At 46.9% G+C, this 121,896-nt stretch overlaps 2 protein-coding genes across 6 annotated transcripts in view; both read left to right on the forward strand.

The window, feature by feature from the left end:
- Positions 1-5,193, forward strand: part of nxph1 (neurexophilin 1) — a 21,266-nt gene extending 16,073 nt beyond the window's left edge. For both annotated transcript variants that reach the window (XM_047019310.1, XM_047019311.1), the window contains one exon: positions 3,156-5,193. In XM_047019310.1, coding sequence (XP_046875266.1) covers positions 3,156-3,911 — 756 coding nt within the window. In that variant the 3' untranslated portion in view covers positions 3,912-5,193. The remainder of the gene's footprint in view (positions 1-3,155) is intronic.
- A 65,923-nt stretch (positions 5,194-71,116) lies between these two features.
- Positions 71,117-120,409, forward strand: phf14 (PHD finger protein 14). 4 transcript variants are annotated; one of them, XM_047018853.1, is made up of 18 exons: positions 71,117-71,201; positions 72,100-72,216; positions 72,974-73,656; positions 74,955-75,096; positions 81,668-81,827; positions 82,724-82,835; positions 83,609-83,746; positions 84,635-84,781; positions 84,965-85,235; positions 85,746-85,852; positions 87,193-87,288; positions 90,707-90,813; positions 91,152-91,283; positions 93,344-93,494; positions 97,411-97,470; positions 97,667-97,788; positions 108,297-108,414; positions 119,315-120,409. In XM_047018853.1, coding segments are annotated over exons 1-18 (2,751 nt in total). In that variant the 5' UTR covers positions 71,117-71,200; the 3' UTR covers positions 119,402-120,409. The 4 variants fall into 4 exon arrangements, with proteins under 4 accessions (XP_046874809.1, XP_046874810.1, XP_046874811.1 ...); XM_047018854.1 differs by having other exon boundaries at positions 119,321-120,409; XM_047018855.1 differs by lacking the exons at positions 108,297-108,414; positions 119,315-120,409 and adding an exon at positions 99,195-99,675.
- The last annotated feature ends 1,487 nt before the right edge of the window (positions 120,410-121,896 follow it).

Below are 121,896 nucleotides of genomic sequence, written 5' to 3' on the forward strand. Positions count from 1 at the left end.
TACAGCCAATTAGCACTTAGATGTGTGGCAGCAAATAGTGTAATTGCATTTTTTTCATACTGCCATGATCCTGTTGATGATTTACTGTCATTAGTATACTGCAACCTTAATTGGAATCTAACTTGGAATGTATTAAGCCGTGATGCGCCTATCTAATGCCACCTGGCAGGCAAAGTGAAAATCGTTCGGTTTTCTACGAGAGTGCGACACGTCCTTTCTGGCCCATCCTGGGCTGAGTGGCACGTCTGTGATGACACGTCCTGTGTTTGAGCAGGGTACTGATGCTATCAGAGAGCACCGTCACACAGCACAGTGAGGCTGAACTGAACATGAGGGAAGGCCCGGTGCGGTTACTGGTGCACTGCTGGGAGATTTCTGGCATCAGATGACCTGTCGAGTGAATGGCCGAGGAAGACTTGAGCGGAACAAAGTGAAGCTGCTTGATAGCGGGTGGAGAGAGAGAGTCCACAGACAGGGTCACTGAGAGCACGACGAAGGCGGAGTGGGGAGAGAGATTAAAGAAGAGATAGAAGGAATGCAAGTAGAGAGGGAGAGAGAAAGAGACAGAAGGGAGGAGGGAGGGAGGGATAGAGACATAGAGATAGGGTATTCTGTGTTTCGTCTGTGAGTGAGAGAGGGAGCGAGAGAGAGACAGCCAAACAAAGAGAGACAATGGAGTAAAAGGTAGAGACTGAACCCGTAGTGGCGCTGTGTTATGTTGTGTTATGACTTACATCACTCACACATAGAGCGTGTTGCTCTTTCTGCCCTTGCCTCATCCCCAGCCTGGGGGAGCCCAGCTGTCTCACTCTGGCCCCCAGTCAGCTGGGAGGACGGTGGCGGCCAGAGTGCTGGCCATGTTTACCAGATGCATCGTCCCCTCAGGTGAACACTGCAGCTGGCAGCACCAGGCTCCAGCAAACACACTGGCCCGCAGCCCAAATCATGCTGGACCATGGAGTCAGAAAGCCGCGCAGATAAACATGTCTGTATACACTGATTGGGAATTGTGCCTGCCTACCTGCCTGTCTGCCTACAGGACAATAGATAAACATAAGCAAGCAGTGCTGGACAGGAAAAAAAAAACGCCAACTATGTTGACAAATCAAGCTGGGAGCAGGGAGAGGAGATGCCTAGAGCATTCACTATTGTTTTGAATTTCACTTCACTGTTGGAACGTTTCTGCTCAATGCTCTGTCCTCAACGATAATCAGAGAACGGACACCAAATGCATGTTTTCAATATTTGAATCAAGTGCTCATAATCCATCACAGTCAGAAATGGATTCTCCAGGCCCTAAAGGAGATCTCTGTGCCCCTCTACAGCTCCTCAGGACACTTCTGTTCTTTTCCAGCTCAATGTTAATCTCTTCATGTTGCCCTTGACCAATGCAACAAGGAGCCACGAGGGAAGGTTGAAATCTATACATTTTCTGCACGGTCTACAGAGCCAATCAATAGCACAGCATTACACCATACAAAGTAGCAGGTTTTGTTTTGGATAATTTGTTTTTCAAAAACATTCCAGGCATGGATTCTGAGTGGCTGTGTCAATGCTCCTCAGATCCATAGGCTCAAGCACGAAACCCGACTGTTTGTGTAATGTCATCTGGAAAAGAGTTTAATAGTCTCAATAGATTATTTCCAGTACGTTCATGTAATAATCATCACTCTACCTCCGCTTAGAGACAAAAATCTGTTTTACACAACTATTCCCAAGCACTTCATTCAACCTTTATTCTGCAATTCAAAACACAATCATGGTCTTGTATTGATTGTGTATGTCTTTCATTTACATTTACATTTATGCATTTAGCAGACACTTTTATCCAAAAGCAACTTCCAAAAGAGAGCTTTACAAAAGTGCATAGGTCACTAATCATAACAACAAGATTAACCAAAACATTGCGGGTAACCAAAACATGCAGCAAACATTGTGAAAACTAAATAAGTCCCAAAGGGAAGAACCATAAGGGCATGTGGTTAAACAACATACAATTAAACAACCTGAATCTCGGAAAAAAGCAAGCAACAACAATATATTACACAGCAAGTACAATAGTTTAAAGTCAGTAACACAACCAACCAACAAGAGCAACAAGTCTCTCAATAAAAGTCATTGTGATCCTGGAGGACATCAGGTCCAGACAAACATTCCTGAGTGCTGTTGTACTCCCGGAACAAGTGCGTCTTGAGCCTTTTCTTGAAGGTGGGGAGACAGTCAGTGTCTCTTGATGGAGGTGGGGAGTTGATTCCACCATTTTGGGGCCAGACAGGAGAAGAGCTTGTATTGGGACCGGGCGCCCTTTCCATACCCCTCTGCATTCCAGACAGGCATGTCCCCTCCCCTCCACCCGCCCCACCCTCTCCACCCCACCCACAACAATGTGGTTGAACCCGGACAGTTCACCCTTGTGCTGACGCGTGCTGGGAGGCAATTCAGTCCGAAGGGCTGAATGATTGGTAGCGAAACCTTATTTTCTACGTATCGATCCCAGCGGCTGCCCGCAAAATGCAAAAACCTCTGCAAGACAGATCTGCTGTCACGTCTTACAGTAGAAATCAGGCAATCAATGTCAGCATAGCTGTGCCTGGCCTTGTATGGACCTAATTCCACTCATCTGGGCTAAATGGTGAAAACCCAGGGGTTCATCAATCATCAATTCAAGGAGCACTCTGTAGTTAATAGTCTGGTCTTTACTCACTGAATAGCCAGTGTATCTGTCTGTGTGTGCCAGTGCAAAAGCCCTCGATGTGACCGAGCAGGACAAGGGCTAGGCACAGATCGGAACAAAGTGTTTCACTTTGATATCTTACGTAATTTTTTTCTCCATCCGGCACGTGTCATTCAAATATCCAAAGGGACACAGCCTGCTAACATGATAGCAAATAAAAGCTTGCAGAAAGATTGATTATATCTAGACCCCCCCCCCCCCCCAGCACCACCACCACCTCAGAATCTATTGGATCTGTCCATTCTAGGGGAAAGCTGTGAGAGTGAAGTCAATATTTCCTGAATCTAATATTAGCGATATCTGCTGAAGCGTCAACTCGACTACTTGAGAAATTGCTCCATCTCCAACTGTGTAAAATGGCTCGAACACCGCATAATGACACACCTATTAATGAAATACATCTTTCTTCTCTCTGCTCCAGGTTACAAGTGCCCATGCCTCCAAGGCAGACCTCCTGAAGTCTGGGAGCCCCAAGTCCACGTTAAAACACATATGGACTGAAAGCAGTAAGGACTTGTCCATCAGCCGACTGCTGTCACAGACTCTGCATGGCAAGGAGAACAGCACTGCCCTGGACCTGCGCTACGACACCCCCGAGCCCTACTCAGAGCAGGACTTGTGGGATTGGCTAAGGAACTCCACGGACCTGCAGGATTCCAGGCCCCGGGCCAAGCGGCGGCCCATGGTCAAGACGGGCAAGTTCAAGAAGATGTTCGGCTGGGGGGATTTCCACTCTAACATCAAGACGGTGAAGCTCAACCTGCTCATCACCGGCAAGATCGTGGACCATGGCAACGGTACCTTCAGTGTCTACTTCCGCCACAACTCCACAGGCCAGGGCAATGTGTCCGTCAGCCTGGTCCCGCCCACCAAGATTGTGGAATTTGATGTGGCGGCACAGCAATCGGTCATCGACGCCAAGGACTCCAAGTCCTTCAACTGCCGTATCGAGTACGAGAAGGTGGAGAAAGGAGCCAAGAACATCCTCTGTAACTTCGACCCCTCCAAGACCTGTTACCAGGAGCAGACCCAGAGCCATGTGTCCTGGCTCTGCTCCAAGCCCTTCAAAGTGATCTGCATCTACATTTCCTTCTACAGCACCGACTACAAGCTGGTCCAGAAAGTGTGCCCGGACTACAACTACCACAGTGACACTCCCTACTTCCCCTCCGGCTGATTCGACCCACCGCATAATGTGATGGACAATTGAGTTACAGATTGGAACTTCTTTCTCCACTAAAGAAGTCTTATGTTAATAACTGTACTGTGCTGGCTTTGTCCATAACAGAATTTCAGCTGTTGAATTTATTGATCGTCTAATTCTCAAATTCTGAATAGTAGGGACAATGCAATTGTCTGAAAAGTGAGGTAACATAGGACTGATTGTCATCATTATAATTTGAATAAATATAGCTTAATAATTGATACTGCAATTGATAATAATAACTCTGTATGTTTGTTTTTGAGTTCAATTTGTATTTCACAGATTCTTCATGTACACATAGGAAATTATAGATTCATCTAGCAGTGTTTATCAGTATTTATGTTGTGTTTTTTAGTTTGCTTTTCCATTACGTGCATTTCTGGTTAATTAGATGGTCCAAGTTGATAATAAATGCTTTGATTTTCTCCTTTGAATATATGTTATGTACAGTATGTTCACATCTGAGACAACAATGTATGGACCTACAGAAGCTTGGTTTGCTCCTTTGGCCCCTCACAGCAGTCTAAATCCTGCATCCTCAGAAACCCCTGTTCCTCCCCGGCATCCTGAATGCCTTCAAGATCACCGCACATTTGCTTCAAACTTCCAACCCTACAGGCAGGAGGATTTGAGGACCCTGGGGAGTTAGGATGATCCACATCCCGGACAGTGCTTTCAGAGGCTTTGTGAACAGTGGGACTGAGCAGGCTTCACCCGCTGGCATGTTTTACTTCAAGAATAAATAGAGAACATTTAAAAAGTTCAGGTATGTAATGCTGTCAATCCTTGGCTGTTTCTGGAGTGTTAAACTGTGAAGTCTTGACTTGGAAAAGTAGAGGGTCACAGCCTTAGTTTTCATATTCCAGTGTGATTGGTCGAGGGGCTTGCTCATTGTCACTTAATATTTAAAATGTAATGTAATGAATTCTATATCTTAGAGCCTAATTTGTATGAATGGTTTGTATTGTACATAGTTTATCCCAATGGCGCTGCTTCAGTATAATGCCCCACAAGATGTGTCCCCCCCTTCTTCCCACAAATTCCCCTCACTCACTCCATTGCTCGTTCTTGGTTCCTCAAAGAAAATGATGTTGCTGATGTAGATGTGAATTTCTTGAAAACAGCAATCTTGTACAGACGCTGTCAAACTGTCTAAATATATTATAAGTACTCATCAACTGTATCACTGCATTTAATTTCTGGTGAGGGTGGGGGTGGAGATGTACATATGAATAAAAAATACAATACGTTTTACCAATTGAATGTTCTTTGAGTGAGTTATTTTAGGAGTGTGTCTAATTGCATATAAAACACTCACTAGAGCGTTATATGATCAAAGTGAGAATGAGTAATGAAGTTTGAATGTAAACTTTCCAAGGTATTACATTGTACATGGAACTAATGTGCACCCTCTATGCTTGGATACAGACACCTGAGTCATTATCTTTTGTCACTTTTATATCACTTCCCTATGTAGGAATTAACATATTTTACGATATATATAACTAACTACCGGTAGATACATTTTTAGGATCAAATGCATCTGTCTTGTCGCACCACATAATTGGTTTGGATATGACAAAAACCCAGTATACTTTCACAAGTTTTCACAAGAAATTGGGCAGTCATGCTGATGTTTTCACACGAACAGAGAAGAGTCTACATCCATGATTCTGCCAACCCATGGCTTGACTAAACACGCCAAACACGATAGAACAACCGCACACCGAGTTCTCTGTTCAGATCCTGATCATAATTACTTCCTGGGGTTTCTCTGATCTCACGCCAAGTGTGGTAGAGCAGATTTCCTTATAAGCTATCACAGAGGAGAAGTTGGACATGTAGAGGCGAAGTTGTATTGTGGTCCCAGGGAGATGAGGAGATTGAGAGTGCCGGGCCGATAGCGTCTGTTCGGGGAGTTTGCAGCGGCACCTGCCATGGAATCCTCCGGCTCGGCAGTTAGGATCAGCAGTCGGCTTTAAAGCGATTAAGGCCTCCAGGGGTGGGGGATGGGGGGGGGGGATTGAGGGTATGGTGGGCGTTGCATTTAGCTGGCTCCCAACTTATCAGTAATTAAAGTGTATGCCAGGTTTGTGTGTACTTCAGCGGTCCACTGGGGGCTTTTATAGCCATGCTCATTAAGGAGCTGCATCCAAAGTTTGCCCTGAATGCTCACTTTTAACAAGTCTGAGGGGATTCGACAAGCGTGTAAAAGGGACCTATGTCTTCAGTGTACACTAAAACACATTAAACATGTGTAATGGAAGGCAGTGTAGTTGTGCTTGTAAATTGGTCTAATACTTTGAGGTGTACTTTTCACTAATTTTTTAAGATCGACATATTGTACTTCACTCAAAAATAGCTGTATGTGTGGAAGTAATGTCCCCATCCTTATGGTATATTTTACTAAACTCCATTTCTACCTGGAGTTAGAACACATCTCTATGACCTGAAACAGAATCATGATTAAGTCACTGAATATACCAAGTAAGCCATTTATTTAATTATCCCTCTGCCCCACACTTTTGGTGGCCAAGACATCTTCTGATTTATTTACAGACAAACCAACACACGCTAAACCTTCATTTGTGTTTCTCAATACAGGTTATGTGCTAAACAACCTTATGATGAATGCCTTTACATACGTACAAAACTGATTTAGTTGCCTTGTTAGCGTGGCTCTATCCATGCATATCTCTGGAATCAGAATATTTGAACAATGACTTTGGAACCTGCCCACATTAAGCCATCCTTGCCAAAGCCATCCCGAACCAGCCTTGTCCCTGAACAGAATTTCTGCTTTAATCAAAAACGGAATGGAAAAAGGAACCTGCTTGTGCCTCTGGGATATTTTTCCATTAACCATTTTGACACATGACTGACTGTGGGGGATTATTGGTTTTTGAAGAACTATTAACAGCTGTACATTTGCATTTTAATACAGTTCTCCTCGACTACTAATGCAATTTTGGTTCTCAGCTTTGTTGCCGCCTTGTTCCTGGAGCAATTCAGAGTAACAGGGAAAGGCCCTCCAGCTTTAATCATTTTAATTGCCATGAAAAATTAGTTTTCATTAATCACTCCTGAATCTTCACAACTGGGCCTGCCATTATGGCTCCGCTTCAAATTGTTGCTCATCATTTCCTGAAAGTTTTTTGGACGATGGTGGCTAAGTTCCCAGATGTAATTTGAAATGGCAAAGGAAAGGTCTATCTCAGGCTAAATTGAATGTCTTCTCCATCAGAGAGGTGGCATCCACAATGCTTAGTGTTTTTGTTTTGAGGAAGTGCCTCAGGTTATTTCTCATCAAAAACAAGAAGGTTCACACTTAGAATAGAATATGCATTAATTCATTAGTCATGCCAGCAAAACTGCCAAAGTGACAAGTAGAAAGAAATGGCTAAAGACTTTCTATTAAACTTGCTGAACCTAATGTCTAAAAATTACTTGTCATCTAACTTGACCTTTCAGCTGCACTTCCTGATTGGCAGTTGGAGATCTCCTCAGAGAGAGGTACTTTACCCCATCCTGGGATCAGTATGGTCCTCTCATACTCAATATTCTGATTTAAAATGTCCTTTGGATTTGAACACAGGGAACTGTGAGAGGATTGTTTTCTCAGTAAAAGCTGGGAAGCAGGTGGCTAGATGCATCATTGCGTCATTTCTTACAAACCTGTTCAGGAGCAAACATTTGATATGCATTAGCAAATTCTATTTATCTTAAAGAAATAGACTACAAGTGTTGGTTGTGTCTTAACTGAAAGAAGTAAATTAAACTATGTTACTGTAATACATGTAAATGCATGTAAATAGAATAGATTGTTTATTGGGTACAGTTTGTGCTGTCCATTGTGACTATGAAGGCACGTGTTTTATCAGACCAAGCAGCCTGATTCACTGTTTCCAAACTCTTAGAACCCCATTACTAAACTCCAAAATTACAGAGAGATAAAGGTTAACCTCACGTTTAATAATATAGATTTCCCATGGGAAGGCACAGTGCCTGACTCGGAAAGTGTGAGGCTTTCACAACGGGTGTTTGTTATCTTTATTAAAATAAACTCATAAAAAAAGGACTCATATTTTAATTAATCCTGATCGTGTCTGAAAGAGCGCTGCCTTAGGGTTTTGGAAAATGTCTGATGAAATGTATAGCCTTTTAATCTTGTTTAGTCAAATTAATTTCCTGCTTAAGTACACACCCTCATTAGCCTCATCCCACATCTTCTTTTTGACCCTTTATACTGTACAAACAAACTGAAACAGCCCTGAAAACTCTGTGTTTGTGCAGCCAGGTTAGGCCCACCATGCCCTTTGCTCCATGTTAAGCTTGTGTGAGTGTGTACATAGGGTTATCATTGATACAGTTGGTTCCTTAAAGTCACTGGATGTGGAGTCCACATGAAAATGTGCCACTGCGTCTCTCTAGACTTTCCTGAGGTGAACTCTATTGACTGAGGTTAATGGACTCCACTGTGGTGAAGTGCCGTTTTCTGTGGGATGTCAACGAGTCATGATATGGTAATTATCTTTATACTATAATATCTATAAGCAATTACATTTATTATACAAGCATATTTCTTGGGTTCAGAGAATTCTTTTTGCAGCAAATTCATTTTAAAGTTCAAATTCAACTATAAAAAAAGTATACTGTATGTTCTATTCTTGAAAGATTCCTGCATTGTAAAAAAAACACTTACATTTGGGTTCCCTGTGTAGGGACAAATAGAGGTAATGCGTATGTTATGCACAATGATCTGACTCTAAGTAGGCTTATAGGTGATGGACAATTCAATTTCAGATCAGTTATCATTCATTTTAAACTATTATATAGTGGCATGTAATGTATTGTAAATGTAATTGAGCCTAATGGCCTACCTTGAGAGTGACCTCTGACCTCTGGTAGAGATATTTCATTAAGAGAGGGTCAAAGATCATATTGACAGGATTCATCCATATTCCTGTGCAGATTAACTTGACGAGCGACAGAGGAAAATGGAACGAACAAAACAGATCTGAAATAACAGATGACAAATACAGTTTGAGAGGCAATACATTTTGTCATGCGAGAGCCAACCAAATGATGCAAGTCAATTCCAGTCAATGCCAGCCAAAGGACTTTTCTTGTTTGGGGTATTTTCCCTGTTGTTTCTGCTTGTCGAGGTCATCAGTTAGAGACAATAGTAGGGGGATCATTGGGTGAGGGAGTGTTGGTGACAAGGGTAGGAGAGCTATTAAGATTCTTCGAGACATACACCAGCCTACCAATAATAGGATTAATGTAGCCCCCGGTGGTGCTGTTCTGGTTGGAGAAGGATCAATCGAAAAAAAGCAGGAGCATATTAAAAGGATTATAGATTAGCAATTAGATGTCTTCTGAATCGGGGTGGGAAAGTGCTCTCCGAGCTAGCAGTCTGGAGGTGAGGTGTGATGGTGGGTCACTTTGCATGACGTGAGGAGGGTGTTCAAGGCAAGATATTTCTGGGAACTAAACTTATGAATCCTTGCTCCCTTTACATGTCTTTATCCAGAACCAAGAATGAGACCTTAGATAATGTTTGCTACACAGTACATTTCTTAGAATAGCGTCACAAAACCATTTATAAAAACACGGAGATTGGTGGATATTACGTGTTAGACTCTCTATTACATCAGGTACCTTTGCATGTTTTTAAGAGGACCCTCCGTGTTTTGATACTTCTGATCCATATCCATACAGATAATTTGATAACAAAATGTTAATACTGAATTAATTATCATATTCAGTACTGTGGATGGAAATAGGTACAAAAAAACAACATCCAATGGCAGCTGAGTTTATGGGACTTTGTCACTGTAAGCTTTTCTTCCTAGATCCATGGAGGAGTTCTGGAAAACAACCTTTCCAAGTGAAGAGAGTATTGAGGCAGGAACTGGACTGTGTCCAATGTTCATTGATTTGTGGGCTACCTTGCCCTCTGTTCTGGTATTGGTGTAAATGCATTGCAAGAGAATGTCTACAAACAAATGGATTAGTTCATTGGTTGTGACAGCTTCATCGGATTTGATGGACAGGAACTAATTTTTCCATCATACACATATAAAAACAAAAGAATGAACCTGCATAAGTGGTTTATTAGAGCCAGGTGGGGAGCACACCATATAAATGTAAATATTTTGAATGAGTTCTACTTTTCTTCTTTGTTGGTAGTGTAAATCCTCTGAAAACAAAGTTACTTCTCTGTGGGTTAGTGTGTGTCAGAGTGGCTAACAATATACCGACTGTACTGTATAGTAAGAGACATTTTGTTAGAAATGATAGTCTACAGTTATTTTCCTACAGTACGCCTTACGGTGTTTTCTTAAAGCTATGCATTTCATAGTAGAAGCTCACCTTTTAGTCATGTTGTTATACATTATATTATGTATTTATTTAACAGACATTTTGCTCCCAACGGACACACAGGGAGGATTTGAACCTGCAATCTCTTGACTGACAGTATGGTTCTACCACTACCACTTTTTTTTTTGTTGCAATGACAGATTTGAAGGTTTGAAAAAAGAGATGGGTTAAAGCACAACACTGTTGACATGACATGTCACCAACAATAACAGTTACAGGACTTTGAATTGCATTTGAATTTCAGAGCGTACAAAAGGTGCAGGAATTCCTTCTGTTTTCAAAACGAGGACTTACTCACCTCAAAGGGAGACAGTGCAGCTAGATACCTGGAGATAAAGACACTGAACATTGAAGGTACAAGTTAGGCTACTCCACGCAGGCAAGGAAAGGAAATGAGGGTGGTGTCAGGCTCGACGTAGCTGACTATCTAAAATAAGATCTTCATCAATCTGATGAAACGCTCCGATGAGCTGGGGACAACACCGTTGGATCTCAGGCAGATATTGATCAAATACTGAATTATTCTCCACACAGCTCTCTCCTTTTCTGACAGACTCATCACAGAGACCACATCTTACACATTAGATGTTTGTGTCAAGGGCCAAGTCTTAGCTCTTTACAACACCTGTTCCTTCACTTGACCTCAAGAAATGGAGCGCGCACACAACAATATTTTCTCTCTCTCTCTCTCTCTCTCTCTCTCTCTCTCTCTCTCTCTCTCTCTCTCTCTCTCTCTCTCTCTCTCTCTCTCTCTCTCTCTCTCTCTCTCTCTCTCTCTCTCTCTCTCTCTCTCTCTCTCTAACACAAACCATTGCATGAAGTCCCTCATCCCTATATTTTCTCTTTAGAAAGGCACTGTTGTGGCTTTTTCTGGACTACAGCACAACGAGAATGTTACAATATGTTACTACGACACGTCTACGGGAGTCTCCTCCCATGACTTAGCAGGCTCCTCTATTGAGAGGCCGATCTGAGGAACATGGCGTCAAACTTCCAGTACTCCTCCATAGATCATACATCGAGGTGCTCAGACATAGACCACAGGAGCAAAGATACCCCTGACGGTGCATTCTGGGAGGCAGGGGAGCAGGAGAACAGCCTACCCAGAGATGTGCACAGCACTGCACTTTTGCATGGCTGGGCTGTAGCTCAAAGCCTATCGAGTGGAAGTCTGTTCAACCATTCTAATCCATTCCCTCTCATCCATGTCTGATACCTGATACCTGAGATAACCGTACACAGTGAAACATTTTCTACCAAGAGGTTAACGCTGTTAGTATAAGATAGAACATTTAAAATTGCCACTGTGATCAGAGTTCCAACAATCACCAACAATCACATATTTCTCTTTTTATATTTAAAGAAGGGATGATATGTTTTTGCTACTAGGTCTCTGAAGAGGCGCCTAGGGTTCCCTCTGTGTGGCCATGTCCAATAATATGGATCTGACAAACTCCTAGTCTGCATAATCACTTCTGTCACTGGAGATGAAGGGGAGACCGTGAAGAACTTCCTCGTTGTCATGTGCAAAGCCTTGTACTTAGCTCTGTCACCTGTAATTACTGTCAATGAGAGGCAGCAGCCTAGCTGACACTGAGTTAAAGTATATGACAGCTTGTCAACCTCTCCCCCCCCCCCCCTCTCTCTCTGTCTCTCTATGACTCTAGCTCTCTCTAGCTCTCTTCTCTCTCACTAAGCCTGCCTCTGTTCCTCAGAGAAAGAGGTCCATACTGAGGAGAGAGGTGAGACAGTTCTCTGTGCGATGGAAGGGCTTGGAAAATGTAATTTGCCTGGAATGATGATTAAGCAAAATAAAATGAATTAAAAAATACTGTAAAAGGCCCCACTCATGGGAAAGCTTGATCAGAAATTGCCAAAATGTCTGTGCATATTTTTTCAGGTAGCCTGAAGAAAATATATTTGTTGTGCTATACCTGACTATACTGACTAAATATAAATGTATACCTTATATGTATAAAAACAATGAGGTACTAGATTATCTTTAATGTTAGTTTAGTCCCCCATCATACTTTGCCAAAAGTAATTTAAATTCCTCGTTAAGGAAAGGATTGTCTTGGGAAAGACTAGAAAATGAATATACAGTATGTACAGAACAGTTCCCAAATATCCAAATAATTGTCGTTTCTGCCCTTGAGATTGGGAAGTAATATTCTCCTCCATCGAAATCACTTCATTCTGGAGACTCACATGTATAAAGGATGTTAAAGTATGATTTGTAGACCCCACAGGATTCTAAAACCATTATCCCTTTTAAAGTTTGTCTTAACTTAATTGCTCTGTTGGAGTTCAACTCTGTGACATAACAGGCTAGTAATTTCCAAGGCCTTTAACCTTTGTTAAAAGAAGATTTGAATGCAGTTCTTCTGTTTGTAGGACATTTTATGAGTTCCTCGCCTAATAATCACAGCCAAAGATTAGGCTATGTGCTGATCTTAAAATCAAACATTAAACGCAGTCTAGCTTCATTATTTTAGTCAGACACTTGATAAAAAAAAGATTTTGCAGTATCCTATGTTGATGTCATTTTCCTTGGGACAAACTCCTCTCGAGCCTCTTAGGTTTAGGCTCTGACAATGTCTGCTCTGTGAATAATGTCGGTGGTAATCAAGACGTATTGTAAGTCCAGCTCTCAGCTCCAATGAGAGGCTTAAGTTAGAATATTTGTCTATTAAATTGTTATTGCATTTCATGGTCATAATGGCATTAGTAGATAATTGTTCAGTAGCTAACGATGCATTGTATTCTTACCTATTTGTGCTCAAAGACGATCCACGTAGGCTAATGAAACTACTTAATCGACTTTGGTTTTCTTCATCAGTCCCTGAAAAACTGGTGACTGTGTGTAGCCTAATGTCTCTCGGGCAAGGTACTGTCGTTGCTATAGCAATTGTAATTACAAAAGGTTCATTAACTCGCAACATTTTTACCAGTTATGGGGGTTTCGCATTAAGGACATTTACATATTCAGGAAATTAATGCTATTGGCAGGATACCAATGCCTCTGTAATGAGAGCAACTCCGACCGGGTGGTTTATGTTGCCATTGACATATCTGTGTCTTACAATGTGCAATAATAAAGTAGCCTAGCTACCAAGGGATCATTCGGAGAATGAAAAGTTATTGCTCAGACTTGAAATGAACACGTTTCTGCTTCAGTCCAGGTTGGCTCACTGTGTTTGTACCAGGCCTACAAATTACATAGTCCTGTATCGATGAGGGCTGCGCTGTCTGAAATCACTGGGGAAAATATTCTTTGAATATGATAAAGGGCCAGGTGACAAATACGAATAAAAACACGTTAAGATTTTGTATCGTCTTGCAGGTCTTGAACTGATCGAACATAGGCTGTTTTAACGGTTGAATACGTATTATTCTTTCATAACATGTTCTACTAAAACATGGTCCATTACAGACTTGCTCTCATTTTAATTGAAATTAATAGATTAGCCAAATCTCGAATCACAATCTTTCAGTTGGCAGACACAGCAATGGCAAAATTAACATATAGATTTTTTTTCATTTTCTCTGATAGTAATGAATCTTTAAAGCACAATTGAGCAGCGCTTATCTCTTCAGTGAGAGCAGGCATGTGTGAACGTGTATGTGTGCTAATAACAGACATAGCAGAACACAGATAATCAGAATTGGGAAGCTAATGTGGGATATCCTCAACAATGAATACTTACATCATAGCTCTTGATTAGTGATTTATCAGGTGTGGATCTCCTTTTTTGAGGAACCGATGAATGGGAAGATAACCTCCTAGGACGAGTAGCTCTCCAAGATTCTGAGACCAGCAGGAGGTCTGCTTAACCACCACATGTCTGAAAGAACAATCAACAACAATCACTCTCACACACTTGCACTAGAAAACTGGTCACGTGCCATTTCTGTCGTACTAACCCATTAGTGGAGTACCTAATGTATCCTAAACTCAACACGTGACAGGACCTTCTGAGGAACTGGGTAGCTGTTTAGTCCATATGTGTAGCCATGTAGGCATGTACATGTAATGTACATGTCATGTAATGTACATGCCCCCCCCCAACACCCCCTGCTCTTCTGTTCATTCCTATCAGAACTGTCTTTGTTCCTCGCCTTTGTCTGCACTGGTGGAAGGGTGGATGGAGGATAGGCTAGGAGGGATTTGGGGATGATTGAGTTTTGGGTGAAGGGTTTTCTTTGTTTCATTCATTTGGCATCCACGCTATCGCCATCCCCTGGGTTCCCTTTACCCATTCATTGTTGTGTTTATCCCCTGTTAATGATCATAAGCAGACATTTACTTTATTGTTTCTGAAGCCATTTCCTTGGTCTTGATAGTTAGTTGTTCTGCATGCACATTTCCACATTATTTCCCATTCCTATGAAGTGCTACAGTTCAGCCCCTCTTTTCCATCCCAGACCAAGGGGCCGTAACAGTGGCTCACTGTGAGAAGGCAATGTTCCAGTTATATGCCTTGTACGTATTATGTTGTGGGTTTGAACTCAGCCCAAGGCAATCACATCCTGCAGTGTATTATGGGTTGGAGACACAATTTTACGCAATTTAGATCAAAGTCTGATAAATGTACATTTTAAAGGGAGGAAAGACTTTGGCAAGCATTTACATGTACTCTTCGAGCCTGCCGACCATAACCTTCCTCTATGGTAAATGCTCTATTGATTTGACAATCAGCGCATTAGTCGTAATGAAGAGAAATTCCAAAGATTTGGCATTTAGGAAATACAGAAACAGTAAGGTTAATCTGGTCAACTGTCAGTTTTAGCCTTCCATGAGCTGGTTCCTGAGATGCTGCCCTCCATGGCGGTCTAATCCGCTGGGCTGGTGAGCTGTTCCTGGGCTGCTGTGTGGTGTTTTGGAAAATCCTGTGATTCAGTCTTTCGTTTCTGAAGGCTTGCTGAAAGAGCACATTTTGCAGGGATCTGAGGGCTGGGCAGGGACAGAGTACATGCATCTGTCTAGGAAGAGCCACAGTGAAGACATGCTGCCGTTCACGCAGGTTTATGAAGATAAGGATGAGTCTGTTATTAGTTCGTTCTGAGACTTGAATTGAATTAGTCCAGAATAAATAAACAAAGCTATATATTTAGTTGTCTTTCACTTGTTCTTATCCATGACGCCTCTTTGATTCTTTCATTTAGTCTTGCCTATAAAGCTACAGCTATAATAGTTGCGTGGTGTTTAAATGAAAGACGAGATATTCATGCTTTGTTTGTATTGTAGGTTTTAGTGTCTCTTGTATTAATTGCAATTACAAAGAGAGAATTAATGCATTGAAACCACTTAAAACGTATCAGTGTGATATTTCTATCATGGCTAAAACAAACAATTTGGGTGGGAAAAATGAGTCTTTGTAATGAGTTTAATGTTGATTATCATGAACTGCGGGTATTGCTTCATTGCATTTTTTCGATTAGTGGAGATACATTCACGTTGTCTTACTCATACCACAGGAAATGAAACCCTTCTTGCTACCGATTGTTTGTATTTACACTTGCCATTTACACTTGGTTACAACATGGGAGAGGAAATGAGGCACAGGATGTGGATTATATGTGTGTTAGCAGGAAAAAGCCTAGGGCAGGTTTACCGTCAAACCTAGAGGCTGCAGTAAACCAATGGAATGAACATCAATTTGTTTAAGACGCAGCGGAGATTAAAATGTATTAGGCTTTAATGGTCGTTGATTTTCTGGCTGCAGGCATCTCTCACTCAATTTCTATCTGTAATTAACACATAATATAAGTCCACAATGCAATAAGATGCATGGAAACAAAGAATACTAAGCCTTTCTTGTGTAAATATACCATAATTACATTCCAACACTAAGCCAATATAAAAGCAATATGTCCTTTATTTTCTTATTTCATATTTCAACTTTCATAGTTAAAGTAATTTGCTGAAATGCACTGGAATAGTGTTGTGCATCTTCTAAATGACTTGTCAAAAGGCTATTATTATGGTTCTGAAATGCTGTAGTTATTGTACTTATTATTGTTTTGAAGGATAACAAAAACAGAATAATAGAAAAAAAAGTTAAATACTTATTAAAATTTATGGAAGTTTAAACTGTAATGTACATTGCACTCCCCCTCAAAAAACAAAAATTGACTGTGGGTATAATTAAAGATGCATAATTAAGATGTTGAACTATTAAAATTAAGCTGTTGGTTTGGTCTTTCTCCTAGGACAGAAATTGAGGTATTAAAGATTCTAGCTGTGCGAATATGAGCTAAGGAAAAGTCATTCAGAGTCTGAATGCAGAAACTCATCTACTGATCAATCTGCTCTTTAATGAAACAGTACCGTGGGACCCGAAGAGCTCTCTCATCTCGCTGTCAACCAGGGAATCAGATTTAACCTTTACGCCGTCAAGATTTCATTTACTTGATCCCTGGGTCTAATTGAGAAAAAAGGTGGGCATTCTCAAGAGGCTTTGAGCACTCTTACTGTCCCCATGTTGTAAAATGGTTGCATGATCAGCTTGAAGAGAAAATTAGAATAAACGATTAAATCGTCAATTGTTTGTAAGTAAATTGTCGTATTTGCCAATCAGTAGTATTACATTACAATCCTAGCATTGCTGTATATCGTAGAGTTTATCTGTGTACATTTATAAGTCGATTAAGGAAAGCACAATACCCACACATTTCCATACAATTACTGAATATCTCCTTGATTTTTATTACTTCTGATGATGTCACTTCTGATGATGTCGACAGATCTGTTATCCTCTTTTCCATTTCTCCGTTGTATCAGATGCTGACTGGCCCCCATGTTTCCAAATCATGTTCATGCTAACACTTCATGTTGCCATTCAATACCCTAATTAATCACTCTGTAACTGGGTTCCTCTCGACGAGACCGGGCCGTGTGCGGTGAAGACTTGATAAATTACCCTGCGTTCCTGGCGCATACTGTGCCTAAGGGTTTGGGATGAAATAAGACCACAGCAGTGTCAGAGATCAACGAGGCTGTTGACCCAGCCTACAGTTGAAGTGACAAAAACCTTAACTAAATTGACAATCTCTATCAAGAAATAGGCAGTGGAAAAGTACTAGGTACTTGTGGAGTGCAGATGAGTTTTCTTCGCAGACCAGACATCTGCTACGGGATTTGGCTTTCCATCACTGGTGCAACATCTACGATGTTATTTTCACACAGTCAGGACAATCTCAGGATGGACATGGAATGATGTCAAGATCAGTTATTGTGGGTTTAGGATTCAATTTTTATTCAAATGACAAACCAACTGAAGCCTATTTTCAGACAGTACTTTAACATTATGTTTTGACAAGCATAGTCTTTACATGTCAAATGGGTACATATTTGTGTCTGGCAACAGATGGCTTTTACGTAAGTATCTGATAAGAAAATACATTATAACGTGTTTCCAAAAGGTCTTTAATGTTACACTTGTGATTACAAACATGTATTATTGCTTGGTCCAAAGGCAGTGTTTCAAGTCGGCTTTGAGTAGTTCCTGACGACATTTGTGAGTCAGCCTAGCTGTCAGGTTGTAATCAGGCTTTGAGGAGTAATCAGGTGAGATGTTGCTCCAATGATTAAGGAGAGGAGAGAGAAGAAGAGAGAGAGGGTGCTTGGGAACTGTCGAACGGGGATGCCACGGACGAAAAAAGATGGCACTGACATATGGTAATAAGAGGAGAGCCAACCCAGTCTAATCAGAGAGAAAGGCAAGGCAGAAAGAGAGAGAGAGAAATAGGGAGAGAGAGAGCAAAACAGGGCGAGAGCAATTGAGTGTTTGTGTGCGCGAAAGAAAGAGCGAGACAGAGGAAGCGATCAAAAGAAGGAGAGAAAGCAGATTCCCTGAAGACGTTCGAGTGGCACAGAGCTAATAATCAGTTTGTTCTTTCCTGATTACGGGCCTAATCATGGCACAAACACTGAGAGCTGGGCCCAGCAATGCCTGCAAGATGCTTACGAGTGTGGATCAGCTGAGCTCTGCCTCTGCATCCCGGACACGTGATCAGCAATCTCTGCGGAAGGAGAGAATGAAATCAAGGTCTATTATACATCATGAAGTATTCCTGCAGTTTTGTCGGTGAAAATATTTATGCTAATTTGCATCCAAATGTGCATACACACAAAGGGGAAAATAAAAAAACATAAACATATTAAAACAAAAACCAGCAAGAATGCTCCTAAACTCCTAAGGCTTCCATAAAACTGAGCTCTGTCCATCTAATCTGTTGTAGTGTGTGATAGTGCTCCATTTTGAGTATAAAACCAAATATGATTAACTGGTTATGGATTTTGACTGAACTCTAAATGTGAACAGAACTCTCTCAGGTTCATGTAGGCTTCTGCATCTTTCGTTTGCAACATCCAGAACACTGCAGGCTGGGAAATTGGGCCGAACTAATTAGAATTTAAATGAAACCATAATTGGACATTTTGCGCTTGTCATACGATGAGAGACAGATGGGTTTGTAATTACATTACAAATCTGACATCATCGAGGTCTGTTAAATTACACACCTTCCGTGCCCTTCATGGAATACTGACAGAAAGTGGTGCCAGTACAAAGTTTTTGTGCATTTACGGGTGATTTCTTAAATAGCTTTTTGGCAGAACTGGCACAGAGGTATTTAGGCTCATTCTGCTAAATCAGGACAAATGGGTGCAGTTATTTACGATATGCTGTATCTTATGTGTCCCTTGTTTTCTGTACAACAAGCAGAGCAAATGTACATGAAGACACTCACTGTAGATGTGTTGAGCTCATGCTACAATTCTCCTTCTAGAGTTTTATGTCCAAACTAAACTCTCACACGAGTTGGCCAATAGCATGCAACCAAGAGAGCAATAATGATCAAGTTCATTCTTGTGTGTCTCGAAGGACACAGTGATATGATTCGCTCAACTTGGCCAGCCAGTGCTTTCCGTGAGAGACCTCATAGGCTGAAGATTGTTATCATATTAATCCAAATGCCGCAGACAAATGCCCCATAAAGATTTCTATTAGGTCAATGCAGTCAGGACCAGGGAGATTACACCTTAAGAGCCGTGCTTCTTCAGCGATAAAGCACATCCACGTCCTAGAAAGCCAGCAAGAGATCAGCATAGAATGGGGTCTGTTACATAGTACAACTACAAGCCGCTGGGAATGCACACTTGGTCCATTACCTGTAGCAATGTCTACAGAGGAATCTTTAACACGCGTCTGAGTGTGGGGAGAAAACAAGGGCTCCAGCATGAGCCATCTTGTGTCATGTTCTCCTGTCGCAGCCATTTGCCTGTTTTGGATTGAGAGTCAATTTGCACAGCCTGCACTGAGTAGTCCTCAGTATACAAAGTGTAGTTGGAGGACTCAGTCTTTAGCTATGTGAAAGCCCAGCTCCATTGGCACACTGTTGATATAGCTCCTATGGTTATTGCCATTGCCATAGCAACAGCATTCAATGTCCATAGTTTGAAATCATCCGTGGCTTCAGTACGGTCTATGACCGGGATATCTGATTTGAGGTTTGTGCGTAATGATAATGCGGGCTAATGATAAGCATCTGGCAATTTCGTTGGATTTGCCCTGCTATTGACATGCAATGAGACACCCCCTACATCCCCAGCAGTTCAGTATGCAACAAAGGTATCTCCCACAGAATATCTAGATCTTAAGTCATGGAATTAGAAACCATTTACATCATGCTATACTGCTTTAACACTGACAATGCTTCTTTAATAGACCAAGCAGACCAACCATGCCAGGCAATCACAGGATGATCATCAGACTGTCTGCGTGGTGTTCCAGGCCAAATATCTACAGCATGACATATAGACTGTATCTAGACTAATCCCTGACCTTTTCCAAGCACACCTTTCGTAAAGTCGGGAATGATTGACTCGACCCATCCAGGGAAAAAACAAGCATAATAATACAGATCTCATACCATGAGGACGTCTCTTTTCATTGCTTTATTTGAGGATCTTAAATCGCATCGAAATGAAAATGAAACTTCTAAACCCCCAACTTCAATTGAAGTTTGATATCATCCTCAAGCAAATATGAGTGGATTTGATTTTAATAGCTGCCTTTAATCTCTGTGATGTGATTTAACTTCAAGCCAAGCAGGTCACGATGAATGCTAGAAAATATGATTATGCTATTCAGAAACGTTGAAACCAGGAGAAATATGTGTCACAGACAGTGAAGAACAGTTGAATAGCCCAAATACCCTTTTGAAATTACATTCTATTCTCTTGTATCCAAATCGGCTTACTCATTGTTTGGCATATTGCACAACAATGCTGTTAGAATTCTGTTGGAAAAATTGAAGATGTAACTGTTTTCCTGTATAAGAATGATTCTGTGTTCAGCATTCCTCGTGTGTAGAGAGAGGCCTACCCCCAAATCTGAACTTTGGGTAGCACAAGGCAAATGTAAACAAGGTGACCTGGGCTGACCACTCTCTCTTACTGGAGAGGCCATAAAAAATGTCTGGCCTTATCTGTGTTGGGTGAATCCTGTGGTCAAGCTTACAGGGGTCAAAGAGCGCACACGCACACACTCAAACACGCACGCACACACGCGTGCCAGGTCTATGCAAGGAGCCAATGAAGAAGAGCCATGGAACATTTGCATGCTTTGTCTTAACTAATGACAGTCAAGAGCGCTTTTGTTTAAATAGCTAGCTAGCGCAACATGCTAGCAGACAAAACTTTGTAGCACAATGGCGTGTGATGTTTTTATCTCCTTGCGTGAACACAGCATGCAGAGCATAACTGAAACCCCTGGTCTGTTTCCATGACTCACCTTTGTTTACATTCTCTATGCATCTTAAATCAGTCAGTCATGATAGTGCGCTCTGCAGCGTGTTGCCCTCTGCAGGCCTATTGATATGAATCTGCTTAGCTGGACAATGCACAAGGTTTAATAATTACAGCTCACGATTAGCAGCAATTTCACGCTTGGAGGCGTCTGGATATATGTACTGAAGCTAACAGCGGAGATCATCTGTACATTAACACTGAATGACCCACATGGTTATTAATGACTGTTCTAACAGCTAGACATACTCTATAATGCTAATATTGTCAATTGTGGTGAGGGGAGATTGATCAGATGTTGTGTTTCTGGTTACAGAACCTCTGATTGCAGACCAATGGTTGTGTGATGTTTATTCAGACTTAAAACAACTGAATGTCATCATCCTTAAGGTCAGCCTACAAGATTGAAACAAATATATTAAACATTGCCTTTTTTTCAATCATTTCAATACTTTTCATAATTTAAACTTGTCAATGAACAGTTAATTTGTTGCAAATGAAATCCCTAGACCTGGTTGAATCATCAGGTATCGTCACAACTGAGGTATTTCTGTAAAACCCCTGCAGCTAAAGCAAATGACAGAATGACATCCCAATGAGACCAGCCTGTGGGTGTTGATATTTAGCCGGCGAAGAAGAAAAACACCAATACACACCAGCTATCCTGTCAAGTTGGGAAAGTTCCTTTTCAACACAGATATACAGAGAGATGGCAAAAAAACTGCCAATTATCAATCAAGGCAACAGATTGGAGTATTTAAAAAGACTCATTCATACAAAGATTTGTGGCTGTGTTTCAGCCCCTCTGATTAGAATCCTGGAATTGTAAATTGTGGCTAATTAGCCTGTCATGGGTTCATTAAGGGCTTCAGCGACTCAGCTCTCCCTCACCTGCATGCATATTAAAACTCATTAGACTCCTTGTCTGAGACACCACTTGCATTAATTGCCATTGATGCCCTGGCTCTCTCTCCACACAGGGGCCTTTATATGCTCCTCTGCGCTGCATAGTTTGCAAGATCCGAGTCCTCTGAGGACAGCTTTTTTCCTAATCTTTCCCCCTCTGCCCCTAGTGTGGTCGGAGGTAACCCTAACTGCCAATAGTTCGGTGACAGAGGATGGAGAGATGGTAGAAGCGTTGCGGGAAAACGACACCTGAGTGGTCATGGCCCGATGTTGGCATGAACCTTTTGTCTTCTTGGTCCAGATCTGAGACGGACATAAGGATCCATGCTCAGCAACAGCTGATGCAGTTCCTTGTAGTGGAAATTTTGGTCATATGCATAGATGTATGTGTATGAAATCTATAATCTTCTATGTTCATTGGTAAGAGACAGGAAGGGAAGATAATTAAGTTGAGTTCAAAGGAATGTTTGTTTAATCATATGTAATTGTATAGTCTAAATAAATTGTATTGAAACCATATCCATTGACTATTCAGATCTACACAGTGCCACTCGAATTCTTCCATAGCATCCTCCAGTTCCCGGAGGAAGCAGTGAAGCAGACAGAGGAACGTGCTACTTGGCCATTGTATCCATTACTTTTTAACGTAAACATATTCTGCTGTTTGCAATTGCAAGTAACTGCGATGAGAAGAAAACACCTGTCTGTGCAATGGAATGTGCTCTGCTGGCGTCCTTAGAGAGAAGCAACAGCGCTGAGACACCTGCAACATCTGGGAGGCAGGGACACTAATACTGTCACGGCCACAGCCGTGCCCCCCTATTGTTTTTGGTTTTGCCCTGCCCTAGTGTTTCCCTGTCATTGTCGTCACCTGTCTCGTTCAGTTGTCGTTAGTTTCATTGTGTTCACCTGTGTCTTGTTTGTTTCTGTGTATTTAGGTTCCTGCTTTGTGTCCAGTCTTTGTCTTAGCATTACCCTTTGTCCCTGCGTGTACCCTGTCTGTTTCCCGTTCTGAGAATTAAACCTGTGTTCCTCGCTATGCCTCGGTACTCCCCTGCATTTGGGTCCAACCCCACCTCACGTCGTGACAAATACACTGCTGCCATAACGCTTTCCTCAGTATTTAGCTCTAGTACAGATGGTCGCTCGTGTTGTTTTTCCACTGCAGACAAGGAACATTTCTTGTTGGCCCTCTGAAAGATGTGTACAGTATAGTGATGCCACTTTTCTAAGGCAGGCCCCTCTTCTCTGACTGTCTCTGAGTGAGTAAGGCTTGGCTATGGATGTGTTCAGATGTCAGCCAATAGGTGTGGGAGGCCATAAGGGGTGACTTGCTCTTCTCTATGGACATTTCCATGTGTCCCTTCTCCCACCCCCCCCCCCCCCCCCCCCCACCCCACCCCCACAAAACCAAATGCGCTAGTGCATTGTGGCCCAGATTAATTACCCCCCTCTAATTCGCTTAGTGGGTGACAGCTGCGAGACACTTTTAAATGATGGCCATCAGTCATTGCCGGCAATCAGAGCAATGTTCCAACACCCCCACCCGCCCCCTCCCTTGAGCATGTGTGTGTGAGAATGCATTTGTATGTGTACAGAGCTATGTCATATAATACCTACACATCTAATTTGACTTGTTGTCAATTGACAGGACAGTTCTCAGTGGATGTACAATGAAAGGTTTAATACATTGGAAAGTTTTCAAAATAAGTGTTACTTTGCATTAGGTATAGTAAGATAAGGCAATGCAATGCATATGACTATGATATGTAGCAAAAGAGAATTTTCCAGGCATATTTGACAAAGAAATGTGTATTATAAAAATGACAAAAGGGTGACAAAAGGAAACAGTCACAACTCAACGTCTATTCATGTCCAGGATATTTTACAACCCTGTGAGGAATGAAATGCATATCTTTGGAAACAAAGAGGCTCAAGAATCGCCACGTGAAGAATACAAATGAATGTCACATCAAATAAAGCAAGCCAACCGAGTTATGAGGTGAAGATCTGTCCCTACACCCCACTGACTCTTGAATGTTGAAGGAGAGAGCAGATCACAGACTGTAAAAATACTGTAGCTCATTATTACACTGCAAATGTTTCACAGAGAAACCAAATGGAGCCTTTTAAATGTACCAATACACTTTATATGCACCCACAGACTAACTGCCTGGGTGAAATTGAGGATGTGACACATACACACACACACACACACACACCCATACACACACACAGACACACAGACAGACAGACAGACTGACAGGCAACCAATTAGAAAACAACATCTACGTATCATTTAGACACAAATAAAAATGTACATTTGAATAAAAAAATACTGATCTATTTACCCATGTGGATGAGTGCTGTTTTCTTCTCTGTAAAGGAAATGCAAATAACGGTATCTTGTCTTCCCTGTGACTGGAAGTGCAGCTCTTTGGTGGTCTAATCAATTATGCAGGAAGAATATGCCCCCCTGGCAAGAGACCCCGACACTGGCAGCAAAAAACTTTCAAGTCATCAGGCGTTTTGTCTAATGATAGAAAATTCACCACATGTAGATGAAGCACATCAGCTTCTCAACAATATTTCGGTTCCAGTTCATTAATTTGCAGAGGCTTCCGTAGTGCAAAAAACAAAATCGAATTAATTAGGAGGATGCAGGAAACCAACATGAGGAATTAAGAAAAGCGCATACTTGTTAATGGACACAAAATAAATGACACCATTATTTTTAGAGGCAGGCAAGTTGGCAATTTCTTAGTCAATTACAATGCAAGGAATACATCTCCACCTTTTTCGAAATGAGGTTTAAATGAGAAAACATAATTAGAAATTATAGCTAAGTGAAGAACATGAAAAAACCCTTTGCACCTTTTCAGCATGTTTGGGCATATTGAGAAGGCAATTTAAACACACCAGTTTTTCTTTCTTGGAATCACACCTTAGATATATGTATTCATTTGACTGCAGTAAAGACATTTCTAAACACTGTAGTTTGTGCAAAGTAAAACTCATATTTTGGACTTAGGTTGTGTAAAGCATGTAAGCATCAGTTTCTGCGTCCTCATGCCTCCATGTCATTTTAAGTCATGCCTGGGAGGAAATGACATGTCCTCTTGCATTGTAGAAGATGGAAGTGTTCAGATTAGTGGCCTTAGGAGGACGCTGACGCCCATCCAGTCTGTGCTGCTAACATCAACAGTGCTACAGTAGCCAAACCCCTTAGGTCACGGCGCAGGGTTGATGCGATTGCTATCAGGCTGTGGTTAGACCTGAGCCAGTTATATGTGTTACAACACTTGGAAAGACGCCTCGGAGGCTCGCATCTGAAGGTCTGGGCTCCTGAAGCTAGCTGCATGGTTGAGACCATTCTGGAGGATGTGAGGGGGTGTAGAGGGGTCAAGCAGTCTTGGATGGAAGGAGATATTATGATGAGTCATAGAAGAAGCAACGGGCCGTCTTACCTGAGGGACAGAGTGAGACCTTCCTCTAATCTAGTCGGGGAGAAATTGTGGAGCTCAATTTAAGACCTAACCCATGAAATTAACACCCCCAGCCATTTTTTCTGCTACCAAGAGTGATTCCACAGAATGGTCTGCCTCTTTTAAACTTTTCTGAGTGAGAGAGGGTTTGGACTTTATTTCAGTTTACCTAATGTGGCCACCACTTTAACAAAGCCTTCAACTTGGTAAAAACACAGCAGTCACATGTTGGAGATGATGACGAGTTGTGACAGGACCAACAACTGCCCAAAGTTCTTCAACAGAACCATTATCAATCAGCACGCGCTTCACATGGTTCTAAGGCGCTTCAGAACGTTCAGAGCGGACTTCAGTGTGTCCAATTAGCATAACAATTACAATGACATCATTAATGGACTCTCAATCGGACTGATTGTTTAATTAAGGCCAGGGAATATGAGGGTTAGAGCTAAATAAAAAAGAGCCCACATCTCTGGCTCCTATTGTCAATATAGCATGGTCTTTGGCGCACCAATCAAAGGTTCATCACATGGCACATTAAAGACAGTCCCACACGCCCCCGACAGGAGCCAGCTGATGGCTCATTATGTTGCAGCTGGAAATTGCAGCCATCCTGGACAGAATTTCAATTATGCCCTTCTTAAAAACACTCACTGGATTAAAGACGTTACAAAAGGCCACTCATTGCAATCAGGACAACTGATTAGGATTCATATGGAGGATGAAAGCCTGGCTCTGAATACGGTGGGGGGGGGGGGGGGGGGGGTCGTTCTGTGACTCTGAAGCCTCTTCTTTTGTGTCCTCAAATAGATTTACCTCTGGCTTCCTCTCTGTCTCTCAAAGTGTTGAATTTCAAGAGTGCCTAACTCAATTGGGCAACGTGACAGCACAGTTGGGATTCACTAGACACATATTATGTCTGTACACTGGACTGTTGTTAATGTCTGTACACATTCTAGGGTCAGCTGGGTTCAGTACACACTGGGGTCAGATGGCTGAGCGGTTAGGTAATCCGGCTATCAATCAGAAGGTTGCCGGTTCGATTCCCGGACGTGACAAATGACGTTGTGTCCTTAGGCAAGGCACTTCACACTACTTGCCTCGGGGGGAATGTCCCTGTACTTGCTGTAAGTCACTTACAGCAAGTACAGTAGCAAGTACAAGGATAAGAGTGTCTACTAAATGTAAATGTAATGCAAGGGACGGCCCACAAAAGTAATGGCAGGTTCTCTTAGGGTTGGGTCTCCTCTTAGGAGGGGGTCTTGGCTGGATTGAGGTGGCATCAGCAGTCACAGAGAGCCCATGCCCTCTGATGGGAAACAATGCTACATGAAGCATGATGTTCTTTTTATGACGTGGCCAATTAAAAATAATGATCTTGAGTGAATGTGCTTGGCCATTCAGGAGCACCCACAGCTGCTCAAAGGGAAACTTTCAAGTTAGAATACATCCTTCATCCTCAGTTTAGCTATGATCCACCACAACAGCCTGGTCTGAGGACTGGAGTCCCCAGGAGGAGAAACTCTTCCGTTATTTAAATGGATCATACATGTGATTAGGTTGAATTCAATAAAATTGGATTTGTGCAGCCGCTTTTGCAACCAATATCACAAAGGGCTCCGATAGGATATTCTTACAGTGTGTCTGATAGAAAACCACAACATTCTGCTCCAGGTCTCTGTAACTCAAGGCAGCAGTTTCTCTGTTGTGATCATAAAACAGTTTGGCTGAGCGGGTTTATGAGCTGGCTGGCTCACTCTGTGGCCCTGGCCCCTCCGTGGCACTGCCTGGCTCTCTTTACAGCTACTCTTATCTCCAGATAGGACACAGGCACATGTCTGACAGGTCTGGGGAACAACTGACCGATGCCACACTTTTACCAGTGATTGTTTTTTACCACGGTGAAGTGTGATCCTTTAACCAGAGTTGCTGCTGGGATCAAACGCGACATCACACATTCCCAGAATAGCTTGGCTCATGTACTGTAGGGTCTCTCTTACTGCTTGTAATTGCTCACCACGTGGCTACTGGCAGGAGCACTTTCCACCGTCTAATATTCATAATCATGTAATTGTATCTGATATACATATGATTGTATTACATATATACATATATATATATATATATATTATTATATTATATATATATATATATTATATTTTTAATTTGGAGAGGGGATGGGGGAAGGCAGGAGAAGAGATGCAAGAAGCATGATGCAAGAAGTGTTCTGTATCTGTCTGTGTCTGGGTGGTTGAGGTCTCCGGAACATGGCTTGCCATTTGATCCAGTCGGCTTGCCGTAAGATTTAGCCTGAGTCTGAAGCCTCAGGGGAGGCCAGCCTGCATCTGTCTACGCCAGTCCACTGGAAGTGGCCTGTCGGTACAATTGAGTATGATTAAACAGAATTTAACATGGCAATTTGACAGATGTTATGGCCACTCAGATCCATAGCCATTCATAACCAGTGCATCTTGATTCAGTCGTTAGCAGGTGGGGATAGCCTGATAACGCAGAGAGGGTTCCGCTTGCCTTCATGCCCGGATGAAATGAAATAATTCATCAAGGGACCCTACCCTCCTCTAACTCTCTCTGTCTCTCACTCTCTCTCACTCTCTCTCTCTCTCTCTCTCTCTCTCTCTCTCTCTCTCTCTCTCTCTGTCTCTCTCCGTCTCTCTCTCTCTGGCTCTCTCTGGCTCATCATTAGTTGGTAATATTGCTGCTGATGTAATCTGTTTCAGTGTGGTTTATTACTGTTGCCTGATAAACTCATCAGCGAGGGAAGCTCCTCGTATGGCTCTCTCACCACTAGATTCCCAGTGATGTCACCACTGCAGTAAGATGCACACTGGTCGTGGCAGAGTCTCACAAACATCGTCCGCTGAAGAGAAATACATCCATCTTCACCACATAAGGATAGAGATGGAGAAACTGTTCCATGTATAGTGTTGCCTTGTCCTTCTTACCTGTTAATTCCATGACAACAATAGTTAAGGTTCGGAACTCCTTTTACTCATTGAATGTGTGACTGTACTGCTCCTGTGCAACATGGCATGAGACTAAACAGCTACCTCCGGACTCTTTTTTTCCCTCTCGGCATTCCCTTATCAGCACTCATGACTATGACTCAACATTCCCCAGTGTTGGGTTTCAACAACAACAACTGCCAGTTGCAACAGAATAATGGTCCTCCTCTTCCCATCAGACTGGAGAAAAAGTCATTTGAAGAGTGAGGTCTTGAAGAGGCAGTTCAAACAGTGGCTGGCCATGGCCTGGTGTTTGCTCTCCTCCGTCTCCATCTTCTCCCCTCCTCTCCCAGGACATCAAGGGAGATTTACTCTAGTTTATCTCTAAAGGGCCAGGATGAGCCTCAGCAACTGAGCAAAACAATTACTCACAGCTGCTCTCTATCTGTCCCACCGTGAGCAATTCCACTCCAGGAGCGGACGCCAACTCACATACACACGCACACACACACGAACACACGTACAAAATACATATAAATTGATGGATGAATGTATTTATATGTATGTATACAGCACATTCATGCAGACAAGACACTAGTATACTCTCTTTCTCTCTCTCTCTTTCTCTCTCTTTCTTTGTCTGTCTCTGACAAACACAGACACGTCAACGTTTTCCAGTGATTAGACATCCGTCCATTTTAATTGCATCAATAATAAAGTACATCTTGTGAATGATCCCTCCACGATGAATGATGAGCTGGCTCTCTGTTCCTCCGTTCAACACGATGCAGGGGTGATGGCAGGTTTGGAGAACATGACTGTCTGCAGCAGTATCTTCCAGAGTGTCTGTGTGAGCTGCATTAGGACAGCTCCAACTCCTCTCCGCCGTCCTTCCTCTGCATCTCTCCCTGAAGCCCTCTCTCCCAAACCAGCATCACCAGTCTGCTCACCGATTAGGGATTCCTGAGGACTGGCGGGGGTGTGCTGAGTCACATCTTCACACACACATGAAAAAGACATGTATGCACACACATGTACACACCCTCACAAACTCAAAGATCAAAGGCAAATATACACCGTGCGGTTCACGTGACAACGGCATAACGAGAGCTATACATTATAGCCTGCATTCATGTTCTATGTGCGACATAGAGTTTCAGAGTGTTTACAAGGTGGTTGTTTTTCCCCCAGTGTGGGTCTGATATGGGATTGAGCTCAGATGAGCGTTGTTCCCCAGTGCTGCTGGTGAGAGGAGGAGTAAAAGGCGCTGCTAATGCAAAAATAATCTCCTAATCTACGCCGTAATTAAACAGATGGAACGAGGTCTTTACTACTCGCCTCAAAAAATCTACTCGTTGTCCCCAAGCTAGAGGCAGAGATGTTTGTGTTTAGGAACCACAGATGTGGTGTGCAGGGAGTGATGCGTTTGTGTTGGCAGTGAGATCACACCGCACGGTTCAGAAACGTGTTGCTCCCTGGCAGGAAAAGTACATCACCCTTGGTCTGGTCATGGAATGTTGCTTTTGTGGTGACAATTCCATTTTGATTCTCTTTTCCATGACCCTGTGTTTTGTAAAAAATGAGCGAGACAGAAAGAAACTAATGTGCGGCATTGTCAGCATCTCATGTGAAGTCTATTCTTTAGAACAGCGCTCGGCTTTACAGTAAAGCCAAGTGCTGAGAGATGTACTAGGCTCTACATACAGGAGCTACTATAGTGTCTTTGGACGATGGAGCTCTTGTAAATTCACGTGAGGTACGTTCTAAAAGAATAACCTCTCAAAAGAATGTTCTGATCCGGACACTGTTGTGCCAAGCCGTGTACTGGGGATTTGGGGTTTTCTCTCTGCATGGCACAGGCAATTCAGCATGTGGAAAGGAGGTGGGGAACAACAGATGTGAGCCCATTCAAAATCTCTCCCAATCTAAATCTGAAAAACGACAGATAAAATGGCTGAAAAGCCAGCGTGGTGGGCGCTCTGGCAAGTAAGCGAAGCCTTTGAAACGGTCCACAGCGAGCAGTCTGAATTCTCTATCAACGACTGCTTGCTGAAAACAAGCAACTGGCCCAGATAAACACACAAGAGGGGCTGGCCATCGTCAACACGCTTATTCACAGGCAGACAATGGGGCTCTGATCCGAACAATGATTACACAGGCCCTCTCCTGTCCTACCACTGGCAGCTCTCTCTCTCCCTCTCTCTCCATTCCTATCATTTTAATTAATTCTGTGATATTTCCAAAGTCGAGCCTGTATAGATCCCTAATGAGAAATCTCATCAAAAGACGCTGAAGCCAGGCAATTTGAGCCGAGGCGCATGGCATGAGACGCTGCTCCTTACTTCCCCTCCTCCGTCCACCAATTACTCCTTCTTCTTCAACTTTCCTGCACAGGATCATTCTCTCCAACCTCAAAGGGCACTGGTAGCCTGTTATGGTACCTGTAGACTTGTGTTTTTTGGGTGGCTTTTCTCCTCAGGTCTCATCAAGTGGTTTGCTACTGTGTACTGATATCCATCTCATTGACTTTAATCAGCCATCCATCAAAGTGACAGCACTCTAAGAATAAAGGTTTTCAGGCGCTAGTTAATTACTCTGCCTGGCCCTGTCTGCCTCCACTGCTCAATCATGGAGCAAATAAAGGCAGTCAAGAATGTAATTGTTTGTTTTTCTGTGCAGAGTTTGGAAAAAAGGCACTTTTCGTCTCACCGAGCTGTGAAAGTTGCCCTTTGTACCTTGATTTGCCTAAGGTATTTCACAAAACAAATTAAAATGAAGGTATGTTAGGGTTTTCAAGATGAGCAAGTATATAACTGAATGTACGTAAAGATTTGTATCTTTTTTAACCAGATTTTCCTAAGCGCAGAAAAGATCTGTATGCTTGCACCTTAAAATTTTGCGTTACACCCACCAGTACACTGATTGGACCAGATCTTCCATGATTGTTACAGTAAGAAATATCCAGATTCCACTAGCTAGTTTGGAAGGTGACCGTTTAGGGAGACCTAGTAGGGCCTAGTTCTTTGAAAGTATCCTGCCACATGGAAGGATGCCATATTGGAGTGATCCATGACTCCATCGCTTAGTGCAGCTCACATGGACACTGCACTTCCTTGGGTTACGAGCAATAGGCACACATGGAAAATGTCAACATAAAATATCTTACTGCAACAATGACAGGTCTATCACAACCATAGCATTAAACCTCAGATTTTCAAAACTGTGTACTAATTATGTTTTCTGTTTTTGTTGAGTTTTACGTTTAAACAATTGTTTGATCTCGAATTAGACATTTTTGTCCCTCTGCTTTTCTTCCTGGAGCTGTGGTGAACCAAAGGGGAACCTCATTACATTAAAACTATTTATGACATTGCAAACTGGCTCAAATGCAATTGCATTGGGTCTTTGATGTAATATTGCATTTAAATATATTGAGAGTAAAGTAGCAGTAGTCATTACATGTTATAATTACATCATAACTATTCAGTCCCTTAAGGACGATTATGCTCCTTTAAATCTTTGAGTTGGGAGTATTTGGAACTAATATGTTTGTAATGGATGTAAGCCTGCTTGTGTGCTTGTACATTCTTTTGATTGTTTTGCGAATTACAGCCTCCTCAAACACAAATGGATGGTTGTGAGACTAATTTATTATAAAACACCAGGCTCTGGTATAGCAAAAGAGCCGAATAGCAGGAGACAGACAGACTGTGGAGGTGTTCTGTGTCTGTCTAGCTGCAGGGGACCTCAGAATGCAGAACAGCAGGAAAGAAAGTTAAGACCAGATCAGTCATGTGATTCAGCCACCCAAATGCCATCAACGAGAGCCTGTCTTCTACCCGCGCCCCAATCAAAAACAAATGAACAGACATCAGCTAGCGCTGTGAGCCTCGTCCGTGAACTGGAACACGTGTACATCCCCACACTCCACCTCCCACTCCCTTACTGGTGGGAAATCAATCACTTAATCAAAGGAAGAGAAATGGAATCATTCAGACGTGATTGGTAATGTGTTTTAAATAAGATGCTTTGTAAATGGACTCTCCCAAACAAATCTCGGTTGAAAGGGCAGCATCTGAATGGTTATAGATGAGAACAAGTCGTATTATAGAAACTCAGAAAGGAAACAATAATGTGGTTTTAAACAGCAAGTACCTTTGGTTCTGTGACACTTCTTCTTTCTGGTCGCCTTTCTCTAAATTAGAGTTTGATGCATTCTCTTTAGTTGGAAATGTGAAAGACAAATGCATTCAATTAATAATTAATCTGGGTGTAAAGTAATTAAAACAGATTAACCAATTGGCTATTTGGCTTTCTTTAAGCTGTGGGCTATTAGTACTTTAATTAAAGTTCCCTTAGAGATAATGCCTTTAAATGTGCATTTCAGCTACTGCCAACCCGCTGGCACATTGGCCCATATATATATGACGAACTAAATGAATTTGTCAGAATAACTTCTGAATTATGTGCTGTTTCATAACCCCATAGTATTTTAAATTACATTTGATAACTGTTCTGTGACTAATGGCTTTCTAAAAACGCACTGTACATATTAGAATTGATTGATGAGTCTAGTCGGCCTGCTTGGATAATAAAACAGTGCGGAAGTATTGGTGGTTTACGATGCATTGAGACAAATATCCCCTCTTTCTTATATCGCTCTCTTTCAATCTTAATCTGCTCCAGATCGGAGATATATAAGTAAGGTTATCATGGCTCCAGCTCGACTCCAGACTTTCCAATCGCTTTTTATTATGAGGAGCCTTTGTCCTGCTTAGGTTTGCAGGCCCTATCCCTGCGCTGCATCTCCCAAGTATCTTCAACGAGGCAGGAAATTGAAAGAGGGAGACGGAATCGGCCACAAAGCCATCATTGGATGAGCTGCCTGCAGTAATTACCCCAAGTGCTATTCAAATGAAAGCACCTGGGTTTATGGAGAGTTAAGAGTAGCCCAGCTCTCTAATGTGCTCTCTAGGTTTCATCAGCGCTGTTCCCAGTGACTGGCTATGGTCAGACTGAACCTGCTTGATAGTTGCTTAGTGACAGATACATAAGCCCCAATATTGTATCCAGGACTGAATTGTCACGTTTTTTAATCTACTACACAGCATGCAACAAAATAACGGTAGTGTATGGAACTGGAACTATGCAGTTCATATTTATGAAGTGTTCAAATATCCAATCATAATTGCCTTAAGTTGGAGGTCAGGGTTTATGTTAATTACTTTTGTAAAAGGGGTTCCATTTAATGTGTGACAGCATGGACAGAGGGTCAAAGGTGCCTGAAACCACTTATGTCCACTGTATCATTAAACATAACAGATGTGTTCAGTCTCCATTGCTAAGTTCATTTCCACCATGCTCTGGGTAGTGAGTCAATAACAAGGTGAACGTTTACTGTGTCTCCCAGTTCTCACAACGTTCTCAAAAAAAATGTGTGTGTGTGTGTTGGAGAGGGGGACAGGGGGTTTGGGGGGTGCTTGGGGAGAGAAAAAATTACAGATATGGGCATTTCCCACTGTCAACATTAAAGTTCACCATGTGTCCTCAAAGTCCCTCAAGGTCACTGAAGCCATTTAAAAGACACATAGATCTTTCACCAGGGGTAATAAATCCATGTGCGACCAGGCTGGTGTACGTATATTTCAGATGCTTTCCAACGATAAACACGGTCACCATGGCAGCCACGGAGGAAATGATTAAAGCACTGTCTCACTCGTATCCACCCTCGCCAGTCCTTGCCTCTGATCTCCCTCTGCACCTTGCTGTCTCTTGCCATAATAATCCCATTTATGCAGTTATATGCAAGTCAAGATTGTGTTTAGAGAAAGATGATGCAAACAAATGGGAAAGGATGACCTCACAACCTCCTGTTTATCATTGATGGCTGTTTGGCAAGAGGTAAAACACAGTTCTGTTATTTTTCTAAATGTATCTGAACTAAGATTACAGATCCAACAAATAACAAATGATATTGTAATGTTCATGTATTTTACAAAGCAAAACATATTCATAGGAGGCAGGATGTCCCAATTTATCATAATACCTTTCCTGGCATTCCAGATCAGTACTTGAAAACCAAAAGAACGTATGTTTCTAAAGGCATGGAACATCAAGTGCTTCAAGGAGAGGTACAAAGCATTGTGGGAGTTTGAACTTGAATCCCTCAGAGAATGGGTTCTTGGTGAAGTTCAAAGTTACCTTTCCTGCGTCAAAGAGGTGGAAAAAGTTTGAGGTGTGAACAGTAACCCCCCAAAGCCAAGTGCAGATTCTCCAACACAAGAGACAAGTTGAGAGTGAGTTTATTTATCCAAGAGCAAAAACAATACTTTAAAAAATCAAACTCCTTTATTAGCAAAGAACATTATTAGAAAAGAGCTGTGCAAGGGCTGTAGCAACAATCATTTGTAGAATATGGGCTTTTCAATTGCAATAAATTGCCAATGTTATTTCTATCTTTGAGGTCTATCTTCTGAAATCATAATGAAACAGATTAAGATATAACGTGAACAAATTATTTGGGTGACAGGATGAGCCAAGCCATTTCAGATCATATCTGGAGTGTGTCTGAAGAGACATGAACATCCACAATTATGGCAGAAGCGCACCACGTTCAGATGGCTTTGTCTGGGGCGTTTTACCTCAGGTGTTCACTGCTGTTGTTTAAACATGGGGTGGCCCTCGATGAGCACAGATGTTCCTGCACTTCCAATGATGGCTCTGTCGAAAAAGCAGCATAAGACATTTTGCCAGAGGAGGTATAACAGCCCCAGCTTTTTCCCCGGGTAACCATGGTAAGTCATGTTAAAGAGTTGGAGGCCATCTTGTGTCACAGCACGCTGACACTCAATCGAAGTTCAAACAGGGATCAGTTCAATTGGCCCTATGAGGGACGTCCCCGCCCCCCCCCTGGCCCCTCCTCTTCCTTTGCAGGGTGTGTTTGTAATTGAGCTGGCAGCCTTACTAACCATCTGGGCACCAGGCTCTTCAAACACAGCGGTGGATGAAGACTCAATACTGTACCACACTCTTTCTCTTCTCTTGTTCTGGTTATGTGGGTGGACTGGATTACTTATGAGAACAGACCACAACCATAGACAACGAATATTGTAGCCAGTGCTGAAAATGCTATATGTTGTATTCTATGGGAAGTAACAAAAAACAAAAAAATCTATCTACTTGTAGTTTTCTTAGGTGTCCTGTTGTGTTTGGGTGGAGAGGAGAGATGGTATGAGGAAAGTGGATCCTGTCTGCTCATGGAAGGGGTCTGTCTGGTTGAATCTTTTCGCAGCCTTAGAGTCCCTGGACTGCCTTGGCTAAATGATGCTGGCCAGCCGAAATGAAAAATAATCTCAGATATCACTTTCAATAGCCCCGACTCGAGGTGCAATGTGAAGGAGCCGTATCGAGCCTTCTTTGTGGATTAGGCCCTCTGCTCTCCCCCCCGGGGGAACTGACAGAGGAGAAGTCAATCTCTGGGGAACTCTGGGCTCACTGCTCTGCTCTCATCTCTCTCCCCTCTCTCTTTCTCTCTCTCTCCCTGTTTTTACTCTCCAACTAACAGGTCCTATCTCATCTGATCCCTCAGTTCTTGAGGCAAACTCATTGTCCACCATGCAGTGCTGGGCCCCAGGAAAGTATGCTGTTGGTATACTGTATGCTCAACCCAACAAGGAAATGCTTTTTCTGCATCTTCAGTTCATCAAGATTGTTTTGGAAAAATGTAAAGGACAGAATTAGAGCCCCAGGCTGAATTGCCTAGCTAACCACAATCCAACACTTTGTGGCTTTTATCTGTCAAAGTCAAGCAAGCCCAGTTGGAGCAGTAATCATAATGTGGATGAAGGTCAACCTGAGAGTGGATGGAGGCAAAGAAGGTGATTCACTCATCTCTCCTCCACCCAGGAAATAGTCGTCGTCGTCATCTGCCGCTTGTCCGGGGATCGGGTCGCGGGGGCAGCGACCTAAGCAGGGAGGCCCAGACTTCCCTCCCCCCGGCCACTTCCGCCAGCTCTTCCTGGGGGACCCCAAGGCGTTCCCAGGCCAGCCGAGAGACATAGTCCCTCCAGCGTGTCCTGGGTCTTCCCCGGGGCCTCTTCCCAGTGGGACGTGCCCGGAACACCTCACCAGGGAGGCGTCCAGGAGGCATCCTAATCAGATGCCCGAGCCACCTCAGCTGGCTCCTCTCGACGCGGAGGAGCAGCGGTTCTACTCTGAGCCCCTCCCGGATGACCGAGCTTCTCACCCTATCTCTAAGGGAGAGCCCGGACACCCTACGGAGAAAGCTCATTTCGGCCGCTTGTATTCGCGATCTCGTTCTTTCGGTCACTACCCATAGTTCGTGACCATAGGTGAGGGTAGGAACGTAGATCGACTGGTAAATAGAGAGCTTCGCCTTTCGACTCAGCTCCTTCTTCACCACGACGGACCGATGCAGAGCCCGCATCACTGCGGACGCCGCACCGATCCGCCTGTCGACCTCGCGCTCCATTCTTCCCTCACTCGTGAACAAGACCCCGAGATACTTGAACTCCTCCGCTTGGTTCAGGATCTCCTCCCCGACCCGGAGATGGCACTCCACCCTTTTCCGGTCGATTACCATGGCCTCAGATTTGGAGGTGCTGATTCGCATCCCAGCCGCTTCACATTCGGTTGCGAACCGCTCCAGTGAGAGCTGAAGGTCACGGCCCGATGAAGCCAACAGGACCACATCATCCGCAAAAAGCAGCGACCCGATCCTGAGGTCACCAAACCGGACCCCCTCAACACCCTGGCTGCGCCTAGAAATTCTGTCCATATAGGTAATGAACAGAATCGGTGACATAGGGCAGCCCTGGCGGAGTCCAACCCTCACCGGAAACAAGTTCGACTTACTACCGGCAATGCGGACCAAACTCTGGCACCGGTCGTACAGGGACCGGACAGCCCCGATCAGGAAATCCGGTACCCCGTACTCTCGGAGCACCCCCCACATGAGCCCCCGAGGGACACGGTCGAACGCCTTTTCCAAATCCACAAAACATGTGTAGACTGGTTGGGCGAACTCCCATGTACCCTCCAGGACTCCGCGGAGGGTATAAAGCTGGTCCACTGTTCCACGGCCAGGACGAAAACCACATTGCTCCTCCTGAATCCGAGGTTCGACAATCCGACGGACCCTCCTCTCCAGGACCCCTGAATAGACTTTCCCAGGGAGGCTGAGGAGTGTGATCCCCCTAAAGTTGGAGCACACCCTCCGGTCCCCCTTTTTAAAGAGGGGAACCACCACCCCGGTCTGCCAGTCCAGAGGCACTGTCCCCGATGTCCACGCGATGTTGCAGAGTCGTGTCAACCAAGACAGCCCTACAACATCCAGAGCCCCAAGGAACTCCGGGCGGACCTCACCCACCCCAGGGGCCCTGCCACCGCGGAGCTCCCCAACCACCTCGGCGACCCCAGCCCCAGAGACAGAAGGGCCCCCCCCGATGTCCCCAGACTCCGCCTCCACGTCGGAAAGCGTGCCGGTGGAATTAAGGAGGTCTTCGAAGTATTCCTTCCACCGATCCAGGACGTCCCCCGTCGAGGTCAGCAGCGCACCATCCCCACCGTATACAGTGTTGACAGAGCACTGCTTCCCCCTCCTGAGCCGCCGGATGGTGGTCCAGAACCTTTTTGAAGCCGTTCGGAAGTCATTCTCCATGGCCTCGCCGAACTCCTCCCATGCCCGGGTTTTTGCCTCCGCGACCGCCAAAGCCGCGTTCCGCCTGGCCTGCCGGTACACATCAGCTGCCTCTGGAGTCCTACCAGCCAATAAAGTCCGATAGGCCTCCTTCTTCAGCTTGACGGCATCCCTCACCTCCGGAGTCCACCACCGGGTCCGAGGGTTACCGCCGCGACATGCACCGACCGCCCTGCGGCCGCAGCTCCGGTCAGCCGCTTCAACAATGGAGGCCCGGAACATGGCCCATTCGGACTCAATGTCCCCGGCCCCCCCCGAGACATGATCGAAGCTCTCCCGGAGGTGGGAGTTGAAGCTCCTTCTGACAGAGGGTTCCGCCAGACGTTCCCAGCAGACCCTCACATTACGTTTGGGCCTGCCAGGCCTGACCGGCGTCCTCCCCCACCATCGAAGCCAACTCACCACCAGGTGGTGATCAGTTGACAGCTCCGCCCCTCTCCTCACCCGAGTGTCCAAGACATGCGGCCCCAAGTCCGATGACACGACTACAAAGTCGATCATCGAACTGAGACCTCGGGTGTCCTGGTGCCAGGTGCACATATGGACACCCTTATGCTTGAACATGGTGTTCGTTATGGACAAACCGTGTCTAGCACAGAAGTCCAACAACAAAACACCACTCGGGTTCAGATCGGGGGGGCCGTTCCTCCCAATCACGCCCCTCCAGGTCTCACTGTCATTGCCCACATGAGCATTGAAGTCCCCCAGGAGGACGAGGGAATCCCCAGGAGGAGCGCTTTCCAGCACCCCCCCCAGAGACTCCAAAAAGGGTGGGTACTCTGAGCTGCCGTTTGGTGCATAAGCACAAACGACAGTGAGGACCCGTCCCCCCACCCGAAGGCGGAGGGAGGCTACCCTCTCGTCCACCGGGGTGAACCCCAATGTACAGGCGCCGAACCGAGGGGAAACCAGTATTCCCACCCCAGCTCGACGCCTCTCACCAAGGGCAACTCCAGAGTGGAAGAGAGTCCAGCCCCTCTCAAGGAGACTGGTTCCGGAGCCCACGCTGTGCGTCGAGGCGAGGCCGACTATATCTAGCCGGAAACTCTCTACCTCGCGCACCAGCTCAGGCTCCTTTCCCGCCAGCGAGGTGACGTTCCACGTCCCTAAAGCTAACTTTTGCAGCCGAGGATCGGACCGCCAAGGCCCCCGCCTTCGGCCGCCGCCCGTCTCACACTGCACCCGACCCCCATGACCCCTCCTGCGGATGGTGAGCCCACTGGAAGAGGGTCCCACGTTGTCTCTTCGGGCTGTGCCCGACCGGGCCCCATGGGAAAAGGCCCGGCCACCAGGCGCTCGCCATCGAGCCCCACCCCCGGGCCTGGCTCCAGGGGGGGGCCCCGGTGACCCGCTTCCGGGCAGGGGCAACTGAGAACCATTGTTGTATTTCTTCATGGTTGGTTTTTTGAGCCACTCTTTGTCTGGTCTTTCACCTGGAACCTGTTTGCCTTGGGTGACCCTACCAGGGGCATGAAGCCCCCGACAACATAGCTTCCAGGATCACTAGGACACGCAAACCCCTCCACCGCGTTAAGGTGGTGACTCAAGGAGGGGCCCAGGAAATAGTGAAGAGGAGAATTCCATGCAAGCTACCTCGTTCACTGCCCTCTAAAGAGGAACAAGAAATAGAATGAACCATGGGAGGGAGGGAGGGAGGTTTCTGGCAGAATCAATCTAGCGTTGCCAGACTGTAGAAGGCAGGCGTGGGGTCCTGTGAGCTGCAGAGCTGCAGTCTTGTCTCCGTTCTCCCAGTGACAGCCCAGAGTAATGACCGGTAACGCTTCACTATGATTACCCCATGTCATTTTTCTTCTCCCCGCATTCACACACTGCAGGAAAATGTTTTATCTCCCTATGTGTGCGTGTGTGTGTGTGTAGGTGTGTGTGTAAATGTGTGTGTAAAGTAATAGAGAAATGCAGAGGCCTTCTTTGTGTAGGACATAGTAGACTTGCAAAGCAAAGAGGTAGAGCCTGTTCAGATGAAACGTAATATCAGAACACTGTCAAATCAATTTTTCCTAAGTAGAAGATAGGTTGTCCCACTCTGAGGGCTTACCACTGTTCCACTGAAAATAATTCCATGGAAACATAGCAGACCTTACATTCATCACCACTGCTGACGTAAATTCTCCCTTTATGAGGAGAAGAGGGCAGCAAGAAATACATCCCAATGCACAGCAGCACCACACTTCTGACCACGTGTACCCAACCAAAGCTAACTGGAGCAGGGGTACAGTCTGGGCCTGGAAGACTACCTAAACCATCTCTCCTTCCACCTGATTCAATTCACCATGGCCTTGAATGGGCTCTGGTTACCTCAGGTGAGAAGTGGGTAATGGCCTTGTGTCACAAAACCAATCCAGAATGCAGGACACTTCCAGGTGCCTTCCTTCATCTGAGTTCATGTAGTCAGTGTAAAGTCAATACAGCCTTCAGAGAAGAAGCAACGTCAGGAAATGCCGCTGTGGGTTTTGCATGGCATTTGTATACATACATTTTAATAGTCCACCGTGAAAGGAGATCGATCAAAGCTGAATACATCAGGAATCATTGTTTAAAATGTCATGATGTGACCACAATAGAACATAAAATACTTTTTTACTCATATCCGAATTCATGGTGTGCACGTGAAATATATAGCCAAATATATAGCCAGTAGAAATTAGTTCAGTCAAGACAATCACGTATTAGATTTGAGCATTTATTGTTACATGACATGGACATGTAGATTTACTTTGGCGGAGTGGATGATCTAAGGGAAGCACTCCCTGCCTCCTCGATGCAACACATACATACATGACATGAGGCAGGGAGCAATAGAGATATAATCCCCCTGTTGGATAGATACACAGACAGCATGGGGGAGAAGGGGACGGTGGAGGGTGGCAGCAGCACTGATCATACAACGACCGGGGTGAGTGTGTGCATATCTGCGCGTCTTTTAAAGACGCCTTATCGGACGTGGCCCAATGGATATGCGCTGCTACATGGGTGTGGTAGTGGGAGGAGTAAGGAAGGTGGAGTAAGACGCCTTACGTCCCCGATCACTGACTGACGCGCGCTGCCCGATTGCCCTGCCAGAACTAGCTGCGCTTATTTTTTACTAATCAACCATTGTGATGTCAGGTAAATGCTGTCTGCCACTGCCAGGGAAGATGGAAATCCGTCTAGCAGGCTGCTCTGGGCCGGCTGCTCTGGGCCGGCTGCTCTGGGCCGGCTGCCTAGCCTGCCTGCTCAGGCCAGATGCAAGGAGGCCAGATTGGCTAATCACAGGAGCAGCAGGCACTGAGAGAGCTTCCGAGTCAATTCTGTCCAGGCCTGAAGCTCTGGGACAGTCTTCCTCCTGCTCTGTGTCTGTCTGTCTGTCTGTCTGCATGTCTGTCTGCATGTCTGTCTGTATGTCTGTCTGCTTGTCTGTCTGTGTGTCTGCATGTCTGTCTGTCTGTCTGTCTGTCTGCATGTCTGTCTGTCTGTCTGCATGTCTGTCTGTCTGCATGTCTGTCTGCATGTCTGTCTGTCTGCATGTCTGTCTGTCTGCATTTCTGTCTGTCTGCATGTCTGCCTGTCTGCCTGTCTGTCTGTATGTCTGTCTGTCTGTCTGTCTGCATGTCTATCTGCCTGTCTGCCTGTCTGCATGTCTGTCTGCATGTCTGCATGTCTGTCTGTCTTTATGCCCGTCTGTATATATATACGTATATGTATATATATGTCTGTCTGTCTGTCTGCATCTCTGCATGTCTGTCTTTCTGTCTTTATATCTGTCTGTATATATACGTATATGTATGTATATGTATGTCTGTCTGTCCATCTGCATGTCTGTCTGTCTGTCCGTGTGGGGCTGTGCCTCTATTCCTAATCTAATTTGCAGTAAAACAAGTTTAGAGTTTCAACTTTAACAATTCCATTGGGAACTATTACATTTTATGAAGCTTCAAAAACACACTTCACAGGTACTGAAGAATCATGGTGGCACCTGTTATGACTCGGCACCTTAAGTGAGAACAATGTGTTTTTATTTTTCAGAGGGACTGGCACTGTTCGCTGCCAAATCCTCACTAACCCCAAGAGACGCCATCTAACAGGATTGTCATGTGTCGAGGGTTCAGACAGGCTGTTTGAGGTCGATTGTATTGAGCCCAGATTCCTGTTCCTGACGAGATTAGCTCAAAAAAGCGATGTTAGGTAAGCTACAATTTGTGAAGAATCGCACATATAGATTATTTGTGCCCTCGCTGTCCACAAAGGAACTCCTCTTCCTACAAGTGAATCTGACAATGATAAAATCCTACCCTTATAGAAATGTACCATGGAAACGTCTCACTATAAATCACAATGTCAGCTCAAGCTCTTAACCCCCTTCCTCCCTCCCCCCACCCCGCCACCTCAATTCCATCCTTCCTTTGCATCTATTACATAATACAAGGGGTCAACTGTGGATCTCTCGGTGCTCTACAGACCGCCAGTAACCGCATGCTGCCATGTCAGGAAAGAGCAGGCAATCAGAGGCCAGTGCACTCCCCGCGGTGCGTGCTGGCGCCATACTGCTGCTGCTGCCATCCCAGCCTCTTCCAGTCTAACCTCTCAAGCAGGGAGGGCCACCCTTTGAGATCCACAGAGCCGGAGCCTGTACCCACATATTGTATTTTCGGCCACTTAGACAACTCGACACTGTAATTGCACTTCAACAGCAAGCTAACTCTAAAACTAGCACCCCAGGCTTTTAGAGAGCTTTAGCAAACGCTGTCGTTTAGAGGTCCACAAATCGGTCATGTTTTCTGTGGATTTTGTGCGTTTTTTCTTTTGACAGCATGGCATGGATTCCTTAGTGAAAGGATGTTGTACTCTGGTCCAGCCGGCCCCTCAAACACACACACACACATTCACACACACAAACTCAGCAATGTCAGCATTGCCTGAGAAAGGCTGCATGCAGAAGCCTGTGTGCCTCACTTATAAAGATTGACACGGCAGCTCTTGAGGGGCCATGTAATTATACAGCCTATGCACAGATCCGCTGAACTTCACAGGCTCCCATACAGACCCTGAGGCCCACCCTGCCAGTCAAGCCCATTTCTACATTACCTCTGGGCGCCCCACTGCCCCATTCCTCAGACAAGGGGTCAGAGGAAATGGCTCCAGCTCACAGGAAGTGAGCTCTAATCACACATGACTAAATTCAGGCCCATCCGTAGCCGATGAGAACCTGCCTCGGTTTGGGAGACAGAGTGGCTTATGACCCGGGAAGATATGGACCTTGTACCCCACCCCACAAAACACGCACACACACACACACACACACACACACAGACACACCGTCTCTCAACGCACTGTGTGCCTTGGCAGAAACCCTATAGATGTGTCTGTAATGAGGCTAACGAGGGGTTAATTCCTCTGGGGAGCCATCACTCACTCAGCTCCTGTCTCTCTATGGAGATGTGCCGTTTAGCCACGAAGACAGACTCAGACTGATCCACCCTCGCTACCATCTCCTCATCTGGTGGGACACCCTCTTTGGAGAACAGCCAGCGGGCTCTCACATCAGAAGATATGTGCTCCAGCGATGTTGAAGAGCTTGGCTGGCTCCAAAGTGCACTGATGCTGTCTGTAAGAAAAACATTTCAGCCTTCAAGAATGTTGTGCTGAAATGAATAATTTGTGGAATTGAACGTTTGAATTGATGAGGTGGTTCAGCAATGTCAGAAGCTGGACTTTCTAGACATCTAGCCTTGAAGCTGGTCTCCTATGTGTCTTCCAGGAATGTCGAGTCAGTCTTTGCACTGGCCCATGATGCAGCACTCCCAAAATGGACAGTGACGGGGCTACCCTCAGGCAGCCTTCTGTGATGAGCTGCCTGACAGAGACTCATTAATTATCCCAGGCAGGGTCGCCATGCACAGCCTCTACATTAGCCAGCCCATCACCTGCCCGCTTAAGGTTAGAAATCGTTCAAGACTCTTCACATTCCGGCAAGCTTGTGTTCCCTTGTCAATCAGGGGATACCGCCCTGTGTCAGACTTTGTCAGGCCCTATTGTAAACGAAGGAGACAGGTGAGGCAAGGGGTGGCTGGAGTGATCCGGAAGCCCCGGAGGAGAGGAAAAGAGACGAGAGGGGAACAGAGGAGGGTGGGAGACGAGATGAGACATCAAAATACAGTTGCACTTTTTATTTGGTATTTGAAAAAAGCTGGAACCTGGGGGAAAATGTTGAGTGTGCTGGGACTGGTTAAGCATGTCTGTTCTGCCCTTGGAAGGTCAAGGAAAGGACATTGCCTGTGAAGGATTTAAGGACAGTGTTTGGATCTGGGGTGTGTGTGTGTATGTTGTGGGGGGGGGGGGGGGTAATCTTTCCCTGAATGACATTTTGAACTGTGTCTCTATAGTCTTGACCTGTTTTTTCAGTGTAATGGCATTGCATTACAGCCAGTTCCAGTTTACTGAGTCTTCAGATTGAGCCCTTTGCAGCTCAAACAGGTGTGACTGGGTATGATTCAGACAAGCTACTTTATTTTGTCCTTGGACACAAAATGAGTCAGATCTTCCTAAATGTTGCCTAGATGCCCAGAGAGTTGAACAATACCAGGTAGAGTATGAATTGATATGACTCTCTAAAGGAGATTTTTTTTTTTTACAAAAATCTGTCTTTTTGAAAAATGGTGCCACCATCTGGTGTTCTGCTGTTTGGTTACAGTTGACACATTACAGCACCCTTTTCACCATTGAAACACATTCTTCGAGTTTAATTTGAATGTAAACCTTTGCTCATGGGTGCTTAAAAAATCTAATAAATAAAAACAAACTCCTGCTTACATTGCACTGAATAGTTCAACAATTGTCAAAAAAGGATAGACATATCAGGTACAAGTGTTGTGAATGTGCTGTCCATCCAATCCCAGAAACAGACATGGGTTACACTCAGAAGAACAAGCCCCAACACTGGAGCATGTTGGTGTTGAACTCTTTACTAATCCCACAATCGCTTTTGTCCTTGCAAGTATAATCGTCTTTCATAGCGTATTTCATTCCAGGGTACAATTTGATTTTTGTCCTTTGTTGTGAGTATTTGTTGAGCTTGTTCCCATTTTTTCACTGAATTCTTATCAGCACTTGGTTGCGTTGTGGACTCCTGTGGAGATATGGAACAGATCCATGGAGCAGATCACCGTCTGGTCTTGGCTGTCCAGACTGGCTCTCCTAAACTGAACAGTGTTCTATGCTCTACTCAGCCAAGTCAACTAAATCCCAACCCAAACCGAAGTCTATTTTATTCTATCTTTTTCATGAAATATTGTTCTGAACCAACATCAACTCATCGCTGTGTGGCATAAAGTCATTGTAGTCACTGCTTAATCCAGGACTGATTGGTGAGGATCAGATTCCAACAGATTCAGAATTGACCAGTTTGCAATACTCTCAGAATAGCATAACACACCAACACTGCATACACGTATGAACACTATCGCAAACATTGTGTGAATGATACAGTTAGTTATATTAGTGTGCACTTACTTCCAGCCTTTTCAAGTCCAGGAGACTTCCAATACTACTAAAACCTTACAGAAACTTACATTCTAAATTACTTATCACCTGTTTCAAATCACCTCATCAATCAAGAATGTATAAAACCACATTACGCCTGCTTCTCCAGGCTTGTCACCTCCCCTGCTGTTTTCCACATCCCTCTGCCAACTCCTCTCATCTTGTCTCTCTAATGTCCTCTCTCACTAATGGCATTACAATGTCCCTGAGTGGGAGGGGGTGGGCGAGGAAATTCAATTAAATCATGTCCAAAGAGCTCCAGAAGAAACCAGAACAAATGCACAGATTTTGTTCAATCCTCCCAACCCTCTGCAGTAAACTTTAAGCAATCAGACAGAAGTGCTACAGAAGTAACCTCAGAGAAAGCAGATGTTACATTACAGGTGTGGGATTGGTGTCTTAGTTTGCAATGTAGCAAAATCTCCAACCTCTGTGATTCCAGTCCATGCAGTATTTTGGGATTCAGTTTCTAAATAACATTTTACCCCTGAAGTGTGTGGGTTTACACTGTGATTTATTCCCATCGCGTGCTCAGAGTTACATTTTCACTTTAGAGGCTGGATGCAATGTTCTATCTGTTTATCAAAAGCTGATAGAAAAGGCGTAATTCATCCTGGAATGAAGCTGCTCATTGCAGTCACTGAACATGAAAATTGGATTCAGGTAGATAAGTCAATCTGTGGGCCGGATCATTTTATTGTTGACCCGAGAGGGAGACCGGGAGAGAGAAGGGAGGGCTAATACATTATTTCCATACAGTACACTGCATCAGTTAAACAGATTGTTTGTCTTTATTTTTTGAAAAATGACTGCATGTTGCTTGACCCTTTTGTCATGTTCAACAAATATTGTTCTTCATCAGGTATTTCAGACATGTAGCTAAATGTCTTAAGTTACTGTAAATGAAAATGCATTAGTATATAACCATTTATTTCAAAATATTTTTTTGGTCAATATGTTTTGTATGTGAGAAATGACCAGGTCCCTGAGCAGCAGTCTCTGAGGCTGTACAGTTTAAGTGCTTTAAACTGCAAGCCCTTAAAAGCATACTTAAAACCTATTTCACAATTATGTTCCATAATTTAATGTAATGCGTTCTCTTGAGAAACATAATGACCACTTTTGGAGCACCCTGTAATATAATAAACTTTTTAATATAAAACTCTATAAGGTAATTGCAATGGCAGGCTCAATGGACTGTGTTTATCTTGGTCTTACACACTGGGATTTGTGGGAAAATTCACCTTGCACTTAATCTCGGGTGCACTGATGCATAAAGGAAGAAAAAAGTATTAAAATACTTTTTTAGAATGCATTTTCATCAAAGGGGAATAGATACAGATGCAGTTGAGGACAACATGGTTCTTTTCAGCATGGTAAATAAGGTAGCTGGGTGGAAAGGGAGCAGAGATGGAAGACAGCCTAGAGATAGCAGAACTCTGGACAGAAATGGCCTGTTTGAACTGGATACAGCAGAGAAGAGACAGGGCAGAAGATACCAGCAAGCACGTCTTGCAAATAAGAAAAAACAGGAGCTGACCATTACTACAACATTGTAACAAAAACATTACCAACACATTCCACATTCATAACAGTAATTTCATAATAAACATGAACGTTTTTTTTTACGTTTTTATTTTCTTCGATACAATGCTTTGTGCGTTTGCTTGTCTAGATAATCATGATATTGCACAATGATCAAACCAATTCTAGCGTTGTTCTAGGAGTTTCATACAGAGTTATTGCAGACAGGGCACCTTTCTACCCATGAAACCAAGGGGCAGGGAGGACAACACTACAGTATTCATTATGTGTATCGTATCTGTCACTGGGCAACTACACAATGAGGCAATTTAACATTCGGTCTATCGCATACCGCATACTGTACATTTGACTGTGTGCAGCGAAGGCGTGAGGGTTGTCTTTGTTTTAGGGGGGAAGGGGGTTGAGGTTATGGGGCTGGAAGGGGTGAGATTATCGTGGCACACACCTCGGATTACTCCTCTGAAAAGAAGGCTCATCCCAGTGGGGAGGAGGGGCTGAGAGAGCCCTGGTTAGTTTATCAGAGGCTTGACGCGGCACATTTGTTATCAGCCCCGTACACCGCGGCTCCTGTGAAGGGGTGGGGGGGCAGGGGGGGCAGGAGGGCTCCCCTGCCACCTACCGGAGAGACAAATCAGGCTAGTGGATTAACACACTCCGACATGACCATGTCTGTCTGGCCATGGCTGTTTGGAGGTCTTGCTGCCTAATAATACATGTACTAAAACACAGAGTAAACAGACATCTTACATTTGTATCTGGCTAGAGCTTCAAGAATTCCATTTCAGACAACTTTCTTTGAAATCCCACAGTAAGTCGATTACAATGCTTTCCTTTACATTACAGTAATACGACACATCTCATGATTGATCACCGAGGCCAAGCCAGGGACGAATATAAATTCTAAATTGACAGATATCTTTCAAATGATGACCTTCCCAACTCATAGATCCAAAATGTCAGCATCACGGAAAAAAACACAGGCTCCATTTGCAATTCCCCGCCGCTCCTTGCACAAACACAAAACCTGCTGGATGGAAATGGCAAGAAAGCTGCAGAGGGAGGACGCCGTCCCCTCCCTCTGTCACCTACAGCTGGGGGGATGCATAATGACAGCCATCCGGCCATCCAAAGCTCTGCGGTGATGGCTGACATTAGTCCGGGGCTCTAAATGGGCGTCTTTAATTCCTCTTCCGATTGAGGGCTTCGAAGTGTTCTGGAATCAGGGGGCTAAATGATGTACACCCAGGACACTGTGGAGGATTTCACGGTCCTCTCTACTTGGAGAGACTTTTGACCGTACATAGTTCACGCAGTGTCTCTCTCTGTGCTTGCAGCCGTCCTACTGGAGTGAATCACAGCTCCATATTTAACATCCGTTACACTGTGAGTGTGGAAACCAGCAACAGTAATGACAACGTCACTGTTTTCACTGCCAAATGGTGTCATGCTGACAATGGTGATATTTGCCCTTTAAGCTGATTGAACTAATTGTTGCTTTCTTTTTTTGTGTCGACTCTCTACGATCCCTTTGTCCGTTAATCTTGTCGGGAGGGGATTCGCCGGCAGGTTTTCAATGCAGATATGCTTTGAGCATCCCAGTGCCAGAGCTGATCTGTCAGGCTTGGTGCTCAGTCTGTTTGAAGCATCGCTGGGATGCAGGGCAGGGCAGAGTGAGAAGGATGGGGCCATGTTGAAGCAGAACACCCTGTCACAAGCTTTTAAAAAGATGTTGACAATAACCAGCTGGCCAGGGACACTTGGTGTTTAAGCTCTGCATGCTCAGGTGGACCTAGGATGCATTTCCTGGCGGTCCTCCCTCGAAAGCACTCCCCTTGTGATCTGTAAAAAGGCACTTTTAGCATAATGAAACGTAGGAACCAATCACTGGGGACTCAAAGGGAATGCAGGCTGACATCCAGTATATTTCCTGCTTGGGAGGAAGTCTAATGTAGTTTATATTCACATCTAGTCTCATAACACATCAAATAAAGCCTGGAGAGTCATGCAGATGTTACCCACTCGAGTCACCTACAGACATACACACACACACACACACTCAGACAGATAAACGTGCAGTTCATGAAAACTGACACACAGCAAATATGCATATGCACATGCAGTGCATACAGACACTACACACACTAGGATATGCACACACCACACATACAAACGTTCATTCACACACAACACATAGCACTTTCACACAGAGTAGTGGAAATCTTTCTTCTTGTACTATTTGCTAAGTTGCACCTATCAATTCTATTGAAAAGATTGTCTCTCCAAGAGGCTAATTTGAGGCTTCGTTCTGATTCCGCACAGTGTGTTGTGTTTGTTAAAAAACACAAAGCGACAGCCTCCAACATGCCATGACAACAAGAGAAGTGAATGGGACACCTGTACTGGAAGGTGCCAGTACGAAGCACAGAATTCGGTTTTTGTCTGCCTTTCTGCTAGTGTTCCCATGTCCTGCATGCCAGTGCTGATCTCCAGAATGGCAGAGGCACTGCTTCCCCGCTCCAGAGGAGCTGTCTGTCAAAGCTCCGGGGAACAGGCACAAAGACACCATCACGTGGCCTGCAATTACTAACTTGAGGACGTTAAAACCCCTTTCTATAATTTCCTCTGTAAAAAGTATGTTGTTTATCACAGCAGAGTAGGTGTTAGTGATCCATTACCATCAAAGTTTACTTGATTTCCCATTTTGCTTTCCTATTGTTAGTTGTAAATAATGGCCCATAAAGTGCATGTCAGCTGTGTTGGATTCCGTGGTCTCGTTGGCGCCTTTTAAAAGGGAACATTGTGGAAGGCTTTTTTCTTCTGTCAGGTTATGAGTGATAAATGTTCAGAAATGTATGACCAAGGAGGGGGCTTTGACATTTTCACAGCCAGGTTGCCATAGAAACATCTCTTATTGTATGTAGGCTTGGTTCCACATAGGATGGTCTTCCACAAGGAATAAATGGTTGTCCTCCATTCCCCCTTGTTGGTCAGAGCCAAAATACAGCTAATTTAAATCGAACAAATAGCTCATGAAACTCATGAAACACAGCTTACCTTTTATTCCCCACCCCTCCCTCTCCACAGAAGTGTATGCCGTGCTCAATTTCCAGCTTCAGTGAGAATGAAGAAAGATAGAGGGGAAAATTGGAAGTTTGGTTTAAAATGCAGACAGGCCCAGCTTTCTGCTTGGTGGCCTGTGACATCTCCCAGCGCCACACTTTGCATGGCAGAACAGGTGCTTGTAATAGAATTTCCCCCACCAAGAAGGTTAATTACATTTCGTTTGCATGCACCACCCCCCCCCCCCCCTCCATCCCCCCAACACACACAACCACCACCCCAAACCTAACACCTTTTCAAATAAATACAATTATACAAAACAACAGCAGTGACAGCTGTGTATTTCTCTCGTCTCCAAATCCGACCCATGCTTTGGATTCCAGGTTCTCCGATCGCCTTGCATGATGTCCTTCTGGAGGAAGCTCAGGGTCTGGAGGGGGGTGCAGGAGGTCAGGCAGGAAGGAGTGACGAGGAGGAGAGGAACAAGGAGAGGGGGGAGTTGGGAGATGACACGGTTCAGGTGAACCCAGAGTCAAGGGGCACTAGTTAAAGACAAACAGGAGTGCAGGGTGGAATACAGTAAGAATTCGATACAAACTCATGTCTGACTAGACTATCTATTCCAGACAAGTGATAATCCATAATTAATTATACTTGTGACACACTGTTGCCGTTGAGAAAGACACTTATTAAGTAACATAGGTTGACTGTTAAACTTGTTTGTGTATTGTCTGAGGACACACCCAGAGTGTGAATGCCTTCCAGTGTAAATCTGTTCACTTTTTTAACTCTTCCAATTATCCTAACGTAGCCTTCAAATGACTCAGACTTAGCATGCATAGCTAACCCTAACCCTAGTGCTAAGGAAGAATTCGAGTGGCACTGTGTAGATCTGAATAGTCAAGGGATATGGTTTTAATACAATTTATTAGACTATACAATTACATAAACAAAGCTTTGCTGATCAGTCTCAACGAAGGAGGTGCCATCCACACAGGTCGTTCGCAGGAGTGATGGCAAACCATCACACATGCACTGCCTTATATAAACTTAAGATCAAATCACATTCCATAAGGTCAATCAATCAATGAAGCAAACTCTGTGATTGGCTAACTCAACTTAGTGACAGCTTGAAACAATACCAAGTGTCCAGTGTGTCCCAAAGTTCTTTGATGTCACAGCTCTCTCCAGAGCAGTAGATAATAAAGCCACAGGGGTTGACCAGTCAAATGGTCAACTGTCCTTTGTGTGACCATCTTCAAACAATACTTTTAATTAACACAAACAATGAAACAGGACACAGTCCTTCTAGCCAAAGTTCAGAGCAACTGTCTCATTGACCCCTTACAGTAACCAGAGGACAGAAGGCCATATAAAATGCTTCACCCATCCCCCAGGGCAAGCTGCCCACAGAGCCATCAGCACCTCACATTCCTTTGAACTCAACTTAATTATCTTCCCTTTCTGTCTCTTACCAATGAACATAGAAGATTATAGATTTCATACACATACATCTATGCATATGACCAACATTTCCATTACACTAGTCAACTATCATCCATCATCATCTCATGTACTCATGGTGCTGTTGCTGTTGCATCACTCAGAATGGTTTATGTTGAGAGTTTTATCACTGTGTTACAGCTCATCAAGCCCCCCAAGTTTGACTCCTTTGATCCCCCCATCCTGAGTGGTACTGCAGCTATCACCGCCAAGGGAAGAATCACAGGCAAGATAGCCACCGAGGCATTCTGACCCCCCACAGCATCGTGAGTGAGTGAGTGTGTGTGTGTGTGTGTGTGTATGTGTGTGTGTGTGTGTGTGGGGTGGGGGGTTGAAGAGTAAAATGTGTGGGAAGAGCTTTTCTCCACGAACCTGCAGGGGGCTCCTGTCTACAGGCAAGCTCAGCAGTCTCAAGTATCCTGCCAAAATAAAGTACAGTAGGTCTCCCCTCGCAAAGGCAAGATGGCCGACTTCCAAAGACTGTCTCTCTAGACTGAAAATATTTTCATACTCCCTCTTTTTCATCTTAAGTAATTTCAGATTTCTATTTCGGACATCTAGTCCACTGCGCAAGGCAACGCTGATTGTGCACCTTTCTTTGTACGCTACTACATGACAGATGTACATATTCCGTATCGATATACTAGAACAGACTGAGGCATTTCACTGTTTGTGAATTATAGTAAAGAAAAAGAAACATGAATTCATCTCCTTTTGTGTGTTTCATAGGATGTTGTCATCTACATGCACAGCACCACGGTGCTTTACTGCAGTGTAGTCTGCAGTAGATTACTACCACCGGACTCTTCGCATTTAATCCAACATGTTTGTTCCGACAAGAGGGGACCGAACAACAATGACAAGATTACATTTGATATTGAAATATTGAATAGAAGAGCTCAGAAGTAATCCTGCATTTAATCAATCCTCTCGGAGAGCTTACAGTGATCTTTGAACAATGAAAGTCAATTTAAGATAGAAATAAATGCAATGCAACAATGTGTACATGAGTTGGCAGGATAAGGGGGAGGTTTGGAAATCATTTCCAGTCTTCTGACCACAGTTGTTTTCTTATTTTGTAGACGGAGGTTCATTTGAGATAAAACTTTTTTTAAATGAAGAAGCAAAGTCCTGCATTTTTTTCCTAAACTTAATTACTTTTCTCAATGCTTCAGTGGGGTTTTCAAGAGCATTTATCTGTAATATGTAATATTTCCTATTTATGAAGCATCTGCATAATAAAGATAAGGTATTCAATTATCCAAGCCATAAAAAGTCCATGTTATGAAATATTAATCATTCCACATATTGCTTTGATTTCTAACTACTTCATTTCAAATACACTGATATGATGTTGAGAGGTATTTTATTTCTCTTTTGCAGCCTATGAAGTCTTTACCAAAGCACTTTATGAAGGCAAATAAAAGCTCAGACGTGCTCGGATTGCAATTAAAGGCACGCTTGACCAGCGACCACTCTGACGCTGTCTAGATTTATGGGTGAGTTATTCCGGTTCTAGCGGTAAATAAAGCATAACCGATTCAGTACATTAAATGGAGGTTCTATTTGTACTCTGTTTATCACACACAAATACAGAGCAGCACTAAACTATCTGAACAAGACTATTACCTTCAAGTGCTTTGACCTTTTTCCTTTCATGGTATTTCTGCCCATTCCATTGTATCTAAGATGTTCCATTCATTGCATCATTGATTGTGTGTCCCTGACTATTGGCAGATACGATTTTGGGTCATTCAGCATGATATTATAAAAAATATATATATATATATATTTAAACAGAACAGTAGATATCATTGTCTTGCCTTGGTTTTAGATCATTTCATTTGTAGTATGTAGCAGGTGTTTCCACTTGTCATTGTGAGGTGCATACATATACTGTACACTGTGTGTGTGTGTGTGTGAGTGTGTGTGTGAGTGTGTGTGCGCGTGTGACTGTGTGTGCGCGTGTGTGTGCGCGCGTGTGCGTGTGTGTGCGCGTGTGTGTATCATCCTTAAATGTGCACGTGTGTATCGGAGCAACACTATTCCATTCAGACATGTTTTACAGTACATAAACACTGCTCAGCCAGAATGGCGTCAGCTCCAGGCTCTCACTCACTGAGGTGGCAAACCAATCAAGCTTCCTGCCACACTGCAGCCTGGGCTCCAGAGCAGGGGGCTCGGCCTCTTGACTCCAAGGCCAGGCAGGGCGTTGCATGACTGGCCATCACTGGCACCAACACCCTGCCAAGGCAGCCCCCTGTCTTATCAACCCCGTCACAATCGTGCTGCCAGTGTCGCTGCTCCTACCTCGCGGTGCATAAACAATATTTCCACCATCATCTTCCCCAAACACTCCCCAGAGATTTATCTGGCTGTTGAAGTAGAAAATGAATATTTTACAGTTCACTTGTCTGATCAATTACCTACAAGCTGTTGGTGTATTTTGTGGCTGGTGGGAGAGAGCGGCGTTAGGTAGTGATGGAAAGGTCCATAGGGAACCCCTCTGCGCCACCACAACAACACAGACAGAGCAAGGAGTTGTGAATGAAACGGTCTCCAGCGGGCCTCTCCATCTTGTATGCACATATCTCTGGAATTGTTGCAAAACAAATTAAAGCTTTCAGATGATAATTAGACCTGGCTAATTTCTGGAGGTTACAGACACACTGGGTTGATTAGGATTTGCTAAGTGCTCCTTGATTCAAGGCCAATTTGAATATTTACAAGAGAAAGCGACAGTGTCTTCTGATTGAGATCAGAATTAACCGGAGAGAGAGAGAGACAGAGAGAATGAATGGAGAGGAGGGACAGAAAGAGAGAGCGATAGAGAAAGGGTTTGCAATGTTATCATTGTAGGTGTAATACTAAATGGAAAAGGTAAGTCAGGTTTTTAACTGGTTAAACATGAAGACAGCTTTACCTCCTGAGACCTGGATAGCTCTCCCCCCTAGGAAAGGTTACCCTGATGTAAAACCATCCTGATATCCTGTGTGATTTCATCCTAATTTCTTCCTGCCAGTTGCTGATTTTCCGTTGAAGTTAGATTAATGAAGAGTGAGAATTATGTCTCAATCAAATTCATCCATTGTCCCCACAATCAACCCTGTGATTGTCAAAGGCTACAGACGCATCCAGGGAAAAAAGGATGCAATTGGCAGGTTATTACTTTAGAATTATTATGCGTCGTGGATGGTATTCAACGCAGTTTGAGTTTTACCGCTGACATTGTATGGTGTTCCATTGTGTCATTTTGTATTATTAACCCTTAATCCATAAAGCAGTAAAAATGCATGGTGTCCAGGGGGTAAATGATTGTGACTAAGCTTGGAGGCAAACAGCATGAGTGTAATCAAATTTGAGAAATTTAGCATCCGTCACACGGAGATGCACAAAGACTCTTGGTAGTCCTGCCATTGTGTATAAAATTCAATCTGAATTGATTTTGATCACAAAGGAGATTATCAAATAATCCAGGTTTTAGTGAAAAAAATGATTACAGGGGAAATCAACACACTGAGTGTAATTTGTAAAACTTTTCTGACCTCATTGTTGTAGTATTTCATCAAAATGCAGATGAATACATTTATATTTAGCAGATTCTCTTATCCAGAGCGATTTACAGTAAGTACAGCTACATTCTCCCCGAGGCAAGTAGGGTGAAGTGCCTTGCCCAAGGACACAATGTCATTTTGCAAAGCCAGGAATCGAACCAACAACCTTCTGATTAATAGCCCGACACTAACCGCTCAGCCATCTGACAATCTAGAATACATCAATCCTAGAATGGGGTGTGAGATACTGAAGTGTTCATGGTCAAGTTTAGCATACACTGTCCTCCTGTCCACTCCAGCAAATGTTTCAACAAATCTGATGGAACACACAAATTCACCGCCAAAAATGACAGGGGTTGGTGAGATGAATTCTAGGAGCATGGGGCAAGTTTAAACATAATCAAAAGCAAGATTGCTCCCAGATGATAATCTCTGCATGAGCAGGTTGTATTTACAATGGATTTGGTTCCCCTCAAATCTTGATTGCGGTCAGTACGCTGGGAGATGCTCGCTGAGCTGAACCTTTGGTCTGTCGTTTTTCAACAGTTCCCATTTCATCTCAATCTCATTAGCCTAGAAGTAGAACATCTGATAGAATTAAAAGAATATCATTAATTTCACATCATTTCTGATGCCATATCTGTGTTATTGCACAGTCAGTCATTAGGTGTTGCCATAGTGACAGCAAGGGACAGTACAGAGTGCAGAGTTGAAACTCAAATGGATTTTTTGGTACTTTGATGCCAGTCTGGGAGGTCTGAAAACCAACTGAGGAACACGTTTCCTCCGGTCTACACGCCATACATTTCAGAGGGAATTTGATGCGATGCATGAACTTGAAAGTACAATATTTTACGGTTGACAACAAAAGTAGTCCATGGTTTTGTAGGGAGTGAGAAATCATATTGCAATCCACATTTGCATGTGGCTGAATTGTTTTGCCCTCTGTGAAGCTCCGTGTATATTCGTCGGGCATGTCAAATCAACACATCCAAACTAATTGGTTGTTCACTCTGTCAATCGTCTCGGCCAGAAATACACATCACGCTCCCAGCCCCCCCCACCCCCTCAAACCCCTAACCACCCTCCCCACCTACCCACCCACCCTCCTTCTCACCCACCCACTCCCGCCTCAAACCAGCCATCGGATTGCATCAGCAGAGTTCTAGGAAGAGGTTTGCTTTTTATCTGACTTCCTGATTGTTTTTCATTCCCAACCTAGTTTTGATCTGTCGACAACAATAGATTGTAAGTTGCTAGCTTTTTTTTCTCCAAGCAGGATGTAATATGGATTGCATGATTATTAAAGGAATATTTTACATTTCTTTTACTTATTTCACTGTCTAGCATTGTTTGTTAAAGGTGCAAGATTTCCTTAATCATTATTGATGACATCAATAACATATTGTTACTCTGTCCAACCAACTGTTTCATGATCACCTAAACAGGAGCAGATGTGAAGGCCAACAGAGACTCAACAGGCTTACAGAGACTCAACAGAAGGAGATCTATGATAACTGACATTTGTTTTTCAATGAAGTTCATTTTCTTCAAATGCTTTTGAAAAATCAAAAGGTACTTGATAAGTGGAACTAATTTGTCTGTACCCCACACTGAATAAAATCAGCACTTTCTCTCAATTATCTAATTTGTTTTTGCTTATTACGTAAATTAGGATTCATGTTGGTTTGTCATCAAGATAAACAGCAGTGTGCTTTTATCTGCTGGTTGACTAAATAAGATCAGATGTTGCCAAATGTTCCCTACTTTTTAAGTTGCTAGAATAATTTTGCACCTCAAACTTTAAGGAAGCGCTATTTACTGTACTCCACAGCAATACATAGAAAACCAACACCAGTATTACAGTAAGGGAATGAAAACTCAGGATGTATGACCTGATGCGATCAAATATAGCCTTTTCAACATAAACAGGGAGAGTGCTCTCTCCATGGGAAGCATTATTCATTTCAAAGGAGTTGATAATTTCAGTTCACTGCAAGGGAGATGCACTTGATAGTAGTTCTAGTGATTTGGTGCCATTTCAAAAGCAAAGCTTGAAAGGGGTTGTCAGCCATCACAACAATGGCAGCCAACACAGACGACATCATTGAAGTACTGACTATAAGAAAGACAGACAAACAGATGGTCAGACAGATGGATGGAGGGATAAACAGACAGATCGAAAGACAGACGGACAGACAGACAGACAGACGGATAGAAAGATATACAGACAGACTGACAGATAAACATACAGAGGAACAGACTAACAGACAGACAGAAGGATGGAAGGGAGTGGAGGAGAGATGGGTGGTAGTGTGGAGAAGCATCTCTCTGCTGTTGGTTCTCAGCAGGATAAATATTAATCAAGCGGTTATGCCCGCAAACTAAACATGTTGATGTTGGAGTGGAATGGGGAGGTCTGGTAAGTGAAGTGAGAAGGGTAACGAATAGCTGTGTGTGCGTTTGTGTGCGTGTGTGTGTGTGTGTGCATGTGTGTGTTACAGAGAGAAAGAGAGGGGGGGGGTGGTCCTGTAGACGGAGTTCTCCTCTGGACATTTGGAAGGCCCCCAGATAAACAGAACAGCCCAAGGCTTGGCAGGAAAAGCTTTGTAACAGCAGAACACATCCTTCTGTCCTCAAGTGGGGCTTACTGCATTTGCATCTCACTTGCTTTCGCTTTGAAGATTCAAAGGCTTCTCTCAGCCTGGACACTTTGTGGGGCTCCTGGTAGCTACTCTACGTAAAGCAGACCACTGTGCACCTACTGTAGTGTAACCTTTGTATGTCAGAGTGAGATCATGTCTGTCTGTGTGTGTGTGTGTGTGTGTGTGTGTGTGTGTGTGTGTGTGTGTGTGTGTGTGTGTGTGTGCGTGTGCGTGTGTGTGTGCGTGTGTGTGTGTGAGTTTGTGTGTTAATTGTATTCTCTTTTATTTGCTTTCATATTCTCTTTTACTGAAAAAGGTGACATAGATGAAGGATATCCCAGCAGTTGCCAAGGGGTCCTTATTTGTTGATTACTCCTTGTACTGTACAGCTAGAATGTACGTTACCTTAATTGCCTATTTCACATATTAATATTTTCTAATATAGTTTTGATAACAAAATCAATGTAGTAAAGCAATGATAGAGTGTTTAAAGACTGATCCAGTACCATTACAATGCTAAATCACTAAACTTGTGAAAAAAGCTAAATAAAAAGTACCTTTTTGAATAGGGTCAAAAACTCAAAGCAGGAAAGGAAGGAATGGTTACCACCATGCAGAAAATGTGCACATTTTATGTGCGCAAGTTAATTATGCCACTTCAGAGGAGCTTGTGAAAGGATAAGGAAAGCTGCATAAATTTAGCTGTAATCCAGGCAGCCAGAACTCATTTGCAGGGATGGTCTTATCTGGGCACTGCAGCTTTCTCACAAAATTAACCTTGGATATTTGGGCCCAATTCAGCAAGCGTTTGATTCTCTCTCTCTCTCTCTCTCTCTCTCTCTCTCTCTCTCTCTCTCTCTCTCTCTCTCTCTCTCTCTCTCTCTCTCTCTCTCTCTCTCTCTCTCTCTCTCTCTCTCTCCATCTTTTTCACTCTCGCACACACTCTTCGTCTCTCTTTTTTGCTGTCTCTCTTTCCCTCCATCTCTCTCTCTCTCGCTCTCTCTCACAGACACAAACCCCTCTCTGACACACTCTTGTACTCTCAATCCCTCCCTCTCCTCATCTGTCGTTTGCGCTCTGTACATCATTCCCTTCTCTCGATTTTTCATCAATCCCTCTTCCCCTTTCCCCTTCTTTCTCTTGTGTTTGCGCTTTCTCCTCCTCTCTCTCCTCTCCCCCCTCCCCTCTCTCCGAAGCTGTGTATTACAATGTGAATACAGCAGGCAGTTGAGAGTTTATCACCACACTGTTCGACTGAATAAATAAACAAACAGGACAGAGCTTCTTTATGAGCATGTCGGGTGGGTCATGGGGAAAGGGGGTGGGGTGGAAGGGGGGTGGAGTGGAAGGGGGGTGGGCGGTGGAAGTGAGAACGCACATGCCCTTCAGGTTCTTTGACTGTGCGGGAGAGCAACTGTACTCCTGATCCACTCGTTCTTTCCAAAGCTCTGGTGAGTTTCCGCCTCCTCTGTCTCTAACTACACAGTGTTTGTCCTTCAGGTAATCATGGCCAAGTTCCAGTTTAGAGTATTCCTTTGAGCACTTGGAGTAAAATATACACTGTGCAGCTTCACACGGTGTCAAATGAATACAGAGGCAGCTGTAAAAGTCATAAGACGGCATAAACATACTGTCAACCCAAAACAGGAGTCCATGTGGGACCATGTTTGAGTCACAGTAGATCGATCCTACAGAGCTCCTCCACAGGCCTACTGCAGCAGTGGTATGAGGGAGTGAGAGCAAGCAGAGGAGGCAGTGAAGCCTATTCCTCTTGTAACCCCAACCCCACGCTGTCATCTCCTCCTCCCCCGTGCCCTCTCCTCTCAAATCATTCTGCCAGGCGTCATCTGGAGACTGATCATCCTGACAACGTCACCTGTCCCCATCCGTAACACTAATGTCCCTGTCAGGTGACAGCAACAGTGGACATAAATCAGACCCTCAGCCCGGCTGCTAATGGGACAACTCCTAATGTATGTATATCCCTCTCAACAGCACTCCTTATGCCGGAAACATATGCTAATCATACCGTGGTGTCCGTGAGGCATGAGTCTTCAAAGTCCCCCCCCCCCCCAAACCCCCTACCCCCGCCCCCCACCCCCACCCCAAATCTAAAATTAAGATGTTATTTTTCTTTTCTTTTTTTTCAGGGAAGGCTTTGGAGTGCTAAAGCTTCTCATGTCCTCAGACTTGCTCTGAAGTTTCCCCCTAAGTCCTCATGTGTGAGTAAGTGAGGGGAGGATGAGTTGTTCCTGCGACCAGACTGCTGACGAACAGATGGACCCTTTGGCTTCAAAGAGCTTTCACTCTTGCTACAGTCATTCCTAACTTTTTTCTAAGACACACTCACTAAAACTATTGTGCATGGTGAGCAAAGAATTGGGCTTCAGTTCTATGTAGCGACAGAGAGGTAGAAAGTGTTTCATTGTAATGTGGGTATATGCTGCTTCATTATACATAAGCCAGTAGAGATAGATAGACAGACAGGGGTATTTAAAAGACAAGTGTTTATGTCCCCCGACAGAGGTATTTAGATAATCTATGCATGTCTTCGTTACTCATATTCTACAAACTCTATGTGTCCGACTTGACTAAGAAATCCCAATAAAAATATATAAACACGTTTTCTCTCTTCTCTCATTAATTCAAAAGCACGTTGAGAGGGATGGATGTTCATTAGCTAGATCTAAACAGTTATACACTATAGTTTATCTAAAAATAGAGTTTTTACTACAGTGGCCTTTCCACTGCAGTCAGTAGAGGACATGCACCATTTATTCACAGGCGTTTTATTTGCCACCAAATGAGCTGAAGTTCTGCTAAAGTTTCCAGATATCTCATCTTTAAAGAGCATTAAACTTGCATTAGCACATTACGTGTTTATACGCCAGCATACATTCTATTCTTTGCTGGATGCTGGAAAAATGACTTTAGTCTTCAGTTTTATAACATATCTGCGTAGAATGTGACAAGATGACACAGTGAAAGAAAATCTCTACAAAAAGATCCCACTGTTATTTTCTTCTGAGAAGCAGGCTTCTTAATGACAGGCAAAAAGACAGTCGTCTAGCTTTTTTTCTAATTGAGTGGAAGGAATTGCAAGACAATTAACTATGCTTTTTTATCTGGGGTGCGCAGTCTGAAGAAGGTTCAGTGGCGAATGGCGGCGGGCCCGCCTGCTCTGCCAGGCACAATCTCTCTCTCGGCTTCTCACAAGCTTTGTTTATCTCATTTTTCAATTAACCTCCGCAATTTAACTCCCCTCATAAAGCCATGTGCATGTTTGCTCCAAAGAACAAATAAAATGATGGTCCTCTCTCTCTCTCTCTCTCTCTCTCTCTCTCTCTCTCTCTCTCTCTCTCTCTCTCTCTCTCTCTCTCTCTCAAAATCTTTTTCTCTCTCTATCACTTCCTCTCTCCGTGTCCCTCTCCTTCCTCTTTTACTCTCTCTCTCTTTCTCCCTCTCTCTCCCTCTCTCTTCCTGTATCTGTCTTCTGGTTCTGTTCCTCTCGCTGTGGCGTGGTGCTCTCTCAGAGCAGAATGCTGTGCTCCACAGTGCTGCTTCATGGGGTTTTAGCAGGTACAAGTCTGCATGTGTCAGATCAAAAGGGTAAATCTGAGGCAGGCAGAGAGAGCTTTGTAGATAAGACAGCATTGTAAAAACGCCCTCTCTTCTTCCTCTCTGGACTCCGATCCTCTACCTCTGTGAGCCTTGGCTAGAAAGACATGTCGGGATGTTTTGTTTGATCAAATGACAGTTTTTGACCTTTGTCTTCCCGGTACAGGAGAAAATGTCAATCAATTTAGGCTTGAGTAGGGCATTTGTGTTCAGGACCTTACACATTTTCCACTTTAATCCAGCATGTTGATATTTTATAAGGAGAGTTGAATGTATAAATAGTAATCATATGTAAAATGTAATCGTATTATAATATTCAAACAACCTTTCTTTGTCAAAGGGTCACAGTAATTGTATATAATTTGGATATAATGCATTTCCAAATTAATCTATTGTACGACAAATGATGATATCCAAGCGCCAAAGCAGGAACTGGGAATTATTTAAATGCAGTCTCTGCAAATCTTACTGTTGGCTAAATGAAGTTAAACCTCAAGACAACCAAATGGACAACTCCCTAATTAATCATATCTAATGAGGTAGGAGACTCTGGAAATGCACTGTGAATCTAAATGAATTAATTGCATGGATTGGATGGGACAGTATGGTAATTGTGACGAGAGTTTGCGCCGTCGCTGAGCGCCATCCCCTCCTGCAATCAAAGGCCAGTTCTGAAAATCAAACACAACGCTGTCTAGGGGCTGCTCTGCTTCTGACAAGACTGTGATTGAATGAATCCATTATTTGCTGTTGAAAGAAACATACATTGTTTGCCCAAAGCCCCCCCCCCCCCCCCCGACCTGGGATGTGGGGAAGGTTTGCAGCGGCATTGCTGTTTATCAGAGCTGCAGTGCCCCCCCCCCAACACACACACACACCCCCACACCAACACCCCTCCGCCACCCTGTTATGGATGATCCTGGTGCGACGCTGCGAAGGTTGTCCCACTCTGAGGAGCATGTGCGGTGCTTATTTCAGCAGAAAGTCTCAGCAGAGAGCAGGCGTTTAGCAGCATAAGCACACGCTGTGGTGGATGTGATGTCAACAGTGGGCCTTTATTAGATCAATCTGACGCTGCCTGATACATCTGAAGCCTCATGATCTTGAACAGACCCCCGGTATGGCTACCACTCAGCAAGTTTGGGATAACTGAGAAACAGCCCCAATGCTGGGAGATGACACCAAAGGTCTTATACAGTATATTGGCATATTGGTGGAAATATGTGTTAAATAGCATGTACTGTTTGGATGTGCTGTACATATGTGTGGGTAATTACATTTTAGATAGTAAATATTACCCAACCTCCACATTTGTTGATGACAAAGTGTGATAATCGTACCCTGTAGTACCCTGCATGGTCAGTGTTGCATTGTGGGGGCGGTATTTTCTTTGCAGTGTACTTGGGACGTGACCTATCTGTGTAAATCCTTGTAGTCCTCTCGGCCCCATGAGCCACAGGACTGTCTTCATACCTCTAGTCTCTGACTGATTCTATTCACGCACAACCAGGAGAGAAAAAAATCAGGAGGCTGATTACCACTTCGCCATAATCCCTTTTTTCTGATCTCCACTGATTTTAGTTTAATATTTTCTCTCCCTACCTTCTGCAGGAAGGAATTATTCAAATAAAACTGCTCGGTGGAAGCCTGTTCTTTGCCCACAGCCCGGAGGGGGAGGCAAGGGAGGAGAGGGAAGGGAGATCAATTGGAAGAAACTGTTAAAATGGCCTCTAAGGTTTCTCTCCCTCCCCTGTTATTTTTCCCCATTCCTTTCTATCCTGCATGCTCTCCTTTCCTACCCCCTCTGGACAACTTAACCGCTTCCGGTCCTGTTTTCTTATAACCCTAGTAACTTACTCTGGGGTGTGTTGTTGGCTGATCTCCTAAATCAGGCTCTAGAGCTGAGCCCCGCGGCCACCCGAGCTCAAACCCTGGGTCTGACTTGATAGCTGATAGCCGACAGATAACCGGCGTGGTTTGCATTTCATTTCTAGCAGGATCATGCGAGCAGCAATGGGGCAGAGGAGCTATGTCCTCAGAGATAAGAGACTAGCTGCTAAGCATTCAGGTAATATGTCTGACTGGGAGGAAGAGGAGGAGGGCGATCCCCTTCCCAGCTCAACAGAGACAGTAGGAACCACAACCATGTCTGAAATGGATTTCTTCAATGTTCCAAACTCGTCTATGGCATTGAAATGGAACAGGTAACATGGGTTCAGAGGGTACCTGAAATTCATTCAACCAAAAGGTTTGTGGCAACATCAGCTCTTCTAGCGCTTCTCCTACATACACAACATAACTTCCTTTTTCTGCTAACATCTAGAACAGACCTCATTAAAATCTACCTTGTTCTTACACTTTTTCCTCGCCACATGTAATGAACACTGGTGGCAGTGAGTGATGTACAGAGTGTTGCCCAGGGCAGCCCTGGCAGGCGGTGGCACTGAGGAGGGGGTGGGGTAACTGTGGGAGTCAGCAGAGCGGCGAGAGAGAGCAGAACACAGCGTGGCTCCCCGGGCTTTCATCCCGGCCGCAACTTTGTGCCTGCGCCAGCCTGAGGAATCAGGGAATCAACTTCTCAGGAACAGCTGTCCCCCCTCAGTCAACAGGAAAAACCAACAACAGACGAAGCATCCAGAGCCGTCCCCTTTGTTAAAGTACAGCTTTGCGGACACTGCCAATTGGCTGATTGTCGACAAGTGAGTTGAGGCTTCAGGCACAAAGAGCAGTGCAAGTCTTAAAAAACTAAATGAATAAAATATAGATATATAATATTGTGGTTACTCCATGAGCATTTATATTATGAAAAGAAAAGAAAAACTGGATACAAAGCACTGCTTTCCAATGGAATGGAAATTAATCTTCTGTAAGGATCTGGCTAAGATATAACGCATATTTGGTTGCACATAAATATGCTTTTTTCCAGACATCCAATAATTATTAAATTGCATCAAAAGGTGTGATTCAATGTAAGAACTAGCTCTGTTAGGTTTGGTCAGCTATGAGGATACTGTTTGGCACGGTAAAAGATTGTTAGAGTCAGGGTGTGTTCACTGCCCTCTTCAGGATATCAGATAGACTAGCATCCGTGTCACACTCATACACACACACAAAGATTCTTCCTCACCTTTTTGGCATCGGTAATGTGTCCTCTAGGGGGTGTTTGCACTCGGATGAGTGGACAGCTTAAATTAATTAACTAAATCTACAGTTCTGGCGTTAGGGGACACATCCGCTTATCTTATGTTTGACATAGATGAATAAACCAATCAAGATATAGTCCTCCATCAAACTGACTGTGTTCTGTCTCTGTCTCTTTATAACTTCTTTAATTTACTCTCTCTCGTCTTCTCCCTATCTAAAAGTTCTTTACCAACTAATTACACAGTGCAACCTAATGCACCCTGTGTGCTGTTTTTGGTGCCTCCAAATGTGGTAAATAACTGCAGCGATCACCATTTGTCAAACAAACATGATAAAGCTAATGATGTGTAAATTGTTGATGATACATTGTGAAATGAGCAAGCCCAGCACACTGTCAGAAGGTAATCACAGACATGGGGAAGACATAATCAGTAGGAAATGAGTATGAACATTTACGCATCACACTTTGGCCTTGAGTGGTCTGGAGGTGTAGGACATGGCGAAGACACTTCACTGGATTGGGATTGTTACAGTGTGCACCGCAGTGACTAAATACGTGCCGCCTGTCAAATTTGTTTCTGTTCAGAATGAAAAGTACATGATAGAAGTGGCAATGAACGCTGGCTTATAGACAAGCAGACAGTAAGACAGTAAGACAGGCAGACAGGCAGACAGGCAGACAGGCTGGCAAGCAGACAGTAAGACAGGCAGACAGGCTTGTAAGCAGACAGTAAGACAGGCAGACAGGCTTGCAAGCAGACAGTAAGACAGGCAGACAGGCTGGCAAGCAGACAGTAAGACAGGCTGACAGGCAGATAGGCAGACAGGCAGACAGGCTTGCAAGCAGACAGTAAGACAGGCAGACAGGCTGGCAAGTAAACAGTAAGACAGGCAGACAGGCTGGCAAGCAGACAGGCAGACAGGCAGAAAGACAGACAGACAGACAGACAGACAGACAGACAGACAGACAGACAGACAGACAGACAGACAGACAGACAGACAGACAGACAGATAGACAGACAGACATAGGCGGGCAGGCAAGCAGGCAGGCAAACAGACCAGACAAACAGGCAGATAGAAAGACCCATAGACATGTCAGCAGTCAGGCAGGCAGAACATTGAGTGAAACATGAACGGTGGCTTATAGACAGACAGGCAGTCAGTCAGTCAGGCAAAAAGACAGAAGGACAGGCTGGCTGGCAGGCAGGCAGACGTGCAGGCAGGCAGCTGAGCAGTACAGCTAGCCTGGCGCGTGCTGGACTCCAGCTAGAGCTCTGCCAAGCTGGCGTATTACCACTGCTAATCCCACAGGCTGAAGTAGAGGATCTTACATCAGAAAACAATGGCTCTCCCTCCAAAATCTGACAGAGGCGCAGCCACAGCAGCAGGCAGAGATTTAGGGAGTTTTGGGGGGTGGTAGTGTGTGCTGCATGAGAGGATTTGATGGTGGTTGTGCTGGCATTGGACAGGAGGGTTGCTTATGCAGTCTGTGCTTATGCTGTTTCTTTCCTTTTCTTTGGAAAAGGAACACAGTATATATGTAGAGACGGAAGAGTCTTTTGTCAGGTAAAACTAAATAGACCCCATGGTTTAATTCCCACAAAGAACAACTCCTTAATCCTTGTCAAATAAAAAAACTGAGACCTAATACAGGGACCTCAACAGACATGACCTTTGGCCACTTGGAGGATTATGTTCTCCATCTTAGTAGGAAAACGAGTTCTTGTTGGATGGATGTTGGATGTAGTTGAATGTTGGATGTAGTGTGAATGAAGAAATCTTTTTCTAAACTAAAATCTCATATGATCCTTTTCTTATTTCTCAGAGAATGAAGAAATTGAATATGTTGTATTCTCAAAAACTAATTTATCATGGCAAGAGATTTCTGACGGAGCCTTACCTGTTCAGAAATTTCAGTAAATGGTTCTGTTTGGGGAAAACATGAATTTCCCATATCAAATCTCTGCACAACAGACGGATTTTCCCCTCCATGATCTGAATGAAAAAAAAGACTTTCAATATGTAATTACCTTCCATAGACGCTGTTGTAGAGAATTCAATATGCACCCATGACACTTCCAGTGCATTGGGAAAGAAACAAATGTTTGTTTCACAGTGCGGAGGAGGGGGAACCACCTGCATTGTTCATCATGAGAAATGGGTCGAACACAAGCAAGCGAGATGGGGAGATGCTTCCTCTCATAGACAACATAGAGTTTACTAATAGCAAACTTTTACTCAAGACGTTTCAATGCAGTCTTTTTAATGGTTGCGTGAGCTACACTCACAATATTTTGTCATTCTTATTAACTGCATGGGTGCAATTTATTTTCCTCTCAGGCGATGGAGGTGGTTTGGAGTGAGGGCGACTCTGGTCGGAGCTGATAAGCTGCTGCTCGCAACCATGCCCCGCTGGAGGGACCAGATTTTCCGGGAAGACAATGTCCACTAGGTCAGACACACACACACACACACACACAAGTCCTCTCTCTCTCTCTCTCTCTCTCTCTCTCTCTCTCTCTCTCTCTCTCTCTCTCTCTGTCTCTCTCTCTGTCTCTCTCTGTCTCTCACTCTCTCTGTCTCTCTCTCTCTCTCTCTCTCTCTCTCTCTCTCTCTCTCTTCTAGACATGTACATATTGGTCACATACAAACATGTACACAAGCATTGCAGTATACACACTCATAAACACATTCATTCTCATGCAGTCATACGATATCTAACAGAATACTGTAATTAACCTTTAGTAGGTGAGGGATGATGATGATTTTGCATGGCACGCGAGCCACATCATAAGACAGTTAAAGGCCCAAATTCATTATATTCTCTCCTGTTTGTTTGTGTTTTTTTCTGGGAAGGAAACGGCAACGTAACGATAAGGGAGAAAAACGACGACATGCACTCCACAGTCAGGAGCTCAGAGACGTCTATAAACTAAAAGAAGCACCGCACTGTCGGAATATGACAGCCTATCCATCAGGGAAATGGAACCTCCGTCGAATGCACCAAGGAGAGTGCGCCCAGAAGTTTTATAAATAGTTTCACATTTTTAAAGGAAATTGGAAGTTGTCAGACATATGCCATCCACCCTTTTTTTTCTTTTGGAATCTCTCCACCAGATGAGTTCACGGAACATGATTGAAACATCACAGCATACAAACTAGCAGAGTTGAAAGGCTACCTGGAAGCAGTGAATCTCCTTGTGGTACAGTGCAAGGTGGGTGTATTGTGCCACAGTGTGTTAGTGGTGTGAGATAGAAGTGACACAACTGCAGGATAACATATTCATCTGTTTATGGTTTCTCTTCCCTCTGCCACCTAATCCCAGTGGATTGCGGTTAACAAGAAACACACACAGGGAGAGAGGGAGAAGAGGGGGAGGGGCCGGGGCGTCAGAGAGCTTTTCAGCGGTCAATGAAAAGGTTAATACTGGAGAGAACCAAAGCATTTTGACTTCAAAGGCATTTTGTACTGTGTCTAATTTTGAGGATCGCCGTCAAAAATGGTCAGCGTGGCAGTTGATTAAAGTTTACCACTTCTTCACATTGAAATGCTCGGTGGTCGTGCAAGATCACGCTGAAAAAATAGCCCTAGCCAGAGGGTTCAGACCAAACGCACTCCACGGATGTGTAAGAGCCCTTTCATCTCACACATGGCACAGCAGTCGACAGACAAGAAGCAGTCTGCTGAAATATTGCATTATAAATGGGAGACTCTGTTTCCTTGCACAACGCCATACTGTAAGATGAATTACAACCGTGTGATTGTGTCCTATCATTCCCATTCTTGCATCAGTTGCATAAGTTCTTTGTAATTAACGGTTTTATAAAGAGGGTGGGAGGGGTGTAACTGAAAACTGTTTAGTTAGCTGGCCCATGAGTGTTGAAAAACAACACAATGCATTTTATAGCTTATATATAAACATATGTTGTATACAGTAAAACAACTCTAAAGAAAGGCAAATTCTACAGAACTAGTATCAAATGGTTTACAACATGTGAACGAACAGATAATTCAATTTAAATGCAAAACCTTGAGGAGGAGCAGAGCAGTCGATCAATAGATACCTTTCGTTACATGCTACACCGCAATTCATAAATAACATCCAACACAATTACTCCTTTTCAAATGAGCTTTTAAACCTTCTGCGGCATGCCCCGTCTTCATAGTAATGTTTTGATTTCCTAAACCCTGTGTTATTCTTGTTCTTAATGTAATTGGTTCTGTCCACCGGCTCATCAGGCTGACTGATATCAGCACTGGGACAGTTTCTCAGGGTTTCCAGACCTGCAAGGCTGCCAACCTCTGACTGCGGCTGCTCTTAAATCAACCCACAGTCGCTGCCACTATCTAACTTCATCTTCTCACGCATACCATCCAATCATTTTTGGTTATATATATTTATTTTTCTCTGAGGTAAAAGTGTTTCATTAAACTATGCATTTGATATTTATACCGTTTATTTGGTAGGCTTTCTAAATGTCAAACCCTGCTGTCTAATGTCCAGATGCTCTGTCAGTCTAGGTGTTATTCATAGCTGAATTGTTCAACAGCGGTATGGCAACACCTCTCAAGCACATCACAATGTGTTCACACATTGTTGGCACATGCATAAATTAATTGTTTGCTTTATTAAATCATATACAAAGCACACTTAAGTAACCTGACAACCAACCACCTTAATGAGAAATTAAAGATACATTATTTTAAATCACAAGAAATAAATATATTGCGTCCTTAATGTGGTCTTTGTTGTCATTTTGACATTGACTAGTTTAGAGGCTCTCTCAGTATCTCACCCAGGTAGAAACTGCCCGCACCTGAGAAACAGTACAGTTTGTTTACAACAAAATAGAACAACATTTTTTTGTACTGTATGTTGATGATGATGACAATGATGGTGCATAAAATTATATCCCAAAAAGTGTTTTGATGCCAGGTGATAAAGAATTATGGCTTTCTAGAACAATACAGTGCTATTTGTCATCGGGCAAGGACACTTGCAATCATCCCTTTTGTTCACCTCCCCCATCAGTCTTCTTCTCGCCCAGTATCAGGATCAATCTAGGCTCATTTATTTTAATCGTCTCCTGTTTGCTAAACTGGCAAAGTCAAAGGAGGACAATAGAAACAACCGCATTTTGAAAGCAAGCCAAAATAAGCTTTAAAAAAAATATTTTTTTTGACAGTCTGAACATTATGATGAAACAAAAGAAGTTATTAAAATGATGTTGCTATTGGCATTTCTGACAATCTTACACGAAATGAGGTTTCAAATTAATGTTCCACAATAGGATACCGCCGATATAGCTCATCAGAAATGTCATGTTTAATGTAAACTATATAATGATATTTGATGGTATTTCATTTTGAGATTACCAGTGCACAGCTGCGGGCAAGAAACATTTTAATAGGATGTCATATCAGTCTGTGATATGGATCACTCAATATGCATACAACATTACGCTTTTAACTGACTCGTGGGCTATATGTACAAGAACAAGCTTTAGTATTTAGTGTTATTATTCAGTATTCTCACTTACTTGATGGTAATAGAGTGGCCAGAAAGAATAAATGAGGTAAAAATAAGACAATTGACATCTGACCCTGTTGAGTCAGGTATTTCCAGTGGTAGCAACCACCTCTGCAAACCAAGCTGGAATATTCCAATACTACTCAGCCCAGGTGCCAACAGGGATGCCCAGTAACCATGGTATCGTCAGTACTCCCAGAGACTGCACTTAATTTGGTTGGAGAGCTTGACAAAATACTTGTTTCATATGTAAACATGGAGAGTTTATGGACCTTTTGTTCAATGATCATGAATCTCTCCGAAAAGTAAGAGATCTCTTGACAAATAGCATCCACTTAGAGCATTGGAAATAATTTACACATTTTCTTTAATCATTTAAGAATTAGTGATTTAGTAAGTGACAGCATAAAAGACTAATGCTCAGGATTTGATCCAAAACATTTTTACAAGAAGTGATCTCGTATGAAAAAATATGGAATTGGTTGACATTGATACATACAACATATTTATATTATGTATACTCTACATTGGCCTACATCAAATAAAGTACATGCACATATAGGCATAGAGTACATTTGGTAAAAAAATTAAAAATAATACTGTCTCTCATTAGTCAATCAACTACGTTAACTGTCAGCTCCAATAATTAATAGGAACATGATGTATTTGAACAGTTTTATCTCGGCTCCCTTCAGCATCAGGACCAGATAGCCGTTGCCATGGTTTCAAAATCAAACTGCCTCAAACGTCACTACTCTGTTTGCTACGTCGTACACACGGTAGCTCCATGGTTTGAGGAGACGTCCTTTGTGTGCCATTGTTCGCACAAGCAAAATTGAGTGGGAAAAAAACGATAAAGTGAGTGACCAATCCTTCGATATTGTTTCTGTTTGACAGTTGGGCTTTACATGCAACCAATAATAATAAAAATATATATATTTAGAGTTACCCAAGTCTATGTGACTCAATGCAGGCTAGCTAACTAGCTAGCTAGTTACCGTACGGTGTACAAAGCGCCAAGCATGCTACTGTAGCACCTAGCCAACATCAGATTGTGTTTTGAGATGCTGCAGTCTTTAAAATAATAATGTGTTCGTATGTTACATGTACTTGCCAGCTCATTCACAGGGTATCCAGTCTGTTAACATACCTGTTTTGAGACGCTATGACGCTCTCGTTAGACATACATTACTAGCTTGCAATAGCGAACGCAGCGTTAGCTAGCTCGAATGCTAATTTGCTAACGTAGCTGTGTGGGGAGTCAGATGTTTAGGCTGTATGGGCCGTCCCGCAGTGCACCAGTTTTAGTGAATATTAATGACAATACGTGAGATAATTGGGGTTGTTCTAGATAACATCTACACATAATTACGTGTGCGCGTGCACATACCTCTGACTAAATGAGACATTTAAATAACTGGTCAACTATTGACAGATCTGCGCCGTACACTCTAGTCTCGTAGATATACTCTGTCATATGACATGACATCACCTGGTGTCAAATCAGTTCGTCTTTAAATGTGACCATAAGACCATGCTGGCATGTTGACGAGTTAGGTTACTATTATGAACTGCTAAGCAAGTGGCCTAAAGTGTAAACTGCCCAAAGAATAACATCTGGATACAGATGGTGTTTTAAAACATCAACTGGACTTAGCATTGTGTATATACTGTGAGATGCCAGTGCCCCTACAGTATTCCTGGATGGTAATAATATCTATCTATGATCTACCATACATGTGTTTCATCTCTCCAGTGGACCGTGGTTCAAAGCGTAGGCAGGTGAAGCCCTTGGCTGCCTCTCTGCTGGATGCATTGGACTACGACAGCTCTGACGACAGTGATTTTGAAGTAGGAGAGGAAGGAGGCTCAGGTAGGTCCAGACACCGCCAGTGTGGGTTTGTAAACTGTCGTTACTGGTTTATTATTTTGCTTTTTCACAGGGACAGTTGCAAACTGGAACCCGAATTGAACATGAAAAAAATACAAAAAACTGCAGGAAACAATCAGACTAAGCCAACCCTCACCGATTTTGTGATTATCAGTCACAACCTACGTTGCCAGTGTTTCTCAGTACACTACGCATTATGTCTCCATTGTTGTTGTGTCTGCCGGCCCATCAGACACTGCTGAGGCGGGAATGAAGTCCTCATCACCCTGCCTCCCCGTATCCACACTCCACTGAACAGTAGAGCCGAGTGGCTGCCTCCCTAGCCCTGCCTTCCTGCCTCCCTGCCTCGCCCCGAGATGGGGCCGCTGAGGCGATCTCGACCTGTCACTGCAAGGCTGCTGGACTAATGGCTCTGTCTGCTCCTGAGGTCTCCATCCTCCCCCTGTCTGCACAGCCATACGCTGGCCAGGGCAGGCTGGCAACTGATAATGAGATTCTACTGCACTGCACTAGTGAACCTCCAGGGCTCCACAATGTTGTGGAGTTAGAAATGTAGACAGCAGCGCTGACATTTAAATATTGACTGAACTTGCAACATCGCTGTGTTTTTTTTTTTTTTTTTTTTTTTTTTACAACTTAGGCATCATAATAACGGCGATTATTTTCACAACAGTCGAGTTGTTCATTTGCTTGTGTTTGCATCCATGTGATTGACATTCTGCCCCGTGTCTCCTGTCAGGTTCAGAGGGCAGTGGCGTTGGCAGTGATGAGGAGGCCTCTGATAAGGAAAGCCCCGCGGGCTCCGACAGCGACTCGGACAACGTCGGGTCGGCCGAAGAAGAGGCCAGAGAGCTGACCGCAGACGACACCGTCACCGAGGACGAGGAGAAGACCAAGGAGCCGCCGTCCTCTGACGGCCCCCCCAAAGAGCCGCCCGCTGAGGCCCCCAAGTGCCGCAGAAGGAGCGACAAAGCGTCCGACTCAGAGGCCGGCGGCAGCGGGACGGGGAACGGCGGCGCGGCGAACCTGGAGGAGGGCCCGGCGGCCGAACCCAAGAAGTGGAACCTGCGCAGGAACCGGCCCATGCTCGACTTCACCACCATGGAGGAGCTGAACGAGATGGACGACTACGACAGCGAGGACGACAACGACTGGAGGCCCGCCGCCGGCAAGAAGAAAGGCAAGGCCACCGCCCAGAAGGGCGGGAGCGGGGAGGAGGACGAGGGGAGCGGCAGCGAGGACGAGGAGGACGACGACGACGACGACCAAGAGGACGCCGAGGGGCGCGGGGACGAGGAGGGGGAGGAGCCGAGCAGCAGCGACAGCGACGACGTGAAGAAGCCCAAGAGGAAGGCGAAAACCAGCAACGCCTTCGACGAGGAGCTGACCAACGACAGCATGACCCAGGAAAAGGGCAACGAGGTGAGCCGAACATCTCGCCGCGTAGCGGTTTGCGTAGCTCGTATCTCTCCAGGCCTTTGCCTTTAGGCTCTGGTCGTGTCCTTAGCGACGGCCCCCTCATCATGTGGTTCCCCTCTCTAAGGTTGACACAGAATGCTCTTTTCCTGAAGACACCGGTGATGTTGGTTTCAATGAGAGTTCGTCTCTCTGGTTGCTTGATGGATGACCACATTGTTTACAGCAGGGGTGTCAAACTCATTTCGCATCGTGGGCCACATACGGCCTAGGGAGATGTCAAGTGGGCCGGACCATTAAAATTATACCATACTCTGCTATAAATAACCAAAATATCATGTCTTTCTTCTGTGTTATCTAGTTTAATTGATATAAAGACCATATCGTATAAAGTCCGTCCAACCGCTTTAACAAGTAATGATCTCTTCGGTGGTGTAGTTGGTTAAAGCGTTGTACGATTACATATTGTTAATGCGAATCTGGGATCCCAAGTTCGCGCCCCAGTCCAGTGAATCTCGTACGATATTCTTTAACTTTTACTGTGAGAAAATGACATAATTCTAAAGGCCTACGGATGTATCACAACATTTTAATGTGTGAGCACTAATATCAGATCAAAATGAACACATGTAGCCTTAATTAAATATTGAATAACGTAGGGTAGTCTACCGTCGGAGACAACCACTACGCCTCATTCAGCCAGTTTAAACGGCTGCTAGATGACGCTGTTCATTTTCAAAGCGCCGATAGTTCGGCTCTTTGGGCCGGCACAATCCGGAAGAAACCATCAAAGCTTCACAAGGCATCGTTCGCCCATCCCTAGTAGAGACCAAGGTATTAATTGATACCGTCTGCTGTTTTCAGTCTGTCTCAGTGATGCGGCTTGTCTTCTACTCTGATGGAAAGAGTGCAAAGAATTGCAGCGAATTAAAAATATTAATTCCATGTCTTTTATGCATTTTTTCCACTTTCAAATTATCCTGCGGGCCTGATCGAACCTCCTTGGGGGCCGGTTCCGGCCCGCGGGCCGTATGTTTGACACCCCTGGTTTACAGTATAACACCCAGCACTCAGTTATTGGGCTTTGCAAAGTTACCACATAATCCAATGAGAAGATTTGATGGTATCACAGAGAGACTCGGGGGCTTGCTTTGGCGCCGCGCTAAGCGACTTACGCTTAGTGTCCATCATTGTGTAGAGGATTTGCAAACTGTCAATAACTGGCTCTGTGGTCAGAGGCGTGAAAGAGGGATGGGGGGGGGGGATAGAGGCTTTACCCAGACTCTGCTGTCCTGTTTCCCCAGGACACGCTGCTGGAGCGCGCCCAGACCTGGAGCTCCCAGAGGATGGAGCACATCCTGATCTGCTGCGTGTGCCTGGGAGACAACAGCGAGGACGCCGACGAGATCATCCAGTGTGACAACTGTGGAGTGACCGTGCACGAGGGTAAGAACTCTCCACCACAGGACCACCGTCAGGGTGGGGCTTTTCAAAATAAAAGCTCCACTCTCCGCCGTGGAGCCCCTAATTAGTCTGTAACTAAGCTAGTGGTTCTAGATTCTAGAGGACCTTTTAAATAAGCCAGGGACTCGCTGTAGGCCGTATTGATGGAATATATGGGGGGGGGGACTTTTTTCTGTGGACGTGGAGCCCCTTAGCCCTTGAAATTGCATTATCATCTCGGGGAGCTGGGGGATAAACAGAAAAGTGGGAGTCAGCTTCCTCATCATCCAGCTTCATCAGCCCATTGTGTCTCTGACGTGTTGGAAACAAAATCAATGACTTTTTAAATCGTTTCTGAGACTTGGCCTTCCCTGCTGGACAGGCATAGTTAACGCTACCCATGCAGGGTGGATCAATGTGACACTGCTAATTTTCAATTACTCCAATTGTATTTATTTATTTATTTGCTCCTGTTTTACTGATCTAGAGCATCAGGAGAATCTTGGCAAGCTTTTCTGCCTGAAGAATTCTTCATCTAAGAGTTGATAAACAGTCTGTAGTTTGTCCTTTCGAGCGAGCTTTCTGAAAACCTGTTTTAACAGGGCACTTATGCTATGGCATTGAAGCTGGTTCCTCAGATGAATGTGTGCCACGGGCAGGGACTCTTATTCCTGCCCTCCATAGTTGACGCTGCGCCTGGTTTTACTTTGCTGAGATTTGTCTCAGGTAACACACAGAGCATGGTTCATGGCGGATGGGTTCAATTGATACAGTGACCCAGGGACCACCTTATGCAATCATTCATGGCTTCAGCCCTTCTCCATAGCTTTCTCTATTGAGACACAATAGAATATAAATACTTTGTTCTCCAAAGCGGTGGATCGAATAATTCCAAGACATTCCAGAATTGTTGTTGTGTTTAAGCCTCCGTACTTCAGCTGTAGACAGCCTGCTTCCTTCCAAAACAGTGTGCAGTTGGGTGTGTGTACAACCAACCATCAAGCAACACACACACCTACCCTGCCCTCGCACCCACAGCCACCGAGACAAACGACTTCATCGCTCGACCACTAGCCTCACTGAAGTAGGGAGTGACCTTGAAACATCCAGGGGGCTTGATGTGCCACAACACCGTATGGCCAAGTCAGTCCTTCAGAGCAGCACACGAGGCCCTGAGGTCTGTCCCAAACGCAGCAGCACATGTACGCACGTAGCAAGGAAACACTGCACGGTCTAACAAGATATCAGAAGCAGGACCTGCATTTATCTGGTCCCCTGCTGGTCCCCTGCGTGCTCCCAAGAGACAGCAGGGAGGGGTTTGGATTGAGGGCCCTGAGAGACAGGCGACGGCAGGCGGAAGGAGCAATCACGGCCATTCCTTATCTTTCTTCCTCTGTTTCTCTCTTTCTCTTTATCTCTCTTTTGAAGATGGGCATGTTGTCAGGAATGTTCAAAAGTCTTTAAATGTCTTTGAATTTGGAAATGAAGGGAAGTTCTAAAATGAGCCTACAAATTCTAGAAGATAATAGCTTAATTTGACTGTCTGAGTGCACACTATGTAGGTTTACTTGTAGTAACTCCCCTCACCAGCTAAAGCTGGCCAAATGTATTCTATTTGACAGTGGGAAAACAAAGCAATATGTGCTCCCTAACGCAATAGAACATGTTTATGTTACTTGAATGGTTCAATTATTCTGGCCCTCCCTTTATTTGTTTTCTAATGTCTTGCTCAATTATAGTTAGAATAATGCATTCCATTTCCAAGACTATGTCTGACTATTAAGGAAATGAATTGAAATGGAATGGCAGACTCCAGGAAAGGCTTGTAGTACAGTCTTCCATTGTTTTGTTGTTTGTACTTTGCCAAAAAAACGAGTGGATGTGGGTTTGAGAGAAGCCAATGGAAGACGAAGGAGAGAGAGAGGTAGAAAAGGCAAAGCGAGCGAGAGGAGGGCGAGCAGTGACAGAGGGAGAGAGAGAGAGAGAGAGAGAGACCGAGCAGCATCAGTGGTGTTGTTTCTCCTTACTTGGTGATATCATAGCTCTGAACTCTTATCTCTCCGGTACCTTGAGCCGGGGCGGGCAGGTCCACCTCCTCCAACATACAGACAGATGTTCTCCCCCCCCCCCAAAACAGCTCCACCTCGCCAGCCGGCTGCCACCCTCACGTGCCAGCAGCGGCACAGCCCCATCATTGGTGGAGGGGAGGGGGGAGGTGATTGGGGGGGCGGCAGGGGGGCACAGCCCCCCTGGCTGTCCCTGTCATATCGGCTCGCGTGAGACCCGCGCACTCACACGGAAAGGTGACTCGCTCGTCACAGAGGCGCCGTGTCTCTGCCACGAAAATGGGCAACAGCCAAGGCCTCTCACGCCCCTGTGTGTCCAGCCACCTGGGGGAAGCTGGACGAGCTGGCGCTCTGCCACCCAGAGGAAGACTTTCCGAACAGCAGGACAAGATGAAGGCCACAAGCCGGGACTGTCGTCACGGCCTCCCGATCCTGAACTTTTTGGTGGGACCGTCCAGTGCCTCCATCTTCTCTATATTCACGACACAAGCCGACTATGGGGGATGTTCTGGTTTTGTGAAAGAGGACAAAAAAGAGCGACGCCAAAGATAAAGGACAAGGGAAGCAATTGGCCGGTCTGTTCTAGAAGAGGGCCCGGCCGAGGATTGCGAAGCAGAAATGAGAGATGGGCTGTCATTATCTGGAGCTCATGTGAGGCCGCTCCTGACGCTCGTCTTTGTTCTCGGGCGCACGGCGCCGTCGAGCCGTCCTCCCTCCTCCACGGATGAGAGGAGACGACCAGATGAAAGGAGGCAGCAGAAGTCCAGTGTGAGAGATCAAAAGCTGGGGACGGGGGCACGAGGGCCTCCTCGAGACCCGAGCGCCCACTCAGCCCCCCGGGGCAGCCGGGAACTCTGCAGGTTGGCTGCTTTTGATGAGCATTCCTTTCCTTTCCTGGCCAGCAGTTTAAGCGGACATCATTACCCACACTCCCACTTTAGGGCACCTCACCACTTCTCGTGCCCTTCCCTAAACAACATCTTTGGGTAGAAAGACCAATTATTGAGTTGTTTGTTTTGTTGGGGGGGGGGGGGGGGGGGGGGTTGTCCTTGGTATCTTCCGAATGTCTTGTTTAGCTTTACTGGTAAAATGTAATTGTCGCTGTCCTCATTCAAAGGCGAGCAGCCAATAAAACAGGGCCCTCATAAAAGAACAAACATCATTAATAGACCTGTTCCCATTCTACCACCAATTAAATCAGTGTGCTATTGATTTCCCCGTGTTCCTAATGAGTTCTACATCGTAAACTTAATTATTTTTCCCCTATTGTGCTTTGTGCTGAATTCATTCAGGGTGGTAGAAGTTTATTTGTTTAAATGCACCAGTAAGAAAAGTTCCTGAAGCGACATTGTGCATCACATTAAGGAGAGTCAGTTAATTATAATTTATACCTTACCAATCCAAAACAAAAAAGCAAACTTGTGTTTGGTAGCGAAGAGCGGCTTTGTCAGTTATGAGCTTGAGTGTTGAACCCTAGCCTCCCTCAGCCCAGGTCTGGAACCCTCCCTCAGCCCAGGTCTGGAACCCTAGCCTCCCTCAGCCCAGGTCTGGAACCCTCCCTCAGCCCAGGTCTGGAACCCTCCCTCAGCCCAGGTCTGGAACCCTAGCCTCCCTCAGCCCAGGTCTGGAACCCTAGCCTCCCTCAGCCCAGGTCTGGAACCCTAGCCTCCCTCAGCCCAGGTCTGGAACCCTTGCCTCCCTCAGCCCAGGTCTGGAACCCTAGCCTAGATGTTATATTTTCACTTCAGAGTTAGAATCCTAGGAAGTTTATTGTGATTGTTCGGAATGTCTTAAGATTTTATGTAAAACAAAAAGATGCATTGTTCAGTGTTATTGTCAGTTGGAATGCATTTTCTTTTGGGTTGTCATTCATAACCACTCTTTTGTCAGTCTAGAGCACTGACTGATACGTTTAATTGAATTAACTGTCCCATTGTTCCTTTTAAGCAGGGTGAGAAACGAAAATTGAAATCCCCCAAATAAAAAGCGACCATAAAACCTTACATGCCCCATAATTAGGAAATGATTTATCGCACGGATTAATGCCGCCCATGAAAATGATTGCATTGTTTTAAGAGAAGAGTGCTGCATTTGAAAGATCTCCCCATTTTGTCTGGGGTTTGAATTCATTACTGCTGATTTACAGGAAAGCAGCTGGCTGTTTAGATTTCTCTCCTCACCCCACATCTGTCATGGAACCCGCCAATTACTTCACTTGTAATTGGTCTAATACAGGGACTTCTTTCAGCCCCATGAGGCGGTTTCCTTCTCTGCCTTTTCCAAGCTGTTTGGCATGCTAGCTTTGCTTATGCAAGTGCTTTCAAATTGGTCCACTTCATTTTTAAATGAAACCTGTTGCCATTTAAGGGTAAATTGAACAAATCTAAGTGCCTTCATCTGCAACAAGTTGGTTGGGTTGGTGTAATAAAATCAATATTTTGATATTCAGATATTCTAGTGAAGGGTTAGGCCTAGACCTAATACAACTTCTAATGAGATGCTATCTTGGCTTTTCATACCTTCCGTCACCCCAAACAATGTATTTATTTGATGGAAATGATTTATGAGTAGGTATTTGTCAAATGAATTTCTGAAAATGTCTACTATTTTGAAATAGAGTGTGTAAGGATGTTGTAGGACCATGAGTTATACTAAATATCGTAACCATTTTCATCAGATCATTCCTGAAGGAAGTCCTAGAGAGTGTAGTGATGGAAGAGGTAGCACAGGAGTACTGCGGGTGATCATGAGCAAGGCGGGACTGTCATAGTGCTGCTACATCTACATCTCCATCACAAGGGGAAACACAGACGTGCTTCTGGAATTGTTTATAACGGCAAACAGATTATTACAATGAGATTGCTGCCAACATGAAAATGGGAGCCATCAGTGGGCTGTCAAAATAACAGATTGCTCTTTCCCCATTATGAGCTGCCCATTATTTCAGTCCTTTATCCAATGGGACAAAAACAAACAGCCTCGACATCATGCCGTAACATGCAAGAAAACACAAATACCCATACTGTAAACATTTGCCCAAGTGTCAAAAAAGGGTTTGAAAATGGTAGTGTTACCAAGTGATGTGAGCTTGGTCGCTAGAGTGAATCCACTCCATTCACACCTAGTGAATTAGCTCAAATGCTATCTGGCACACCCAGTGAAAGCTACACTGGATCTCGACACGGTTGAAAGTACTTCTTGATTTAGTCAACTACCCTGCTGCCCCCTCTCTCTTACTGCCAAGCTCGTCATTCCTGACAAGGATAATCTTCACTTCGTGGATTACGAAGCTATCCTATAGTCATCACTTTTTGTCAGCTTAGCTCATATTAGCCAGCACCCCATGGCTTAGCAGTTCCAGCTTTGTATCGCAGTTCAAAAGGAACATCGGAGATTTTCCTGCAACGGTTCAGCCGTAAGTCGGTTAAACCAGAGCGGTGAACGTTCAGGGCGCCAGTTCCATAGCTCAAAGCCCAATCAGTGTTAAGCGCCCAACTGTTGCCAGCACTATTCCAGTAAAGTCTTTCTTTGATAAAATAAATGACATTGGCCTTGCCCTTTCCACATTCGGGGGGCAAACACAGATGAGATGGGTAGGCGCCATGTACATGCTAGATATTTAAGGCAGTTCCAATGGGAGCCGAGGTCCTTGTTTGGAGGTCGTGGTGGAGTCCCAGTGACGTCTCCATTCATTTCTTCCCCCATTCAAATCTTCAGCTGCGTCACTGATTACGATCTTTCAGCTAGTCCCGGAGAAACCTCCATATGATGGTCTGGGCTAAATGGCATGAATGATCGCATTGTGAATGCAACCACAGTGCAGGGCGAGTGTGGAGTCGCTATCCCCAAAAAGGAGCTATAGAGGACACACACCCAGGAACACGATAAAGAACTGAATCAACAGTGCCGTCTGCCCAGTGTTTGCCTTCCACGGTCTGACTCCCCAGTGTGGCCCACGACGACGGGCGTCGGGCATGCACAACATTGAGCTAGGGATTTGTTTTTGGGAGTCTCTCGCGTTGCTCAGGATGGCCTGAGGCTGGGTCTGTCGAATTAGGAGCCAGTCTGTTATCTCTCCAATGGAGGCAGAGAGCTGATTGCGGCCCTCATTGGTAGTGTGGAGCACGTCCGAGCGCTGTAATAGCCACCGTGGAAACAGCATCAACCGAGTGATTGTTTTGGCAACCCCGGAAAATTAAAAAGACAACTTTAACATGCTTTCTCTAGGCTTCTCTCTTTGTGTCTAAGGCCTTAATAATATAGATCAAATGTGCCTATTAGAGAAGTAAGAGATTGGAAAAATCCTGGAATAGAAAGATTATGATAAGAATACAGGGAGGGCGTGTCAGAAAGCTACTCTCTGACCATCCTAGTTACATGGTTAGACTTTATTACCGCACCATTGTAGGAATTGTCCGGTAAACTCTCTAAAGATGACGCAAACCACACTTGAAGGCCTGCTACGTCACGCAACATATCTCACCAACCAACATGTTTCTGTGTCGAAGGTTGCTATGGCGTCGACGGTGAGAGCGACTCCATCATGAGTTCCGCGTCGGAGAACTCCACCGAGCCCTGGTTCTGCGACGCCTGCAAGAACGGCGTCACGCCCAGCTGTGAGCTCTGCCCCAATCAGGACGGGATCTTCAAAGAGACTGATGCCGGGAGGTGGGCCACACAACACACTTAGCTGACACACAGTTTGGTCTGGACGCCAAGTTTGGACTTGTGTGAAACAGTCAGAAGGGCCTAAAAACGTGATGTTGTTATTTGTCAAGTACCGTGGGCAACTGGGTGCATACCTCTCGGCTAAATTGCACACGTACAGAACTGAAGGAACCTAAGGGAAAAGGAGAGGGGGAAAACAGGAGCAAGAATAAAAGAATGTAAAGAGTGGGAGAGAGAGGAGGGAGAATGAGAGAGAGACCGAGAGAGAGAGGAGGGAGGAGGAGAGAGAGAGAGAGAGAGAGAGAGAGAGAGAGAGAGGAGGGAGGAGGAGAGAGAGAGAAAGAGAGAGAGAGAGAGAGAGAGAGAGAGAGAGAGAGAGAGAGAGAGAGAGAGAGAGAGAAAGATAGGGGAAGAAAACGAGAGAGGGAGAGAAAAGAGTGTGTTATGTGAAGCGTGGAGACTTCAGCCACGTTATCGCTGATAGTGCTCCTCAGCCAGCCTGCACCCGAATTTACTACTTCACTAGAGCATGAAAAACACAGCAAATTAAACTGTGGAGCGCTTGCTTGCTGGAGATGGATATCTTTATATTGGACTTCGGATTCTCTTCCCCAAAGTCCGCATTTGAAATTGTGTCACCAAACTGTAGCCTGTGAACGAAGCTTCAGAAATCTATCTTTGAAGGGTTTATTATTTGTATTTTTTTATGTCTATTAAATAGTTCACTGCTGCTAATTCCACGTCGCCTTCTTGATATCTTAATACATAGAGCAAGGCCTATCCTTTTTCAGCTTAAGTTCAACTTTTTTTCCTGTGCTGGTCATATTGAAACTGAAGGACTATTCCATGACTTTTGCAATTTAACTTTATTTTTTCTTCTTCACATGTTCTTTCAGATGGGTCCACGTGGTGTGCGCCCTCTATGTCCCTGGAGTGGCATTTGGAGACATTGATAAACTGCGTCCAGTAACCCTCACCGAAATGAACTACTCCAAATATGGAGCCAAGGCAAGTGTCAAAGACTTTGAATTAACTCTGGGGGGAAATGGGAAAATCTCAGAAAGGTTTGCAAGTAGTACTCACACTGCTTTTGAAGTATAATACAGGTCAGCCTTTCTTAAACACCATTTCATGGTTTCCCCATGGAGATGATACGTAGTCAAGTCAAGTGAACATGGCAGAAATGTAATGTTTTCATAACCAGTATGACAAACTGAACTTGTCATTCAGTTATTCCAGCAATGCTACTGGAGCATGACCCACACTGACTTTGTTCAGGCTCAGCATAACAATGATTTCATTTTGGAACTTTCTTTGGAGACAGGAAATGCTGTGTAATATTGTAGTGTTTTATTGTGAGTCACCCAGAAAGATTGGAGTGAAGCAAGCCTTGCTGGGTGACTGTACAGCATGTTCTGTCAAATCAAGCTGTGTCTTATTTATAGAGTGAAGGTACTTCATGAGACCAAAAAAAAAGCTTTTGAAGGTCAATAAGCCGATACAAGGCACTTTATATGAGAATGACTAGAAGCATTTTACAAATGATTTCTGCTCCGATTCAGACTTTTAGCAAAGTGAAAAGTTCAGTCCAAGTCTTTTATTGTCAGATGCACAGAAGAACACAAGGTCAGACTGAGCACTGACATTCTAAGTGCTTCTCAATATTAGGAGTCTATTACCACGAACATGCTAAGTCATTTGCAGCTTTGCAGGATTTTCACAAATGGTCCCCTTTTCCTCCCCACGGCTGACGTCCGTGGCGTTTCCGCTCCACGCTCTAGGAGTGCAGCTTCTGTGAGGACGCCCGTTTCGCCCGCACCGGGGTGTGCATCAGCTGCGACGCGGGCATGTGCCGCTCCTACTTCCACGTGACGTGCGCCCAGCGGGAGGGGCTGCTGTCGGAGGCGGCGGCGGAGGAGGTGAGACGCGGGGCCGGGGACACAAGTCACGTGACCCACCGTTCGGCTCTGGAGCCGTGGTTTGTCGGGCGAGGCATTCTCCTTGGGGAACGCGGGGAGCTTCGGATGGTGTCCACATGGTACCTCCTGCTATTGACGAATCCATGGAATGCATTTTCAGACTCGATGATCTGCTTCTCCTCGTCAATAGACTTAGGTGTTATTTCAGTGGCTTCTTGGTCCAAGAGATTGATATTAAAACAATCATAGAGACCATGTGTGGCACCCTGGGGGCCGGCAGAGGAGTGTTGTGATGAGTATTCACGGCATGCCTGTGCTGGAGCTCAGGCATGCGCCCCGCGTCACTTATTTTGACGGCAGAAAGACGCTATCGCTGGCCCTGATAAACGGGCCCAGAAAAGTGCCTTCTCACCGAAATCCACTTAATCCAGTCAGCTGTGCAAAAGGCCCCTATCAACAGGTAAGAACGCTGATAGCATCCACCCCAGCACCTTAAGCCTAAACGGTTCTGGGGGAGCCAGGAGCTTGGAAATGGCTGTGCCTTTTTGTGTGTTTTTTCTTATTCTGGACTGTGTGGTAGAAGAAAAGGAATGTAGAAAACGCCCTGCTAGAATTTCATTGGACCAGTGACCAGTCATTTGGAAGCGGGAAATGAAGGCTTGCCTTGGCCCTCATTTGATTTGTATTCAGTTTTTACATGACAGTTTATTTTAAGTCCAGGTTTGTTCCCGTCATTGTTTCCCAGAAAGGAATGACATTTTGTCTACAGAAATATTGCATCTCTACCATGAAATGACTCTTGTACTTGTGGTGCAAGTGCAGGTTGCATTCCAAGGCATCGTTTCAAAATGGCGGCCCATGTTTGGACACGTGTCTCTATGATTCCAGGACATCGCCGACCCTTTCTTCGCCTACTGCAAGCAGCACGCGGACCGCTTCGACAGGAAGTGGAAGAGGAAGAACTACCTGGCGCTCCAGTCGTACTGTAAGGTGTCACTGCAGGAGCGGGAGAAGCAGCTGGCGCCCGAGGCACAGGTCAGAGGTCACGCCTGCCATCCGCCCAGTCTGCTTAGGTTCTAGATCATCTCCCCCAAAAAACGGGGACAATAAAGTTACCCTCCGTCGTGAATTCCACCGTGAATGGACCCGATGACGCCGAGGTTTTTTCGTAGCTCCAGTTTTATGATGTGTCTTTGGGGGGGATCTGTCCTTCCGCAGGCCCGCATCACCACGCGCCTGGAGCAGTACCGGGCCAAGGCGGAGCTGTCGCGGAACACGCGGCCCCAGGCCTGGGTCCCCCGCGAGAAGCTGCCCCGGCCCCTGACCTCCAGCGCCTCGGCCATCAGGAAGCTGATGAGGAAGGCCGAGCTGATGGGCATCAGCACGGACATCTTCCCGGTGGACACCTCCGACATCAGCGCCAGCGTGGACGGCCGCAGGAAGCACAAGCAGCCCGCGCTGACCGCCGACTTTGTCAACTACTACCTGGGTAAGAGAGGCTCCCGTTCAGCACCGAGCCAACCCGCATGCTCCCGTCCTCAGCACAAACCGCCTTTGTCGATATAAAATTGCTGTCATCAAAGATCACAGGAAAGGGCCTTTTCATAAAGAGCCGCCCTTTTGAAGCGCGTAGGAATCTGTTCCTGTCTCACCGGCTTTTGTCGAGTTCCTCCCTCCAGCCTCTTCAGAAAGCTGAGGGAGGGGATGTGCCAGACATATGCAGGCTCTCAGCATGTAGCTTTGCATCAAGGCATTTTCTCCCCCAAATGAATAATGATGATGCCAGATGTGGTGGGGAGACGACTGGCCCGCCGGTAACCTTGAGAACACACTCCATTAGCCCCGCCCCCCTCCCCTGCCCCCCCCCCCCCCCCCTCCCCTGCCTCCCCCCCTCCAGAGGAACGGGCCTATCTGCCATCAAAACAGTCTCTCACAGGCCTCCTCCTCCTCGATATAGATTAGGATCGTATTATTGATTTGTGGGCCCATTGCTATGCAGAGAGGAACATGCGCATGATCCAGATCCAGGACAACATCTCGGAGCAGAAGAGCCTGAAAGACAAGCTGGAGAGCGAGCAAGAGAAGCTGCACGTGGACTACAACAAGGTCAGTGGCACCCGACACCCCCCCCCCGCAGCACGCACACACCCACGCACCCAGAGACCCCCCCCCCCAACCCTGTGGGTTCTGAACGCACCGCTTCACCCTCTGACAGGCCCTGCTTGTTTAGGATCATGAATATGCAAGACAGTCAAGCCCCACCCCCCATACTCCCAGAGAAAAGTCGTATTTTTGGAAGGAAGAGAGGTTTGAGAGACTGGTAAACCCTCCTCCCCCAGCATGTGACCTCGGTGGCGGGCACGCGGGCCGCTCCGCCGGCCACGGCGAGGGGGCGGCCCCAAAGCGGAGGAGCAACAGTCAGAAGAGTTAATGTTGCGCTCAGTCTCGGGCCGCTCGTATTAGAGCGTTATTAATGGAGTGTGTGTTGCTAATTGCGCCGCTCCACTTGCTTTTACACAGCCCCGGCCTTGGGGACAGGAGGAGAGGAATGGCTGTTCAAAGTTTCACTGCGACTGATACATTTAGAATAAAAAATAATCATAAACTACTGCCAAGGTCTCTTAGCGTGTGTGAGAGGGATAGAGAGAGAAAGACGGGATAGAGAGAGCGACGGGATAGAGAGAGAGAGATAGAGAGAGAGAGAGAGAGAGAGAGAGAGAGAGACGGGAGAGAGAGATAGAGAGACGGGAGAGAGAGAGCGACGGGATAGAGAGAGAGAGATAGAGAGAGAGAGAGAGAGAGAGAGAGAGAGAGAGAGAGAGAGAGACGGGAGAGAGAGATAGAGAGACGGGAGAGAGAGAGAGACGGGAGACGGGAGAGAGAGAGAGAGAGGTGAAGGCTCATCTCTCAGATTAGGAGGAGCGTGTGGAAACGTTTGCCTTCCACCTCGTCTCCTGGCCGCCCTGATAAAGCAAAGCCCCGAGTGTTGGGCGGGGGTGGACTGGGTTTGCCATCCACATGTGCGGAGGAAGGTTCACCTCCAGTCTGGTCTCCCTCCCGGTGGGCCGGGACAGAGCTCCGCAGCTCTTATCTGCCGTCTGAGGCGCTCCTCTGATCGAGAAATGCCAAGCGCTGGGCTGTTCACTCGGCCGTAAGTGGGTCCTCTTGATGTTGCGGGTGTGGAAGTGGGAGAACAAAAGGGCTGCTAAGTGGGGGGACCTGGGGGTGGGTGTGTGCACTCCCTTTCTCTCTCTCTCCCCCCCCTGCCCTCCCCCCTCTCACTCTCTCTCCCCTCCTTCTGTCTCTATGCCCCCCCCCCTCTCTCTCTCCCTCTCCCCTCCTTCTGTCTCTATGCCTCTCCCTCCCCCTCTCACTCTCTCTCCCCTCCTTCTGTCTCGATGCCCCCCCTCTCACTCTCCTCTCTCTCCTCTCTCTCCCCCACACAGCTCTGTGAGACTCTGGAGGACCTGCAGGGCGTCAACGGAGACCTGAGGAGCCAGGGTCAGGTGTTGTGGTCCTTGCTGGGAGGCATGCTAGGCCAGGTAAGCTGTCGTCCCGCTCCCCCTCCTCCTCTCCCCCAGCCCCCCCCGTCCCCCTGCCCAGTCGGCCCTGAGCCCCAGAGCTGCCTACCAGGTTAGGGCAGAAGACCCAGCCCCATGCCCTCCCCACCAGCCCTCCATACTCCGTAATGCTTCCGTGATGGAAAGGAATCGAGATTGCCAGTAGCGACTGACACGGGCCCCTGTTGGGTCATTTGGTTGCACCATAAAAAGCTCCCCCGTTTGTAAAAAAAAAAAAAAAAAATACCTTTTCATTTGCACTAACTGATTGACCTGTCATTTGCCATGAAAGCAAACCTGGTTCCCGAGGTAAAAGCTGTCCGCTGCCATGGCAACGGCGCGGAGCCCGAGAACCCTCAGCAACGCCTCTCTTTGTTTAAAGTAGCAGGGCGGCTCTGCAGTGTTTCCCACAGATTAGAAATCTAATTGTGGCGGGGAGGGGTGGGGGTTGTCAGACCAAACAAATTAACAACAACTAACATATCATTTCTGCATTAGGCATGTAGCAACGCTAGTGCTAAACAACTATTTAACTGGTCGGCTCCATGACGCCGGGTAAGTAGCTAGCTCTTGAGACTTCTCACCAAAAGAACGAAGGGGAAACTTCGAGTACTGTAAGTCGCTCTGGATAAGAGCGTCTGCTAAATGGCTAAATGTAAATGTGAGTAAGGTACCTAGCGAAAAGTAGCCTCAACTTTCCTCGACTTTTAGCTACGGCACTGATGCTGAAGGCTCGCTGATATAGCTGTCGGTCTTACTAGAACGGCATATGTATGCATTGTTGCTAACGTGTGCTGACGTTGTGACTGTGTGCATATGTGAGAAAGACGCATGAGTGACAGAGAGACGGAGGGAGAGCAGGGGAAAGGAAATGCAGCTGAACGAATACGCTGCGTGTTTTAACCTAAATAGCGATAAAAAAAAGTTTTACGAAACGCAATGTGTGGCGGCCGGTGTTGATTCTGTGGCGCACCGCCACACATTAGTCTATGTGTGGGAAACACTGGGCTCTGAAGAGCCGACTGTCAGCCAACCAGTGGAACATGTTCACACTTAGCAGCCGTGTGAATTATTCAGCATGAGATGAAGCCGTAAACAAGCGTTGCGGGTACGTTTGAGTCAGTTCTCGCATGATGCCTGTGTTTGCGAACACGGGGGAAAAAAATGCTCTCAGACAATATTGATGAAGTGTTTGGAATCAATGTTATCTCTATTTAGACGGAATATCTAGAGAAATCAGCAGAAGTGTTGATTGAGAGCTCTTTACCAGAAGGACTTTCAGTAGGAAACAGTCTGTGTATTGTAACACCATCATAACACAGTCACTCAGCGCTCTGTCAGATGCCTGCGCGTGTGTGTGTGTGTGTGTGCGTGCCCCCTGCATGTGTGTGTGTCCCATGCTGTGATGAGGTGAGAATGAGAGCTGGTGCCTTGACAGAAAGCTACAGAAGACAAGGCCAATGTTTCTCTCTTCCTTTCTCTCTTCCATCCTTCTCTCACCTGTGTCCCTCTCCAGTTCTCACACAGACACACACACACACAGACACATCCCGTGCATGTGGTCCAAGGGAGGGCCTGTGTGCCTGGACAGAGCAGAGCGGGGGTGTCAGTGAGGAGCAGGGAGGTGTGCAGGGTGGCCCACCAGCCAGGAAAGGGTGGGGGGTCTCCACCTCACTGCCCCAGGGGCCAGCTGTACCCCTGTCCCCAGCCCTCACCCTGCAGTGACGCCTCCCTGGTCCTGAACCCCTACCCCGCCTCTATCCAGGGAGTTCAGAGCTCGTGTGGCCTCCCACACTCACCAGGTGAGCAGTGTTCCCAGGCCAGCCTCCCCTGGGGGGGCCTCGCCCCCTGGGAGGAGTCCAGGCACCGGCAGGAACACGGACACTGGGAATACGAGGACCAGCCCACTGGGGGGAGGCTGTGAAGCCTAGATGTCATCAGTCCTTCAGAAAAGCATTGACGTAAGCAGTTGAGAGAATGTATAAGATGCTTGATTAACAGTAGTGTTTGGAGGAGCGTGGGCCCCTGCAGATAGATGGTAGAGAAGGACCAGAGGCAGGGAGCGAGGCAGGAGGGGGAGGAGGCGGGAGGAGGAGGAGGCAGGAGGAGGAGGCAGGAGGAGGAGAGAGGGCAAGGAGACGAGCGGGAACGCGGGTGAATCCGCAATGACCGTCATCAATCACGTAATTAGAAACGTGCGCAGTTTAAGTAGCAACATCAGTCAAGGCGCCGTTCGCTTTTGTGTCATCTATCTGCGACATTTTCATTTCCGATTTGTCATTCCGCCACGTACATTACCACAAATTATTGATGTTCCCAAAGGGAGCCCCCGCATCCCTCCCTCGGAGCCGGGGTCCGCGTTTGGCGTCCGTGCATGATTTACTCGATGAACAACAACACCCTCCCAACTCGAGTACTGGCACTTGCAACTGGACGAGTGGAACCCAGCAGGCCTGCGGAGCCAGCAGGAAGCGCTACCTGACTGGAATGCATGGACACCTACAGCAGTGTTCCAATGGGCTGCCGCTCATGTCGTTTATGCATGTAGGCGAGCGTGCAGAACGTTCCTCCTCGGAAGGGCGCCTCAGACAGAGACCCTGGGAGGCCCCGCCGCAGTCAGCTGACGCCTTCCCCCGCTCCCACAATGCCGTCGTGTCCGTCCCCCGCGGCGACCGCGCTCCGTCTGGCTGCCACTCTGAACACGCCAGATGGCCCGGGGCCCGTCTGTCTTGGCGCCTTATTTTTAGCAAAATACCTTCAAACCCCCCTTCTCCCTGGCTCCCCCCCGCAGCTCTGATAGGTCCAGCAGGCTGATGTGAGGGTTGTCCGTATCAGTGATGGGGGCTTGTTTCCCACTGGGGGCAGGCAGACAACTGTGGTCCACCATTAGGAGATAACCCCCCTGCCCCGTAGCTCCACCCAGCCCTGCCGCCCCGGCCTCCGCCCCCCCCCCCCCCCCCACCGCGATGACCAGCGCTCCACGCTGCGGGGCCAGACTGAGCGTGCTCAGATCAGAGACGCCCCCGGGAGAAGGCTGTCTGTTTGGTGGTGGTGGTGGCGACGGGCCCTACCAGATACCAGATACGTTTTCTAATTAACCTGGACAGCAGCGACGCGGCCCCATGCTGGGCAAGGGACTGGACTCTCTCTCCGCCAACACCCCCCCCTCCCCTGAAGGACAGGCTGCCTCTCTCGCCCCCACGGCACGCCTGTCCTTCAACAGCCGCACGCGTCCGCGAGGGGGGGGGGGGGGGGGGACAGAAGTTGGAACAGCAACCAGCAGCGCTCGAGTTCAGTCCGACGACGCGCTGTGGTGTAAGCAGCTGTGTCGATGGGGGGGGTGTGGGTGGGTTTGTGTGTGTGTTTTTGAGGGGTTGGTATGTTTTTTGTTCTGCCACAGAAACTGAACTCTCCAGCTGTTCTGAGAGCCCCGAAGGAGAGGAGGCCCAGCAGGAGGGAGGGAGGAGCCTCGGGGAAGTGTGCCAACCTCCCAGACATCCTCTACAGGTAACACCAGCCCAGGGGGCCTGGGGAACCACACACCGCGCCAAGATTGATGGCAACTCCCCTCGGGCAGGGTGGAACTGTTTGACCCCATCGCTCCATGGTGGGGGGGGGGGGGGGATTCAACAAGGGGTTTGATATGCTGTGCTTTTATCGGAGGATGTTTTTCCAAAGGGGTTGTCGTTTGTCGGATCCTCTCTCCGAGTTGTGTTTGGATTCACCGTGGTGGGTGTGTGTGTGTGTTTGCGATTGCTCTCGGGTGCACCTGTGCCTATTTTCACGTGTGTGCGCGCTTGTCTGTGTGTGCACGGGCGCGTCTGTGTGTGTGTGTGTGAGTGCAGCTGTGGGATCTGTAAGAAGAACCAGGACCAGCACCTGTTGCTGCTGTGTGACACCTGCAAGCTGTACTACCACCTGGGATGCCTGGAACCGCCTCTCACACGCATGCCCAAGAAGACCAAGAACAGCTACTGGTGAGACACAGGGAGAGGGGAGACTAGCCATGCACCAGGAGCACGCACCAGACAGAGAGAGAGAGACACAGGGAGAGGGGAGACTAGCCATGCACCAGGAGCACGCACCAGACAGAGAGAGAGAGACACAGGGAGAGGGGAGACTAGCCATGCACCAGGAGCACGCACCAGACAGAGAGAGAGAGACACAGGGAGAGGGGAGACTAGCCATGCACCAGGAGCACGCACCAGACAGAGAGAGAGAGACACAGGGAGAGGGGAGACTAGCCATGCACCAGGAGCACGCACCAGACAGAGAGAGAGAGAGACAGGGAGAGGGGAGACTAGCCATGCACCAGGAGCACGCACCAGAGAGAGAGAGAGAGAGAGAGAGACAGGGAGAGGGGAGACTAGCCATGCACCAGGAGCACGCACCAGACAGAGAGAGAGAGAGACAGGGAGAGGGGAGACTAGCCATGCACCAGGAGCACGCACCAGACAGAGAGAGAGAGAGAGAGAGAGAGAGAGAGGGGCGGGGGGGAGACTAGCCATGCACCAGGAGCACGCGAGAGAGAGAGAGAGAGAGAGAGAGAGAGAGAGAGAGAGAGAGAGAGAGAGAGAGAGAGAGAGAGAGAGAGAGAGAGAGAGAGAGGATAACGAGAAGAGAGGGAAAGAGAGGAAGAAGGAAAGGAGAAGGCGAAAGATGAGGGAGGAGAAGAGTGTGTTCCATACCCAGACACCCGGACCAGAGTAGGGAGGTGAACTGACCGTCACACACACACAGTGTATCAGTGAGCCCCATGCCCTTAGAGAGCTCCCTGTCTGTTTGGCACGTGGATGAAAAGAGCACGTTGTTCACATACAGAGGAAGGCACATTGCTGTTCACCAGTGATTTGCTCACATTAAGTGTGACATTTCAGCTTGGCGCAGAGAAGGGAAACATGTAATACACACACACATATAGGCCTACACACTCACTCACGCACAGCATGATTTCCATGTCAGGAGGTGTACAGTTACTTTGTGCTTATTTCTCTATGGAAGGAATTGTGTTGTTTCTGCCACTTAGTGAGCAACTTGATACCGTTTTTTTTTGCTTTGTGGGTGCGTGTGTGTGTATGCGTGCGTGTACATGTTTGTGTGTCACAGCCAAGTCTTTGCCAGTGATTGGAGTAATTCATTTAATCCATGAATAAGAAACGCGTGATGCCGTTCTGCTTCACCGGGTGAAAATGAGACAGCATTTGAAAGATAGAATTGTGTGGTGGCCAAGTCATCCCTAATGACAGGGATCCACATGCCCAGACTGCACCCGGGCGGCAAGGTGCACGTCCTGTAACAAACACAGACACACAGAGGACACCCAAGGTGCACGTCCTGTAACAAACACAGACACACAGAGGACACCCAAGGTGCACGTCCTGTAACAAACACAGACACACAGAGGACACCCAAGGTGCACGTCCTGTAACAAACACAGACACACAGAGGACACCCAAGTTCACTCGGTGTACTTGACTTTGACTGTGAGCACACCTGTCCGAACAGGCCCGCTCGTCTGCCTGTATCGAGCGAGCCGAATACGGCGTTAGGTTTCGTTCAGATACGAGGAGCATCGTGTCAGTCGTATTCTGATTTGAAGACGTATGCTAGGACACCTCTCAGGAGAAGCAGGGCTCCAGGGTTGAGATGTTCTCACCGAGTCAGGGGGGCTTCAGAAGCTGACAGTGTCCTCTCTCTCCGTCTCTCTGTCTCTCTCTGTCTCTCTTTGTCTCTCTCTCTGTCTCTCACTCTCTCCGTCTCTCTGTCTCTCTCTCTGTCTCTCTCTCTGTCTCTCTCTGTCTCTCACTCACTCTGTCTCTCTCTCTGTCTCTCTCTGTCTCTCTCTCTGTCTCTCTCTCTCCCTCTCCGTCTCTCTCTGTCTCTCTCTCTTTCTCTCTCTCTCTCTTTCTCCGTCTCTCTCTGTCTCTCACTCTCTCTCTCTCTCTGTCTCTCTCTCTGTCTCTCTCTCTGTCTCTCTCTCTGTCTCTCTCCGTCTCTCTCTGTCTCTCTCCGTCTCTCTCCGTCTCCTTCTCCCCAGGCAATGTTCCGAGTGTGACCAGGCCAGCAGCGACGAAGCCGACATCGCCATGGAGACGTTACCAGACGGCACCAAGAGGTCCAGGAGGCAGATCAAAGGGCCAATCAAATTCATACCTCAGGACCTGTCTCCGGAGCCCAAGAAACTGCAGGTGAGAGGCACGGCCCAGCCCACTAGACTGTCCCAGTCATCACCCAGCTGCTCCTCACTCACAGCATGGTCACCCACAGCATGGTCACCCACAGCATGGTCACCCACAGCATGGTCACCCACAGCATGGTCACCCACAGCATGGTCACCCACAGCATGCTCACTCTGGTGGGAGTTAGACCACAGTCCACATTGGCCTTCTTTTTCCTTCTTTTCAACACTTAAAATTGACAGTCGGCGTCACTAATTTAGACTTAGCCTAAGAAATCAGAGTAAGTGATTGATCTGTGCTGATTGGAAGGCATCGACCCGAGCCATCGTTAGTCTCACGAGTCTTCAGAGAGGTGACCAGCCTTCCAGACAAGGTCACAGCGTGGCCACTCGACAACCCAACCGACAACACCCAGGGGCCCGGAACCACAAGTTGTGACTGTTTGATGATGTCATGTGTCTGAGAGTGGAGCTGGGAGGGCTGTGGACACGTTCCACTGAGACAGCTGAATGGAGAATTGAAGACGGAAGAAGCGACCCCAACCTCGTCTCCTACAACGTAACAGGATAAAAGCCTGTGTGTGTGTGTGTTATGGTGTGGCGAGGCTGGGTTAATCCGCTGTTGCCGGGTAAGCCTGCACGTGCCGGGCCCATCCAGGAGCCCCGTGGCTGTGAGCCGCTGGGCTGTGCCCCCCCCCCCCCCCCCCCCCCTACCGTCCTGTCTGTCAGCTGGGAGGAGCAGAGCGAGATAGGGACGCTACCGTGTCTGTCCTCATGGATCCCACTTATCTGTCCCCTCCATACCCCTGATCCTGCGATACTCCCGCCCAGCCGCCCAGCCCCTCCTCCCTCAAGGAACACCCGATACTCATCGGGCTCCGACAGCCTGTACTCTTTTTTGGGGGGGTGTGTGTCTTTTGCGCCCTCCTTTGTATTAAGACACTGTCAATAACTCCCAGCCCCCTCCTCTCCCCCGCCTCAGTACGTCTGGGGAGCCCTAGTCCTTCCGTGCACTCTCGCTGCTCCTGAGAGAGAGAGAAAAGGCCTTCCTCAATAGAAATGACACATACAAATAAAAAATAAAAACCTGTTAATCTTTTTTTCCTTTTCACATAAAAAAAAAAAAGAAATAAAATAGCCCTGAAGACGTGCTGTCTCGAGGCGTGTGTGCTTGTGTGTGTGTGCGTGTGTGTGTGTGCGTGCCAGAGGAGTAGCAGCAGGCCTCGTCTGGGTTCATGTGTTTTCTCCGTCAGCTCCCTCCTGCCCACCAGTCTGCAGAGGACCCTGCTGGAGTACCAGAGGGATTAAGCGGCTTTTCTGATTTCTCTCTCTGCCTCGTCCGCCCTGGTCCACCAGCTTCAATGCAGCATTTATCTTCAAATGCAAGGCGCACGGTGGCAGGCGCTGAAAGGGCCCTGCTTTGCATTTTTAATGCTTTTACCAGGGCGCCCTCGCTGGCACTGCTCTAAAGCTCTGTTCCACTTTATCAGGGTTGGTTAATCGACCTCCCGCCGGCCTCCCTCTCCCTCTCTCTCTGTGTGTGTGTGTTTCTTCTGTGCGTGTGTGTGGGGGGGACCACGCTCTGGGGTGACATGGCCAAGTGTCACATGAAACATGGACATCTCTGGTCTTTGTTCTGTCCCTCCACTGTGTGACCCTGCTCAAGGATCACCTCGAAATCACACGAGGACACTGAAATATTTATTATATTTTTAAGACATCTTATATATAATCTATACAGTGACTTGTTGCAACTAAAATCACCTAGTACATCCTAACCAGCGACAATCTAGATCAATACACACTCTGCACTCCCCCTGCAACACTGCTGGGCAATCAGACTGGAGCCTCCCATATGAACATGATGTCATTAGTCTACTGAGAGTCATGAAAATGTAGTTGCTACATCTAGTTAGTGCTAGGGCCTGTGGTCCGTTAATTATTCCAGTCCAGTATGAAATGATTCATGGTTGTTAAAGATGCAATGGTGTACTTAATTAAAAGATTGATTCTGCACAGTTTTAAATGTAATTTCCTCACCTGTGCAGAGCTTGTGATTAGGTGTGTGTGTGTTTCGCTTGAGTTTGCATAGCATTGAGCTCTAATATAGATCTGTGTTGATCTTTTCCTGGCCTTTAATAGATTACCTAAAAAGAATCTGCAGTAATGGAGAAATAATGCAACAAACGTCCTCCCTTTGTTTGGTGGAGCTGTTGTGAAGGAAGTGACGAAGGTCTTCCAGACCCATTTGGCAATGTTCTTGCAGTTAGCGTTTATAATAATAAGTGTTCCATCTGGCCAAGTGGTGGCGAGCCAAAGGCGACAGATGGAATTGTTTTCCCAATCTGTTTAAATATGTTGACCATTCCCCTACTCCCCCTTAGAACCCAAACCAAAAAAGACCGTCAGGGACTTGTGTTGACCCGTGTGTTATATCCCAACTCCCTCAGACGCAACTCCTAACCTGCCTCTGGTAGGTCGTTCAGGGCTTCAGCTTGGACCTCTTGAAGCATGTTGACAACGGAACCTGGGTGTGTGTGTGTGTGTGAGAGAGAGAATGTGTGTCTTGGATGATGAATCCCCCATGGCCTTGGCATGTTCACCAATCCAGCTGAGTCCATCAGCATGCCCTGCTGCTGGGTTGGGCCCTCCTGTGCCTGTCTGCCTGTCTGTCTGTCTGCCTGCCTGCCTGCCTGCCTGCCTGCCTGTCTGCCTGCCTGTCTGCCTGTCTGTCTGTCTGCCTGTCTGCCTGTCTGTCTGTCTGCCTGCCTGCCTGCCTGCCTGCCTGCCTGTCTGCCTGTCTGCCTGCCTGTCTGTCTGCCTGCCTGCCTGCCTGCCTGCCTGCCTGTCTGCCTGCCTGTCTGCCTGTCTGCCTGCCTGTCTGCCTGCCTGCCTGCCTGCCTGCCTGCCTGTCTGCCTGCCTGCCTGCCTGCCTGCCTGCCTGCCTGTCTGTCTGCCTGCCTGTCTGCCTGCCTGCCTGCCTGCCTGCCTGCCTGCCTGCCTGCCTGCCTGCCTGCCTGCCTGCCTGCCTGCCTGCCTGCCTGCCTGTCTGCCTGCCTGTCTGCCTGCCTGCCTGTCCATCAGTCTGGAGGATCTGTTGGGTCGTGGACAAAGACATGTCACCTCTTAGAAATAGGACCAGCTGGGCCCAGCATGAAGGATGGGATTCATCCAGAGCAGGCCCACGAGAACCCCATTCTCTCACTGCTCAGTACATGTGCAGGTCCACTCTCTGTTGGTACACAAGCGTTTGACCCACTACTGAATAAAACAAGTGAATGAGACCATAATGTGCTTAAAACAACAATATTACCATCCACACATGTAGCAACACACCCACATGCCACTTACTGTAAAGTCAATACAACTCTTTATTTCACAATTACATTTAAATTTGGCAGCAGCAATTTGATTTCCATAAAACTGCAGCACCGCTTGCTGAACTGGCTTTTTAGTCTCAAAGGTGTAACTTTGTGTTGGGAACCATCTGTTCCGAGATGTGGATGACTTCCTCTCTGTCAGTAGCAATGTCAGTCTGGATCCCAAGCAGCAGCCAGTCAGACCTGGAGCTCCTACTTACCAACACGTTCCCTCTCATCTGTTTGGAGAACACTGTCTGTCTGCCTGTTGAAGTAGGACACGTCGTTACAACATGACAATGACACTATCGTGACGGCAGACTCGAGCCGGACAAATCAATGTGCAAATTCTCGGACTTTCTCGTGATTCATTTGCTGCTGTTTTGTGCCCCCTTTGAATTTGAATTCAAATGCTTTTTACGTCATGTCATTGTTTATTAACTGATGTTGAGAGGGGCACTTCATTTTCTTTTGAGAAAGGGGCTCAAGCCCCCAGAGCCCCCCCCCGCCCCTTCTGCACCTCCCTGGGTCTGGGGTGAAAGAGTGACAAGGTTGTGTGTTCCACAGAGAACCAGAGGACAGAAGAGGAAGAGAGTGTCCATCTGTGAAGATGATGACAAGACTGAGGTACAGATCCTTGTCACAAACATTCCCACCCTCTCCTTGGCTAATCCCCCGCCACGGTCTCGCCCCAGCCACATCCACCTTAGGGGGAGAATGTTACCTTGTTCTCCTGCCATCATGGTGTTGACATGCCTACTGCCCCCATCCACACCCACACCAACACACACGACTACCGTTCTAATCCTCCCTGTTTCCATAGGAACCGCCCCAGCGGGAGCGTCGCCAGCGTCAGGCTGCCCTGCAGAAGAAGCCCAAGGCCGACGACACCAGGACCGACTGCACCACCTGCCAAGGACCGGGCGATAACGAGAACCTAGTGAGGTGAGTGACCACATGTCGGTGGGGGGCCCTCTTACATAGCCTGTTCAAGGCAGGCAATGTCCCGCCTCTTCACCGCCTCCCTGTTCTGTGTAGATCAGACATACATGGAATGGTAAATCCACTGCTGTGTAAAAGAGAGAGCCGGCAGGGCGGGACCACACATAGCAGGTCTTCTTTGGGGCAATATTGCGTGATCTCTGTATAGAAGGGGCTGTGTTTGCACTTGGTCAAGGGGGGACAACTCGCGTGGGACATGGGGGGGGGGGGGGGGGGGGGGGGGGGGGGGGGCACCACCATATCCTCCTGATGATTAAAGTTCAGTCTTCATTAGGCCGTGGCCGCCTTCCCCCTGCAGAGGGGGGGAGGGTTGGGGGGGCTAGCCACTTCCCAGGCCACCTCTATTGAGCTGCCACATACATTTGGCCAGTTCATTAAGACGTAATGGATACGCTGGATTTTTTGGTCCTCTCGGGTGACTCGCACCTTTAACAAGACCTACCTGTGACATCACTGCATCCTCTCGCCCAATCCCAACCTCCCCGCATTCATTCATTCACGGTAATAACTGATTATTTATCACCTGTGATATCGTGGCCTCAACTGTGGACTAAACTGTGTTGAAGCAAAGGCACATATTTGTTACCTTGTGGTGTGCAAACTGTCACTGGCTCGGGGGGGGGGGGGGGGGGGGCGGGGGGGCTCAAATATAGCAGCTACAATAGATGTCAGCCAGATGTTTCTACACGTGTGTTTTTGTGGTGGTGGTGGTGGTGGTGGTGTTTAGCTCTAGTGGGCCCTAGGCCTGATGTGACGAGCCAGTGTTACAGGGTGACAGTGTTACAGGGTGACAGTGTTACAGTGTGACAGGGTGACAGTGTTACAGTGTGACAGTGTTACAGGGTGACAGTGTTACAGGGTGACAGTGTTGCAGGGTGACAGTGTTGCAGGGTGACAGTGTTACAGGGTGACAGTGTTACAGGGTGCCAGTGTTACAGGGTGCCAGTGTTCCAGGGTGACAGTGTTCCAGGGTGACAGTGTTCCAGGGTGACAGTGTTACAGGGTGACAGTGTTACAGGGTGACAGTGTTACAGGGTGACAGTGTTACAGGGTGACAGTGTTACAGGGTGCCAGTGTTACAGGGTGCCAGTGTTCCAGGGTGACAGTGTTACAGGGTGACAGTGTTCCAGGGTGACAGTGTTACAGGGTGACAGTGTTACAGGGTGACAGTGTTACAGGGTGACAGTGTTACAGGGTGCCAGTGTTACAGGGTGACAGTGTTCCAGGGTGACAGTGTTCCAGGGTGACAGTGTTACAGGGTGACAGTGTTACAGGGTGACAGTGTTACAGGGTGACGGTCAGGCTGTGAGGTGTGCTGCCCTGACTCTTTCTATCTTTGCGTTGCACAGGTTGTGAGAGCCGGGGCAGCCAGCTCAGCCAGCCCCCCTACCCTCCCCCGTACACACTGGGGACAGATGACCTTAGACACAGAGAGAGGCTAATTCAGGCGCTGGAAGGATGGCAGGCCGGGGGGGGGACGGGGGGCAGGAAGTACCCCACCCCCGATGGACACCTGACCCGCGGCTGTCCAATGACACTTGAGGGAGAGAAGAGAGAGCGCGCGATGAACCCGAGGAGTCCAGACCCTTTGAACTTTCTGTTGAGTGGACGGGGGCTTGGTTATGGGATTGTGACCGTACTCTCCCTGTGGACTGCAGACTTTGGAAAGATTCCCGACCCAAGATCCCTTCCTGAGTTTAGCTCCTATCAGACGCTACGCCAATGCTCCCTCGTATCCCTCATCCTTCATGGGCAGCCTGGCTCTCTCTCTCTGCCTCTTTTTTTCCCCTCTCCCTCACCCCCCTCCCTCCCTCTCTCTCTCTCTCTCTCTCTCTCTCTTCTCTCGGTCTCTCGCTGTGTATGTCTCTCTCCCTCCCTCTCCTCCTCCTCCTCCCCTGTCTCTCAGTGTCTCTCCAGTGAAGGTGGTCTGTCTCTCTCTAGTCATCGCTCCATCTCTCCTTCATTGGGAGTCATCTCCACGCTGCCCTGCGGCCCCGAGTCCCTCCTCTCCTCTCCCCGGCTCTCTCTGTCTCTTTCTCATTCCCCGCGCCGGCATCGCTCCTTTGACCTCCCCCGCAACTTATCATCCCCTCCAATCAGTGGTATTGACTAAAGTCATCTGGGCCCCAATCACCCTGTGTTTCCAGCGTAAATGCCTTTAATTGCAGATGCACTTGAACTTCAGCTCCAGTCTCCCAGTGTTGTGTTGTGCCGTAGAACTTTCTAGAGAAGAAGGAAAAGACGAGATACTGTATCATATGTAGGAACAGCGAAGCCCTAGAGCATTCCATGCGCAACATAGCAACCGTCCTCCCAGGTGTTGTCATGTGTGTAGCCTAGCGACGTCACAGTTACACGGGTCATAGTAGTAACGTGCAGTTGTAACGAGGAAGTAGCCGTAGAGGTACTTGTAATGTCGGTGTGAGTGTCCATGTCGAGGGGCTTTACGACAGGAGGTCCTCCTTTTCGGCGTGTTTGTAACTTGCCAGTTGACGTGACACCTCCTCAGTAGCAGCCCTGCTCTCGTCCCCGGGGTCCCCCGTGCCCCCAAGTCACTGCCTGTCAGCTCTACAGCTGCCTCCTGGCCTGTCAGGCTGCCTGACGTGTGTCACTGCCCCCTCCTCCTCCCCCTCATCCCAGCCTCAAGCCCCCCCTGTCATTCCTCCGCCCAGCCTCAAGCCCCCCCTGTCATTCCTCCGCCCTGCCCGGAGCCCCACATAGGCTGGCCTCTGGGAGCACCCTCCAGCTCCAGATACTGCTAGCGTCTTCTGGAGAACCCTGCCACATATCCCAGTGGTCCTCCTGAGGAGATGCAGAGGTCGCTGTGTAGGTTGACCCCCCCCCCCCCTGACTCCTCTTTGCCATGTCACCCCCTCCCCCCCCCTCTAGCACCCCTCCATACACAGCCGTGGAAAAGGAAGAAGAGCAAGCCTGCTTCTCTCACACACACTACAGACATTGTCCCTCTGCATGGCTGGTTTGAACCAATAGGTCTGTGCCGTGGTCCTAAGCGACTAATATGTGATGTGTTCCCTTAGAGTGTTTAATCCTGATAGCTGATGTGTCTCGTGTACGCCGTATACAGTATTTATTGAAGAGGTCTACTGTCTCTTGTGCTCGTTCTTTTGATGTGCCTACATACTTGATTATTCTCACTGAAGCCTTTTTTTAATGTCGTAAATGGAATTGACCTTTTTTTCTTCTTTTTTTTATGAACCCCATATTTATTCACGAGGTACATATTTGTTTACAGACATGTCTTGCGTGTGATTGTTTCTGAGACTAATATTGTGTGAGACATAACTGTTTTATTGTGTGAACGTCACCGCTCCTCCATGTGTACAGAGCGTGTGTGTGTGTGTGTGTGTGTGTGGTCACCAGGCCTCTGGCCCCTCTCACTCCCAGCATCACGTGAGCTCTAATAAACTCTTGACTTTTTTCACCTTATTGCCGCAGTGATAAATGAGTGTCAGCGAAGCAAATTAATTGTTCCTGAAAGGCGGTGGCGGCGGTCCAGTTGTGCGTCCGCCGCCCTCTGTCACCACTGATTTATCACCCGGGAAGAGCCCCCGGTCTCTGGGTCGGCCCAGGAAGAGAGAGTGGGTGGAGGATGGGCTCTCACTGCACAGAGATGATCTGTTTATCTCAGTCCAGGTACTAGCATAACCCCCCCTCCCCCCTTTGCTCTTTCTACGTGTCTCTCACACCATAATATCATCAAGTTCCTTTCTCCGTATTCCTCCCCTGTCCCTCTCTCACACACTCACACACACACACACTTTTAACACGGTCGCACACAAACGCAGCCAAATACACCAAGAGGAGGAGATAATAGAGAATAGAGAGGCTTCCAGGGACAATCTGGTTAACAGCATAACAAATACCTAGTGTGTCTGGCAGCGTGGAGGACGGCAGCGATGCAGCCAGCACTCCTGCATCCACTGAACACAGAGAGAGAGAGGCTGCTGCTGGGGCCGGTCAGAGAGAAGGAGAGAGGCTGGGGCCGGTCAGAGAGAAGGAGAGAGGCTGGGGCCAGTCAGAAGGAGAGAGGCTGGGGCCAGTCAGAGAGAAGGAGAGAGGCTGGGGCCGGTCAGAGAGAAGGAGAGAGGCTGGGGCCGGTCAGAAGGAGAGAGGCTGGGGCCGGTCAGAGAGAAGGAGAGAGGCTGGGGCCAGTCAGAGAGAAGGAGAGAGGCTGGGGCTGGTCAGAGAGAAGGAGAGAGGCTGGGGCCGGTCAGAGAGAAGGAGAGAGGCTGGGGCCAGTCAGAAGGAGAGAGGCTGGGGCCAGTCAGAGAGAAGGAGAGAGGCTGGGGCCAGTCAGAGAGAAGGAGAGAGGCTGGGGCTGGTCAGAGAGAAGGAGAGAGGCTGGGGCGAGAGACACCCCCACGCCCCCAGGTCTCTGAGAGATGGAACCAGCGCAGCGTGGCGATCTGTAAATGCCCCCCATCCCTCACCGTCCCGCCCCGGGGCCCGCTGAGAGCAGGCGGACACACAGAGCCCTGCTCCAGCTGGGATCTTGTCTCGGGACGAGACAGGGCCAACGATTGAGGGAGACAGAAGGAGAGGGAGATGGAGGAAGACAGAGGATGGAAGGAGGGAGGTTCTGGAAGAGCAGTAACCTTTCCGATGATGAGTGCGTTTCCCATTACTGATCCTGACACGGGATCCGGGGGAAATGATTTAATGGCGGTATTTTGTTTTTGCTGACTTCACCCTTCTACCCCCCCCCCTTCCCTCCTCCCCCCATTAAGAGAGAGAGAGAGAGAGAGTGCAGACGCTCGGGCTGTGTGGGAAGACTGGCCAAGCAACTCCAATCTATTACTCCCCAGGCCTGTTCCATCCCCACTGGTCCCTCTGCAGTGCGGGGCCGCTCGGCTTACTTCCTGGATGCGCCCAGCTCCTTCCTCTCTTCCTCCGCCCGACATTCTCCCCCCCTCACGTCCTCCCTTTCAGCAGGGACGGCACAGGGCCTCCTCCCCTCCGCCCGTCTCTGCGACCACACCGGAGCTGCCTCAAATCCTAAACAGTGCTCTGTTTTCCCCTGCACATGCTCTGCAGTCAGGGAGGAGTTGATGTGCGGCAGGCTGCCTGTGCTGCTGTGTGTCGAGGGGCCTGTGCCAGGCTGGCCGGGGCCGGGACAGAGGGCTGGAGCTGTGCTTGGGTCAGGGGCGGAGGAAGGGAGGCACCCTCAGCAGAGCGCAGAGGGGACGGAACCTCTGCCTGCCTGCCTGCCTGCCTGCATGCCCCCCTCCAGAGCCTAGTTCACTGAGGCCCCCTGCTGGCAGACTAGGGGAACAGCAACCTCACGCTCTTCCAGGTGAGGTAGAGCCGCCCCCCGTCCCCCCGTCCCCACCCCCCCCGGCCCGTCCCATCGGTGAATGAATTGTGTCCTAATGAGCTAATGAAGGCAGTGTCCATGGCAGGGGTCTCACTCCAGGACATGGCTCCAGCTGCCCATTCATTACCCCCCCCCCCACCCGCTCCTCCCTCTTGTAAAACAATGGCTCTTTAATAATGTCGCAGCGCCCCAACAGTAAATCAAAGAGTGGGAGGCGAGGAAAGGCTGATAATCCACTCCTTTCCTATAGAGAGGATTCGCAGAAAAAGCCACCAGTGCACTCTGTCATGGACAGAAGTCAATGGCTGAGTGCTTTGTGCCATATTGATCCTTGTCACGTGGCCCCCTCCCTTGGTCATTCCGCTGCCCTCTTGCGATAAATTCTCCTGCCTTGTTTTCGGCCGCCAACCACTCAAGCCACCGGGCAGACGAGAGAAGAAGTTTGGAGGACGCGAGCCGTCTGTCGATACTTGTGGCCACAGAGCGGGTTGTCAGGCAATCTGCAACACACCCTCCTGCTGGCTGGTTCAATGTGTTGTCATGAGGCGTTGGTTGGCCATGTCGACATGCTGAATACTTGGGTCGATACTTTGGGGCAGCGGTGCTGCTTGTACGGCAGTGATAGCGTGCGCCTGACGACGGGAGGCAATGAACAGATTGTTTTTTGTTTTTAAGGCCTACTCGGAACCTGTCTGCTTCTAGCTAATCCACACGAATGCTAATCAAAATTGGCAAGCAGATTCTGCCTCGGAAAACAAGTAAACAACATTTAATTACAAGCCACTCCACTAATCTCTTTGCGATTCTGCCTATTGAGGAAGTGTTTTTCCTCCTTATCAGATGTAGGTGCAGCACTGCCCCTCGTGATTGGCTGCATGCACTGCCCCTCGTGATTGGCCGCATCACTGATTCCTTGGAACGGCATCCTGGAGACATCTTAAGTGGATATTTTTCCATCTGTTTGGTGTTTTGGTGTTTGGTTTTACATGTTGGAAAGTAGAGCACACTATTTCAAGTCTAGGACAGCTCAGCCTCACCTCACCTCGCTGGACGACCAACAAGTAGTTGACTCCCTCCACCTCTTACACAGACTGCGTCACAATTAAACAGCTCTAATTCCTCTGTTTTTCCTTAATATCCAATTATAACTCAACCCCTCAACTTCACTGTGGTCTGACTCCAAACCTCTAGCTGACAGAACGGTTGATGATTCAAATAACATTCGCTCCTCCTCGTCTGCGTGCGAGCCCACAGCCCTCCCCAGCAAGACCCTCTGACTTCCGTCCCCTCTAATCCCCTGATCGGGCAGAGTGTCACATCTGTGGTGCGTGTGCTTTCATGGAGAGTGAGGAGTATGAGAGGAAGAGTAGACTGGGGACTGGGAAAAGACCCCTTGGGGACACGCACGATGCAGGTCCCACTGTGTGAGTGTGTGTGTGTGTGAGAGAGAGAGAGAGAGAGAGAGATAGGGTGTGTGGGTGGGTGGGTGCTTAAAAGGGAGCAGATCGAGCCCAGCTCAGACACCCGGGGCAGCTGGGGGTGAGGTTCCCTGGCGGGGGACGTGCGGAGGGGCGCGGGCGGCCCTGGAGCCCTCCACGGAGATTAAACACCAGATGAAAGAGGATACAAGTCTCCAGCAGAGCGGGACATGTGTAGCGGACACAACAACAAAAACAATCAATCGTGTCCCTTCCCCTCCCCAACCTCATGCCCAATAAGATTACATCAATCAATAACCTCTCTTATGAGTGATTGGATTGTGTGCTTCCAGAGGAGGGGGGCGGGGTGGGGGTGGCTGCTCAATTTTCCCAATGATTAAAGCGTAGCCAAATTGCTTTGATAAGATCAAGGACCTTGCTGTGACGGGGCCGTGAGGGCAGTGTGGGGAGCTGATAGAGGTGGCTGCTGGTGTACCAGAGAGCCAGTGGAGAGATCCAGGGGACTGTGGACATCACATAGCTTAACTCACTTATCCAGTCAGGACCTCAGCCTTAGTCCCTGGCAGAGGCTCGTCCTCGGAGGCCAAGGTCTCGATGCGTGGGGCTACGCCTTGATGTTTGGCACATTCTCATGTGCACGTCAGCTGACGTAATGCAGTTAGCCCCTTCTTGAACGCCGGTGGAAAACATACGTGTCGTCATTTGGAATTCCAATTAACTGTACTCACAGCCTCCCCCCCCTCCCCGGGCCCCGCATCACTGAGCAGTGTTTTAATTCAAAGATGTGCGGCGCGATACAACAACAAACGTTACAATAGGTTCATTACGGTAAAGTAATTAAAGAAGTGAGCGGCAAATTGTGTCCCACTCGGCTTCTAAAACAGCCCAGCTCCCTGGGAGCTGGAGCAGGGTGCTGCTGGAGCAGGGTCTTGGGGTCACTCCAGCAGGGGAGCTGGAGCAGGGAGCTGGGGTGACTCAGGCAGGGGAGCTGGAGCAGGGTGCTGGGGTGACTCAGGCAGGGGAGCTGGAGCACTGGAGCAGGGAGCTGGAGCAGGGTGCTGGGGTGACTCAGGCAGGGGAGCTGGAGCACTGGAGCAGGGAGCTGGAGCAGGGTGCTGGGGTGACTCAGGCAGGGGAGCTGGAGCACTGGAGCAGGGAGATGGAGCAGGGTGCTGGGGTGACTCAGGCAGGGGAGCTGGAGCACTGGAGCAGGGAGCTGGAGCAGGGTGCTGGGGTGACTCCTGCAGGGTGCTGCTGGAGCAGGGAGCTGGGGTGACTCCTGCAGGGGAGCTGGGCTTCGCGGCCCATTTTCCTCCTTCTCCTCGGAGATTCATGGGGAATCAATCAGGGGGGGGTCTGTGTTCAACAATAGGAGCGTGCTCATTAGTGTTGCACACACACTTGTGGTCATTTGTCTTCTTTTCACAGGATGGCCACTGTTTTGTTGTTGAGGGTCTGTGTTCCCTCAGTAGATGTACCGGCTCAGCCCGTCAGTGCTGATGTAGACCTTGTGTGTGTGTGTGTGTGTGTGTGTGTGTGTGTGTGTGTGTGTGTACAGTGTGTGCGAGAGCAAAGAAAGTGTGTGTGTGTGGGTGTGTGCAGCCACACCCACCTGTGTAGACAGATCTTTGCTAAAAAGTAACAGCTGCTAAACCCGGCCTCTGGAACTAGTAAGACAGCAATTAGCCCATGCAGGCCAGTGCCATGTCACTGAGCATACTAAATCCACCGTAGTTAGAGTGTAACTAGTATATATGCTCACCATTTGTTAGTCCCTATATTCATCACTTCCTTGTCTACATATTTGTTTTGCTATGTGTTTATAGGTCTTACTTTCTACCCCAAACCAGCTCATTTGTACTCGATGACTTAAGACAGCTATGTTTCGAATCAAGCGCATCACTGGTCAGCTGTTCCACTAACGAGTGACTGGGGACATCTATCCAAGCATTTAATATGACTTGAGCGAAGCAGCGCTTTCCTCTGAACGGCCCTTTATTCCTTTTATTTTTGGGTCCCCCCCCCCCCCCCTTACTTTCAAGGGAGATCATGTAATAGAGCCTGCTCTGAGTTGACAGTCTGTCGCCGAGGGCAGCCCGTTTCTTCATTGCCCTGTCATTGTGAATATGTGGTGGAGATACTGAGGGGAGCTCAACTCCCACAGACAGAGACCCAATGCAAAAGACGTGCTATGTGGAATGAATTGGCAATCACACTGATAAATGAATGTGGTTGGGTTCCACCTCTGGGGGCTCAAAGAGGGATCCCTTCCTCCACGGGAGATGAACTTCGAGCACAGGTACACGTGAACATCCTTTGGCTACATTTACCACGTTAACGGTGTTGGAATGGGGAAGATTCCCATCATGGCCTTTCAGTATAATGTGTTTTCAGATTATTTCTGGTTGTGCCTCGTACCGATGACAGTCCACCGAAATTACGAGCGTGAGGTGTCGTGAGCCAGGGCCAGATTCCACAAGTCCCACCCTCCTCAGTCTTCTTTGTACATCATCACAACCAATGAAACACTGTCCACCATGACTCTTAACAGCCACAATCAATTTGTAGGCGCCGTGAATGATCACCTATTGATTTCCCACAAAGGCATGTTTATTCTATCGACAGAGAAAAGGAGGGCTTTGTATTCCAACTTGGTAGGAGCTGGTGAGAGTTTAATGATGTGGGGCCTCGTTAGCGGCACTGCCTGTGAGTCATCACCTTTGCGGTACTGCAGAATGAAAGAACGGGTGCTGTTTGTCCAGGCAGTCTTCTAATTGGTCTCGCTAGTCAGCCCATTCCATTGACAGAATATGCATAAATGTACATTATTCAACCCAGAAATGTATTTCTCATACACTACCCTTGACTCTGAGAAGAGAGCCAGGGCACTTTCCTCTAGACTCCTACAACACGTTGTTGGTTGAGACAACTGCCGCCTAGTTTGCGTCTGTTTCCCAGGTCAGAGGGGATTTATTTCTTCTGGGGCGGCCGTCTTCCTTCCTCATTAGAGGGGAAATGTGGACCCAGCCTTTCTGCCATCAGAGGGAGACTCTGGAAGATTCCGCTGTGAAAAGGGCTCGTCTGACAGGGGGTGACAGGTTCACTTCTCGACACGCATACCGGGACTCAAACCCAGAGTAGCTGTGCCTGTACCCTGCTCCTTAGCGGTGTCTGGATCCACTTTTTAGACAGATTTACTGCTTTATTAGAGAGCGACGCAGCAACCCAAACATCCACGGTTGGATCCTAGATTTATCGGATTCTGGGGAGAGATTTGGGGCTTGTTAGTAGCATGCGAGGCCGCTTCCCCGTCCCTCACTTGTTCACAGCGTCGTCGTCCACCACACACAGGCAGTGTTGACTGACCCCTGTGGCCCAAGTCAAGGACACCAAGGACGTCCCACTTCAGGAGAGCCGACAGGCATTTGTCTGAAGCTCATATCTGTCAGTCCCGCGATACTAACCACCGCCCATGTAAGGCCGTGATCATGGCGTTGTGAATCTATTAAGAATCCCATGACTGACAACAAAGTGTCTTGTCAACATCTATCTTTGTAAGTGAGTGGGGACGGGAAGGAATCTCTTATTTATGGTGTGTGGGACGCACACACACACACACACACACCCCCGCAGGCACACACGCTGGCACGCGCGCTTTAACCCCTCTCTTCCTGTAGGTGTGACGAGTGTCGTCTCTGCTACCATTTCGGGTGCCTGGATCCTCCCCTGAAGAAGTCCCCCAAGCAGACGGGCTATGGCTGGATCTGTCAGGAGTGCGACACGTCCTCCTCCAAGGTGAGTGTCTGTCTGTGTGTGTGTGTGTGTGTGTGTGTGTGTGTGTGTGTGTGTGTGTGTGTGTGTGTGTGTGTGTGTGTGTGTGTGTGTGTGCGTGCGTGCGCGTGTGTGTCGAGGGGCTGGGGTTGGCTGTGAGCTCCAGCAGGTTTGGACCTCATCACATTAGGTTTGACATTAAATCACAACAGATAGCCATCTGAGAGGTGTCGACGCTCCATTGGAGGAATTTTGTACCTTTTTTATTCAGGCTGCGCATTGGATGGAATTTGATTTACGATAGCTCTGCTACGGAGTTGATGTCATTGATTCTCATTCTACAATCATAAGCTACATGGCTCTTTGTACTACAGGGCATCATGACCATGTTTTGTGACTGCAGGATTTGCCCTTTTAGAAAGACACTGTTTCGCTGTAGCAGTTCAGTGAATAGGTGTTCAATAAACTGCATACAAATCTGAAGAAAAGAAATGCCTAAATCATCAAGTGGACAATTCACATTTCCTTCCAAATGAATGCTCTGGTGCAGTTAGGGTTAGGTCTGCTTGTGTGGTTAAGGTCTGCTTGTGTGGTTAAGGTCAGGGAAGAGATCGTAAACCAGAAATTGCTGTACTTTGCTTTTTATATATTTTTTTTACTGCATTCCTGACTGATTAGCATTACACAGATGTCTACACTACACAGACGTTTCCTGTGTACACATGAAAGACAAACAGGTTTGCTTTGGTGCAAAAATAAACAGGCATATCGCTTCCAAAACGGTATCCTAGTGATCCTACTACACATCACGAGGTGCCGTGTGCAAATTCTGAAGTAAAGTAGTTCCAGCAGAGTTTCTCCCCCCCCTCTCTGACTGGGAGTCTATCAGCTCCCGTACGGCCCGAAGGCATGGCCAACCCATGCAGAGCTCCTGCCTCTCTAACCCGCCACTTCACCACAGCTGGAGACACAGCCGTCCAACCAGGCTTATCGTCCTCTCTGGGCTCTTCATTACGGATCAAAGGGGAAAGTCTCTGGTGTTTGAAGTGGCACGGGCGTTTCCGATGGTGGCGTGGACAACAAGCAGCGGTTCCGGTCTTATTCACCGCCGCCGCCCTTCCCGACTCCCCGTCTCTGCAGCCTCAGGCCTGTGTTCCTGTGCCTCTCTCCCTCCAGTGACACGGCATAACACCTTGTTTTGATGACGTCGTGTCCCTGAAAATGGCACTTCCCACCACATGCACGTACGACACTTTCTTCCCAAAATATAAATGTTGTCAATATTGAATTACCGTGTAATCAAGGGTAGCGTGTGGATGCTTGGAAAAACCTAATTACGCTGACAAATGCGTCCACATTTCAATTTCTCTGGGAAAGGGCAGCCTGTCCAGCCAGGCTCTATCTGGGTGGAAAATGGGGGTTAATTGATGTTGCCAGAGACGAAGAGACACATAAAAGACAGAGTGGAGACGCTGCAGAGTGGGAGAGCAGCTCTAAATTACAGGAGCAACGGAAAGGTTAAAGCTCAGTTAAAGTGTTGGATGGCAGAGGACTGACTCTGCCCTGCCGTAAAGATCGGGGGCTCCAGCCCCTTCAGGGAGAAACGTTGTTTGACACGGTTCGATTTCTCCACAGAACTTTGGACCGTTTATAAAGTGCCCGACTAAAATAGTTGTAAATAGTTGTTTCTTGCCCAACATGGCGATGCTCTCTACGCTCACAAACGTGGGGTCGTCTGTGGCTTTTTGATGTGGAGTCATGATGTTTCGAATGGATTGCAGTGCAGATACAAATCCATGCATCCATGTTCGTTACATAAGCTCGTGGACCATCGAAACCGTTTGAAATTCCGGTCATAAAAAGACACGTTGGAGCATTACAACCCATAAGTCTAAAATCCTGTGTATTTTCTGAAATAGGGCTATTATGTCAAAGGGGAAGAAGAAAAGCCTAAATTGGTCGCCCGCTGTTAATTTGTCAGGAGTTGATGGTTCAGAGCTGAAGCAGGGGGAGCGGGAGGAGGCAGAGAAAGGAGCTCTTAGCTGTGGGAGGTGGAAGGGGGGCACAGGGATTAAACAAGCCTTTGCTTTTTAAATGTGCTCGCTGGCAGCCTACTGAGAGAGAGCAGCCAGTCTCTGGAGGCCCCCAGGACCAGACTCCATCCTGTTTAATCACCCCGCTCCACACACACACACACTGTACTCTCCCCCATCGTTGCCTCCTTTTCCCTCCCTCTATCTCTGTCTGTCGTAACACACAGCTCTCAAAGGTCTCAAAGCATGGCTGCTCCATTCCCGCTGGAATATGGGATCTGTGTGAAGATGCTCCCATCCTCCTTCCTCCCACTGCCTTCATGCTGCTCCCCAGGCTTCCCCCCCCCCCACCCCCACCCCTCGACTCCCCCAGTCTCCTCACCCCCCAGCAGTCAGAGTCTCCGTGGTGACAGAGGAGGGAGGAGGCTTGACAAGTCGTTAGCGAGGGCCCTTTTGCTCCATCCTCAGCTCGACACACGACAGCCTCAGCTTTGTTAACACATGTCACCATCCAGTACGACTGGAAACCTACACAGCTACTGGGACTATACGGCCAGTACTCTACTGTACTGTACTGTACTGGCTGTACTGACTGGCTTGGTTCAGTCTGAGTGGACAGTTCATAACATTAGCTTCAAAAGCTTCATTTATTCCAGCTAGTGGCTGTGTGTGGCAGTTCATTACAACAACAGTGGCGTTTAACCCTCTCACATGTGTGTGCCTGCAGTGGTTTGTAGGTTTTAGAACAAGCAATGTCCTTTACTTGATCAGGCACAGTACTCGTGCCAGACCTTTTGAGGCAAAAGGTTTTCCGTGCTCTCTAATGGCAGGAAGTGTGGGAGATAATTGACTCTACTAAGGACCTGAAAAGCACTCTGAAGATGAGAGCTGTATTTAAATAAAGTTTTATCATCTGTCCGTAAATGCCATGCCGCCCGGCATTTCGCCTGTAGGGTAGGAATGTTTTTTTCTTTTTTTTCTTCTTTTTTTTTTCTTTTTCTTTAAATGCCATCTTTAAGTGCAGAATCTTACCTGACCGTCTCAAGTGTGATTTAGTCGTTTGAGGAGATAGCGGGGTTCAGCACTTTGTCTGCCTGCCAGTCTGGAATGAGGAAGTTGCTAGTTGCCCGGGAAGCGGGTAAGTGAAATGTGGTTGGTTAGACTACATAGCACCCAGCCGCCTTCACTCCCCGGCGTTGAGGAAAGAGGGCAGCTTGCCAACAGGTAGGTTCCAGAAACTAGCTTGTAGCACACAGTAGCCTGCTACATGCTTTTAATTGTACAGTGTAATTCGAGATATAACTTTGGACTGCTGATTAGACTGCGTTTGTCTAACATATTTCTTGAACAAATTGGATTCATGGCCCTGGTGTGTGGTGTTCTAGACCTCCCCGCCATCTCTTTGGCTGCTTTTGTCTGTCCTCCTAAAGGTCACATTAAATGGGATACTACCTCGGAGGTCTTGATTAATGCCGGAAGGGGTCGCGGCATTGGGCATTTGTCTGTGTCGCTTTGTGTTCTGAAATTGTTTGTATTATTAATTGTCTCTGTCTGGACAAAGGGCTCGTAGTTTACAGGTGTGTCGGCTTGCATCGGGTGGCGCGCGCACACACACACACACACGCTCACTGGGGCAATAAAAGGGTTTATTAGACAGGCTTGAGTTCATTACGGAGGCAGTGTTTCCCTCTGCCTGTGCGGATTAGATAAACCTCTCGCCAACCAAGACCACATCCCTCCCTCTGTCACCCCAGGCCCTCGCCAAATTGATTCCTGTAATAAAGTGACAGTCCTGCTGTAGTATATGGATGGCCTTTAATTCGAGAGGCCGTCACTGGGCCTGGGGGCACTTGTTTGAAGCTTTATTTACACCCTGGTGGGCAGGCAGGCCTGCCCCGCTCGCCTCCATGATGAATCGGGCCAGAGCATCTTGAGGGGAGTTTGGAAATACCAACAGCTTGAAGTTGCACCAGCAGTAGTTAAAACGCTCGTCTGAGGACTTGTGTGGGAAGTGCTGCTTTTGATACCGTTTGGATTTGTCATCAAAAGGCTTGTAACTGTTGCAATTACCGCCATGAAAGTGTTTGTTTTTTTCTTCTTCCCCCCTCTTCTTGTTCCTTCAAGGCAACGCTGACAACAGCGACGCTTAATTTGTTTGTGAAGTTCTAGCGTGACCTTGAAGTCTTCACTTGTGTGTTTAAGTAATTGAAGTTGCGTTTTTGGTTGCCGTGCTTGTTTCCCCCCCCCCCCCCCCCTTTTTAACGAGTCATGTGCTGGCGCAGTGTGTTCGTCATTGTTTACAGGGCTCGCCGTTAATGTTCGGTTTGATGTTGTTCCCAATTCAGAGGAAGATTACCTTTACAAGCAATGCCATCAATCAGAGTCTTCACAGCTTGACCTGTGAAACAGCGTAATTAAGTTAGCCTAATTAACTTAATGAAGTTTCACGCTCTGTCGGCTTTACCAGAGAGAGGAAATTGAAAGAAAAATAGGGATCATTACTCATCGGATGTAATGGCATTCAGGATGCGGATGATGAGAGACCCCCCCCCCCCAAAAAAAGAAGGAAAATACAGGAAACATTTTGCATCCATCGCAAAGGTTTTATCTAAGCATGGAAAATACTGTATATCTGACCATTTTGACCAAAGAACTTTGAAGATATTGTAAAGATACTTGATAATATAGTGAGCCATGGCTGTCATTTCGAGTGAGGGAAATGAGGAGGTCCTCCTGTATAACCTCCCTCCCCTGTTTACCCCGTCCATGAAGGCAGGAGTCCACGAGGCCCACATCAATTGGCCCCAGTGCAGTCTCGCTCTCCGGTGGGTCGAACTCCTGACGCATGATAAAGTCATAAATGAAGGTTGTATTTCAGACTTGGTCCGAGTTTAACCACAGTTTAGTGTGATTTAGAGGCTAGCGGGGAGGGCCAAACTAGCCTGCGGGGACTGGCAGGGGGGGAGGAGGGGAAATCAATGTGCAGGAGTCCCTTTCATCACTTTAACTAGACGGCTCGGCCGCCCACGCCCCTCTCCGGGGCCAATTTGCGGAGTAAACAGGAGAGTGTGCTGCAGCGGGAGGTCCCCTGTGTGCGGCCCCAAAACCCCACAACACCCCCTGGCCCATTACTCTGGGCCCTTTTAATAACACGGCTACAAGGGGCCCGCTACATGTGGCCACTTACCTGCTCCTCTTCCAGCTCCTTACTGGAGGACCTAACGACCACAGCAGCCAATGGGGCTGGGAGACCCACCGTCTTGATGAAGCTCACCAGGACCACCAGACCCGCTGAACTGGCAGAATCCCCTCTGATTCCCAAGCCTCGGGCTCTCATAGGTGACTCACTTAGTGTACCCCTTGTTTACTGTGTCAGTGATTCTGGTGCTATTGTCTGGAAGGATTACCCTGTTTGTTGGCTTGTCCTTGTATCAGCAGTTAGGCCTACCACAATCCACAGTGCCATAGATGTATAGAAAGACAGTGGAGCGGTTCTTTAGCGACAGCAAGGTCGTGTATGATGTGGCACCTGCTCGTGTTGAGCTAATAGCTTTATTAGTCGAGGGGTTTCGAGATTGGGAGTAGAAGAAGAGTTGGCTCCCCAGTTGACAGACAGGCTCCAGGTAACCTCAGTGCCTCTCTCTCTCTCTCTCCCCCAGACATGCATACTTGTTCGGGGGCCTATCGCTTCCTCCTCGAGGGGAACCATTTAGGAGGCACGCACCCACAGGTAGAAACCCCCACCTGGGCCGTGTCCTGCCTTTCCCTGTCAGGAGGTTCATGGCTGGAGCCTGTAGTGAGATCAGTCACGAGCTAGTCTCATACTATAGCCCAGTCCTCACACTCACCTGAACCCTAGCCATCTCTCAGCACCCACAACTCACTGCTTTTCAGCTTACCTGACATTTGGCCGTTTTCTTTCTGATTTGTTTTGTCTTCTCAACACTACTCAGCAGTAATAGCGTAGACATGCGGCCAATTTTCCCACAGTGACCAAGCACTCTGCCTTGTTTGTGATTTAGTGCTATATTCTAAATGACTCCAATTGGAAACAGACAGAATGCGCCTCTCCATACCATATATTCTGTGCTCGGAGCATCAGCTCTTATCAGACAGAGGATAAAAAAGCCCGCTTGTGCATTTTACCTCTGATTAAATTAGCCGTCGCCGCGGTAAGTTCACCTCTGTATCTGTCACGCCTCACTAAAATGGAAATTCGTTTCTCGGAAAAAAAGAGGAGATTAATGAATGCCCTTTGTAATAAATGAAATGGGGAATTGCAAATATGCCCCGTCATGAAATTTAATTGTGCTTTCTGGTGACTGGTTTGGCGAGGCGATGGGATAGGTGGGAGAGCAGACGAGTGAGAAGGGGCGGGGGGGCTCGCTGTAGCGCGGAACGCTCTGTCTGAACACCGCTAATGATCCCACTGTTTAGGACTGACTGACGGTGTGTCGTTTCACGAATGGCGGCAGGATATTTAAGTCACGCCAGGGTACATGGCCCTACAGTATCATATATGTGTATGCTGTATATATATACATACTCAGTCACACACACACACCATATTCCCACAGGAATTTGTTTCAATGGTAGCACATTGACTGTCCTACATGATCCTGAATCATAAACATCAGTTCCCTTTGTTAAATCCTCTCCCCTCCCCCCCAACCCAACACATGTCTTTTTGAAAGCCACACACCAGGATGTCCCTCTGTCATACTCGCCGTACCAGAAGGGTGTGGGACGGCTTGGTTGAAGGCCGAGGCCCAGGGCTGCTCTGACTCTGGGGCTCTGAGCCCAGCCAGACTTGGTGTCTGGCCTGTGAAAGGACTTGTGATCTCGGGTGAGCTTCAACATTCGCCCCATCGGTGTGAGTGTTGATGGGGTGGGGAGACGGGCGTGTGGCCGATCACAGCAGACGGAGGCAGGAAGGAGTCCTCTTCATCTGCAACATGCACGTTGTGCACAGTAGATACACACACAAGTACATACAATAAAAGCAGAAAACACGATAAGGGAAATGAGTCATACTAATTAGCTGCTAATTCTTTTGAGGGCTGTGCCAGCTTGATAAAGAAAGCCAAAGCTTATTAAAGTCCACGCAGCGCTGTACATTTAAAATTCTTTTACAGCATTATTTTTAATCCCAGTTTATGAAGTTGACTCTGTGTGCGTGCGTGTGTGTGTGTGTGCGGGGGGGGGGGGGGGCGTGTGGGAGGCGGAGCTGGTGGGGGGTTATTAATCTTTGGAAGGATTGCATTGCTGCAGGCGGTGGGGGTCTCCGGCTCAAACACATTAGCGCTCAACGGGCCTTTGTTGCCACCTAGGGTTGGGTCTGCGCTCTCCTTCTCATGCTGCCTCACGTGAGCAGCAGGGAGCGAGGGGGGCCGGCTGCTTGTGCCCTTTAAGAACACCCAAACTCAATTAGAAAGAAAAATGTGGCATTTCATTATCATGTATGTGTAGTAGGGAGGGCCAGAGGCTTTGCGACGCCATGGAAGGAGATTGGAGGGAGGGGCGGGGGGCGGGGGGACTGCTCTTTTCTCTGTCCCTCCTGCCTCCTATCTCCCATCTCTGTCTTCCCCTCACCAGCCTTCTGTCTCTCCTATCTCTCTCCTCCCTGTCCCTCCTCTCAGAGGGATGTGATGGAGATGTCCCTCCATGCAGGGGCAGCTGCCTTCAGGCTCCAAGCTGAGAGGGGGAGCAGGAGTCTTGCCTGTGACTCTCCTCTCCCTCTCTCCTCTCCCTCTCTCCCTCTCCTCTCCTCTCTCCCTCTCTCTCCTCTCCCTCTCTCGCTCTCTCCTCTCCCTCTCCCTTTCTCCTCTCTCCCTCTCCCTCTCCCTCTCTCCTCTCCCTCCCTCCCTCTCTCCTCTCCCCCTCCCTCCCTCTCTCCCTCTCCTCCCCCTCCTCTCCCTCTTTCCTCTCTTGTCTCTGCTCATCTTCTCCTCACAATGCAAATCTAACACTCTGTTTGTGTGTGCGTGTGTGTGTGTAAGTGTAACAGGGATTACACTCCTTCATAAACCCCCAGACACCCCAGGTGATAGGTGTATTTAAAATATGACTAACAGCTAGCCTTCTCCACCTCTTCAGGAGTTTGAATTGCACGCTGCAGAGGCAATCTCTGCAGACGCAACCTCTGCAGCCTCACTGGTTAAGACTGAGCAGCTTGAGGACGGGCCCTCTAGCCCCCGACCACCTCCCGCCCTGGAACCTTCCTCCTCTGAAGCTAGCCACCCTCTGAAAGGCAAAGCAAGAAGAACACAAACAGTTCAGGAGAATACTCCTTCAGTCTTAACCCCTCTCCTCCCCCTCTCCTCCCCTGCTTCTCCCCTGCCTCCCCTATCCCTCCCTCTCATGGGGGGATGGGACTGGCAGCTGTCTGCTAGCAGGGGTGCAGCGGTAGGGGAGAAGCGGCAGCTCTCGGTGCAGTCCAGGATAGGAGTCCCTCAGGCCCCAGTAGATAGACTGGTGGGAGGAGTTGATGTTGGAGAGAGGAAGGTGAGGGAGGGAGAGGCATGCCCCGCAAATCAGTCCCTGAGAGGCCGGGAGCACGGGCGTCACCCCTCACCCCAGGGACAGACACTCAATCAGGGCAGGGAGGGGAGTGAGCCTCAGCTTTATGAGATTGTTAGCATGCGCTGGCCCCACCTCCCCCCTTGTTTCCCATTTAAGAGCCGACCGGTCTTCCAATAACCGATGGCGCCACAGGTAATTGGAAAATTGGCAGGCTTGTCAAGGAGACGTGGTGGATGGCACGGAGGATGCGGTGGCGTGGCTTGTGAGTTGTTGACCTCCACCCCCAACACACCATCACCACCACCATGGACACCCACCCACCTCACCCCCCCACCCACCTCACCCCCCCACCCCCTGGGGAGATTTATACACCCACCCACCTCCCTATGGATCCACACACACACAGAAAGGAGCCAGAGTTCAAGAAAAAAAAACGAGCACATTTTTCATGGCGGCGGTTGGGGGGGGGGGGGGGGGGGGGGGGGGGGGGGGAGTTACCACAGTTGAAGAGCCACGGGGACCCAAAGACAAGGCCCCAGTGAGTGAGGAGATGAGATATGGGCCGTCCTCACGTCCGGGCCTGATTTACTGCTCATAGGGAGGTCTTAACTGCCAGCAGCTACGGTACACCATAGGCCCAGTGAGAGGTATTTATAGGTCCTCTGACGGCCCCAGACACCACCTGGGAGAGGAGCTGCTCTTTAAAGGCTCCATTTATCCCCATTAGCTGATACTCTGTTGAAAACGGGGGAGGTGAGTTGGCCTCTGTTATGAAATAATGTCCAGTTCTTAAAGAACAAATGCCTAATGTCTAGGTCCTCCAACACGGCATGCTGAGAGACAGATATCAGGATTGCAAACCTTGTGAGGTAGATTGATCTTCTCCAGGGTCCGAGAATCTAGGTAATTGGTCTGCTGAGGGGGGAAGTACCTCAATGGTAATATACCCTGTACCCTAGCTAACATTACTGAAGATGTGTTTTCGTCATTTCGTATGGGCTTATTTCAATCACAATCAGTAGATCCACTATTGCCCTACTGTATGTTAATGGATGTGTCTTATTATTCCTTCATGTCTTCTTTCTGTAAACTATGCTATGTTCTTATTGAATATCGAACACCTGTTGGCCGTATGTTCTCTTTTTTTCTCCTTTCTACTATAAGTTCTGCCCTCCGACCTTCATGCCTCAGAGAGAGACTTTAGTTATCGACACCGTGCGTATTGCCTGGTCATTATTTCTGTCAAGATACAGGATACTTATAAACCCAGAACCGAACAGTCACACCTTTCGGAACAGACGGACACAATCGGTAACCTTACTCAAGATGTAAACATAGCTAACCTAAAGCAGTGTTTCTAGCAAGTCTTATTAGAGGAGTATGTACATAGCCAGCCCTGTAGTGCATGACTAACCTCCAGGCGCGTGTAGCCCAGCCGCAGGCAGGCAGGCAGGCAGGCAGCGTTTCAGGGAGCTGCTGTGGGCCTCCGGTCGAGGCTGGGTGCTGATCACACATTACTGGGAGGAGATGTGTTTATTAACCTCGGAAGGAGAAGATAATTGCATCTGTCAGACTCGTTTAAGCGTCACTGCAGCCATCGGCGACTTGGCTTTCACTTTATCGCCCCCCCCCCCCTCTCTCTCTAACTGTGCTGGCGGCCCTGTCTGGGTCCTGACACCCAGACCCTCGTCTGCTCCTCCTGGGGGGCAGGGCGGGCTGTGGACCTCCCCCTGTCTCTACCGGTCTGGTCCACACATTTAGGCATGATATTTGATGAGGAGGATATCAAATATTGTTTCGGTACAGTGTGTGTTTGTATTCCTCACCTGTAGTTATTTCAATCCATCTTGGCGTGATCATCCTCAATAGGCTTCAATAAGTGTAAGGTGGAGCGTCCCAGGTTGTCAGTGAGAGGCTACAGGAGACCCTACATGGAACCTTCCGGCCCGCCGCGTGCCCGCTGTGTAGACGTGGGATGGGTTCTTAAGTCTTCCTCCGTTCTCCTTCCTCTTCCGTGTTGAGGCCGTCCATCTGAGAGTGTGGGCCAGACGGTTTGAGAACGCTCCGTTTGGATTCTTGTTTTCACCGAGGAGGAGGAAAACCCCCCCCCCTTCCCCCTTCCCTCTGTTAGCATGTAGTCATCAGGGTGCGAATGAACAACTGTCTAAGGAGCCTTGTGGCATCCCCTAATTCCAGAATTTACTTTAGCATTAAAGAGGTGGGGGCAGGGTGTAACTCAGCCGACAGGAGTGTCTTAAGTGTTTAGAAAAGCGCGATACGAGTTGAATATATTATTATTACCATGGCAACACGTAGGAGAAAATATTTGACGCCGGGTTGATTGTTAATCTGCTACTTTCTTCTTTCAGGAGGAAGAGGAAGAGGAAGAACGGGAAGGGGAAGTGGAAGTGGACTACATCAAAGAGGAAGTGGCAGAGCATGAGATTCCGAACTGAGAGAGCAGCGAGAGCATGCATAGATCCCAGGGATCAGTCCTGCAGTGATCATCATCTTCCTACTTTGTACAGTATATGGTCTCCCCGTCGTGAGGTTGCCGCACATCTCCTCTGGTCGGCCAGACGACAGATTGAGATACCACTCACTTTAGTTTTGTAGCCAGAGGAACAGTATATTTTAAAAAAGAAAAAGAGAAAAAAGAAAAAAGAATGTCATCTGAATGGTGTTGCCTTGTCGGGAGAAGCAGCAGTATTGTTCTGTATTTCCAGAGGAAAGGGCTCAAGTAACAGGAGATGGTGACGTTGACTTCTTGTTTATGCATAGCATCTCCATGAAGCAGCACATTGATGTATTCCGAGCGGTATTCTATTCAGAAAGGCCTGCTGATAAATCCTGTTTCCAGGGTCACCAGAGGAGGGAATCTGCAGCAGAGTTCAACTCAGGGAAAGTGTCTGGTTGGACATGTTTATAAAGGCCACCACGGATTTATGAGGCCAACCTTAACCTTTCCCTGCAATCTATTTTCATACACTAATCAGCATCCAATGTTTACAGTAGCCCATTTACTGTGGTGAGGTCAGATCAGAGTGGTGTACAATCATTCTGCAAAACGCCATTTCAGGAACACCATGTAAAAACCATAGTCATTTTGTCACCAGTTCAAAGAAGATTGTATTTTAATCTGGTATCTCCTTCAAATTTCAGGACCTTTTGTATGATTTTGTTAATATATCCTGTATAATATTCTGTCTGAAACATGCCAGTACCCTCAAAAAAATTATTTTAGTAGCACTTCATTTGAGCATTATTTGAATTGTTTAAAATGTAAATGGTCTCCAAAAAGGGTGCAACATTCAGTACTATACAATTACAATATATTACCTCTTGAAGTGATACCAATAAGTTTTATGTTGGGGGTTTTTCAAAGCTAAATGTGCGTTTACTAAGAATCTGTATTTAGATACTTTATAACAGTGACAGTGCCAATAAAGGTCACATGAATTACAGAAGCCTCCACTCTGGTATGGTCTATGCAGTGGAAGAGGCTCCTATACTGTTTACAGTAGAAAGAGCTGGTGGGGGGGGGGGGGGTTCAGTCACCATAAACACAGGCACACATACCGCACCCAGTCTCCCACATTCATGTGTGTGTGTGTGTGTGTGTGTGGGCGGGGTGTGGTGTGGTGTGGTGGTGAGGGGGGAGACTGGCTGTCGGATCTTTATATCTTGTCGCCTCACAAACCCCCCCATGTCAAGGCACCAGCATTCTGACATTAATGCATCGAGGGGTGTAATTCCAATTTGTTTCAAAGGAACTATTAATTTGCCCATTTCAAGGCCAGGCAGGAGGGAACCCCTGTAACGCCACTGAACCGTGAAAGACATTATCTGGGGGGCTCAGACTTTTTGAAGGAGACATGTAGAATTGATGCGCTTTCATGGGAGGCGTCGACACCCGCGGACGTTTGAGCCGGGCTCCCCGCCGCCGAGCTCCCAGCATGCCTTCTGAGGAGCGATGTCATTAGGCCTGTAATAACAGCGATGGGCGCATTAATGACGGAGCGCCCGCTCTGGCGTCCCGCGCACCGCCCAATCTCTCCTCTACACCTCAGGCATACTAAACAGGCCCTAATGACACCCCTGTACAGCCACGCACTGGAGGAGGAGCGGTGCTCAAAAGCCAGCTGTCTAGAACTGGAGAACACGAGTTCATTTGCCGTCTTGAATGGGTTTTTAGTGGGGTGTTGATGTGCACTGCAGCCCTCCACACAGTCTCCTGGCAGCTCAAGCGGCTAATGCGCTGATGGCCATGATGCGCTCTAACGTATTGTCCACGTTATCCAAAACATTGTCCGCAGTCAACGGATGTTTTCTAATGCCATGTCCTTTATTTGGACTGCAATGCGAAATCATACCATGAAAATTGTGTTTTTTTTCTCTAGAGAACTAAGTTTAACAGACTATTGCAGATGCTTCATTCACTGCAGCCCAGAGAAAGTTTAGGCTAAGCAATAAAGTTTTGCAAGTGGGGGCACTTCTCCAGGTTACGCAGTAGATTTATTATCCTGCCAGATCTTAATCAGGGGTATCTTTGTTCTGACAGCGGTGCCCTCCCTTGCCTCACCGCTACCTGCCTCCACCTAGCTCATGACTAATACCCACACTGTTTGCTTGTGATATAACAGTAAAGATTTACTAAAGTGGCACTGCGACATTTACGGGGAGATTTGAATGTTCTCCTGTGCTCTCTCTCACTCTCTCATCTCTCTAACACTCTTGAGTGTCTCTCAGTTTTAATTGCTGGGGATAATTCCTAAGATAAAATCTCCTTGGTATGGAAGAGGTACCTGATTGACCTTTTCTAAGCTCACGGTGTTATGACAGTGCTTTTCTTCCACTTTATTGGTCTGGGTGTGTGTGTGTGTTCTGAGGGCATGTCTTCTCTCCCTCGCTGCGCCACGGGAAGAAGACACTCATTAAGAGAGAGGGGCCT

Source organism: Hypomesus transpacificus, chromosome 4 (assembly GCF_021917145.1).
Source record: "Hypomesus transpacificus isolate Combined female chromosome 4, fHypTra1, whole genome shotgun sequence".
In the NCBI taxonomy this organism is placed as follows: Eukaryota; Metazoa; Chordata; class Actinopteri; order Osmeriformes; family Osmeridae; genus Hypomesus; species Hypomesus transpacificus.

Excerpts from the sequence above, each read along its gene's own strand:
- phf14 (XM_047018853.1), top strand. Across the intron at positions 81,828-82,723 it reads AAAGAGACTGATGCCGGGAG|ATGGGTCCACGTGGTGTGCG; the intron begins GTGGGCCACACA and ends ATGTTCTTTCAG. Across the intron at positions 108,415-119,314 it reads GCGACACGTCCTCCTCCAAG|GAGGAAGAGGAAGAGGAAGA; the intron begins GTGAGTGTCTGT and ends TTCTTCTTTCAG.